The sequence below is a fragment of the Drosophila grimshawi genome, unplaced genomic scaffold (genome assembly GCF_018153295.1).
Source record: "Drosophila grimshawi isolate 15287-2541.00 unplaced genomic scaffold, ASM1815329v1 contig_1377, whole genome shotgun sequence".
Classification (NCBI taxonomy): Eukaryota; Metazoa; Arthropoda; class Insecta; order Diptera; family Drosophilidae; genus Drosophila; species Drosophila grimshawi.
In genome coordinates, this window is record NW_025062900.1 from 25,478,659 (window position 1) to 25,600,554 (window position 121,896).

General features: G+C 37.6%; 6 protein-coding genes and 1 non-coding gene across 9 annotated transcripts; 3 read left to right on the forward strand and 4 right to left on the reverse strand.

Annotated features, from left to right (window-relative positions):
* The first annotated feature begins 3,008 nt into the window (after positions 1-3,008).
* LOC6567142 (equilibrative nucleoside transporter 1) lies at positions 3,009-5,381 on the forward strand. The gene is made up of 4 exons (XM_001993470.2): positions 3,009-3,082; positions 3,153-3,740; positions 3,810-3,863; positions 3,940-5,381. Exons 2-4 carry the CDS (start codon positions 3,261-3,263, stop codon positions 4,780-4,782), a joined length of 1,377 nt encoding a protein of 458 aa, XP_001993506.1. The 5' UTR covers positions 3,009-3,082; positions 3,153-3,260; the 3' UTR covers positions 4,783-5,381.
* A 199-nt stretch (positions 5,382-5,580) lies between these two features.
* On the reverse strand, positions 5,581-6,711 carry LOC6567069. The gene has a single exon (XM_001993471.2). The coding sequence runs from the start codon at positions 6,651-6,653 to the stop codon at positions 5,712-5,714; it is 942 nt and encodes a 313-aa protein (XP_001993507.2). The 5' UTR covers positions 6,654-6,711; the 3' UTR covers positions 5,581-5,711.
* Positions 6,712-6,942: 231 nt separating this feature from the next.
* LOC6567070 (alcohol dehydrogenase 2) lies at positions 6,943-8,346 on the reverse strand. The gene is made up of 3 exons (XM_001993472.2): positions 7,842-8,346; positions 7,381-7,788; positions 6,943-7,316 (listed from the first exon to the last, which is right to left on the reverse strand). Exons 1-3 carry the CDS (start codon positions 8,325-8,327, stop codon positions 7,044-7,046), a joined length of 1,167 nt encoding a protein of 388 aa, XP_001993508.2. The 5' UTR covers positions 8,328-8,346; the 3' UTR covers positions 6,943-7,043.
* A 26,839-nt stretch (positions 8,347-35,185) lies between these two features.
* Positions 35,186-116,364, forward strand: LOC6567071 (protein outspread). 3 transcript variants are annotated; one of them, XM_032739362.2, is made up of 12 exons: positions 35,186-35,586; positions 79,242-79,262; positions 81,962-82,042; positions 104,915-104,980; positions 105,105-105,681; positions 110,802-113,659; positions 113,721-113,855; positions 113,923-114,065; positions 114,123-114,272; positions 114,362-114,473; positions 114,642-114,972; positions 115,392-116,364. In XM_032739362.2, exons 1-12 carry the CDS (start codon positions 35,371-35,373, stop codon positions 115,607-115,609), a joined length of 4,908 nt encoding a protein of 1,635 aa, XP_032595253.1. In that variant the 5' UTR covers positions 35,186-35,370; the 3' UTR covers positions 115,610-116,364. The 3 variants fall into 3 exon arrangements, with proteins under 3 accessions (XP_032595253.1, XP_032595254.1, XP_032595255.1); XM_032739363.2 differs by lacking the exon at positions 79,242-79,262; XM_032739364.2 differs by lacking the exon at positions 114,642-114,972 and having other exon boundaries at positions 115,392-116,363.
* LOC6567072 (alcohol dehydrogenase) lies at positions 100,944-102,874 on the reverse strand. Its single transcript, XM_001993474.3, has 4 exons — positions 102,637-102,874; positions 101,959-102,081; positions 101,459-101,863; positions 100,944-101,385 (listed from the first exon to the last, which is right to left on the reverse strand). Exons 2-4 carry the CDS (start codon positions 102,049-102,051, stop codon positions 101,119-101,121), a joined length of 765 nt encoding a protein of 254 aa, XP_001993510.1. The 5' UTR covers positions 102,052-102,081; positions 102,637-102,874; the 3' UTR covers positions 100,944-101,118.
* A 334-nt stretch (positions 116,365-116,698) lies between the features above and the next one.
* Trnap-agg lies at positions 116,699-116,770 on the reverse strand. Its single transcript has one exon. It is a non-coding gene; the product is annotated as a tRNA-Pro (tRNA).
* Positions 116,771-119,736: 2,966 nt separating this feature from the next.
* Positions 119,737-121,614, forward strand: LOC6567074 (alcohol dehydrogenase). The gene is made up of 4 exons (XM_001993475.2): positions 119,737-119,987; positions 120,497-120,622; positions 120,675-121,079; positions 121,137-121,614. Exons 1-4 carry the CDS (start codon positions 119,769-119,771, stop codon positions 121,389-121,391), a joined length of 1,005 nt encoding a protein of 334 aa, XP_001993511.2. The 5' UTR covers positions 119,737-119,768; the 3' UTR covers positions 121,392-121,614.
* Positions 121,615-121,896: the final 282 nt, after the last annotated feature.

The following is a 121,896-nucleotide window of genomic DNA, read 5'->3' on the forward strand; positions in this document are numbered from 1 at the left end:
ATATCAACCACCAGCACAGGTGATCAGACGAAGAAGTTGGATTAAAGCCGACGAAGCAGGATCCATGTTTTTTCGTCAAACTGCAGGGGAAGAAGATTCTCCCAGTATCCATTTACGTAGATGACTTGCTGTTGGCATCAAATCATCCGGATTGGTTGCATCAGACCAAAGAAATCCTCGGGGACACATTTGAGATGAAAAATCTAGGCCCAGTGACAACCTGTCTGGGCATAGAATTCAAGCTGGATCTGAAAGAGCATCGCATATTCCTTGCACAGGAAAAGTACATCGACGCTATATTGAAAAAATTTTGGATGACTGAATTCAAGCCGTCATTAACACCCATAGAAGCGAAATGTACTTTGAAGCGAAAAGACGCAGCCGATGAAGCCGAAATGAGGAAGTACCCCTATCAGAACTTAATTGGCTCGTATGTTTCTTTCAGACACAACTCGTCCAGATATTGCGTACGCCGTAAATTTCATGAGCCAGTTCAACTCATGTTATAACGCTGAACACTGGAAGACGGCGAAGCGCATCGTTCGGTACCTAAGCGGTACCAAACAACTCAGCGTGCTATTGAAGCGAACAGGCCAAGATCTGTACGGAGTCGTCGATGCTGAGTGGGGCGCAAATTTGACCGATAGACGGTCATATTCTGGACAGGCGTTTCTATTAGCAGGTGCTGCTATAAGTTGGGAGGCACAGAGTCCGAATACTTGGCAATGAGCGAAGCAACAAAGGAGGCCTTATACTTCAAGGCCATACTCAACAGGATTGGCAGAAGATATGATTCGGCTCTGCTCCTAAACGACAACCAAAGCGCTCAAAAATTGGTTAAAGGTTTTGGTTTTCATCCAGCAGAAGCACCAGAGTGGCGACATCCAGGTTGGCTACATGCAGACGGAGCAAATGCCAGCAGATGTACTAACGAAGGGCCTAAGCAGTGTCAAGCATCATGGTTGAATCTCTTCATTGGGCGTGACTAGTATTTAGGGTTAACAGAATTGTTACTTTGAGAGGGCCTGTTGCAAATCTGACTCAAATGGTTGCATGTAACAAACTGGCAACTATCGTTTAGCTTATCTTAAGTTTTGCATTGTCCGTTCGTTCGCGTGTACTTAAATATTAATTTTACAATAGTTCTGTACCCACTCCGTTTTTGACTGCCGAATGCGTTGCGTCATTAGACTAATAAAAGTGTGATTCCCCAATATCGTTATCTTGTTTGAATAGCAAATCCAACATCATGTTCGGAATCAGATCATTTTAGATTAGACTTAGTGAATAAAATTGAAAAATCGTTTATCCTTAAGCATGAGAAACTGGAATGGCTTGACTATAATGAACGAGAAATCACTGAGGATGACGTGACGGAGGCCAAGGCTATTGAGCTGAAGAGCATGTCGCGTCGGGTGAAGACCCCGAGGCGAGTGTCCAGGTTGCAAAAAATTCGGCCAATGGTGACCAGGTCATTGGAAAGCTAGTCGGCGATTTCATAGATGTTGGCCCACCTCTGCAATGTTCTGCTAATGAGCGAGGAGGCGCTGGAGAACAGCACCAATCAGTTAAGGGCCGCCTGCTTTGGACAGGATCGGTGCTGGCGACGCTAATGGAAGCTGCCCAAGACGGATCGCATCTTCATTTAGGCCCAGGAATCGGCACAGAATGACATCTGTCGCTATCAAGCACTCGATTCCATGGACGATGATAAGCATGAGACATTAAACAATGAGCAGAAGATGGACGACAAGGATGTTACAGATGAAGATTCACCGTCAGCGAATCCAACAGCAGGCGCAGAAGGAGCTGCCGAAGAGCCAATGGAAGTGGATGATGCCGAGTTGGTGGAAGCCACCAAGCAAGAACACCTCAAGGCATCACCATTACCGCTGTGTTGACCAGTCGGTGCTCGTTTTTGATGAGTGGCGAGCACTTGTTAGTTATCACAGCATTGTGTCTTGGCTCTCTGAGGAGATTTGGTCTGACAACGCCACAAAGTTTGTGGGAGCCAAAAACAATTTGAAGGAGTCGAAAAATCTGATGTTGAGCGATGCTCATGCTACTGCTGTTCATCAATTCTGCCTGGCTGACAACATTGATTGGCGTTTCAGTCCCCCTTGCTCTCCACACTTTGGCGGATTGTGGGAAGCAGCAGTGAAAACCGCCAAGCATCATTTTTATCGCTGTGTTGGCCAGTCGCTGCTCAGATTTGAGGAGTTGGGAACTCTCGTTTGCCATTATTAATTCTCGCCCTTTAGTTTCAATTGAAGAAAATCTTGGCGATCTCGATGTGCTGACTCCGGCAACAATTCTGGAACCGGACCTAACGAGGATGGACTGCAACTCATTTGATGATTTGCAGCGAGTCATTTGCGTACATAATTTCTTCGGATTTCGTTCGCGAGAGGAGTGCCAACCGTCAGAGCAAGCGGAGGAAATGCGACAACAAATGCTCGTGTGTTGTTGCATTTGCAGACGTATCGATAGGCTATTATCGTATACCACCACCAAAATGGAACATTTAAAGGGCCACATTGCTGAAAAATGGCGATAGGCAAATCAAATCCGTGCAGGCCCATTGCAGGAAGGGCAGGTACGTCGTGGCCATAAACACCAGGTCCGTCAGCTATTTTGTTTGTTTTGTGTGTGCATTTAGGTCTTTATGTAGTGTTGAGTAGGTCGAGTTTTTTTTTGGAATCTGTACCGTCCACGGGCAGTGTTGGAGTTACCCACCTCAGGGAATACTGAGCTAGCCGAGGTTGCCCCCTGTCAAACACTGGACGTGCTACAAAATTCAAAATATTTTATATTTACTCTAAAGCAAAATTTCTTGCATAGCTTATCAATTGTAAAAATAATTTTAAAAATAGAACAAGAAATAAACTAAGCAAAGGAATTATTGCTCTCTTAACTATCGATATTTTCTCGATGCAAGAAAAAACAAACGGACCAGCTGATAGGGTATAGGGTATATACTAACCACGCGCACTTTTATCTGTTGAAAATTAACTTTCATAACTATTATAGTTCAGAATTGATTTGTGTAATCAGTAGTGCCTTGTCTTGCCTAGCGACGACGGTAAGTGGATCCTTGCGCCCAAACAAAATCGATTCGGGATAACACGGGTTTCTTCCAATCCAATAACTAGCGGAACTGGTGGAACTTGTTGCTAATTGACTGTTAATTGAAGCCGCGCCCGCATAGCTTCAGCAACGCCGTTGCTTTTCAAATCAGTCAACCGGAAAAAAAAATAAAAATGGTATACAGAAAAAATGAGGAGCGTCCTTTCATTGGAAACAAACAGTCGGTGACATTGCAGCCGTCATGGGAATCGAAAATAAAAGAGGACCCCGATCGCAAAGGCTCAGGTTCGATGATGTCGAAAATTGTGACTTCACTGCAGCCGCCTGTTGACAAATATAAACTGGTGTTCCTAATTTTTATGCTGCATGGTTTGGGCACTCTGATGCCCTGGAATATGTTTATCACAGCGAAATCGTATTTTGAGGACTTCAAGTTGGGTGAAAACTACACGGTTAAATCGGAAGTCAACTATCGGGGCAACTTTATGCAGAATATGGGCTTTGCTTCCCAAATACCCAACGTTCTCTTCAATTGGCTAAATATATTCGTAAATTTCGGCGGTGATCTGACCAGTCGCATTGTGTATAGCATTTTAATGGAGATTGTGATTCTGATAATAACAGTTGTGCTCGCCATGCTGGATTCATCCGAGGTAAGCTTATCATTAAATACGTAAATATACATTTATTCGATTTATTTATTTATCATTATGTACACAAAGTGGCCGGGCATATTCTTCTGGTTGACAATGACTACGATAGTGCTTATAAATATGGTGAGTAGAGTAATAGATTATATTAATTTACGAATAAATCCTTAATCTAATCTATGATTTCTTACCATCACTTTAGTGTAATGGCGTATACCAGAGCTCAATTTATGGACTCGTCGCGTCCCTCCCACCAAAATACACAGGTGCGGTTGTTTTGGGCTCAAATGTTAGCGGTTGCTTCGCTACCATTATGTCCATTCTCTGTGCCACGTTCTTCACCTCGATGAGGACAGCGGCCATCTATTATTTTGTGACGGCTATTTTGGTTTTACTCTTCTGTTTCGATACGTACTTTGCGCTACCTCTGAACAAATTCTTCCGGCATTATGAGACGGTAAACAAGTATAATGAAAAGAAATCAGATTCGAAAACTCAATTAAATGTTCCTTACTGGCAAATATTTAAGAAAGCCTCACCACAGCTGTTTAACGTATTTTTCACGTTCTTTGTCACATTGTCCGTGTTCCCCGCGATGCATTCGGATATCAAGCGTACTGAAAATTTTGTAATTGAAGAGAAATACTTTACCCAAGTTACGTGCTTTTTAACATTTAATGTATTCGCCATGCTGGGCAGCTTGACAACCTCCTGGATTCAATGGCCCAAACCAAAATATTTGGTTGTCCCCGTTGTCTTGCGTGCTATCTTCATACCCCTGTTTCTCTTCTGTAATTACCAGCCGAAAGATATTGTTAGAACTTTGCCTGTTTTCATTACGAACGAATGGATATATTGGATCATTGCCATCATTATGTCATATAGCTCTGGCTATTTAAGTTCCTTGGGCATGATTTACTCACCACAGACGGTCAGTGGCAAATATCAGATAACCGCCGGCATGTTTGCCGCTGCTTTCCTAGTTACCGGCATTTTCTCTGGGGTACTGTTCGCGTATTTAAATCCGCTCATTGTACAACTTTGAAATTTTCTATTACTTTCTCTTACATCATCATCAAGTTGCGTGCATATACTCTGTTACCAAAGCGAAAGAATGTATATTGCCGCGTCCGTCCGTCTGTCCAAGCATACTCTTACATACGCCCATAAGGATATGTGCTCATTTCGCTTGTGGATTAGAGCCAGAGGCTCAAATCTTGTTACTAATACTATTACTGCTTTGCTCTGAAACATAAATATAAACGGTCAGACAGGTTGCGTATATATATATATATATATATTTGTAAGTAAATAACGACTGAAATAATAATCCAATAATTGAAATTTAACCACGCAAACTCCTAACATCCAATCAAGTGGCCTTCAAGTAGAGCAGAGTATCGCCAAGTCGGTAGCTTTCGACTGCAACGTTCTAATCTGTTAACATTACGTAAATAACACAACTAAAACAAAAAAAGATATTGAGTAATGAATTTATTTTTGAACTTACGGCCAAACAAACTAAATTATATTTATTTAATTCACTTTTGTACTTTCGGCCGGACAATCTAAATTATACTAATAATTACCTAATAATAAATAAAATTGTAGAAGTGTTCAAATAAAGTTGTTAACCCTCTTGTAGAGAACTCGTGTATTTACAGGAAAATTAAAGAAAACAAATTTTCAGCATGCCGAAGGTTAACTTCGTTGAGATATATAAGTATATCCATGAAAACATTATGGAAATGTCTTCTAAAAAAAAAAAAAGCAAATTGTTTTGTCTTTTCATATGTATAGTTTTTGGCAATCAAATACCAGATCAGAATAGTTAGGGTAGATGTATAGGCAGACATGACTGCATTGAGTTCGATTTAAGTGCTGATCATAAATTATATACATATGTATGTACCTTGCGTACCCAAAGGAGAATACCTCTTGCGAGGCGATCCTTCTATATATATAATAATAGTACTATTTACATTTGTAGATAATCTTCAAGAGCTCACAGAATTTGGGCGATTCGCGTGGACTACGCGTCTCCAGGCCCGTTATCTGCTCCAGAGCAACCTCCACGTCGACCACATTGCACAAAATTGTTTGCAGGCGCTTTGGAAATTTTGCATTCGACGACTCCACCAATTTTCGCGTCGCCTCCAACATATCGCTGAGGTCCTCCGCCTTAACGCCAATGTAGCTAACCACCAGTTCTTTCACCTCCGGCAGTTGCTCGGCGATGCGAAAGCCGCAATCCTGTGCATCCGAGATGCCCAGGCGCTCCAATCGCATCAGGCCAGCGGCGGGCGCTTGCAGTATCGTCTCCTCCACATTGTGTTTGTTGGCGGTCACATCCAGTGTGGTCAGCTGCAGCTGCCCCAGCAGCTCCGACAAGTATTCAGCCTCAATTGAGCACTCACGCGCCACAAGAGTCTTGAGGTTATGCAGACCGACCATAAACTTGCCGGTTATATAGGCACTCGAGACACTCAAACTGCGCAGATGCGGACAGCTTTTGGTTATTGTCTTGATCATGCTGTTGTTCAGATAACCGTCGGTGACGCACAGCTCGCGCAAATTTGTGAGCTCCAGGCGCAGATAGAAGGCCAACTCTGGTCGCAGCAGATGCCGCCCCAGATACGAATCGAAGGCCTTCTCGTGCACCTTCCATATGTACAGCTTCTCCATGTGGGCGCTCGTCAGCTCAAAGAAGTACATGTAATCCTCTTTGCTCAGCGGAGACAGCATCTCATTCGCAACGGAAACTTCGCGGAATTGCGGCTTTCGCCAGACAATTTGGGAGAGTAGCTGCTCGTAGCGCAGCGAGTTGCGTGCCATAGCAATTTGATCGGGCAGTGGCAGATACTCGAATATAATGCACAGGCAGTCGTCATTGAGGTCATCGATTTCCATTATCATTCACGAGAGATAAATTTTCAAGTGCTTAGCACCTGATCCACAGAACAATAACAACAGTGTGACCGTTAGTGCCTAATGATGAAATACCAAATTACATCAAAATGCTAAACATTTAAAATCGAATAATAATGATATTTATATACCCTTATCAATAAATGGTATTTCTTTTTAATATATGTATATATATTCCAATGAAATTGAAATCACTTAATAATAATCTTGAAATATTTGAAGCTGAGCAAGCGGTCGATCTACCTTTCCAACACCCCAGCGGACATTTAAAAACAAATTTAAGTTGCTTTTTACATACGCAAAATCAAATCTAATTGGAATATTAGTAATTAACTTATCAAATCAATTTGATAGATAATTAAAAAGCTACGAGGCACTTTAAATGCGTGGATCCCAATGCTTAAATCCAGTCCATTTGACTTCTTCCAGATCGGCTAAATCCAGTTTCCAAATGGCGCCATTCTTATTGGCTTCAATGGCCTTGACAAAATTCCTGGCGGCATTTGTTGGTGTCTGTGTGGGATGTTGGAGAAGCAAGTGGACGACACATGGCTCCACATCCATCCAGGAGTTGTATTGTCCCACCAGTGATGCTCTCATAATGCCCAGATTAATTGAGTATGCTGTTACACCAGTAATTGGCGCCAGTTTCTATTTTAAATTCAAAGAGCCTTCATACTTATTAGATCTGAGCTGGGCTTAAATTACCGCTTACCGCCAAGGAATTGGTAAAGCTAAACACGGCAGCCATTGAGGCAGAGTAAACTGGCAACTGGTAGATCGGATTGAAGGCAGCCACTGAGCAGATGTTGGCTATAGCTCCACCAGAGCAGCCTTTTTGCTTATCCCAGAAATCCATAAGAGCGCTAATGGTGTTCATCATACCCGTGAAATTCACAGCAATTGTTTCCTCAACCTGATGATCGTCCAGGATGCTAGCGCCATTGATAAGCAAATCTATTTTCTTGAACTTCTCGAAGATTGTTGTGAGCATCTTTTTGCTTTCGACCAAGGATACTGTTACATCATAAGGATAATAAGTTACTGTCGTCGTCTCCGGGTTCAGTTCTTGCAAATTCTTAATTGTTTCCGATTTCTCGATTTTATCAAGGATCAACAGGTTCTAAGTGATATGGTTTGAGTTATTTATTCAGTTTTCCCAGCATGATAACCCACCTTCGGCCCTTTCTTGACAATCTCGCGACAGGTGTGCATTCCAATACAGCCCAGACCACCAACAAAAATTATGTTCTTGCCAGCGATTGCAAATTCACTTCTAGAAGACTTACTTTTTCGTCTGCTTCTCTGTTTGGGGCAAAGACTTTTCGTTCCACTCAATCTTTTTAAGATTGGTTTAAAGATTGAATTAAAAAAAGTCGTATTCCCATATTCCCACGCAACCCTAAATTTTCCAAGAAGAAATAAGTTTAACACTGACTTTAGACTTACTTCTAGTCGAGTTTCGTGAACCCTGTCGAAACAATATGTTCTTGAATTGTCGCTTCGATTAATCTTTCTAGATGAGGAAAGTTGACTTGCTGGCTCTTCATGCTTATAAAGGCCACTGGCAGGCACAATCATGGCTGCTGAGGAGCCGCAATGGATACTGGACAAGGAAAGTCCACGTTGAAGGACACACTGTGCCAAAATGGGAGATTTCATTTCTTAAAATAATTTATGTATGAAAAGTTAAACATAAAATTTGGGTGCTTATAGGTCTACTAAAGTAACCACAGATTTGTAAAACAAAGTCTACCCAGATGATTAGACTATAAATACAGTTAATACTTATTGATGATTCTTAATCGATTTCTTATCATATCAATTTATTTAAAATTGTCGCCACCTTCATGGCTTGCTCATTTTGAATCCGCTTGAAGTTGGCAGCGGACGGCTTCTGAAAGCTCAAATATAGACACAAACCAGCAAAGGCAATTTAGTAAGGACGCGCCACCAATGTGAATCAAAAGATGCCAAAATTGAAATGCACTTATTATATATAGCATATATTTATTTATTATTATTTTTATATTTATTTGATTTGCTTACATACTACGCATGTTGTTAGACATGATTGAAAGGTTAGTGCAGTTCATTTGAGTGACACTATCAATCAATAAAAAATCATATAAAGTACAGTTGAAATATGAATTTAAAGAGCGGTTAAATACAAAAACTGTAGTTGGTAAATTAAGTCTGTTCCGGCAGTTGGCAACAAAATATCAAATAATCATCAACAAATCTCACATTTCTGAGGTGTGACAAACACTTTGCCTATTTGGCCAGCAACTAAAACAACATATTGGCCAACGTCTGCAAGCGTTTCTTGAACTGATCCACTAAGTGCCGTTAAATGCAGTCGCAGAGGAGCGCGCGCAACGCCAACTGCAAATGAAATTTAAACTTAAACTTAAACTTCAGCTGCGAGTGGCCAACGAGTTCTGCGTCTGCTGCGTCTTAAAAGATGCTTCCTGTTTGATAAATTCTATAATCAATTGAGAATGCCCGAAAGGCCGACGCTATGCAGTCAAATAGACAGATTCTTGGAAAAGCAGCTGGAAGCAGGCTACAATATTACAATGTTGTTGCCAACTGCCAGCGATGGCCAAAAACCACAAGTGGCCAAGGTCACGAATCGTTAAGCTACTTCTATCGATCTAAAAATAAATGTATAAATATTTTCTTTTAGGAAAATAAAACTTAATTAAATTAAATTGAATTGTTTAATTTAAGAATATAACATTTATTATTAATTTTTTTTGTAGGCCTCTAATTACTCTTAGCTAGTCCGCATTTGGTCATCTCTAGCAACATTGTGTATAGAATATCTAGAATAATATTTTGTATAGCTATCTTTTTGGAGGCATGCCCGTTCACCTGCCTCCCGTTTTGGCTACCCCTTACCAAGTGGCATCCAATGGTCATGCAAATAAATCACTGTAGAAAATGCATTCGATGAAAAAAGCGACGCATAAGTGCTGGCAAATAAATTTTGCAATTTATTTATTGCATTGCCGGACTGCCTGCCGCAGTTTCCACTGCTTCCACTACTGCCGCTCAGAGTCTTCTTTTTGGCTGTAGTCCGGCGCTCGGTCCTCGGATCAGGTTGAGGTTGTTTATATCGGCAAAGTGCGCATACAAAGTATTTTATTTCATTGGCAGCAAATTGGCAATAAGTGAAATTTGTTGGCCAGCTCAACAGGTGTTTGTTCGATTTGCACGCCTCTTTACCAAACTTGGCATTTGGAAAACTGGGTTAGCAATGGTCGCCACCAAATGGGCGTGACTGGTTCCTACACGCAAAGAAATTGTTTGCCCTAGAAATAAGATAGGCAAACAACTTTAAAATCTTCCACATAACTAGAAATATTGTTTGTCTTTATGAGAACATTTTTTTTTACGGAATGCATATAATAATAAAAGTAGAAAAGCATTCACTTTACTGTCAAACCAAAAAAAAATAAAAAATAGATATCCATATTTTCATTTAAAATTATTATAAAAATACAGAAAAGTATTTGAAACCATCGAGTGTTTTAGAAATTATGAGTCCGGCTTTTAACCGAAGTTAGTTGACTTATTTTCATTTGTCACAGATTTCTCAAAATTGCATACTTCTTCTTCTAAAAATGTTGAGAAATATTGGACATCAATCTTGTGCTGTTGAAATGATGGCCCTGGTTTTCAAATGTAGTTTCGCGTTTGTAATTAGCTTTGTGGATCTTAATTTTAGATTTCAATTCTTGTTTTTTTTTTTATACAGTTCATTCTTGTAGTGTATTATGTAGCCCATAAAGTTAATGCATCTATAGCTCGATAAGTGTGCACCTGCATTGTAGCCCAGGCGGGCAGATCCGACAAATCGGTGACCCATATTTTGGGCATTGTTCACATTCACTTTTTTGTATGCGCGGATCTCTTTCATTACTTATTGTAATGCCCTCATCGTTAATGTTTCCGCACAAATAAATCAACTTGTCGCGAGCCAAAGTGCAAATGAATTAGCATTTTTAGTCAACACCTCTGTGCCGTATGAGCTGCTTGGGCTTGTTGTGTACGCATCATTAGCCCAAAAGGCAGCGTCAAGTGTAATTTAACCGTTAACAAAAGCCTATTGTGCGGCAAGAAAGCAGCACGCAGTCCGCGAAGGCTTTGTGGAAAGGCTCTTGGAAAGCGAAGAAAAATGCATGTGTCGCATAACAGACGCAAATTGATTGAGTCTGAAGTGTCCCCAGCAACCTCCAGTTACCGCCAGTTGCGTCCAGCTTCCTTCCAGCCTCAACTGCAAGCGAACTGAGTTTAAAAACTTGGCTAATGACCGCAAATTAACACCGAGAAGCAGCTGGAGACGAGTGTCATTAAGCCGAGTGTTTGCCATTTAAAAACTGAGATAGAAGAGGCAGGGGAGGAGAGAGAGAGAGAGAGAGAGAGAGAGAGAGAGAGAGAGGGAGAGATGGAGAGGACATAGACTAAGGCTAAGACAAGTGTTCGTTGGGCTTTTAGCATATCTTCTAATAGATCGCACAACCTGGCCACTTGCCAACGTGGCATACTCAACTTACGAGCACGATCAGCAGCAGCAACAAGTAAGTTGGCTAACTGACCAACTGCATTCTATGGTCTTTACCTGGCCTTAACCACATAAACGTGCACACATATAGGAAGTTAGTCACAAATGCGCTTCTGACAGCCATTTATAATTCACTGATTGAGGAAGTAGCTCGTAGGGAACGCTTAATATTTCAAGTTTATCATGCTTTCGAAAGTCACTTGACAATTTATTGACTTCTTTAGAAAAATATTTCAAACGGAGTGCAATGAAACTGTTGTTATTCGATTAGTTTGGGTAAACACTGTAAGTTCTCTGAAATGTTAAAATGCTGCACCGAATTTAGAAAATAATTGTTTATTCATTTTTTTAAATTATTATGCTTAAAATAAATAGATTATGAATTTCACTAAGCATTCTTAATGCTTTTAGTAATGAAAATAATAATTTAGTTTGCTGTGACTTCAAGTAAAAATATTCGACAATTCATGCATAGTGAGAAATGTATGTACAATTTATTTAAATATTTTTACTATTCCTAAGGTAAATTGACAACAAATGATTTTTGTTTAAAGAACTACAATAATTATTGTAATATGTGTATTTATATTTATATGATATTAAATTTATACAATTGCCCAATTGCAGCATTCCAAATCCTTTCGATTTTCAGCTCTTCTACTGATTCTAATTGACTACCTCTTTGGGTAATCTTATTATGTTACCCGATCCGATCTTGCCAAAAGCTTGCAATCCGCACACCAACCTGGGCTAACAAACCTCTATCTCTGAGATCAGCAGCAATTTGTTGTTGTTGGCCAGCTATCATTACAATATGCAAATTGCATGGTCAACTGATCAATTGGTTTACTGTGCCAGCAAAAAAATACAAATAAAAAATAAAAAATAAAATAACAAAATAAATGTTTTGCGTTGACTACCACTGAATGTACTTGTAGATGACTGCAATGGGAGAGCAGTGGTGCGCTCCAGTTTTGTACTATTTCTTTTGCCAGCATTTATTTCGTGTTGGGAGTTTCTGCTGCTCACGCATCCAGTGATTGCTGATCCACTGATCCGGTCATGCAAATCGCCGCCGTTGCGCCCCTTGAATGCTCCTTGTTGATCCACTGGATCCGCCCAAGCGTGATCCGCCACGCTTGATGGCACTCGGAGTGGCTGGTGGCGGCGCCACTGTCTCCAAGCCAGAGCCAATCTTGGGCAACTTTCGCGTCCGGCCCATTCCCATTGCACTGCAGACTGCATTACATTTGGAAAAGCAACTGACCCTAATCGATTGTCACTTGCTGGCTACCGCTACGTGGATTTCTTCAATGTGGGTTCATCAGAGCGCTGAAAAACCTTTGAAATGCAGTTTAACTTTTACTCAAACCAAAAAAAAAAACTTGCCAAGTCATTTCTAATTGACCCACATATATATATATATACATGTATATATGTGTGTGCTTTTATGTGTGTTTTTGTGTGCTGGCTAAGACGGGTGTCTCATAATGCAATGATGATTGATGTTCTCAGCTGTTGCCCTTTTCTTTAAGCAGGCAGCAGCAGCAGCAGCAGCAGCAGCAACAGCAGCATTCTCTGCTAATTGGGTCATCTATTGGAAACTGCGGCATTTAGTCGTCAATCCAAAATGTCTTTTCCCCATGCAGCCTGAAGCCCCGGGAAATGTGTCAAGTGTTTACAACGCCTGCGGATTTCAGCCTCAGTTTTTAGTTAGTTTTTTATTATCATTTTTTTCTTCTCCATGCAAATTACGAGTACATTTAACTAAGGCAACCAGTTTTCAGAATCTCTTTCAGATCGCTGAACGCACACTCCTTTAGCTAAAATAGAGATAACGACGCCGTTGACCGTGTAACGACCACTACATTTAAATGCCGACCATCATTTACACCTGTTGCCAGTTGTCAGTTGACGTTTAGAACTCTACCATAAAATTTTACATTGAGTGCTGGAAGTGTTTCTAGAATATGCATTTGCTTGATTTGCAGCACACGTCGACCTTATCTTAGTATCCTACCTGAAATTTCAAATAATGAATATATATTTTAAGAATAATTACAACTCAACTACAACTGGCTGTTGTTAAAAACTGGCAAAATATTTGGGATTGCTGATCGGTTTCATTAAGTTGTGGGACCTAACTGTCTAAGTATCTTATCTGAAATTGCAAATTTAAAAAATTAATTGTTTCTCATTTCAAATATGTAATTATGTTTCAAGAACTATTGCAACTCATTTAAAAAGATTTGTGTTAAAAATCGCTGCAGTTTTAATAAGGCTATTGGAGTTTGCAGTCCTGGTAGGACATTTCAGGCACTTGGAACTTGGGAGCTTGAGAGCTCCACTACAAAAATTGAGTTCTAGATTAGGACGGCGATTTTTCTGCAAGTGTCTGTATATATATATATATATAATCATATATTATGTTTGCTAATCGATCGCTTCTTTCAGTTATATTAATATGGTTTTGAGAACTTCACTCCAAAGTGTGGTGCGTCTAGTGTATGTGATCCGAATGCTTTCTGGGGAACAGCAGCAGCTCTTGTGCACTGTGATTAGACTAGTTTTTAATTTTCATGTTGTGTTTAAATATTTTGTGCCACACCTGTGCCATAACAAGGAGAAACACAACAACAACAACAACATCAACAACAACAACAGCGTGCACTGTGCTTGTTTTGAGGCAAGTAAAACCAGCTGGAAGCCAAACTTAACGATGACATAAATACTACATATAACGAGCAGGTGAGCGGTCTGTCAAGACCCACCCAAGTGCAGGACTCGATCTGCGAACTGTCATAGAAGTGCGATTATAATTTAGGGAGGGATCCGACAGGCGACACTTGAATTTAATAGTGCTTAACTTATCCTTCCGATTTTGTGGGAAGCTACATTTTAATTTAATGAAATTTAGACAAGATTTATACAGTATATTTAGAGTAATCGAATTAATAATATAATGATTGATAGTTCGGTTTCCTTTCGAAAAAAAAAAAAACAAAAAACTTATATCAACCTCGAACTGTGTTTGAGGTCTAATACTTTTTATTATATATAATTTATTGTATATTGTGAATTGTATATAAGCTATTTTTCTTATTGGGCGGCTTTATGCACTGCGACTTAGTTAAATATATTGTGCTCCCTTGTGAGCCTATAGCTCTTCAGTCAAACCTGATTCTTGAACGAATTTCTAGGGTATTCTACGTATTCCAAGCTTAAGGCATGTTTCCCTAGTAAGCAATTTATTCTCCCATGGATATTACTTGCCTATATCGTTTCTGATTCTATCTGCCTTGTCTTAGAACTGGTGCATCTGCCCAGAGCTTAAGCTAACTTAAATTAAAGAGCAATAACAGTCAATTTATAAATATTGTCCTTGAATCAAGAATATATTGTGCCGAAACCCAGATGCATATTTCATCTCCTTACTTTTCATAAGTAGATAGGCAACTCTTTTCTTTTCTTATCAGGCAATAAGCAGACTTCGTCAAACTGCGGTGCACCCAGAAGAGTTTGTAGCTGTTGTTGCTGAACATATTTAACTTGGCCTCTGTGCAGAAGTTGCTTGAAGTTGTTGTTTTTGTTGTCAGTGTTGTCGCTGGTAACTGGAGCAATAATCACGCAAACCACAGTTAAATGAAGTCACTCGGGAAGACCAAAAGAAATATGTGGTTAAAAAAATGTAAGAAAAATAAATAAATAAACGGCGAATGATCGATTGGGGGACACCCTGCATTGTATTTATTTAAATGTGTGTTTATGTTATATACGTCACATACTCGTACATATAATACCTCTATAAAGGTAATCATTTTTGTGTTCATATTTTGACTTCGATTTTCGAGCTGAAAACAAACTTTATTATAGAAACATATAGAAACAGATGATAAATGCATATTATATATATCTAGTGTACATTGAGAAAATCGATACTCTCAACAATGTGCATTTTTATAGGTCCAGGGTATATGGAATATATATGTATATATATATAACGAGAGAAACGTAGTAATTGCATCTTGAAGAATTTTCTTTGGAAATTATGTTTAACAATTCAGTGAAAATGCCTTAGAATTAAGTTTGGAGCTGCGCGTTTTAATCATTGGGTGCATGCAACCAGCAACAGACTGCAACAACGGGAACTTGCTGCAGTTGTTGTTGCCGTTGCTTTTGTTGATGCTACACACACGAGTGGGCAACCACATGCAACCACATCCATTGGGTGGTTTTGGGTGTTGCTGGTCATTATCTCGTTCGACAGCATTAACTACCGAGGCAATGGAAAAAGAAAGATGGCAAGAGAGAGAGAAAACAACAGAGATAGAGAGAGAGAGAGAGAGAGAAAGAGAGAGAGAGAGAGAGAGCAGAAGAGGGGGGTAGAAGCTGTATGCCAAACAGAGCGCGAAACTTATTGATGCTCAAAGTTTTCTATTCTCCCCCAAAGCAATAAGCACAATTTCAATATACAACATACATATAAATATAAATATAAATATACATATAAATATAAATATAAATATAAATATAAATATAAATATAAATATAAATATAAATATAAATATAAATATAAATATAAATATAAATATAAATGTAAGTATAAATATAAATGTAAATATAAATATAAATATAAATATAAATATAAATATAAATATAAATATAAATGTAAATATAAATATAAATATAAATGTAAATATAAATATAAATATAAATATAAATATAAATATAAATATAAATATAAATATAAATATAAATATAAATATAAATATAAATATAAATATAAATATAAATATAAATATAAATATAAATGTAAGTATAAATATAAATGTAAATATAAATATAAATATAAATATAAATGTAAATATAAATATAAATATAAATGTAAATATAAATATAAATATAAATATAAATATAAATATAAATATAAATATAAATATAAATACAAATATAAATATAAATATAAATATAAATGTAAATATAAATATAAATGTAAATATAAATGTAAATATAAATATAAATATAAATATAAATATAAATATAAATATAAATATAAATATAAATATAAATATAAATATAAATATAAATATAAATATAAATATAAATATAAATATAAATATAAATATAAATATAAATATAAATATAAATGTAAGTATAAATATAAATGTAAATATAAATATAAATATAAATATAAATATAAATATAAATATAAATATAAATGTAAATATAAATATAAATATAAATGTAAATATAAATATAAATATAAATATAAATATAAATATAAATGTAAGTATAAATATAAATGTAAATATAAATATAAATATAAATATAAATATAAATATAAATATAAATGTAAATATAAATATAAATGTAAATATAAATATAAATATAAATATAAATATAAATATAAATGTAAGTATAAATATAAATGTAAATATAAATATAAATATAAATATAAATATAAATGTAAATATAAATATAAATATAAATGTAAATATAAATATAAATATAAATATAAATATAAATATAAATATAAATATAAATATAAATATAAATATAAATATAAATATAAATATAAATATAAATATAAATATAAATATAAATATAAATATAAATATAAATATAAATATAAATATAAATATAAATATAAATATAAATATAAATATAAATATAAATATACATATAAATATACATATCCGTATACATATATATATATTTAATTATAATACCTTCCGATTTCTGTCAGCATCCTTTTCATATTCTTTGATTTCGAATCTAAATCGAAACTGAAACGTCGCTTGCAGTTAACGAGATTTTAATTTATTGCATTCTACAAAAAATGTAGATATATATATATATATATATATATAAACATATATACATATATATCATGAAAATTTACATTGGCATTCGCTAGTCAACTGTTCTATGAAGATTTATGACTGCCAATTGACACCCGCCTCCATCTTTGCCAATGCGGCTGTCAATTATGGTTGCCTTGGGAGGGGGTCGAAGGGATCGGGCAAGGCAAATTGAAATTGAGTTCCCTGAGACTGGTGCGAGGCTGCGAAAGAAAGAATTCCGCAGACAGGCAAGTTAACTGGGAATGGGTTTATTTGATGAATTGTTATTTAAATTATTTGCTAACTAGCCCCAAGGCGCACCGAGCACATCTATTTTGAAAAGCTGAACTTTGAAACTGCAACAAAAGTGGAACAGGCAGACGTATATATATATATATATATATATATATATACATATATCGATAGATCGAAATTATTAGTAATTTCATTGTCTGCATGCCTAAGATAGCTTTTTATTTTTATACTCTCGCAGAGGGTAAAATAATTTTGTCATGAAGTTATCAATGCTATAAGACTTCTCCCACCCCAAAAGTAGATATATTCTTGATCATTATCACCAGCCGAGTTGATATAGCCTTGCCTCGCTGTTTCTATGCAAACTAGTCCCATCTTTCTATACCATATAGCTGAAATGAGATCGTTTGTTCAAAATATGAGTTCCTTTTATGAACTTTCCCAATATGCGCTGATGAGAATATTTTATCAGTAGTTCTTGTATGAACTTTTTTAATTACCAAGATATTCGATCCAAAATTGCCAAATATGCGCCAAATGATGCTACTCAAACTTGAGCAAAATATCATTGAGATCAGTCCACCAAATCATATAGCTCCCATAGGAAACAGATGAGTTAATGTATGAATAACTTGTTGGATTACGTAGATATCAGAACTAAAGTCATGCGTTTTATTATCCTTCTCAAATTTTGATAAATAAGCATAATTTATCACAGGACTACTATATCATATATCTCACATAGGATCTATCGTTGTCTCTTCTTTCTTCTCCGTTTTATTTTTTTTCCTTCAGATCTTCTAAGATTATGGGACTTTACTTTACTTTCGATATACTTTGTCAAATTGCAATTTGGACATATCCTCTTTATGGTTTATAATGGTTCCTACATATATGGCTCATATCTCGCTGACTCATTGGTCAGGTTAATTGCTTTATGCATCTGTCTTAATTGGCAGCTGCTTTTTTGTTGTTTGTTTCTGTGATAGTGGAAAAGGAAAAATGAAAAAACAGTTGTAGTAATAGTAACAGTAAAATGAGCATTGTGAAAATGAAAGTAATTGTTGGCAACTTGGCCAGACAGTCGGCCCGAAACGCTTATGGACAAGCGATTTTCAACAAGTTTTTCACAGTCCGCAGATTGCATTTCCACACTTCATTTTCACAACAGAGAGACGAAAATTAATTAAGCACATAAATAACACGAAAGCGGCTTTAGAGCAAAATTGCCCCCCTTCCCTCCTCGCCCCTTTGCACCGCATGTGCCACCAATCCGATCAACTGTGACGCATCGCACCAAGTGAAAAATGTTAACTGTTTGTTGTCAACAAATTGGAGCGGGGCCTGTTGCCGCGACCAAGCCTACAACCACTAAAAATGCAATTAAAAAATCGAAATGGAAAAACAATAAAAACGGGGGAGAAAAAAAGCAACAAAATATGTGCAACTTGCAGCTCGAAGACACACAAGGCAAATGTGACTAAAAGCTTCGCTCAGACCAAATATAAAAAGCGTACAAATATTTTACAACACTTTCGCTCGTTAGAAGCGGGGCGAAGCTGCTGCTGATGCTGCTGCTGCTGCTGCTGCAGCTGTTGCAAGATGCTTATTACAACTCCCATTCGTATGTCGAGCAGCCCACAGTGCTGCACGAAAGTCTTTGTCCTACACTCTCTGTACCCATGGTCACCCATAATTGCCCCCAGACACCCCAATGGAAATCTGCGCTCCATAATCCGCTTTTCTTTCGTTCGCTGCGGCAATATTAACTCTAATTATACCATAATAAGTCGATGACGATCTCACAAAACCCTTTGATTTTCAGCGATCCACAGAAAAGTGAAATTCAAGTGAAATGGATTACACACAAATGTTATCTTTGGGTTGGGTTGGGTTGGGTTGGGTTGGGGGGGATTTTGCGGTTTACTCCACATGCAGGTGCCTATACAAAAAAACAGTGGGAATTGATTTTCAATTGACTTTATGTTGTTTCTTTAAAAAATAAAGAAACTTCAGAAACGTTACATGGATTACAGATTTTGTGTCTGATTAAGAAAAGCTTTAAGCTGTAAGGCACCAAATGTACAACACTCTAAAGAAATGTTTTCCATTACTCTCACTCTAGTTAGAAATAAATGATACACTCTTTCAGCATCTAAAACCAGGTTTATGATTTTAAAACTAAAATCAAGTTTTCGAAAACTCACAAATATAAAATATAAATATAAATGTGGACACATAAAAACGATTATATTCCAAAGCTGAATGCTGTTCTTTAAGATATTTCACATTATTTTATTCGTAGATTCGACTTAGTAGATGCATTTCATATTATTAATTCTAAAAAAAAAGATTGTTTTTGAATTTCTTCACTTGTATATTTTTACATTTTTGCTGATCTGCATTGTAGCAAATATATTTAAATATTATTCAAAGTTCTTGACTCATCACAGATAGCAGTTATCAATTGGTTTTGGTAACTCACAGTAAACAATCTTCATATGTATATGTAAAGCCATCCATTAATCAACACAAGAATTCTGTGCCATTTGAGATCTGAGAGTTTGGGTGTTTGCGGCAACCAAACAAACAAACAAACAAACAACAACAATGAAACAAAAAGCAATTGGCAATTCACAGCACGAACCTTTTTTACATGACGATGGGTACGGATCGAGCTGCAAGCTCAAAGACCTCTCTCGCAATGGCAACAACAATGCCAATTTGTGCACCATTACAGAAGCATTAAAGCCAGGCTAACAACACTTCCAGCTCAATGTAGTTCGAAGCGGAGCAGAGCACTGTGGTACGGAAGATGGAGGCGAGTGAAGTGAAGTGGAGTGGAGTGGAGTAAAACGCTCTGCGCACTGCGCCCACGTTGAAGGCGCAGCTCTTCCAGCGCCCAAACCCATTTCCATTTTCAATTCCACACACACACACGCATACACACACACGCACATACGCACACACTCTGCATACGCAGAGGCATGCGGCCAATAGCTGCTCCTCTCCCTCCCTCCCTCCCTGACGCTCTCTCTTTCAAGCTCTGTGCGGCACGCACCTCGGCGGCAACATTGAAAATTGGGTGCGCTTATGCAAAAAAATAAATAAAAAATATAAAAAAAGTGACAACGAAAACATATTCAGGGGGGACCCCTGCATTTCCTTTCCCCCAACCCACGCAGCACCCCACACCTCACCTCAGCCCGACTGAAACTTGGCTAGGTGAAATCGCTTGGCGCACGCCTCGGGCATATTTTCATGCGTTTATTATTGCTGCGTTACTTTGTTTCTCATTTTGTTGGTCGTCGTTGCCAAAGCCCCGCCCTCGTCTCCCGCCCCTCTTGCCCGGCTGCATTTGAAACATGTTTTAAATTTATGTTCAAGACACGTGCATTGGCATTTTGTATTGGGCTTGAATTCAGTTTTGGATCTGGCCGACTGAGATTTCTATTTGTTTATGTGAATAATTTTGATATGCACATTTGTTGTATTTATAGTTCTTAATGGACTGGGGAATGGGGTCTGGCAATATATGTTGACAACTGTCAACTGGGTACCACTTTAATTTACCTTTGTTTTAGTCAATATTCGGAATTTACTAATAATAAAATTAATGCATTCATTACTAAGAGCTGCTTCTGTTTTAGTTTCCACATTTTGTATTATTTCCATTAACCAAAATTTATCTTGCAGTTACTTAAAAAATCGCACACAGGTAATTAATTCTTTTGAATATTTATAACGAAGAAATAATTAATTTATTCACTCGTTTCTTTGGAGCAGTCTTCATCTTTCTTCATCTTTTAATAAGCGAACTTTCATTAGTTTGTTTTCACATCTTTCACACGTCTTTAAGATATGCCCATCCAAATATTGAAAACATACAGCTGAACATACATTTTTAGGATAATCTTGTAAATTACATAACGAAATGGCCAATAAATGTTTCAATTTACGACCGCTATCAAACTCTGAATATCTGATAACATTCACGTTTTCTAAACAATAATCGCAGAGGCCAAAACAACTTGGCAAAGTCGCATTTTGAATGCAGTTTACACAGGTTTTAGCCTAGTGTTAAGGTTAGTGTTGTGAATGAATAAATTTATTACTGATTTGAGACTTGGGACTTGGGATCTGGGATCTGGGTGTGGCTGGCGTTTATGAGTTTTGATTCTCGACTCACGACGCTGACAAGTGTCGAAAGCAGAAACCAAATGCTTTGTAAGTATTTTTTTTTATTTATTTTCTTATCAGCACACAGAGATCGTTAGTAAGTTTCCGCTGCTGAAACCTTTTTCCCCATAGATTTGTTGACGGGCTTGTGCGATTAATGTGTAAAATGTAAATGAGCCAGCGGCGGCGGGAAAATGCCGAAAAACTTTGCACAGTTAATTAAAGAGTGCTCAGGTCGGTCGCTCGGCACACCCGTCAGCCTGCCTGACTGGCTGACTGGCTGCCTGACTGGCTGACTGCCTGACTGGCTGGTTGGCTGCCACAAAACTGGCTTTTCAAATCTCGCACGTCAACATCAGCATCAGCATCAGCGTCAACGTCAGCCGATGCAATTTCATCTCAAAGTCAGCGCTTCCCCCACACACAGAAACACATCACACATCACACTCGTCTATCACAAATGTGAGAAGGTGTTATGACAACTCACGGCCGTTCAAATCATGCAAACTCTTCATCGAAACTCTTCCATCTGCCTCGATGGTTCGAGACATGACAGACATTGTCGACTCCTCACATTTGTCATTTGCTATGTGCCGTTAACCATTTCAAATTTGGATTAAATTATGGCTGGTGCACGCTCCCCCGAAATCTTCGTCAGCGTTGGGGTCGCCACTTTTTGGCGTATGACAGCCCCAAAAGGCGAGTGTTTAGCTGGCTACTGTTACTCATGACTACCTCACTTCATTCGAGTGGGTTACAGTGGCACAAAATCACAATTTGTGTATTTCAAATATTCAACATTCGAAATTGTTTAGTGGATTTCTCTATTTGGATATTTGGACTATTTTTAGCACTTTGTCAAAGGTTGCGTTTGGCTCTTTTGGGATATTGGACTACTATTAACTTTCAGGAACAGCTAGGCAAAGATTTTAGTTGACACAAAGATTAGTTCCCATAAGGCAGCTGCAGTTCAAATGGCCAAACACCAATCAATCAGTCAGAGTATTTTTTGGGATACAGATTTAATTGTGGCATTTTTGACTTGTGTCACACTGTTCATCCGCTCTCGTTGTTTGCTGCACGCGTCAACGTTGAGCGTTAAATGTTGCGCCACCTCATTCTGTCATTCACTCATTCAATCAATTTGCACGTCTTCTTCGACCTGTCGCCTAATGGCCATAGGGGCCAAAGAAGCTCTGCAATGCATTCATCATATATATATATATAGATATATATATATATATATATATACATTTATTCATATTCATGTTGTGCGCTTTTATTGTTGGTGTTTTGTTGACGTGTGAAATTGGCCTCGTATTCTTAGATATTGGTCGAACTGGACAAGTGAAATGGTCACGGCTTCTACAATAGTTATTGTTGTTGTGGTTGTTGTGGTTGCTGTTGGTATTTTCACTTTGCCTTCGGTTAGTCTGTGACGTCCGACCATGACGATCGTTTCTGGCACACAAGTCCAACAAATTTCAATTCATCAATCAATGCCAGATTGTTATGAAAAAATGAAGTCCGATTGCGAGTCAACTGTAAACTGCAAAACAATTAGAATAATTAAGACCTGAATCGTGTGTGGGGGCCAAGTTGCAGGTCTCAAAGTCTCCACGTTTGCGAGTCTCCGTCTCCATCTCCGTCTCCGTCTCCAAGTCTTTCGAGTCTTCAAGTCTCCAAGTGGTCTCTGGTGGTCCAGTGGACAAGGTCAATGCTGGCGACAGGCTCTCAATGGCACTTTACATTTAAAATCAGCTCCAAGTCGTTGTTACTTTTATTGTACTTATTTACAACTTCGTGTTAATTAAGTCTAGAAAAACATTTGCCATTGTTCAGTTACAAGACTCAGGCAAGACTGAAAGATTGAGTGACTGAAAGACTGTAGACTGGAAAGAATTTCAATGCCTCCAGACAGACATAGACAGTTCCCAAGTTTGTTTTGTTGTGGCTTACTTTGAACTTGAAGCTGACGTCGCAACTTATTCTGCTTGTCTTGGCTTGTCTTGTTGTTGTTTGTTTTTGGTGCAGTTGTTGTTGCTGTTGCCGTTGTTGCTGTTGTTGCTGTTGCGACTGTTGTAGTTATGCTCGTAGTTGTTGTAGGGTTCAAACAGCACGCGATTAAGTCGTAATTTGTAAACGTTTTTAAGTGAGGTGTTTGGGTCAAGTTGACGTTGTCGTCGACGCCGTTGATGGCCTCTGTGGAAAGAGGCAGAGTGCGGGATAAAAACAATTTTCTATCACTTCAAACAATGTGATACAACAATTTCTGTTGCCGGCCGTCTTGGCATTTAAGCACTATAACGTTGCCATAACGTCGGGAAAACAACACTCAAATGTCAATAACTATTGGAGAAAGTTACTCACGCCTTTTTAGGCTATTGCTGTTGATTCTGACTGCATTTTGACCTCCTCCGTTCTGAGTGCGAAGGCATTGAAGTAGATTCCTCTGATTCCATAAAGTTAGTCCAAGCCAGCAAGCAAAATTTATAAGTCAGCAATAGATTATGGCTTCTATAGAAACCTTTTATTTTAGGGCAAAAAGGGTATAAGTTTTGTGCAAATGTGTGTAACAGGCAGAAGTAAGCATCTCCGACACCATAAGGCATATATATTCTTGATCAGGATCAACATGTCCGATCTCAGAGACTATACGAGCTACACACTTAAAATTTGGAATATAACTTCTCGTATACTCCACGCAAATCGAATGTATTTGAATTTATCGATAACTAATATTTTATGGAGCCTCTAAAAATGTTATTGACTTGGGATAAGAATCACTTAAGTTATAGTCCAAAGCGAATATAGATGCGAGGAGTTAGTTGTTTCCCTTCAATACCTGTACTATTCTTAAGAAAGGACTTTCAGCCTTTCCACACCTGCTTACATTTGTACAAAGCAATTTGAAGCAATATTTGGAAGTAAAACTAGAATAATTTATTTATCCCATAGACGATCTCATTTGATTATATAATTTGTACTTGTTTAATTTCTATGACTATTGTTAAATGTGTATTTCGCGTTGACAGACCAATCTAGTTCCGACCAAAACTGCTATTAAATAAGTTATATCCGTTAACAGTCCGCTTACATTCTGGCTTACTACTTACAACAAAATTTCACACGTTCAAATAGTACGATTTTGTCTATTAAAAACTATTATTATACACTTATAAGAGATATCAAAACAATCACTAAGTAGCACTGGCTAAGCCAGAGGTCTGAGGCTATAAAATTCATACGCTCGCCTGGGACTCAGAGCCGGATTCCCATTGTTCAGTCAATGATCGAGGTCTGCAAAAAAACACGCGTTTTATTTGTTAATTGAATAAATTAAATTAAATAAATTCCGTTTGAAAAGCGTACTGTGGGAGGAATGTGCTCAATGTAAATAATAAATAACTAAAGTTGGAATTCGAGGCGCTGAGCATTATTGCCTCTATGCAACTTAACAGATTCGATGCCAGTTCATGTGGCATAAGCATTGTTTGCTGTTTTTAAATTATTCTCGAAACTGAAAACTATTTGATATTTGTCTTTATAGAGTACTATATGCTATATCAAAATCACACATATCAAATCATGCAAATGCATTGAAAATTTTGTTTTTTGGGGAATTGGTCACCTTTGGCGTTGTTGCAACTCGCATAACAATCAAATTGGCTGCTTGCCCTTTTTTTATTGAACATATGCAACATGTTGTTGCTGCTGCTGCTGCTCTTGTTGTTGCTGTTGTTGCCGTTTTGCAATCGAAAATGATTCGAGTTGAGCTGATCGCCGTTGCTGCTGTGGCTCTTATGAAATTACCATGCCCAACCGGCATCCCAGGCAATCATCCCAGACGGAGTTAGACACACGTGTCCGTTGGCCATTGCACCCATGAGTTGGCCTATTGTTGTTGCATTGCATTGCCACATTGCCACACCAAAACAACAGCAACAACAATAACAATGGTAAATTGCTGGAAAAAAGTGAAAATCATAACTGCTAATTGTATTCAAATGCCGTGTTGCCACATTGTGCACTTTGCTTATGTAAAATAATCAGAAGGTAATCCAACTATGGATTGCTCAAAGCATCGGGGCAACTGGGCAACTGGGCATACAAGTGGTAGCTTATTGTTTTTGTCGCTTTCCCAAAAATGCAAAACGCAATCAAAATTCAATTAAATGCAGCTTTAGAGTCAAAGACTTTTACTTTGCATTTTCATATCGCTCGTTACTAAATTTAATTTGTTTTACTGCTTTTCGCATTAATTGCCGGCTTCTTGGTGTTGTCACTGCCGTTTTCTGTGCAACTTTTATAGGCGCTTTCAGTTTTTGTTATCCATGACTCAGCCAGTCTCTATAGAGTGGAGACTCTTGACTTAAGTCTCGAGAATCTCAGTCTGAATCGGAATCTGCATTCGCGTTGAAACTGAAGTCTGGCTCATCGGGTTAGTCAGCCTGTTGCCCAAAATATCCCGCTGTGTTCTTTTTATTATATGATTTATCTGCAACCTCTGGATACTAGTTGCATCCGTTGCATGAAAGCGATGCACTCACAATTCGCCTTAAGTTAAAAAAAGAGTGGGTCAAGTGCAGCCAAAAGTGAAATTAATATTCGATTCCCTTTTATTTATGAAAATTTAAATTGAACATATCTCAATATCTCAATAGAGTGGGACTAAATCAAACTGTTTTATTTATCTATTGATCTGCAAGGCTCTTCCCGTTGAGTATAAATAAATTATATATTTTCCTTTAAGTTCTTTTCTGAAATTATATATACTTTAATATATATTTATATTAATTAAAATTTCTATTTTTTAATTTCAATTTGTCTATTATTTTTCGAATATTTTGTTTTGTTTTGTTATAGATAATGCTATCAAATATTTAATAATTTTAAGCATAAGGTATTTCTGAAAGTTTCTATTTTCTTGCTCGCCATCAATTGTTTTTTTTTTTTTGTAAATTTAAGCAAAATGTGTTTCTGTGTCTTGTTGATGATGTACACATATTTTGGGGTAATTGCTAATACACACCCAACCACAGGGTATCCTCTAGTCGTACACTTTCGATAAGAGTAGTCTGACTAGTTTTGCAGTTGCATCTGTGTCTGTTGGATTTTGATTTGAAATTGCTCGAACGATTTATAATTGATTTTTGCTTTTGCCAGCAGGTGCACAAATTGGAGCTGCACCACAGCAGCCCACATATGACCACATTGTGTATATACGTACTAATAATACCACATGCAACATTGAACTGGGCACTGCGTGGTTGCCTACATGTGTGCTGTTGTAGGAACTGGGCGGCAGTTGCGTGTCTCTGCCTCTGTCTCTGTGTCTGTCTCTGTCTCTGTTTGTGTGTTGTGTGTTGGGTGAGTGGCTGTGGCTGTGACTGTGTCTCAATCTATGTCTGGCTGTTTGCTCAATTTGAAATGCCCCGCAACTGAACGGAAAATCATTAAAAATGCAGCATTGAAAAATAAATCTTTGTTCATTTGACTGTCAAGTCAAATAAATCATAAGACACGCCAAATGGCCGAAAAGCAGAAGAAGAAAAAAAAAACAAAAACGGCTAAATAGGAAAAGCAACGCTTGAGATTCGCATTTGCGTGCTGCGTTCAGTTTTATTTATTTATTTTATTTTATTTTTTATACTTTTTGGGTTGAACTGAAGAGTTAACGGTAAATTATGCTGTTGTCGCCTTGGCCGAATAAGAAAATTAAGTCTGTCTTCTGATTCGCTGCACTTTCCCAAAAAACAACAACCGAATAGCCAACCGGTAATGTCAATTGGCAAATAGATAAGCCTCCGACTCCGACTCAGACTCAGACTGAGACTCAGACTGAGACTGAGACTGAGACTGAGACTCTGACACCGACTCAAGCTCCGCAATACGTATACGCAATGTTAAATAGCCAAGAGTTGCTTAAGTTGCCAAAGTAGCTGTGCGCCAACTGCACGTCACATGTCAGCCAACGTTTTTATTTTTACCTTTTTGGCCAACCATTTATTTTTTTTTGCTGCGTTTTCCATTTACCATTTACCATTTTCTATTTTTTTTTTTCAATTTTCGTTTTTCATGTTAATGAAACGCGATTTCCTAACTGTCCGTTGTTTGTTATTATTCACGCGCTTGGAGTCAATTATCAAAGCCGCACTTCTGGCAAAAACCACGCAGCGCGCAAACCGACCTCTAGATGCTCTTCGATTTGACAGTAGTTTATTTTACCTGGGTCTAGCCTTAAAGTTGAATATCATAGATAATATATTGACTTTAAAATTCGATTTCTTAGAAACATCTGTACTTAAATTGTTAACTATTACAAACTATTCACAAATTAAGTGCTTGACGTAATTTAAGATATAAATTTATATACTACGTTTATGAAATATTTATGATATTTATGAAATATATTCTATATCTTCAAAACGTATCTATATAGTTGAAATTGGATTTGTTTTCTTATTAACTTTTGAAAACATTTGTACTAAGAACACAGTAGAATTCTTATGCCCAAATCTAGACTATTCTTTTTAGATAATTTAAGAAATTAAAAAAGATAAGATTATTAATTTAATTATTAAATTAATTAATTACAATTTATAACACTAAATGGCATATTTATTTATTTATGTAATTAACTTATTATTTATTTAATTTATTTATAATTTTTTCTGCACGCAAACTGAACTCTTACTTTGACAGGGTATCCAACATGTTAGGAGACTGCTAAGATTGCAGGAAAGGGGAAACAAGGTAGCTGTTGCTGCTGTTGCTGATGTTGCTGCTGTTGCCGCTGCTGCTGCTGCTGCTGCTGCTGTTGCAGTTGCAGTTGCGCACACACTTTGCTAAAAAATTTTCACTTTCACAAAAGGTCTATGGACGCCTCCCCGATTACCTCTCGATGCATGTCCCCCCCTTCGTCCCGCTGCTCTTAGCTTGGCGTGAGTCGCGAATCGACGGCAAATTGGTACCAGCCATAGACTGTCAGCCGTCGATTTGCGGCGTTTTTCACGAGTTTTTTTTTTTTTTTATTTATTTTTTTTTGTTTCGTTTTTTTTTTTATGGGAAATTGTTTGCAGGTGGCTGCCGTCAGACAGGCAAATGGTCAGAGATCGGTCGCTTGGTTAGTTTTACTGGACACTCATACGTGCACAGCTTGTTTTGCCTGCTCAGCCCATGGCTGACTGAGCTGACCAAGCTGCCTGAGTTGCCTGAGTTTGCCTGAGTTTGCCTGAGTTTGGCTGAGTTTGCCTGAGTTTGCCTGAGTTTGGCTGGTTGAGTTGACGCCCATGTCTGGTTATTCGACAGTGCTTCCTCATTGAGGAAGTGTTGCTGCCATTGAATTTGTGATGAGCCAGTTTTCGCAGTTGATTTTTATTAATTGACTATCGAAAGCCAAACGGTAGCTTGATCTTTAAGAAATTTCAAATCTTTCTTAACTAAAATCACATCTTAAGGTGAATGTACTGAATTATATATATATTATTTTAATTCCCATAAGACCCACTAAAAAAAAATTGGAAATTATGTAAAAAAAAATTGTAAAAAAAAGTCTGAGCTGAAATCTTACAAATAGACTAAAAAACGAATTTTAATATCAATTTTCAATATCAACTGAGGGTAATACCTTAATTTATCTATATTTTGTAAAATCCATTAATCCACAAATTTATATCGAGACTGAAAGGGCGTATTATATAATATAATAATAATAATAATATAAAATAATTGAGCAAATTAACTATGTTATATTATATTGTCCCTAATTGCAGAAAACTTAAGCTCAATCACAACATATACAACGCATATATCTGATATTATTTATAATCGATTTTCGGCTGGTTACCTTGTCCTAAGACTTCAATGCCTAAATTTGAAGGGCACCTTTGAAGCTAGCAGAAAACCAAATCATATATTCGATAATTATTTGTGAAGTTCAGTTGGGAACTTAACATATACTTTAAGAAATCAGATATTTGTCATAAACTAAAACAAACCAAGAAATCGATTTTTGTCTGGGGCATGGCCATAAAATTTCCACTTCTAAATTTAACTGTCAGTTGATTGAGCCGGCAGAGAATTAAAAGGTAAATGCTTGTAAAGTTTAGTTAAACGCAAACTTAAATGGACATTAAGACAATGATTTATTCATTCATAATTATTGTGAGCATAACTCATTCTGATATGCTAATTTCCAAATATAATTCAATAAATATATTCTCACAAAAATTCACATGTGTGTATGTGTGTGTGAAAATGCTTTAAACTCATCCTGAATAGTCGCATCAATTTCGTGGAAGACTCGCAGCTATTTCCAAAAATAAGCTACTCGAGTCACGCCCCTTTCCCCCACTTTAAAGGCATAATTCATTCGGTGGGGTTTGTTTTATGGCTGCCGTTTAATAAACACAAGTCGCAATTTTAACATAAATCATTGTTGTGCAGTTGTATTTTTAAAATTCTCGATGCCTACGTAGCAACAACAACAACAACAACAACAACAACTACAACTACAACAACTACAACAAAATGTTACTTCTAACGATTAAGCCCAAAATGCCGACGCTTTGAGCTATTTTCAAGAAAAGGCAAATATTTTGATTGGCTTCCCCAAAGGCGGCATTAAAATTAAAAATAAATTAATCAAACGGCCCTAACGTGACTAAAAAATAAAAATATAAAAAACTCCAAAACAGCAAAACAACAAAAGCGGCAACAACTATAAAAAAAATGAAAATTTCAAATACCATCAATGAAAGGTGGATTTTTCGAAAGTGGCAGCCATAAAAATTATATGGTAATTCATAAATCTGCAAAAGTCAATGCACCCAAAAAAAAAACAAAAATGAAAAATGAAAAAAAAACACACAAACCGTAAAAGGACAATTTCGAAATCAGAAATGCGCCTTATAAAAATTTGCTGTTTTTGTTGTTGTTGTTGTTTTTAGCTTTTATTTTAGCTCTTTTGGAAATTAGCATAGAAAAGTGAAAGTGTGATTCAGGTCGGTGTTTTGTGGTTTGCCGTCTGCTGTCTGCCGTCTGCAGCTGCAATGAATTTAATATGTAGCAACAACGCCAACAACAACTTCCACCTGGGAACATGTGCAACATTTTTGGCCTCGCCCGTTTGAGCCATAGCAAATAAATAAAATAAAGCAGTCAAAGGGCTCCAATTGTTGTTCATTTTTAGCATGGCCAATCGAAAGTGTTCAGTTGAAATTAGTCTCGCTCTTAATTTGACAGCAACAGTTTTCTTGGCTAATTGGCACAATTTGAGCTACACGTACAAATGCAGATACAGTTATGATTACAGGTACTGACGTAGCTACAAATACAGCTACAGTTCGAGCTACAGACTCTGATAAGAATTAAGATAAAGCTCAAGCTGCAAAATGGAAAAAATAAAGATACAGCCACAGCAAGAGCAACAGCAACAGTAACAGATACTTCCCAGATACTAACACAGATACAAACTGCGATACAGATTCAGGGTCAGCTACCAGATGCATACAGCTGAAGTTCTGTATAGATAAGGATACAAAAACATGTGTAAATACAGACCCTAATTTAGATACGAAAGAGGAACATTTATCAAAATGCATTTGTTTAACAACAGAATGAAAAATCACGCATATCAGAAAATATATATTTATATATATATACAAGTAGAACCTTTCAAAATAAAGGCAAACAACTAAAGACTCGTTTTTGAAAATAATATGAATAAAAGCCATATAAAATGAATGTTCAAACACAACTAAAAAAATGTATTTAGTTCCCTTTACACATGCTCTGATGCAAGTATCTTCGCTCTATTTGTGCATGTCAATACGAATTTATCTCAGCTGCAACATAGTTTGTCGACATGCACTCGAAAAAAAAACCGCTCTAATTTATAACCATATTTGTAGCCATATTTTGTCGCCAAGATTAACTCACCTCATTATCCAGAAAGCATATAAAAGATTGTGTCTTTCTATAATTCTCTTCTAATTTGACTAAATCTTATTATTTTTGAGTGAAAAATTGTATTATTATTTGCCAAATTTGAGATGTGTTTACAAATATTGTCCATCATTAAGAAATATATTTCTGATAAACAGAAAAAATCGTCCTAATTTTTCGGCATTTATTTTTGTATGTTTAGAAATTATTTCTAAAGACTAAACAATTTGTATAGTTTTTAGGTCGATTTTCATTTTAGTAGCATTTTCTAAATTTCAAGGCGATTTTGTATTTTTTGAAATATTTTCTAATATTAACATATATATATTTAGATAAGAAGCCTTTCAAGTTTTTAAAATAACTGTTTGTAAATTCGTAACTATTTCTAAAATCTAGACCCATTTGCTTGTTTTCAGAGCGATTCTCTAAATTTGATTTTTGAGCTTATATTGGTTAACGGTTATCGGTTAACGGTTAACGGTTAACGGTTAACGGTTATCCCTTTATCAAATACCAACTCAATTTGCATGCTCATGCCAAGCTACAACCTTAACAAGTCGAAGATTTCGTAACAATTAAACAAAAACTAGCCACCTGAGTGGCTATAGAAATATGTGGGCAAGTGGGTCTATTGTCTACCCCATTTAGTGGGGTCCACGGAGACGCGCGTGACTCGATTGACATTTGAATGAGAGTGCAAAATGTGCAAGAAACGATCGTCAGCCAACAACAACAACAACAACAGGAATAGCAATAACAGTTTCCAGCCTTCCAATTTCCAAAGCTACCGCAGCAATGCATTGGCCAAAAAAAAAAAAAATGGAATTCATTATCATGAAATATGCTGTGAACACTTCAGACTGGAAGGCAAAACGAAAAAATATTATTACAAAAAACCAATTACCTTAAAGTTAAAGCTGAGAGAATATTTCCAGGTGGCCAATTTTAATGTTTCGACTAATTGATTAATAAGTAAATTCGGCGACAACGAAACATAAATAAAGAGCGCAAATAATGCATATATGTTAGCTGAGTAATCAATAGAGACACAAACATAAATAAAGCTTAACTAAAAGATTTAATAAAAGATTGTTCCTGTTTTGGTACATTTGTACCAAGTGTGGCAATCGTGTACCTAAACAGTATAACAGTTGCCTCACAGTCAATTTGAATTAATTTCGCACCACACTAAACAGGTAACTGTGATACCCAGTGGAAGGGTATGCAAGATACTCAATTATTGTCGCTTCTAAGCAATCCTTCTTTTTGACGTTCTCCCAATCCCCATCCCACCTCCCCCACACCCAATCCATCCAGCGGAGCAGCGCAATTAATCACTTTCGAGTTGCTGTTGTTGTTCTCTTCACACATTAAGCGCCGACGCCACACAAGATGCTTGGAAAGGGTTCGTCTCCTTCTCTCTCGCTCACTCTCTATCTCTTACTCTCCCGTTGTGGCGCACTTGAAAATTTGTTGTCCGAGGCTGCTGCTAATGAAGCGTGCAGTTAATTGCTGTTATTGTTATTGCCTGTTTTTGTTGTTGTTTTTGTTTTGGTTGCTGTAAACAAATCGTTTTGGGATATGAATCGAATCATGTGTGTGTGTGTGTGTGTGTGAGGGAATGAGAGATGTTTACATATACCGGCATTAATTTTCCTTAACCTTTTCTATTTGATCCGATACAGCGAGAGAGAGAGAGAGAACGAGTGAGAGAAGGTAGGGGGAGGGTCAAAAAACTCATTAGTGTTTCAACAAAATTGTTGCCTGCATAAAATCCCCGAGAAATCTGAAATAAAATGAATTATAATTGTTTTGATTTTCCCGCTTGAATATATCAAATTATAATTGTTAAATACAATTCTGAGTGTTGGTTTCATCAATTAAATGTAATACGTTGATTAAAGCACAATTATTTTTGTGTATTACTTCATTTATTATTTATATATTTATTTAAACAATTGTGTGCAAAATACATTTGTTTATATATGAAGCATGCTTTTTTAGCCTTTTTTCAAAGCGTAAATCCCGCTAAACAGTCAGCAGTAGTTTCGCTGTCAAACCAGGTTTGAAACCAGCTGCTAGAAATGTGCGTATAAGAGAGCATTCACATTATTCGTGATGTCACAGCTTGTGTATAAGTAAGTATAAGTTTAAAATGTATTGAGAATGTTTTGTTTTTCTTTTATACTTTGATACCGAAGCTATTCAGAGTATATTTGGTTCAATGCAATTTCCGTCTGTCCGTCCGTTTGTCTGTATGAACGCAACTCTTATCGACTCTCTTAGAGCTACAGAGATTCGGAGTGCTACGTCAACTAGACAGCTAGGGAATCGATAAAATCGATCATCGCAGATAAATCCAAGTTTGGAAGGAAAATTACTAGGAACCTTCTATAATAATTTTTTCAACCACGCCACTACCGCCAGTAAAATTCCCGAAAGTCCATATCTCCCGTAACAGGAAGGTTAAATGGAAACTCTTCCAACGCTTTTTTCGGCCCCGCCCACTACGACCACCAAAGTTCACAAAAGCCTACATCAACCGCAATCTTGGACGTTAGATTACTAAAAATCTCGTCCAAAGATCGGTATTTCTTGGCTATACCCACCCTGTTCTGTGGCACCTGTTATCTGATAGTATTACTTATGGTATCATAGTAATTCGCAGTCGGTTACGCCTAACTGTAACGTTCTCTCTGGTTTTAAATGTAATCAATGAAATATATTAGAATTGATAACACAAATATTAGCAGTATAGTAAATTAAACGTATAATTAATTAATAATAATTAGCAGATTAATTAAGTACTTTCAATAAAAAATAGATTATGTATTAAATTTGTACATTTTAAAACTATTATTTCAAAAATTGTGTCGGTCCAAAACAGAGAGTGACAGAGAGAGAGCCAAGACGATTGCACTACAAGTAACGTTACCTGCAACTCTTGCCTCCTTGGTTTTTACACACGATAATAAGTGCTCTCTCCCGGTTTTCGGTTGCTCTCGCTCTCGCTCTCCCTCTCTCTCGTTTTGGTTTTTGGCGCTCGACTGGTTGCGGCTCGACTTGTTGGGGGGCCAACCATTCAGTGTCGTGTATGCATTCGAGCCGATTTGTTGTGCCGAGAGCAGCCAATTGTACAAAGCGCGCGCGTGTTAAACGTCTAACGAAACTTCAGTCGTGTTGTTTGCTTTGCTTTGCTGCTATCCAATGAAGAAGTGCAAAGCAACATTGAATAAATTTTTAGTGCGAAGCGCGTGTGTGTGAGTGAGTGAGTTAGTGTGTGTGTGTGCGTGTGTGTGTGTGTTGTTTGGTGTGTTTTTTTGTATACATATTATTTTGCTTGGCTTGCCAAAAATTATAGTTTCATATCAAAATCACAAGGGGCAAAGCAAAACGTGCATAACACTTAGCGAAGAAGAAGAAGAAGGAGGAGGAGTGTAGAAGAAGAAGAAGAGAAACGAGTGAATTGAAACGACAAACAGCCAGCTATTTTTGGAGCAATGCGCTAAGAAAAACAACAACAACAACAACAACAAAAGCAACAAAGTTGAAGCCGGCTCAACAACAACAACAACAACTGCGTCGTTGTTCGGCGCATTTGCATAAATATGTGAGGCTGACCGGCTACACCAGCCCGCCCCCCTCGCAACCTATTGTCAAGTGTTGAAAAATATCAATTTACAAAAATTAATAAAAAAAAAATACAAAATTTGTACACATTGTGCAAAATTATACAAATTTACCTGTGTGTGTGCGTGTGTGTGTGTGTGAACGCAATGGCGCTAAACGCTGAGCATCAACTGAGCTGAGCTGAGAGAGCGACAGATTCCAAGATTTGTGAAACGTGAAAAGTAGCTGAGAAAATCAACAACAACAACAACAGCAACAACCACAACAACTCTGCCCAAAAATGTCAACTTCAACGATAACAGCAACAACAACAGCAGCAGCGCCGTCAACTTCGGCTGCGACGCCCCCACCAAGCGGTGTAAGCAGCGGCGGTCGCAGCAGCAGCAGCAGCGCCGACTGTCGTAAATTCTCACCAAATATATTCAACAAGAGCAAATGCAGCCATTGTTTTCGCCAGCGAGAGGAGCACAGCGCAGCCGCCTTGGAGTGCAATAGGGTGAGTTGACTGATCTGCCCTGAGGTGTGTGTCGGGTGTGGTGGGGTGTGGGGAGAAGAAGAAAGAAGAGTTCGACTAGTGTCGCCCAAGTTTAATATATAAATTTCGGTTCAATTCTGCCTACAAAAGTAGATAGTCTCCGTCCGAGTGCGTGTCTCTCTCCCTGCGGCTGCTGCTCCCCGCTCGCCCCACTCTCCCCACTCTTGTGTAAATTTATTGTTAGATGCAGTTTGTATATCTTATGGGCTGGGTTGGTTTGTTGTTTTTATAGACTTGTAGCATGGACCCATATAATGCTTTTCTTATGTTGCACAAATTGGGATGCTGCCTGGAATTTGGTCCAATTTATGTACTTTTTGGGGAATAAATACACATGTATGTTGTATAAGTATATATATATATATATATGTGGGAAAGATTTTTAAAAATGGAAATCCAATGTTTTCTTTTGTGTGTAGAAATTGTCTTGTTGCTTATGTGAAATATGTAGCTCAACATCTATAAAAAACAGATTAACTTGATTGTAAAAAATCGAGAATAAACACAAGTTTTTGCTTCATTTTTAAACAATTTTTGTATTAGTGTGAACAGTCAAAACAAAATTAATATTTCGATTACTAAATTTTTGAGTAGGAATAATTTGTTTCGATCAATAATAAAACTAACATCGTTTGACAATTAATTCAGTGCAATTTTGGCTAAAAGTAGAAGAAGAGTGTTAGAAAAATGTATCACATGATTTAAAACATTTCAAACAAACACACGATAACTAAGCTAAGATAAAGAGCGTCTTATCTAGATACTCGTAAGCTGTTTAGATTACTTTAAAATGCTTCGTTCCCATTTTATGATGATTAAGTTGATGATGATGATGGCATTTGCATAGTTCTTCTTCTTCGTAACTTTCACAAAAGAGTCTCAAATTTTCCGGAGCCCACGTGTAAATCATTTTTCACATTAGTGGTTCAGATAGATTTTTATACTATCAAATACGACGCTTTGATGTTTATTAAATACAAATTCCAGCATTCATAAAAAAAATAATAATAATAATAGCCGGTTTAGGTTCGCTTGGGCTTGTCGTAAATTTTTGTAAGGCAGACGCGACAAACGATTTTCACTTTTTTTCTTCTCTTTTTTCTAACTAGCCCTAAACAAAATTTTATAGTATTGTGGATTTGATGTGTGTTGTATGCATTGATTGCTTTTTGTTATTTTAATTAGTTTTCAGTGGCATATTCCGACTAGCCGTTAATTCTAAACGCAGATTCCAAGAAACGATCAACCAGAAAAAACTGAAGAAAGGGAGAGTTTTTCTTTTGTTGTGCCGCTGGTGTGTAACTGTATGTGTGTGTATCTATATATGATTGAATATCTGATGATCTGCGTTGTCTTCGTTGGCGTTTTTACAATATATATGTATATGTCAGATCTTAAAACTACAACTATCACTATTTCAGTGCGATATATAAATGGAATAGTTTTTTAAATCATTTTCTTGGGAAACCATCAGATCCCAAGAGAGCGAGTTTGTCAAAGATTACAATTGTAAAGTAAGATAACAGCTCTAGAAAAAAATATATATTTAAATATATAAAAATTGTCCCAAATCGATTTGTATATAGAATACTTTTTTTTGTATCTTTTTCACAAGCGTATTTAGAGTAATATTTATTACTATAATTTTGCCACTCCCTTGTAAATGAGTTAAAGTATTCTGTCAAGCGCAATCATGTGCAGAAATTCAATTATTTTACTGGGTCTCAAATCCATAATTTTCGGGCAATGTTACTGTGTTCTAGAGGCAATGTTACTGTGTTCTAGAGTCTCGTCATCTTCAAGACACTAGATCTATATATATATATATCCCTATGATTGAAGCAACGAAAGTCGGTTACTTGAGCTGGCGCAGAGTACATAAAAGTAAATCGAACAGTTGTGCTTTTGAAATAAAAAAACAAACAAACAAAAGTCTATCGATATACTATTTCCCAACTGTTTTTCAGCCCCTTATTGATACAGTTGTTCCCCTAAAGCAGCTGTTGACTTTAATGTGTTTCTATTAAGTTGAAACTGTATATGCATATATATTTAGGTATGTACATATATATAAACATATATTTAAATACACGCTGTAGAGAGAGATAACTACGACTACTATTTGCAAATAAATAAAAATATAAAAATTAAATACCTGGTAATTTTATTGAGAAATCCATATCGTATCGGATTCCGCACAGGTCGCAAGTGCTGCTATAGGTTTTTCACGGCTGTCAAAATATTAATAATAATAATCTATTGGCCTCGGGGTCTATGACTTCCTCAATGTAGAGTTTTGGCCCACAAACGCTGTGTTGTTGGCTGTGCTAATTTCTTGGGGGTCATCCGTTGATTCTGCCCCAAACGGAATCACAACACTCTTCTACCACTTCTGCATCATCATCTGGCTGTGTGAAGTGTTCTACTCATGGACACGTTTTAAGCATTTGGTTAACAGCTTTTTTATTGTTGTTATTGTTATTTGTTGTTGTTGTTGGTGTTGTTGTCTGCGGCAAAATTGATTTCTACACTTAGCCCACAAAAAGCAGATTTCGTCTCGCCGAATTCGCTGCTGGCTCGAGGCTATTAAAAACTGTAATTCACATCAATTAAAATGATGCCAATTGCCGCAAAAAGAAAACAAGAAAAAAGACAACCAACAAATAAACAGCTTTTCAGCTTTTTGACACACCAAATTAATTGCGGCCCCAGAAAAACAAAAGGCGACAACAACAAATTTTCAAAACGGCTGCTTGTAAACTGTCATTGAAATTTAAAACATCTCTCCACTTATTCAGAACAATTTTTTGTTTTTGCCCGAGAGCTATGAATTGAGAAAAGTGAATAGAGACAAACAAATAATTCGGGTCAGTTGCTAAAAATATATTTGGTTTAAAAAGAAATTAGAGAATATTAATAAATGACCTGGCGCTGAGGCAAATAAGTGAATCGCAACAACGAGCACGCGCGACTATGAGATACCCTGTAGGCATGCTTCAAACACTTAATTGTATACTTATTTAAAGATAAATATAAAATTCTTAATTAATTTTTTAAGTTTCCATAGAAGCCAAAGGTTTACTATAATCATTTAATTTAATTTATGATTAAGCGGCAAATCTCAATCATTATCAGCTGCTAACTCTTTTAACCTTAATTCAACCATTGAACATACTATATACATATATTTATATATTAAACCGATTAAATTCCGTCTAATTCATTACTATGTTCATTCCCATTTCGATTCTCAATCGTCCGAAGCAAACTCTAACTCCTTTTTCTTTATGTCATCTACTGAATTATATACTCTCTTGTGCATTTCCCGGGCACTGGGCATACATAAAAATAGATGTCGCTTGCCTTCCGCTCTGATCACTGGCCTGCAATTAGAAGGCGTTCGCAGCTGCAGCTAGAGCTGGGGCCTTGTGCGGTTAATCACCTAGACGACGACCAAAGACGAAGACGAAGAAGACGACAGACCCCAGGCACTTGGTAGCACATTGCCAACACACCGGTCGGCTCCCCCTAGGCGTTTCTTCTAAATTTAGAAGCACTTTACATTTGGTTTTTTTTCCTTCATCTCTTTTTTGTTTTGGTTTGTTTCGCTTTGTCTTTGGTGTTGTGTTTGCTGTGCATAATGTGAGCATAATTGTTGCATTGCATCTGCATCTAAATCTGAAGGCTTCACGGCAACTCTCGAATTACCCATGTGGACGACCACCAGCAGCTGACCATGCTGGCGGCTTTGAGAGACACTTAAAAGACTGCACCTCAAGTGCGAAATTCAAAAGAGGATATCCATTCAACTCGTTGAAGTGTGAAATTTTAGCGAACCTTTCAAACTAACCGCCGCCGCATTAGTTAGGCAATTATTCTGCCTCTTCTGCATTATTGAATTCCACTGCCACAGTTGTAACATTTCATAATGATGCCGATCATCATTGTTGGCTTCGATTGCGGAATGATGAGTTTCCTTCGGGTTGACGGCAGGTCAAAGGCTGTCCACGTTGACAGTGGAGTTGCCAAAGTTGCCGCAACGAAAACTTGTCGTCGTGACTGGGCAGTGGTAGTAACAACCATCAGGTCAAAATCTAACCCATTATTTGTCGGGCTGGCCATTTGATACAGTGGGGCACATAGTTGCCTACTTGGCTGAAATAGTAAATGATAGTATAATAGTAAGCTGTACAACTATGCTATATAACATTCTACTACTATATTATAATATAATACATATGAACGAATATCAATGACATTTAAAAGATCTCCATTTATTGAGCAAAAATATTCTACATATTTTTTATTGGTAAATTAAAATATATATTTGTTCTTGATTCTTATTTGTTAGGCTAATGCGTAAATCTAAATAGTAGAAAATTAATTGTTAATAAAACTATGAAGTTAAATTAAGTGTTTCCTTTATATTTCTTATCTTTCTTGATGTGCTGAAAAGCGGGTTTTCAACATTCCTAAATTTGCTTCGTTGAAATTTATATAATTTTATAATAACTTTTGTATTAAATTAAGTATGCTATATTATAATATGTATGTAAGTTTTACTTTGATTTGGTTCCACTGTACTCCTTGCCAATGCCCATAGTATTTGTATTTGTGTTTGCGTTTGCTATTTGCCAGTTGGGCGTCCAACTTTGTTGCCTATCCCCAAAAAAAGATCTCAATTGATCCCCGGGGTGTTATTGAGCTATTGGCAGCACGCCAGCCTCAGCTGGCAGTTTCAATGTTGTGCTTGAGTCCGTTCTATTCTCAATCCTCGCATCTCGCACGTCGTCCCCCACTCCTCGTTCCTCGCTCCTCGGTGCACGTTCCTCTACTGCCCTTTGTGATCGTGGGCTGTTCTATTCTGTTTTTTGTGCTGTTGTTTGTCAGCCAGATAAACACATAATAAATATTACCTTTACACACCTTCCAGGCGACATGGCAGTCATCCTAGCTGAACATAAACACATCTACGGCAAATACAGTTCACGTACGTGCACGTGCAAAAGTATTGATAAAAAAAAAGAAGCATGAATCAATCCGTAGTTTAAGTGTTACAAATCCATGTCAGAAGTAGCTATAAATTCAAGCCGAATTTTAATCCTAATTTTCAGTACCAAACATGTGGTTAAAGTACCATTCTTTTGCAAGCCTTGAACTCTTAATTGCAATCAGCAATCAAAAATAACCTGCATATTACTTTATTTAAAAAGCCAACAGAATTATTATTATTTAGTTTTAGTTCTTATTACTAGCATATTATTCATTTGCCACAATGGCAACTTTTTACAAACTTAAAGTATTTTTAGATATTATTGTTCGCTGGCTTTAAGCCTATCTTAAGAATTGCAAGAAAACAGTTGCGGGAGAATTATTTAAAATTCTGGCAGCGACTTTGACGATTTTTGCATGCATTATTTACAAATTCTAGTCAGTTATTTTGCACTGTGTACGCTTGTTGTGTGTGTGCCTTAAAGTTTGCTTTGGCCTTTCTGCGTGACGTGCTCAAGTGAACTTTTGTTGTTGTTGCAACGTTGATTGATTGTTTGGCTTAGAAGTTGTTGTTGCTGTTGTCGCTGTCGGTTCTTGAAGAGGGCGTGTTATGCTGTGCTGTGCTGTGCTGTTGTGCGGATATTTGCATTTTTCTAGGTTAATTAGTTAGCCAGGTGCATTGAACTTTAACAGGTAGCCCAGCTAGCAACTTGCCTAACAGAATTCAGCGCTTTTGAGGTCATCTCTCTCTCTCTCTCTTTCTCTTTCTGCGCTTTTATCTAAGTATCTGCATGATAAAACAACACGGCAGAGTCAACAACTTTTAGAGAGAGATGTATTTGTATAAGGTATGAATGCAGCTGTGCAAGTGAAATAAACAACAACAAAAAACAACAAACAAAACCAGATACAGCTACTCTGATAAAGGAGTCATGTCTGTATAATGTATGTTGACGCCAAATATTTCTAAGCGCTGTCTTCAGATAAGATACAAAATTTCTTTGCTTATCACAAGTTATGTTGCTGTTGCTTCTTTGTAGCTGACGCTTATATTTGCCTGCTGCAATTAGCTGAAGCTTGCAACTTCAACTAAACTTTAACGCCAACAGCGATTCCGATTTCATCTGCTCGCTCTAAACTTTAGCAACTGTATTGTTGTTGTTTTTAGTTTCTTTTTATTTTTTTTTAGCATGCGGCAATTAATAGCACGAACCTTTCTGTCACTCAACATGAGCAAGGTTGCCTCCAACAATGGGCCAGAGTTGCCAACTTTGCTGCCTACTGACATTCATCGCTTTGGGGCAAGCAGCGAGCTGTAGAAGCCTTATCGCACCACACAAACACAAACAACAGCAATCATCAATCAAACCAGCCGCACCAGTCGCAACAACAACAACAACCCTGACCAAGAACATCCACAGGAACACCAACAACTGTGCTGCAACAATATAAAAGCCCAGTTAAATCAACTTCTTAACGCAAACAGCTTCATCTCTTGCTTCTCTTTTCTTTTTTGCCCTTTCTTTTGGATTTCTTCTCCATTAGATTTATTCATTAAAGAAAAGCAAGCCGGCAACTGGCAGCAGTCAAAGTTTGCTTCTCTATTCCATTTTCATCATCATTATTATTATTATTTTCGCTTTATTAAGGACGATACCTTATAGATCTATACTTATTCACAATAAACGTCTAAAATTGCATAGATATTATATTTTATTTTTATTATGCTTACTTATATTATATAATGCAATTTAAGTACTTTTAGTTATAGTTTTCACAATTATCTCTGCGTTCTATTTTTGATTTATTTAATGTGGGCTTATAACAGTCAAAAATACATCTTTGATTAATTACAAACTTTTATTCTAACAATTTTTATTTTCAAAACTGCTTTTTATCAAAGCAAAGTTTTTCTAAGCGAACTTTAAAATACTTGTCTTAGGGGTTTTCCCTGCTTGAATTCTGCTTAATGGCCAAGGGGTTTTCAGTATTTTTTATCTGACAGCCTCATCCGCAGCCATTATACTACAATGATTTTGCCACTTCATAGATCAGAAGATCATCAGAGACTTAAGCAAAAAAGCAGTCTCGAGTTGAATTCTCTGGCAATCTTAACATCTCCACGTCAATGCCTGCATTCACTTGGTTAGAGTATATTGATTCTGTCACACAGAAGAAGTCATCTTCGATTTTGAAGTGTGTATATATATATGCTTGATCAGCAACTATTGTAGATGCGGTATAACCATATATGTTTCTCACTATGCTTACTATCTAATTCTCACACTTATTATTATCTAGTTCCCATAGTTTTTCATAAATATAATTAGAGGGTATTTTAACTTCGTCGGGCCAGAGAATACTTCTTATATTTTTTCTATGCTCTTGGCTACTTCACCCGTTTTTCCGCGCTGTGCGACATTTTGCTGCATAATTGAATTCTTATTCTTATGCTGCAACTTTTTTTTGCACCCCAAGGCGGCATGCAACTAGATTTCTGTTCAAATGCCGCTGAGTTATGGCTCCATCGTAACTTGCACCTGTAGTAGCTGCAACAAGTGCAACAAAGTGTTGCAAGATAGCTGACGGCATTAGATCGTTGCAGATTGCGAATGAAGGTATTTCTTGAAATAATGGCGTGTTGAGAAGGGCATCCTGATGCCGTCCGAGGTGATTACTTAATATAATTATGATACTTCCAGCACTTGCATTATATTTTCTTGCTGCAGACTAATTAACTTAAATCACCGTTTAATTGAAATGTGATTAACGCAATTGAGACTGGACACGGCCTGAATTTCCCGCTGATTACGGATAATTTTGTGATTAATATAAATAGGAGAAATAATCGAGCAACACTTGTGAATCTAAACATCGATATTATATACACAAGCTATAATAAAGACCCTGTCTGCGTTCGACACTGGCAAAAAAATTGTGCACTACAACCGATATAAAATCAGAAATCATTTGTTGACCTTTGTAATATAATTTTGAAGAAGTATATTGATGATCAGCATCAGTAAACTAGTCGAAATAACCTTCTCCGTATGTCTCTCTGTTTGCTTGCGAACTAGTTCCATCAGTTTAAAGCTATATTGATGCCAGGTGGAACATCGGTGTCATTCGGATCGGATCACTATATTATATAGCTGCCATAGGCACGATTGGTCGTAAGAGACGTGCTATTATGCTCTCAACACTTAAGCCATGAAAACTATGAGAATCGGAATATTCTATCAAATCATAGGAACAATCAGTCGATTTTTTAAATTCACAGTCAAATTTAGATGATGGCAATTTGGTTCCGTTCTTTGGCGTGCTTAATATATCCTTTCTTTCTTGTTTTTTTTTTTTCCTCTACATATTCAAATTTTTTTTTCTTACCATTGAACAATAAAATACACTTTGCCAATTTGTTTGCCATTGAAAGAGTCGAGCGATCGTCTCAGGTAAATCTCAGTTGTGCTTCGTCTGTGAAGATATGTAAATCTATTGTTGTTATTGTTGTACGGTCAGTCAAGGTGACTGAGCGGGGGGAGCAAGCGAGACAGACAGAGAGAGAGAGAGAGAGAGAGAGAGAGAGAGAGGGAGAGAGAGAGAGAGAGAGAAATCGAGATGAACACCGAGAGGCAGGTGATGAGTAAAGTTTTGAGCATGGACTTAACACTTCCAGGAAGAAGTCTCGTTTTTTTTGCTGCTGCTGCTGTTGTTGCCGTTGCCGTTGCCGTTGTCGTTGTCGTTGTTATTGTTGCTGCTTGGTATTCACAGACAAAACAGATAAATCATTTGAAAAGCACCGCTTATTTGGCAGTCTAGAATTTGATTATGTTTGCTTTTTTGTTTTTGTGTGGCTTTGAAATGCGTAAAATGTTTTGCGATTGGGGTTTTTATTTTTTACTTTTTTTTTTTGAGTTCTTAGAAGACATTTGGCATATCGAATGAATGAAGCTAAAGATTTGTTAAACTGATTGGGACGTGCCCAGCACAAAAAGAGAGACAGAGAGAGAGAGAGAGAGAGAGAGAGAGACAGTAGATATTGTACGACGACATTCCAGTGCTCAGATCATTGAAGCTGAAGCAACAGAAAAGCGTAGACATTTATTAACTTCTATATGCCGATGTATGGATATGGAAATATGTATGTGATATAAAGCTTGCCAATTACCGTCTCAAAATAGACAAAATGAACAAAGACCACAGCGAAGGCAATGCTTTTATTTACAACCAATAATTTAGGCAGCCACCACACAACAAAAACAACAATAACAATAACAACACATGCTAAATTATGTAGGTGGACATGATAATTTTGGTTTTGCACACACCGACACTCCACAACAGAGACAATGAGCCAGCCCGGGAGCCCCCAAGGTTTCCCCTGGCCGAACCAGACGAATCACAAACAGATTTCCAAGTCGCGCCCAAAAATAGCAACAGAAACGTCAACGTCTCTCCCCCCTTCCCCACACCTGCTCCCCTCCATCGACCCCTTGCTGCGCCAGTCGCTGCCCTCAGGCGCATTTTATTTAAATAAAATAAATTTGTTGTCTGCTGCCCAAAAACAGCGCAAGCTGCAATTACTGCAAATTTGCACAGACAAATAAACGGAGTAGACCTCTAGCTGCAATTTAGATACTACATATGTATATGTGTATATATGTATGTGTGTACGTATTTATGTAGATGCAACGTTACAGGGCGCAAACTGGCAAATGATATCCTCAAGAGTTCAACGAAAGCGAAAATACCCAACGTGGGTATTCCTGAAACAATTCTTGTGTATTTATTTATATATGTTTAATGTACTTGGGAGCCATATAGCTTGTTCAGTTATGATTTTTAGATCAATGTGTAGTGTATGAGAATTCTTTGGAAACTATTTTTAAAAAGTAATAACAACAATTCTCAGCACGTCGAAGATGTGAATCTAAGCTTAAATGACTATCGAAATAAGTAGGAAAACTTTAGACGAGGCAGCTTGACTATGAGATACCCTGACAGAAGGTCTATCAATATTCTCGAAACAAGTGAATTTATGAATAAAATAAAATAAACTTGATCTACGTTTGACCTACGAGCACTTACATTTCAAGTTTGAAGACTTAAGCAAGGACGGAGAGACAAATGGGCATGGCTTAAACCACTTTGGTATATGTATAAATACACTTTATGGCGTTGTAGATGGCTATATCGGATGTGAACATGTATATATTATGAGACGCCTCGACGATCCTGTCTTCTGCCTGTAATAATATTTCAGTGTTTCCTTACCTTGTAGATGGAGTTCTCTAAATTATGCCGTGTTCACCAACCTAATAAGACATTAACTAGCCCTGGACTTGAACCCAAATCTTCATAAACTTAAGAGTAGTCTACAAATATGTGTAATGTGTAAATATGAATATGAATTTATTTTTCGGGCAAACTTAATTAGTTTACTTAACCAAAATGCTGTAAATTTTGGAGTTGTCTGTATTACAAACGCTTAACTGCACTGAAATGGCATTTTAATAGGCATTTGTTTTTTTTTCTTTTGCACCGCATGCTTTGACAGCGGGTGGGTGGTGCGTCTGCCCCCCAATGCCGATACTTTTGTAGTATCCACCTCCAATAATGTTTAAAGTTTGTCTTCGATTTGTTTGGCTCTTGTACGTGGGTCGCAGTCAAATGTAGCAAACGAAGGCTGCTGCTGTTGCTGTTGTTGTTGGCGACAAAAAAACTGCCATAAACAAATAACTATGCCACTGCCGATGGCAATAGCTGAACCAATGGCTCTGGCTCTGACTCTGTCTGCGACTTGAGCGAGCTCAAAGCGAGCAGATCATGCACAGCCATAATGTGGCACAGACTCAGACTCAGACTCAGCCTTAGACTATGTGGCACGCTAGACACACCCGAGCCGAGCTGAGCTGAGCTGAGCCGAACCTATGCAAATGTGGTTGTGTATGTGTGTGTGTGTTGTGGAGCTAAATGATCCAACGCCGAGTGGAATTCAGCTCATGAAATATTTAGGTGTTTGCCGTATTTGAACATGTCTTGCATAATTTGTACGTTTGTACTTTTAATTAAAGTTATCTCAGATATACAAATACGTACTTCTTGCCTGCCCGTATTCGGCCAGCGAAGTCGGTTTGCCACCTGATTTTAAAGCCAGTCTCATGCCACAAATACTATAAGCGGTGACCTCAGGGCCACCTGGGGTCAATAACAGCCAAATATCTGGCTATAATTAGCCTTTGTCATAGTGCACAAGACATTTATAAAAACAAACATCTAACGCATTGGCCAATTATGAGCCATTTGTTAAATAAAAAGAGGCAATAGAAAACATCTGCGTTCTGTTGATGACTTAATGGGTTTTCAAGTTTTTTTTTTCCTTTGTTAATTGATGAACTTAATTCTGATTAGTCCCATGTGTGACTATTTAAAATATTTACTAATGTGTTTTTCTTTCTTTCATTTTCAGGTATGTACCATAAATTAGTTACAACTAATATGAATTTCCCCTGGTCAAAGGTTTGAACATATTTTGAGAGAATATATAAGATGACTTTTATAAATGGATATTAGAAGATATTCTTGTTGTCATAAAGATATAAGATAAAATCATGGATTACGTGCCTTGTATCAAGAGAGGACTGTAATCTGTCAATATAGTAATCAAATATATTGAAAAGTAGTTGAGAATAGACAACTCTACTCAAGAAGCTGTTCAGTGAATACATATTTCTGCCATGGCATATAATCATCGTCATGCCACCGCTGTTGATTTTTCAACAAAAAATAAGTCTAAATGTGGACGATATTTACTTTTAATTTATTTGTCAATAAAAAGTTAATTTAATTATACCCAAAAAAGTTGACATGCGTACGTCGTTGATTAAATCAACTCCCACGTTTAACACGGACAAATTACAAAAGCTGAACGATGACGATTCGCAATTGTTGCTTTTATAAACGGACATCAGGCTCCGAGCAGTCATTGGCCAAAATTGTATGGGTTTTATGTTAGGGAAAAACTGTGTCAAAGTTGTTTGGATTCTCGCCGGCTTATAAGGTAGTATTACTATGCCTTCTTTCTTTTACAGGTTTTTTATACCCTGAACACATAAAAATGTATAAAATGGGTATAATGGTTTTGTGCAAATGTATGTAACAGGTAGACGGGTGCATCTCCAGCCCCATAAAGTATATATATGCTTGATCCACACCAAAAGTCGACACAGATCTCAGAGACTATAAAAGCTAGAGACGTGAATATAAGTTCTCTTACACGCCACGCAGATTAAGTTTACTTAATTTTATCGATAACATTTCGATTTCCAAAAGCATAAGCATTTCCACAATTATGAAGACAGTGCCTTTTAAAACATATATATTCTACATTGAGACATTATAGATAAACTTGACAAATAATATCAAGATAGGAAACACCCAAGTTAAAGTCCAAAATGAATTCTCATATTGAAACCTTACATCAGCCGTATCGAGCATTTTCTATATGCATAAATATGGGAAATGGAAAGATAATCGACGAATGTTTGTATCTTCAGAGCACTTCTATGCATGCTTACATTTGAGTGTGCAACATTTTTAAACGGAATTTTGGCAACAAAAGTTAAATATTTTTAATAGATGAGTTCACAGGGTATATCGTAGTTGAGGTCACTCGATTACAGTCTCTTTACTTGATTTTATATGTTACGTTCGTCGAACACTTTGCCATTTAACTGTATTTTTTTATCATTTTGCAGCGAATTTCACATTCTGTTCGCCGTGTTTACATTTTCGCCACGTTATCACTTATTAACCCACTTCCGGCCGCAGCAGCAGCGAAGAGAAATTAATTTGTAATGACAAACAATAACATAGAAAAGAGATAGAAAGACAGACAGAGAGAGACAGAGAGAAAGAACATAAAAAACAGTAAAAAACAATTTACAGAACCTAGAAAATATCATAAATCATGATGGCAAATTGGGCTAATGTCATCTCTCGTGTGAAAGTCGCCGACTCGTCTCAAAACGTCGTTGTGTCTCACATTTTCACGCGAATTAAGTAATTTCCACTTAATTGATCTAATTATTTTGCATTTAACACACATTTCTCGCCGTAGAAATGGGGCGTGGCTTAGTGGGACACCTTCTGTTTCGATTGTTAATTGAATGTGCACCACACAGTGCGCTGAAGTGTTCAATGTATTTCATTCATTTTCCTTTCAGTTGACAAATGCGGCAGCCACAAAAAACAACAACAGCAACACAACTCGCACATGTCCACAACTTTTGGTTGATCTATGTATGTACAAATGTACAGATGTATATTGGTACACATGTATGTATTTGGCCTACTTTATTTCCATTCCATTCGTTTAGCTTGTGGTACAAGGCAGTTGAGGCAGTTAAGAAGGAAATATCAACATCATTTCAGTAGGTTGAGAACTTAATACACTAACCAAAGAAATTGCTGCTATATTTACGATTTATTCTAATTTAATTAAAGCAGAAATTGGTTTAAAACAACCTTAATCGTTAAGTTTAAGAATTCATGTACAACATCAATAGATTTTCAAAAATTCTAAGACCAACTTTCAATGTGAACAAATGTTTGATGTATGCTTGTTTAGTATAGGGTATATGAAATGTGTTATGTGCATTGGTAATTGTAACTTTTTAAAAATCAATTCTCATTGTTTTTCTGTGTTCATTAGAGTCGCATTTGAAGTCGCTTTTGACTATTGACAAGGTCTAGGTGCAGCCTCTGGGACAGACGGACAGACGGACAGATCGGACGGACAAGTCGACAGCTCTGGAGCGTTGGACAATTGATTGCTTTACAGATTTCAATTTGAATTTGTATTTACTTTGAACTGGCTGTCATTCAGATTTCTTTTACAGTGCCTCACACGCGCGGCCAACGTCATTGGAACAGTCAGTGGAATATGAGTGTACCAGTCCGGGTGTGAGTGTGAGTGTATGTGAGTACCCGAAGTGTAAGCGTGGTTCATGGTAATTCACACACAAAGCAGTTAGCTTGGAAATCGCATCTTGTGATTACTAAGCTAAGTATCTTTCGATAGCAAGTGCAGTAGGCAGTCAAATCTTTGGCACTTTTTTGGGCAAACAAAAGAAAGACTTTTCCCAGCGCGAAGCGCGGTCAAAGAACAAACAGCTACCAACATCCGTTGCAGGGCTACTCTTCAATTTGATTTATTTACCTCTTTTTTGTTTTGTTTTGTTTTTGTTTGCTGCCAAAATCAAATAATTATCTTTGGGGACTACTGTGGGCCAGCCGAGTACAAGATACGAGATTCAAGTTCAACTACTTAAGACATGATCAACCTGCGAAGTATCTACAGCTCATTGCATGAGCATAGGAATCAATTTTTGCGGCGGGTAAATTACTTTGATTCGATTTGTGAAGTTTGCCGGGACTGCGGACTCGAACTCGGACTTTGACTGCGTCTTGGACTGGGACTGGGACTGGGACTGGGAATAACACTGAGAATGAGAACTATACTTGAAGCAACGCTTTTATGTACCGTTGGCGCCCTTTGCCAAGCAATTCTCGCCCCGTCTTCATCGTGATCATCGAAATCGACATCATCGGCATCGACAGTCTTTGTTGAAGCTGTTGGTTAACTTGCGTGTGTTTTCGTGTGTGTGTGTGTGCGAGTGAGTGTGTGTGTGTGCGTGTGTGTGTGTGTGTGTGAAGTAATCGGTAGTTGCGGCTCAAGCAGCCTCAGAGCAGCTCTGTCTCTGGCCTCAAATGTTGTTGTAAGTATTCCTCTTCTTCTTTTCCGTTCTCTGCTCCGCTCAGCGAAAGGTTGTTGAACTTGCTGTACAACAGCTTGGTTTCAATTTTGTTCCCTCAATCAGTTGCCTGTTCTTTGGCTTTTGTGCTTGTTCTTGTTGAGCCCGTTCATTCGTCGCTACCCCCTCCCTGCTACCTACCCCTTGCTTGTTCAGCAACTCACTCATAGGCCGTACATTGAGTTCTATTATAGGAAATTATATTATTATTATGTACTCCAGTCGCCGCTCTTGGGCCTTTGTTTGCGTACACATTTTTACTGTTATTCTACGCAGTGCTCGTGTCCGCTCCCCTATCTATTTTAGTTCTATGCAAATTCTTATCTCCGCATTGAAATAACCTCACAGCTTAGTTAAGCTGATTTATTATTGAAATAGTTAAGTAGCTACTAGTAAGAGCCTTGGAAGTACTTCCAGCCGACCTCGGAGACCTGACTACAAATTAGAGCATCGCGTTATTCATAGTTGCACTGCCCAAAAATCTGCTGAACAAAAGCCATTATGATAAGGCTTGTTACTTAAGTATTGTATTTTTTTTTCCATGCTGCAATGAAAAGATTTTTTGGGCTTAAAAAATGTTTTCTTTTCAGAATTTTATTCTGCACCTGATGTGTTTGAATCGAACTTTTATGTAAAATTTAGACTTATTTCAATAAACAATTGTTCCTTATTTTATAATACATTGTATAGCAATAATAGAATTTTAAAATCCGGATTAAGCAAGCACTTAATTAGCAATGACTAGACCTTAGTCCCACACAAATATTTTAACGTAATAGTGGTAATTGTATTTCTTAAAATTCAATCTTAAGAATTTAATTAATCTTGGTTTGTGATACTTTGTACCTAGTATGATTTTAACTTAATTGTAGTTATAATATATCTTGAAATTCAATCTTAACAATTTAAATTATCTTTTTATCCTTTCACTAATCCAACTCGTTTCCTGCTTGAACCGAAATGATTTTCGGTTTCTTCAAATGAACCATATCTATAAAATTAATTTTATTGTTTCCTTGGCTTAATTAGATTGTGTCGTAACTTTAAGTAAATGAAACAAAGCAATTAAGTCTTATCAGCGTCTCTCTCTCTACCTCTCTCCCTCTCTCTCTGATGCGCTTAACTAACCTCTCGGTTACTATCACAATTTGTTGATTGTTCCTATAGCAAAGTACAAATATTTAGTGTCAACGTCGTCGTTTGTTTTTAGGGTCACTTAAAAACGTGACGCTTTTTGACCTTACCGTTTTATGTGCGTTCTTTTTATAGGCGCCTTTGAAGATAATGAGGATAAAGAGTTTACAAGCAAATAACCTTAGCATTGAATACCTGAATAGATGAGTTTATTATTCTCTTGTAGTGACGTTTGTAACTCGTTGATCCGTTTCGGCCTTCATAAAGTATATTTTCCGGATCAGCATTAGTAGACGAGTCGATATAGCCATGTCCATCTGTCCGTCGGCTTCTATGCAAACTGTAATTATGTCGAAGCTGACTTGATCGGTTCACTATATCATATAACTTATATGGGATCGATCCATTGAAAGATGAATTCTTGCATGAACAATTTCCAACCTTGCCAGTTATGCGTGTTTTATGCTCCCCACATTTGTAGAAAAATCTCTGAACATGGGACTACTATATCATATAGCTCACATTAAAAACAATCGGTTGGGTTTTTTTATATTTATGGTAAAAAGGGATCCCAAACATGTTATTTTTTAAGTGCTTAAAATAGCCTTTCATTCTTGTTTACAAGTAAATTTCGAGTGGAAGATGGGTAATAGGTTCGCTATTTATTTCAATATATATTTTTTGATGAGATGCAGATATTTATCTAATAATAACAATACAAAAGCTTGATGATCTGAGCGTATGCAAATACGTGTTGAATCCACAATTTTATATACATACATGAATATTGAATATTATATTGAATTTGATCATTTTCCTTGTACAGCTCTAATAGCTGAGGCAATAAATTCTATAAATTGCAAATATATGTTAATCAATCGTTAATATTAGAGATGAAGCCTAGTTATAATAAATGAAATATGTGTTGCGGTTAACTTATTATACAGTATGTTAATAGGTAGGTTAGGTAACGGTTTCTGCTGCATTCGGCCGTGTTGATTTTGGGGGCTGGACGGCCACGTGTGTGCCCCTTTGGACATTCTTAGTCGACACATTTAGCAGATCGTGTCCATAAATCATCTGCGAGTCTCTTGTTGCAAGGCCTCAGCCTTTTCAGCTGAGCTTTTGCGCAGCAATAAATCAAATGAATTGCCCCCGTCAATTGCTATTAATTTCATTTGGCGTTGCTCAAAGAATTATATGTATATATATATATAAATATATATATATATTTTTGTATCAATATATATTTTTATGAAATACGAAAAGGCATAAATTATTGATTGCTAAAAAGCAAATGTCATAAGAGTCTGCCATGTGGCATTGTGGGAATTAATGCAACTCTGTTGCGGCTGCCCCACTGTCTGCTTCGCTCAATTGTGTTGCAATGTGTGTCTGTGTGTGTGTGTACTTTTCTCGTCGTGTCAATTGCCTGAATTCGTTGACCGGCAAACCAGCTGACCAGTTGACCACTTGGCAGTCTCTTAGTCACGGTTCACATGGCGTAAAAAAGAATTGTACATTTGATGTATCGATTAGAGCTATTTAGCTTGGCTTACCGAGCTCACAATTTATTTTACATTTTATATTTGTGGCAAGTTAACAAAATTTGAACATACAGAAACTGACAACCCTTGTCCCTAAGAGCAATAAGTAATATATTTGATTATTTGGTGACCTCTTCCTAAAATTTAAATATGTTTTTGGCTGGCTCCAGGTCAAGAGTTGTTTTTTTATTATTCTGTTCTGTCTTGCTTATGTTATTTTTCTGATCACCCACTTGAGATACTTGTAATGCAATAGTCTGCAGATATATTATACATATGTATATGAAGTTTGCCTAGTCCAAGTTACCACTTTATAATTTTGAGCTTTGGTCTAAAGTGAAAAGTCACAACCACAACTGAAACACACTTCTTGGTCGGATGACATTCAGTTTGGTATCTCAAGCAAATGCTGCCCACCGAATTACAAGGCCATTTTGGTAAATGCATTGTTTCAACTTTCTTGTTCAGCAGATCGAAACGCGTTAACAAGTGTAACATTGGCAATTTGTTATACAATTGGCTAGAACAACAAGCGTGAAGACAATAATAAAAACTACAACTAAACCAACAGCAACGAAAACTACATTAACAACAACAAACGTCAATCGACAACAACCTCCAAGGCAGCACTGGGGGCAGTGACCAACAACCAGAAACCAAAAAAAGCAGCAACAACAAAAATGTGAAAACTTTTACGCCCTAACGACAGCCAAATGTTATGCAATTTTGGAAAATTGTCGCAAAGCATTTTACTTAATTTCATTTTCCGCTTTGCTAACGACGCCCTGAACGGGAACTGGAAAACTGTGTGCGTGCACCGAACTGTACTACGATCGTACCTCTTCCTCCGTCTCCCATACACCTCACAGATTATACGTGCATGATTATGTTTATTTTCCACTTCATTAAATCGCGCGACGACTCTATTTTACTCGGCCAACGCGCCCCATGCCATATATTATGTAATTTCCTCAAAATTGTAACTACTTTGCGGGTATACCCTGTAAATTTGTAAAACGAGTATGATGAAGTTATGCAAAAGTCTGTAACAGGTAGAAGAAAGCATACAGTATACATATTCCATTCATGTTCATAAAGTAGTAATGCCAGTCAATCTGGCTGTCTGCTTATTAGTCTGTGTGAAGGTGAAGGTGATCTCAGAGACAGAGACCAAGCCGAGTAGTTTTAAGGTAATGATCTCAGAGACAAACATAGATTAAATTTATTTAATTTGATCGGTTACTTTTTCTCTCTCTCTTTCACACTGTCCCTCTCTCTTTTGATACCATCGATTTCATTCGATACCAATAAAAAACTGTATTTTAAACATATATCTTTCAAATCATCTGTAACGATTTGAGCTTAGGGTATCTGCAAGTCGAGTTCTCTCAACAACAGTATTCAACTTGCTAATTTTCGTATTTGTTGATTTGCCTGCGCTTTCAAATGCGTTTGCTGCGATGTTTTTGTTTAGCTTTGCCATTTATTTAAACTTTATTATTCAATCAAATTGCATTGTGCAGTCGCAAAGCGTCAGCAAGCTCTCAGCGAGATGGCATGAGTTGGTGTTAGACAGGGGGACAGGGGAAATAACAATGAGTTTTCGGCTCTTGGCTCTTTGTGTTCGTTCACTTTTACTTTGTTGCCCCGTCATTAATACTCTTGAAAATCCAAAGTATTATGGAATTTTGATTGAGCCAGCAAAATGTTTAGAAACAGGAAGCGACCTGAGTGTCTTTTTCTTATTGTGCATTTGAAGTCATCGTGATAAGGCAAAGATTTTCAATGATTGTTGTCCTGCATGCAACATAAGAACTTTAAGATTTAATTTGAAAGCAATTATTGAACGGAACGAATGTTCTCGAGACTAATGAAGAGAATTTTCTATAGTTGAGTAATAATTATTAATAGAGCATTAAAATGCGCGATTGTTTATAGCTTTTATTTTTATTATTATTTTTTTTTTTGTTTTTCTTTGTTTTTGGTTTAGTAAGTAATCCCATTTTACTTAACGTGGCTGTGGTCCAATTCCAATTCCGATTCCAATTCCAATTTCCAGGCCGAGGTCACGATCTCAGAGCACAGTGCGCAAAGTGTGTCAGGGCGGGTGTGTGATGAGTGCGTGGTCTTCTCTGCCCCCAAACTCGACTACAACACTGCTCCAAACTGAACTGGGCACAATCTGTAGCGAAGCGAATAGCAATTGTTGGAAACGTTGCCATGACCCATTTTGGGGGAACACCCACTGATCATTTCGGTGGTCGCAGCGCTTTTGAAATGAGTTTTTTTTATTCGTTTTTGGGGGCAGGGGGTAAGCTTTTACTTTTTTTTTTGCTGCTCGATTTGGTTGCAACGTGTACCTGCAGCTAATTAGCTCTAATAAGGCCAGTTACCATTGATGTTGACGTTGTTGTTAAACCGTTACCGTTAGCATTTCTGTTACCGTTTTTTGTTGCTATTGTTGTTTCTATTACTGTTAGCGTAACCATTTCTGTTCTGTTGTGTTACATATATGTATGTTGGGCTAATGCATTGCTAATTAGCTCTTCAAAGAAAAAAAAACCTTTCGCCACTGCACTTTCACATGCAATGAGCTATTGAATTACCGCAGCCGGTATTTCCTATATAGGTGCAATAAATAATAGCAAAAGCATTCACCATTGTTATTGCCCATTGCATTTCCATATTTGTGCAAAGTCCAAGCAGCCAAGCAGCATGCCAAAAATTTGCATGCTCAACTTTTACCAGACTATACGTAATTATCAAATGATCTAGGGGCTACTGTTTGGTTTTTGTGTCCGCATTACAAGTTGAAAAACACTTATCATGTGTATATATGGCAACGCTATGATCTGTATATATATAAACTTTGTTAAACCTCAAGCCATTTGAGTATTCGACTACAAATGCCTTAAACACCTGGTTGAATAATGAATTGACTCCAGTTCGGATGAGCAAGCGACAGTCGATTTTGAGAGTGAGTGACTCGGTCGATAATTACAATGGATATACAAAAAGAAACAAACAAAACAAGGCAACAATGATTAATGAACAACTACAAGATACTCTGCAACAGCTTTACAGCCGGATTCTACTAAACCCATTCACATTCTTTTCACATTTCGCGTTTCCGTTGGCGTTAATGTGTGTGTGTGTGGCAAAATCAACACTTCATTTAAATTTTATTTGTCTTTCACTATTCTAAAAACAACGCAATAAAAAAACACGAAATACTTGGGGCGAATTTAAAAAACTCGTAATGCTTTAAATGGAAAATGTATAGGCGACAACTTTACATTTTGTAAGCCTTCGTGATGGAAAGAAATGGTTATAGTAGGATCAGGCAATGAATTGCAAATTGAAACTTAAAACGCTTAAGCTCGCTTTTGAGGTTTTAGAAAAAACTTAGTCAAAATCATATTTTTCTGTTATTGCATGACATTTCATATTAAAGCAAACAAACATATCAAGCATGATTTCACCTACAAGCTATGCTAGCTCTTTTTATAAATACATAAATGCAGGGTATACAAATCAATAAGTTTTGATCAAATCCGAAAATAAAATACAGAAAAACAATCAAAAAGGTAGAGTGTTGATAATGATCTCAACTGGATGTTATTGTTGCTGCGTTTTGTCGTAAGTAGGCTGCACTTGCGTTAAACTACAATTGTAACTGTAACACGTTTTTAATGGCAGCCCACGAAAATCGTCAATTTGTTTATTATATTTATTATTGTTTTTCTTACGAAATTACTTAATTTTTCAATATGGTGCGCGGAATTGTGATTGGAAATTGAAACAACTTTCACTTCAGTTTGCCACAATAATTGACAAACACCAAAGAAAAACGGCCGACGCTTGAATACGAAAGAAAATATAGAGAAAAACACAACTTGAGGCGAATTAATTAATTACGAATGCATGGAACGACTAGGCGCTGATAACTTCTTTCCTTCAGGTGAATGCCTATAAAAATCTAATTTAAATAAATTGTAATTTTATCTACGCCTAAAGAAAGAAAAACCTACTCAACGTAACTCCCTCCCTCTCTCTCTCCCTCTCTCTCTCTCTCTCTCTCTCTCTCTCTCTCTCTCTCTCTCTTACTCTATCTTGTTGGTATTTCCTTTCTCTAAGTCTATTTCGCTTCCAAGTTTAATAGGTCTGTAAAAATATTTTAATTAGAAATTATTCAAAAATTGTTTTTTACGTTAGGCACTTAAGTTTGCTTGGATATTTAGTTGTGGTCGGTAAGAGGCTCTTACGTTCAGATTATTAAGTAAAATACGCTGTGCACTTTTACGTAAATCAGCAATTAAAATGGTAGTTATGAGGATTGATCGATTATCTAGTAGCAAATCGAACACCATCGACTTCAAATCGATCAAAGGCGTTTCGTCAAGGCAAAGATAGCTTATGCCAGGTAATTTACATGCCATCAAGCAAGCGTATTTCATGGCAAAGACAAGGTGTTTCAAAATTTCAACACATTTGCTTTAACTAGTCATGATTATATCAGGGCAAAATGGACATAATCGTACTGTAGACCTGTGTGTGGTATGTGTATCACGTTGGCGGGCCCCGAAGAACTTATGCAACAATGGCAGCAGTAGCATTGCCAACAATAAGAGATCTTGACATACTGGCAAAAAGTTTCTCACATTAGGAAAACAGCAATAATACCAAAAAAAAAAAAACAACACCAAAAAAAAAAACGACACCAACAAGTCTATGAGAAAAATCACACATTATCTTTTTGGAAAAATCAATAAATCAGAGCCGCAGCCAGCAAAGCAATTTTAAACAAAGCCTTCGCCAAAACAACAGCAGAGGTCGTTTAAGAGTACAACAATCTGGCAGCCAAAATCTTAAATATTTCGCCATGAAAAATTGCACAAATATCATTGAAAGATGCTACTCCCCTGGCCAACCCTCTTAGCCACAAACCTTTTGATTCCAGCTGCTGCACAAGTAAAATGTCAAATATGCAATAAGAAGCAGCAGCAATAAAAAACAAAAACAAAAACTTGGCTTAGTGTCGTTTGCATTTTACATTGTTTTTTAATGTTTTTTTTTTATTTTATTTTTTTTTGAGTGGGGCGCAATTGTATAATAACAACAATTACAAGCTGCAAAAAATAAATGCAGTAACAATTTAAAGTACAAGCAAAAAATCACAGCCGCAACATCAGCAACCAGCCACCAACAACACCAACAGCAGCAAAAACAATCGACTGAAGGTAGTCGTTACTAACCCCGGCTACATTTTGTCGGGCTCCGACCTCACTTGACTTTTTTTCACATCGAAAACTTAACACAACATGAAAAACCAAGAAAAAAACAAGAAAAAATACCAAAACCAGGCTGCTAAAAACTGGCAGCTTAATACATACTTAATAAGCTAGCTCCACATGCATTGAGCAAATATGTTAAAAATGCTTGGGGACCTACATTCACAGCTCTCCCCGGTTCCCAGTTTCCCCGAATGTGCCAACTGGCATTCGGATTGTGTAAGCCCGGGATGCGCCTGCAAAGATAATCATATGAATTACGCTAGAGACATTATTTATTGCATTATAATCAGTTTTTTTTTTGTCAATTACGAATACGAATTTTCGGGTCGTTGTCAAGCTGATTGCGTAGTTGTTCCCTACGGAAACAAATAGGAGTATAAATGTAATAGAAATAATATTTTGATTCTCGAATCTTTGAATCACTAACAGCTTATTAAGGAAACATTTAGTTTTGAATTGAATTGAGACTTAAGATTTAAAGATTAACTCAGCTGAATCCAGGTGGCAAAGAACAGGGTGGGTAAGAAATTCATATGTCCATCTTTGAAGTATATTTATTTACCAACCATATTGGTGACAAAAATGTGACTAAATTGCGGTATAAATGTGGGCTTATCGATTTTCAATTTTTGATTTAATCGATTTCTAGATCTATAGCACCTCAACTTCAACACTTCAGGTGTTCTTTCGGTATCAGAGTGTGAAAATTTAAGTTGAACCCAGATTCTTATTTCTCTGAATCTGTATCTAAATCTCGCGCATTAATGGCACCAACTAAGACTTAAGTAAACTGGAATATAAAGCAAGCACGTTGAGCAGAAATCGCAATTGGCTAAATTTATCTAAAGACTCCCCTTATAGATAACAAACGTACGATTTATGAAAGACAATAATGATGCCATAAAAAGTCAAGATGCGGTCACGTCGCATGCGAAAATCAATTAAGCGGCCGAGAGTATCTTATGGATAACGTAACTCATATCAGCGGTCATTATCTGACCGACCAACAGACCAACCGACCGAGCGACCGACTAACCGACGGATCGTTCAAATGAAAGCCCCCCTAACACAACAGGTTCAATTTATCGCGATGCTCGCTGCTGCTCCGGCTGTTGCAGTTGCAACGTCGCGTTGCGTTGCCTCGCTTACGGTAAATGTCCAAAGTTATTACCAAAAGCTGACAAATTGCGATTCAGGTTCGCCATTCGATTACGCGACTTTGCGGAAATAGAAATCCAGATTTATGCGTACCGATAAGCTGCCAGCAAAACAAAAAAAAAGAAAAGAAAATGCGCCTACAGCTGGGCGCTACCCAGTCAACAACGCCCAGAGATCCGACCACTTCTCCAGCGTTCAGCTTGAAGTTTCCAAGTCGGCAATCATGTCACTGTCGCAAGCGTAGCGGTCCACTGTCAATTGATGATGGTCTTTCCAAGACTCGAGCCACTACCAGCTGGATGCCAACTGGAGACCATGTGCACATCATTTTGACCAGGCCAGGCTAGGCAGCGTTCACTATGTTTCTAGCAAGCAGCGGAACGATTATAAATCTTATCATAAATATGGAGACTTAACTCCTATTATTTTTGCACAATATTTGCAATTTAATGATGTAAAACTTTGGATTGGGAAATATTTTTTATTGTTCAATCAAAAGTTCTTCGACAGCTTAAATAAAAGTCTAAGAATGCTCTAGTCGAGTGATATGATAATAAGAGATAAGAACACGTATTGGGCTATTGACTTAGGTGTTTCTTAGCCGATCGTAATGCAATTTGTACTCTTGATCAATGTACTATGTATCAATTGGATCAATTGCCGAAACTTACTTACTTTCCAAATTTGAAGTACCTACCTCTAAGGACTTTGAGATCCATTTGTTTATAGGACAGATAGTCGCAAACAACTAATGAAGAATATTTATATATATCTTACTATGTTGGAGATGCTTACTCTTGCTTGTTACATGCTTTTGCACAAAACCATTATACCCTTTTTATACATTTTGAATGTGTTCAGTGTATAAAATGAAGCACTAAAAATGTGTTGCTTTTTATTTTTGAATGAAGGCATCTTTCATGCTTGCAATAATTAGAAATTTTTCAGTTGTCTTTATGTCATTTAAACAATTTCTTTAGCACAATTTCTTGAGTTGGGTCTCTGCTTGATGATATCGATTCAATCTGTCAGTCTGCCTGTCACAAGGGTTAATTGCGCCTGTCATAAAAGTTAATTAATTAACAAACAGTTAATTTACAAAAACCAAAAAAAAAAATACCAACAAGGCGACAAAGCCAAAGACAGACAGTGGCTGCAGTTGGTCATTGCCCCACTGGCCAGCAAAATATTTTCCTCTCGCACCTAAAGCTCCTCCTTCCTCCAACCGTTGAGCTTATTGCGTGAATCAAAAGATCTGCTTGAAGACAACAGCATTTTGGGCTGCACGAACTCAAACTGCATTTGTATATTTATTTGTAGTGGCTTTTTTTTGTTGTTGCCTCTTATGCCCCGTGTTGCCAAATTTGGCAATTTTACAGCAAGGTTGGCGACCATACGAAGCTGACAGTTCTTTGCTGCTGCTGATCTTGTTGTTGTTTTTGATATTGTTTTATTTTTATTCTTATTATTTGGGTCTCCTTTCTTTTGGGCACTGCCTGTCTTTGCTTATCATCATGTTGTTCGCCCCACCATATCTGACGTTATATGCGTTTTGTGTTCATATTATGAGCTGCTCATAAAAATAAACATTCAGTTTAATGCTGCAGAAATAACAGCTGAATCTACTTAAATCTTGAAAAACGAACTGTCTAAAAAATTTATATCCATCCGTGCACTTTTAAGGGAATTTTGATCTTGGTCACAAGGTGCCCAAATCTGTGAGCTGATAATAACTATTTGATTTATATACTTGTAATTTATTTTTCATGTTTTTCTATTGATTTGATTGATACGATATGTATAAAGAATTACTTATTTATTTTCTTGATAATAATATGAATATTTATTAAAATTTATTTTCTTTTGCACCTACGAGTACAAAAATATAGTTAAACATTTTTTATTATCATATCTCCTTTTTTTGTATATATCTTATCTTTGTTTATGTCTTAAATATAAGTAAACAAGTAATATGTATTTCAAAGTTGTCAAATTTTGTTTTATTTCAGATTAAGATATGCTCTATATATAAATATATATATATATAAGAGTATTTCGAATTCGGCGCAATGACATTATCTGTTCTTAAAATTTGTTTTCTTCTTTAGCTTTTAGCCATGTTTTGGGAACTGTCGCTTTGCATTGTTTCGATTATTTTTGGCATCAGCTTTGTGCTCATCTCGTTGACACAGATACAAGAAAGATGCGTTATATTGCCGGCAATTAACCCACAAGCAGTAACCAAGCAAATCACCGCGGCCAAATGTTATACTACACCAAATGTGTGTATATCTCATTTAGTTGTATTTGTGTGTCTTGCATGCATTGCGAAAGTTGATTTCATAAGCATCGCAGACAGCTGCAAGTCAGAAAAAGTGATTTTCATAATTGATGTGGCAGTTTTCTCATTTTTAGAGCGGCATTTCATAATTATTTTACTAGCTTTTTTTTCTGCCGCAGGCATGCATTGCTATTTGAATACCCTGTAGCCTGTATGAATAATTATGGAAATATGATCACCTGATTGGAATTTTGACCACAACTGTGCATATACTTAAAAAATAAAAATTATATAGCTTCTGTTAAAATAAACCTAAAAGCAATTTTGACCACATAAAGTAAACGTATTCGTTCAGCTGTTCAGTAAAAATTGTATAGCTTCTCTTAAATCAATAAAAATCAATATTCGATTGAAATTGTTGATTTTAGACTTGAATTCGGAATTTACGTTAGCATTATAATTCTCCACTGGGCAAAATTCTTCAAGGTCAGTAATAATAATTATTATATAATTACTATCATTGTAATTATAATTTTTATTGAGTTTATATTGTCAGATACAGTAAACGTATCTATATAAAAAATAGTTAATACACTCAGAAAAATATCGCACCTAGTTTTAGAAATCGGCATACTTTTGGCACAAAGGCGAACTCTCTTTATTATTATTATTTCATATATATATATATATATGTATTTCTAAAATCCAAAAAAGAACTTCACAGTTTTCCAGGCGATTTTATTTTTTCTGAGTGTATATTTGCTTGGATCTGCTGTTTTTCCTATATCCCTATATCATATGTGCCTATCCCTATATACACAATTGGTCGTTATCGTCAAATTTTGTCTTGCTACATTTTGAATACTCCCAATATATAATCGGTGATTTTGCTGAAATAATACTGGAATAGTTTTTAAATTTTTTACTTTTTTCCCCCCATCAAAATCGTTTTCTGTATGAACCATAGTTCGTATTTCTTGTGAATTTTCCACCATTGTGTGAAGCGACGGCACTGGCGTTGTCACGCCCACTTTTTAGGCTCCAGATCATCGTTGTCAGGCCCTCTGTCTGCCAGATAGCTGCATTTGTGAGTTTTCCCATTTTGACGACCGACAAAAATAGAAAACGAAAAGAAATACGAAAAAAAGTGCAGTCAGCCGTAGACATTGTAGCATTGCTGCGGTCCACAGATACTACGCCCCACACCCTGCACGGACGGCCACCGCCCCTCCGACCCACCCTTTGTCAGTCTGTTTTGTTTTGTTGGCTGTCATGCCCGAAGACAGTTCGTCTGCAATGGCAAAAATGCATATTTAATGCAGACGCAGACGATGCGTCATCGTGTTTTGCTGCTTGTGCAGCACTGTCAGTTGCAGTTGCAGCAACTGTTGCAATCACAATTGCAATTGCGATTTTGCAGTTTTGCTGATCAGGCAGTTAACACCCCGACTCCCAGTCCCAACTCTGGCTGAGCTATAATTTAAGCAGCCACCATGCACTTGGTCATAAATTATTTGATCGTTGCTGCCATTTTTTTTAGTTTTCGTTGCCGCAGCGCGATTTTATAATGTTGACCCCGGTTCAGCGGATCTGGCGACAGGCCATGTGGCTGGCCCATGTGGCCCCCGTCTGGCAAACTTGAAATTTTTATTGTACTTTATCGTTGTCGAACGCTGCCTTGCTTTGCTTTGGTTCGGTTCGGTTCGGTTCGCTTTGCTCCGGTCCGGTCTGGTCCGGTCCGGTCCGGTCGTTGATCGTTCAACATTCAACGTTCATCGTTCGTCGTCTGATCGTGTGTTAAAGTTCAAATGTGGCTTGCCACATGCGTTGTTTGGGGTCTGCGCTTGGAATCTGGTCTTCCTTCCATCCATTCCTATATAAAGGTATCTCAATCTGTCTTGAGGTCTGAGTTCGACTCGACTGCACAAATTTATAGGCTGTATGTGATTTTTGGTACTCTTGGCACTCTGGCCGTACTTTTACTTTTGTTTGCCTTGCCTGACTGAATGTTATAAATTATATATGTAAGAGGGGGGATTAAATGCATTTTTATTAAAAAATTGGCTTGACTTTTGTAATTTATGCATGACTTCACTTATGGGGCAGAGCAAAAGAGACGTAGCTGCCAAGGCAAATTAACTGAGGGTTAAAGAATCATTTTCAGTTGCATCACAAATGTTTACTTTGCCACTGCAACGCTCAAATTGAATTGTGATTCGTATTTATATGCCCGTACACATATGATGATATTATGATATACATATATGAAGATGAAAGCAATGCCAATGTCGAAGCTGTGACAGCTTACAATTTCAAACCTTATCCATGTGAATTTTCTTTTCGAAGAGAATATATAGTACTCTTTGGTTTATTCAGTTTATTTGTTTTTGATACAAATTTTTTATATATTTTCTATTGTGCACTTCTTTAGTATGATTAATTTGAACCACTGTGAATACACAAAAAATTCGAAGAGTGCGATTCTTTTCTGGTGAAACTTAGATACAAATACCAAAAATAGTTTAGCCAGACAGAGACACAACCCTAAGACTGCGTTTGTTGATCGGCAGTCATTGTCATTTAAAGTGCTCGGTACAATATGGTGTGCGGAATTTCCATTTTAACCAAATTAGGCATAGGAATATTTTTTTCTTTTTTTCTTATTTATTTATTTTTTTTTGGTTCGCCTTAGACCAAGAAATGCCATGCTCAAGCCGTCGACGGTTGTTTGGATTGGAGACATGGCCATTGCCTGCTTGGGGCATGGGCCTTGCCTAGTATAGGGGAGACGTGGTTGTAGCACTTGGACCGGGCCTACAACTGTGACTTTGACTGCAACTTCAACTGCGACTGCAACTGCGACTGCGAGTTGGGATACTTGGGCAGTCAGCAGAGATATCATCATCGTTTGGTGGACGACTGCATCGAGATTGTCTTAGGATTTTGTGCAAAAGTCAATCGCTTGATTGACAAGTCGGTTCGTCAACATTGTCGTCGTCGTCGTCGTCGTCGTCACTGGATACACGGCAAAAATTCAGCAGCCATTTACTGTTTTGATAATGTCCATACGAGCACTGGCTACAAAGTCTTGATCTTGTCTATGCTTCGGAGTTGTTCAACTTCCTGGTCCGATGACCGAGGGCTTCAACTCTTATATATATATAGATATATATATATATATATATATGTATGAACATTTTCGTAGGCATTTCGTTTTGTTTAGTGCGATTGACCCACTTGGCCTCCCATACAAAACACATTTGTCCACTCAACACTGCACCCCCAACCACCTCCGCTTCCGTCCCCGTTCCCATTTTTTCTATTCATTTACAGTCAGTTGAAAGCATTGTTTTCAACGAAAAAAAAAACATTCATTTCGGAGAAACCTCGGCGCATAAGTGTGGGGGAAGGGAAGCACCCACAAAGTGTATACAAATTGATCTCTACATTGCAGCTGCAGGTGAAGTAAAGGTGTTTTTTCAACAGTTTAAGTTGATTTTGTTTAATACACGTAGTATAAACATAACCCATTTATATATGTCGATTGTGTCATACAAATAAAGCTTTGTTTTTGAAAAGAATTCAACATGGCGACACTTTCATTTTTCTGGGCCCATTTCCCATTTGGCACAAAAGCTGCATTGTGTTTGCGCATTTCAGTCAGAAAGTCACGGATACGTCAACAAATATTTGTTATTGTTTTTTTTTTTGAAAATGCATTTAAGAAAAGAAAAAAAAAAACACCAGCGCATTGAAAAGAGCCGACTTTTTTTATTTGATTAATTTCCAAGTGTGAAACTGGAAAGTGTGAAAGTTGCCAGCTGGCCCCTAATTAACGTTGATATATTTGATTTTGTAGTCCAGTTTTGATATTTATTATATATATATATATATTTTTTTTTTTTTGGTAAAACAAATAGAACATGGAACTCGCCTAATTAAGTGTAGCTACTACTCAAAGATTTTCACTTGCTGTTGAATTGCTGAAAATCAGCGAAATATTAGTTGATTTATATTTAATGACTGCCCGGTCCGGCTACCGCTATACGCCAGAGACATATTGCTAGTCCAGCTACAGGTCCGAGCTTAACTTAACTCATAAATATTTACGGCCAACACATTGGCCAAGTCAGTTGCTGGCCAAACTAGTTTCCCCCAGCTGTAAATGGACACAAGCACAGACGACTCGTCTCTCTCTCTCTCTCTGCTCTCTTTCTCTATCTGTCCCTCTGGCTGCTGGTGAGTAAAGGCTGTGCTAAAAGTGCAATTAGAATGAGTCGCAACACAACACTCCGTCACAAGCGACGAGAGGGTGGTGGGTGCGCAGGCGGAGGCGGGTGCGGGGGCGTAGGGCAACAACTCACGGTCCCAGTCGCACTTTGCCAACACTACGCAATCTTCGTTGATCGGAGTTTTCCACAGAAACCAGTCGGCCTGCCTGGCAGACCCAAAGCCAGTAATTCTAAGCTGCAAGTTGTTTTCCAAATGCCATGCAAGAATATTTTATACTTGATGAACGTGCAGCAGCAAGCAGCAAGCAGCAAACAGCAACTAGAAACTTGCAACCGGTAACCAGCATCGGCATCAGCATTTTGCTGCAACACTAATGCCAATAAAAAGACAACAACAGTAACAACAGCAGCTAGAACAACAGCAACTACTACAATAACAACAACAACTACAGCCAAAGCAGCAACAACTTTTGACCTAAATTTCAACTTAAATGCATTTTAAATTCATTGCATCGATCTACGGCTATGACCACAGAAGCAGCAGCAACAGCAACACAATTTTTTTTATTCAATTTAAAATTCGAGAAAATACACAACTGCTGCGAAATCCGCTAACTAAATACTCTTCAAAAACATTTTCGAAACTAATAGATGTTGAAAATTATTAGAATTATTAGTATGAGATAACTATGCAGAATCAATTATTAAGACTCTTTTATAATTGAATGTTTAAGACTTATGCGCACCAATTCATAAATGTAAAGCTGTAGCGTAAGAAGGAGAAATAAAAATTTAAATTTAGGCAATCAAATTAAGACTAAGAAATAAAAAGAAGAATTGGAAAGTATGTTATTATAATAATAAAACAGCTCCTTTTTGAAAATATTCGCACGAGAAGTATTGTAATGGTAATAGAGCAATTGCTTCGATTTGCCCTGATGATGAGGAAAATCATGAAATGCAATGTTTTCCAATAATATCCGTTTTTCACATATATTTCATGCGATTATTGCAAAATCATTAAAAAATAGTGTGTCACCCATTTTGGAAACAAGTGTAGAAATCGTAAAAAAATTAGAATTAACTATACAACTTGCAGCAAAAGTTGTGGTTTGTTGTTTTACGCGCAACGTTGGTGTTTGTCTGACTTGTTTTTGTTTAACTAACTTATATTGTTGTTGTTGTTGGTGTTGTTGGTGTTGTTGTTGATAGTTGGCTGGCATGCCGTCAGCATCAGCGTCATCACCTCTGGCTCTCTCTCTCTCTCTATACTTCTCTGTCTCAATCTCAGTGCGCCTGCGTCACCAACAATGTCAGCTCGTCGTCGTTATTTAGTCACTGTTGCAGTTGCAGTTGCCGTCGCCATTGCCGTTGCCGCACACACAAATTGAGCAATTCCAGTCAACAACTCCTACTTCTAGTTGAAAAGTAGCCAAGTTGTTTTTACTCAGTCTAAGAAAATCATTTAATAGAATAACCAACCTGACTGGCAACAACAGCGACAGCGACAACGACAACAACAAAGCCCAACAACCATTAGGCAATATCAAATACGGTCAGCAGCAGGTTCTTTTTCTTGTTTTGGTAATTTGGACTTGAAGTTTCTTCTTCTTATGCATTATAGTTTTTTCTCGGGCGTTACGATTATTCTATTTATTTTTTACCACTTTTGCAACCTGGCATTAAAATCAATTTTCCATTTGCTCGATCAGAATTATCATCAAAGTAGACACTTATCTAAAATCTTCCAGATTGTTATACGTTCATAAAATCTCACGACATTTATGATATTTTTGTACATAAGTAGAATAAAACTTAGAATAGAGCTAATGAATAAAATATTTCTTAAAATGGGGAATTATTCAAGTAAAGTTAAAGATAAAATACTGATAGTCATCGTCATCATCATCATCGTCACTGACATTAGAACATAAGAACAAATTCAGCTATTGTAACATTTAACGGACTCCACTGATGTGAAGAGCATTAGCTCCTCCAAGCTCAAAGCCTGCAATGTTCTTCACCGATAAACTTCTCATTTGCTGCGCCTTCGACCTGGACATGTTTTAATCCTGCTAATCTCGCACATTCTGCGAGAATACACGTACAGACACACACACACACACACACACACTCTTTAGCATGCATATGTTGTGTTTGTTGGTGATCTTCGGTGCTGGCATTCGTTTTGACAGTGGTAAATTCTGTGGCATATCACTGACAGAAGTCAACTGTCATGTTGTACTTCATGTATGTAAATGACGGAAGTCATGCAAGTTTCTAACGATTGCCGGCCTCTTTCTCTTGCAAACTGTTTTATACCCTGTAAACAAAGAAATTGTAAAGAGTTAATATTTTATGATAGGTTTAGGATATTATTATAGAACAATTTAATTTTTAATTGCATTTAAATTAAATTAAATTTTTATTTAATATATAATTTAAAATTTTATTTTTTTTTTCACATTAAATAAGAGAATAAATGGACTGCAAATTTGATTTAATTTTATTTGTAAGATGTGTATTTACAAAATATATTTATTGTTTGTTGTTTGGTGACCTCTTTTTACAATTTAAAGTCAAGTGTTTTTCAGTTTATATATTTTTTCACATCGAGATTTAACCTGGTCATTAGGAAAATCTTAAAGAAGCATTATTTTTTTCAAAAACATTTGATTCTTTTATATAACTAAGAAGAACTAGGATCATAATTAGTTTTATAACCTGTGACTTATGTGCTGCGTGGTATTCCCTAGTCGCTCACATTAGGATTTTTGTTTTGCACTGCATTCTTGTCGCACCTTTTTTTTACTCACTCTAAAATAGTTATGGTGCTTTTAACCTGCTGCTTCTTGGCTTCAGGTGCCTCTTTGTAATCTTTAAATCCCCGAGCATTTTGAAATCAGTTTCCGCTCGTAAATAAGAGCGAAAGTATGCAGTCGAGAAGCTTGGCCTTAGATTCTTACACTGCACACTGTAAAATGACAAAGTGACCAACAGCTTTGAGGTTTATGTAACAGGACAGCAAGTTTATTGCACCGGCTCCAAACTCAAATTCGAACTAGAGCAGATACTTTCAAATTCATTTTGCTCGATCCACTGACACACTAACTCTTTTATACATAACCCCTAAGCGGAACCACTAAAAAAATAATAATACCAGAATACACTCAGAAAAAATTCACTTCTTTTACATATTTTCTATAAGCCGAAAGTAATAAATTTGTTTAATTATTGGAAATTTATATTACCAAATATTTGGAAATATTTTTCTGAAAAATTAAAAAAAGCTTTTCTAAAATGAAAATCTGTTTTCCTATGCCGAGAACTTATTTCTAAAAACAAGAGATATTTTATAGTTGTAAGGGCTTATTATTATTCACGGCGATGTTTTTCTGAGTGAAGATTTGTCCGTCTATTTATGTTCCCAAATATAAATATACTGAGACACAAATTATAAAAAAAATGTTAAGTGCAAGAACACTGTAGCATCTAAGTTTTTGGGAATGAATGAATTATTTAATCCAGATTAAATTCAAATGAAATCCAGCAAAACTTTTTACTTGTGTACTCCACTGTACGGAATGACCATGTAATTTTACAGTGATGCCTGGCATGGTGACCTCTCTTAATTTCTCTACCCCTTGCGACCGTTCCACGTGGCGAGTGCGCAACATTGACATCAAAAAAGCAACTTTAAAGTTAATGTGTGCTCTTAAAGTAACTTTGTGAAACCATTTCTTCTGCTAAGTTTATTTTTTATTTTTCACAATTAAGTGACAATGCTTCGAGTCTGGGTTGCTGTAATGGAAAAGGCGAATAGGAAGTGCGACACGCGTTCAGCGAGCGATGTTCCACTTTTAACGATTCTCACTAATTGATCAACTGATTTTCTCGTGAATGAAATGTGAAATCCTATCGAACCGATATAGTCATGCTGCATCCATAAATAGTCGATGCCGGGGCCGCCTCGTATTTGGTTTCATTCATAAAAATCATAAGAATGGTTGTGGAGGGGGTGGTGGCGGTGCAGGCTCAACTTTCAATGGAGAAGCGCCAGTCAGCCAGTCAGCCAACCAACCAACCAACCAATTTTGTAATTACAACAAAACCGTGGCCCGGTGTTCGGATCAGCGGGCCATGTTTGTGGCATTAGGCATTAGGCGGTCAAAACGAACCTTTTCGGGCAGTGCTTCAAATAAAGACATTTGTGCCAGTTTTTCAATGCGGCCGGACGGTCAGTTGGCCCGCTTACATGGCCCGCTTGCAGCATATTCATACATATATACATATATATACAAATATATATACATATATATATACATATATTATGGCCTCCACCTAATTTGTGTTTACTTTTTTCTTTATCTCTTTGCAGGTAAGCACCATTCAACTGCGGAACGTCTAGCGATAATGCCGTTCATAAGGCTTATCTATGTCGGCCACAGCTATATATATAGTTAGTAACTTGCTTGTCGGTGATTTGCCAAAGACAAGTTAAGATATGCAGGTAGAAATGTACTATTTATGATTTATGCAACACCATTTGTGGCAGGTTTGCGTCAGTATTAACAATTTATTTCAATTAACTATAAGACTTCACCGCACTGAATATGTATAAAATGATATTAATCAAGTAATTTCTTTTAAACAACATTTAAATTGTATTTAGAAACATGTTTCTGTTAAAAATAAAGATTTTTCTGATAAGTTTCAGTAAATAAATATGTAAAGGAAATATTAAAATTCATTACTACATTATACACATTTAAGCTGAATAGCTTTTAATAGCTTAGAAATGTACTACTTTCGAGTTATATAAATACATTTGACTAACTATTTTGAGCATATGCATCGATAATTACTACAAAATCAGTAACAAGTATCTCCTATAAGTCTTGGCAGCTCTATAATTGTGAGCAAAACACGCCGCGAGTAATTCAAAACATTAAACGTACCTGAGAGCATTGAAAGATCTGGAATCGATGACGATGACGATTGACGATTGACGATGACGATGACGATGCCGTCGACGTGGTCCCATCAAGTTCACTTTCACTTAGTGTCAACAAGGCAGTTGCAGCTGCAGCTGACGTTGATAATCATTGATCTTCATCGGTAAGCGTTGCACTTTGTTTCGGCTCGACGCGGCTCGACGCGGCTCGACGCGGCGCGACTCGGACTCGACTCGGTTCGGACCGATTCGGCTTGGCTTGACCCCGCCCCTGCCCTGATCTTCAATGTTGAGATCGATTGCTGTGAAATTTATGGGCAAAACTTGACTTTGCCTATCGGAGGGTTCGTTGCCGTTTATTTATTTTTTGTTCGACTGTCAGTAAGTACGCAGCACTGTAGCTTTTCCTCCGGCTCCTCCGGCTCCTCCTTTTCGCTCATCTGTGTCCCTATCTTTTATATTGAAAACGAAAGTAGCTTTGCCTGCGTCGTCCGTCCTGCGAAAATTTATGCAGTCGAGCATTTATTTTTTCTTTCATTTTTCTCTTCATTTCTTACACTGCGAGACACCTTGTTATGTTTGTTTGTTTACTTGTTTTTCGCTTAACAGTCTATAGCAACTATTTAATCAAGTTTGCTTGGCAAAGACGTCACAGAGTGGTTTATAGATATGATATGAAGCATCCAGCTTATTATCTCTATGATGCGAGTAAAAGTTTAGCTTGTCTAACTAAACATTTAATTAATGATTATATATAGTGACGCACACAAAGAGTTTAGCTTGCTGACAACGCTGACGTCGGCTTGGGCTAAGTGGGTAAAGTTTCTCAAAGCTTCGCTTTGCATCGCGAGGCGTCTTGTTAAGTTACTCAATTGGCAACGAGTTGTTGACCTTTTTAGATGAACCTACCCGATTTTCCGTTTTTTTTTTTTTTTTTTTTTTTTGAAAACTTATCCAACTTTCACGTTAAGTTCCCCGAAGCGATGACATTTAATGATGGATTTGACACACAAGGGCACGACAACAATTTTGTTGTTATGTATTTACGGACTGTGATTGTGTGTGATCTCGTCTGTTGACTGTTTCGACTGGGACAGATGATTAATTTGAACTGGTTCAACATTTATCCGGGTGGTCCTTTTACAGAGATACGTTGTGCAACAGTCATAAATAATGCTGATTGCCGATTGCTGTTGTGTTTTAACGTAACCACTTGCATCCATCGATGAATCTGAAAGCTATAATCATTTTCGGAACGAAACAAAGACAATGAAACATTACTGGTCAGGTCACTTATATTGGATGTAGCAAAGAGATCTGCAAAAATGATGTTTAAATAAAAATCTCATCTTGAGCCCATCATTTCTATGGCAGCAAGCATAAAGCGGCCTAAAAAAATATCTATGGGGTCAACTTCACATTTTGGAAAATTGAATACGATTTCAGGTTCAGTGTGACCATCATTACAACTGTAGCGCTTACTAAAAACAGGTCCACTTTATTATGCATTATCCATTTTTCACTGAAGACTTATCAAAGATCATAAATTTGTAATTTGAGCAAATGGAAAACTATTTGGCAAGTTGGTCACACTCTGCGATTGCAAAACTTTCCTTTTCATTTAGCATTCTGTTCACTTTCGTTTTATGCACTTGGAGCGCAGCTCCGCCAAAGTATTTTATGTATTTTTAAATGCATTTCTAAATGAATTGTAATATGACTGAATGAGTCGCCCTGGCGCTGTATATCCCGCTGTACCCCTCGCACCCCTCGTTGGCGTCGCTGGCAGGCACGACCTGTGATGTCTATCTATTGCCCAAGAGGCAAAACGCCAAAACACAACAACAACAAAAACAACAAAAAAACCGCCAAAATGCGACTCCGTCTCCATCTCCATCTCCATTCCGCACAACGTGCAAGCTCATGTGCGCCAGTAAAAATAAAAATCAAATGCAAACACATGTGGCGCCCAAAAAAAAAAGAAAGAAAAAATGCAGAGAAACAATCCAAGCACCAGTCAAACAGTTGAGGTGATTTTTACTTTTACTTGTTCAAAGCTCATGTGCACGATTTTCCACCAGCCACCAGCCACAAACGTCGATTTCAAATGCTTACTTTCAAATGGCATAAATGAAGAGACAACAGCCAACAACAACAACAACAACAAAACAGTACAATAACTTTACGCATAATGTGGTGAAAAAAAAACAAAAACCGAGAGAGATGATGAAGCGGCTACCTATAAAAATGCCCCGGGGCTCGAGCTTCTCTCTTCTGTTCCATCTGTCGGGCATCTCGTCTTATGTGAAATGATGTATATTTTGCTTACCATTGTTATGCTATCATTGTCTTTACTGGACTTCACAATTTCCATTTGAAAATCAATTTCTGACATATTTTCTATTGTAATAGCATATCTGAAAACGATAACAAACGCAGTTTTTCATCCTTTGTGTGTGGCCAGCGATGACGTTTTCGGTTTCATATACGTATATATATTTGTTTTGTTTTTTTTTTTGGGCGGCTACGTGAAATTTCAATTATTTTTGATGAAGGTGGAGAGGCCCCAATATACCCATTGTACCGAGACTTGTACAATACAATAAAGCTCTGCATTAATTGTTGCATTTTACATTATATTTTCTGTTTGTAATTCATTTCTGTGGTCGCTTTTTGTAATGCCTGACTATGAAAAAACTATAATTATGAGGAAATTAAAAAAAAAAAAACAAAAAGGTTATGGATTTCTCTAAAAAAAAAAATATAACAAAAATGAAAATGAAATTGCATTAACTGTTAAAAGCGCTGGTAAATAAGTAAATAAATAAATACATTAAAATCGTAAATTTAACAGATTCAAGACAATGAATATAGTAGTTCCTCTGTATTCTGAACGTCAAAATCATTTTACTAAAACCGACCCCAAATTATATTTTTGCTCAACTAGTTGCTCTCCACCCTGTGCCATCAGAGCTATACGATGATGATGACACCATCTGTGTTGTCGTTTCGCAATCATCATCTGTCTGCCCATGCACATGCAGTTCCCACACATCGCAATCGAAAGTGAAAATATATACACTTATCTCAAATTCCCAGTTTGTTGCTGTTGCAGCCTAAAGTCATTTTCGTGTTGCTGTTGCTGTTGCTGTTAGGTTTCGTATATTGCACAATGGGCACGGCCGCCGTTTAGTCGGGTTGCGATGACGATGAGACAACGAGATGAAAGACAACCAGCACCAGCCCCGAAAACTTCGACTCGAACAAGTGAAGCTTGCGATGAGGGACAATATTCTTGGCATGCACGAGAGAACTGGTCAATCGATTTATCGCTTGCTCGCTCGTTCGCTCTCACATCGATCCGGACAGACAAGCGGTCTGGCTGTCGCTGATTTGGCATCGGGCTCGACTACTACTACTAAGACTCTCTCAGTAGTGTGCTTCGCATTACGTTTTTTAATGGAGCTTGAACTGTATCGCACCGCGGGGCGACGACCACAGTGAGCGACCACAAAGTGGCAAAGTTGTAAAGTCGCGACGACATTCGCTTTCATTTCGAGCTGCAGCCGCCGTCTGATGGTCACTCGCATTTCCACTCGCAGTCGACTGACTGACTGACTGACTATATTCCGTGTCGTGCAGTGCAGTGCAGTGCAGTACAACGCAGCGCCATGGCGTGCCATTGCGCCTTGCCACATCGCTTCACCCCCTCTCCTGTCTCTATATCGGCCCAACTCTTCACGCTTCCACCTGGCATCATGCACTTGCCGCGCTCAGCGGCTCATCGGTTCATTCGTTATCATGCACTTGATGTTCGGCTTCGTTCGCGTTCGCGTTCGCGTTCCATTCGCTTTCGATTTCTTTTATGCTTTCGATTTTTATACCATTGAAACTTTAGAAGGGTATCAACGATGGCACATGCAGATCGTTGCATACAGTGTGAGTGAGACTTATACGATCATTTCATTTTTTAGTTTAATATATTTTAATTTAGTTTCCAAAAGTTGGAATGGATTTTACTTCAGCTTTATATATTTTTATTTTAATTTTTATTTTTTTTTTAATCACAAACGATCATTTAATCTTCACGATTTTAGTATTTATTATATTAAAAATAATACAATACACAAAAATAACGAATTTTGTACACCTACAAATTTATCAATTGAAAAAAAAAAAACCTAAACAAAAAATAAATATTTTATGCATTTCATGGGTTATTATTAACCACTTGAGGCCCCATGGGGACTGTGACCTCGAAGTTGAAGTCACTCAACTTATCTGTTTATCAGTTGTTTTATTTTTTTAAGATATTTATGATTTGTCCGATACTTTCTACCTACCTCCGTGAAGGAGCTTAATAAGTAAGCGTGCGAAACTTATTAATCATATCACATCATAGCCATGAATGCAGACGTTACGAGTTTCACGTGTGGTACTTATGAATGAGCCAAGATTAGCCTCCATCGGTTAAATCGCGACTAATAACCGACAGTGGCCCTTGATCACCAAATGAACAGCTGAACATCTGAACATCTGAACAACTGTATAACTAGCGGGGCGACCACTTTCATTTTTATTTCAAGTCACGGTCAGATTCATACCGGAGATGACGATCGCAGTCACAACGGCTGCCTCGTCATTGATCGTTGGAAAGTTGTTCTCGCACATTAATTATAAGGCCTTTTTTTAAACGTTCGATGCCAGTCCTCATGACCACACGTACAGCCCAAACAGTAATAATCGATTCCGATGTAAACTGAACCAAAAAACAACCTATTACGGCATTTTATAAAACAAGAAAAAACCAAGTTATTCATGCAACAAAGTATTCACAAGTTGCAGTGCATCGATGGATTGCTGCACTTATTGCCACAGTTAAGTGGTCCAATCTGCCCCAATTTCTTTTGTTGGCAATGTGAAATGCATGTTAACTTCTTTCCGGTATGAAAATAGTTAACGATTTTGGCATCTTCAGTTGACAATTATCGCTTACGATTTGATGGTTCAATTAAATGAATTAATAACTGCAATTTAGATGGAACGGATTACGTTGCAAGTTCAGATGAGATTTTCAAGTCTGAAGTATATTATTTATTTAAACAGAGTTTTATTTTATTAAATTATATATATATATATATATATGTATATAGATAAAACAGCATAGACGAAAATAAAATTAATTTAAATAGAAGGTTGCTTACAGTCAGCTTATGATTGCTTTGGCTATGCAAATGTTTAATGGAAGTTAAAAAAAAAACTAGGAGGGTTTTCAAAATAGTTATACATACAAGTTAACTTTTGTAAGCTTGTTAATATCTGTTATTTGTTAACTACTAACTTTGACCTAGAGCCAAATAATTTTAAAACACTTTTTAGCAATTTTCAGCTTGCTCAATGCCAGCTTAGGGCTTGGTGAAAACATAGTCATTCAAAATAATTTAAATCGTTTCTATATATACTAAAATTTGTACTTTAATAAATAAATAATTGAACAAATTTTGTATTGTTTGGCGGCCTCCTTTTATAATTTAAATATGTTTTCGCTAGCCAGGTCAAGTGTCTTTCATTTTTTATATACTTAATATCATAAATTATAAGTCACCAACCAGGGTGGCTGATGCAGTAATATACATTCCGCGAAATTCGATTAAAGGCACTCGTGTTTATAGTGCTAAAAACTGTACCAAGCCTAAAGGGACCTTGTTTGCGCATTTTATAACAGTGGTTCTTCTTCTTACACTGTTATCATGTATTGGAATGCAGGTTCCCTTAGTTTTTCCAAGATTATTGGGCTTTCCCTTTTTATGGTTAGTTTAGGTGCGAAATTCGAATAAAGGCAGTCACTTTCAAGTAAGTATTCCGTTATATGGATTTTCTTTGAACGGGGTATACATATTTATTTAAAATAAAAGATTAGTTGCTTACAAAAATTCCGAATGGGTAGGGGAGAAACACTCTCACCTGAGGAAATAGCTAATAGATCCTGGCTTACAAGGATACTCGAATGAGTAACCGGCAAATATCAATTACATTACGTCGATCGGCATCAGCAATTGATAATGTGTTAAAATTAAAAGAAAAGTACAACAAGAATCGTTAAAAAACCAACATTCTATTTGGTTTATTTGGCAAAATGTAAATAAGTCAGAGAGATTTTTCCATACTCGAAGCTGTGGCGGTGCTTCACTCATGATCTGGGCATTCAGTCATCACAACCAGACCTTGATTTGTAAAATTTCAGGTCGTATGAGCTCGGATGGTTATAAGAATTTGTTGGACAAAGTTTTGGTGAACTTTATATAGCATCAAACGGACCCAAATGCCTTATTCCAGCAGGATAATGCTTCAATTCATGTGCCGTGAGCCTGTCGTGGTTGGTTTCTGGATAAGAATCTTATGATTTTAAAGTCGACAGGAAGATCACCAACCTGAATCCCATAGAGAGCATATGGGGACAACTGTTCCGTCGACTTTAAGTAAGTAATCGGCAGTTTGAGACAGTTGAGCAACTACGAAGACCGTCGGTAAGGAATGGTCCAAAATTCCACTATCTGACTTTTAAATAGTTGTTGAATCGATGTAAAACCGAATTTATTTAGTTGTAGACAAATCTGGAGGCTGAACACATTATAAAGTTGTTATTTTCATGTTATTTCACTTTGGAACAAAATTTTTTTTAAATTTTATTTTACATTTTATAATGAAAAAATCAAGTGCCTGTAATCGAATTTCGCGGAGTGTATAGATAAATCCTAAGTTGATGATATGTTAAATTTTGCTTATATTGTGTAGCTTTGCAGTTTAGATTAAATAGGCGTTATGCAAATTGGAAACTGTGAAAGGCAAATGTTTTGAGTACAAGCTTTTGAAAATTATTCAATTTCTGCCAAACTGACCCAACTGAAAGTACAAATAAATATTGCCAGTGTGTTGTGACACATATTTTTGAGATACATATTTTCGTCAGCCTCTTAGATTTTACTATACTCTTTGTACGTATTGGGATTGGGTGCAGGGTACAGAAAACTATGATCAAACTTGTTGCTTCTGCGGCATTTGCGGTTAATAATGATTGAGTCTTTGCTGTTGTTATTGGTTTTGCTTATTGGCTGTTGTTGTTGTTGTTGTTGCTTGGATCGCTTTGGTCGATGCCTGGGTTGCTTGTTAAGCTACAAGCTAGAAACTTAACAACATTAAAAATACACATGTATAAATAAACAAGCAAGCAAGCAAGCAAACGACAAAACCAGCCTCAAATTGAGTTAAAAGCCCAAGAGATACCACAACAACAACAACAACAATGCAAACAACTTTCCACCAGCAGTGGCGAGTTTGGATATGGATTTGATTTGGACTTGGACACGTCCACGTGTGCGTGAGTCTCTCTCAAAACTTAAAGCATATATCTTTATACACATATTATATGTAAGTATAAATATATATATGTACATACAGCATATATATATATATCTATATATATATTTGTTTGTGTACCACAAATTGTTTATTTGTCAATCGGCATTAGCCGCTGTGCTGCCGCAGCAAGAAAAGTGAAATTTTTCAGCAATCGCTTCGATTTATGAGCAACGTCTTAGCTGGTGCTGCCTCTGCTGCCAATGCTACTGTGGCAAGCTGGAACTAAAGCTGCATCTAAGACTGAAGCTGGTGCTCTCTGTTTAATGGCCAGGCTGCTTCGCTTGGCGTAAGAAAATCGTGACTTTTGATTTGACATTTTGCCGTCATAAGATCGACGATGGCTCGTTATCAAATTAAATCGAAAACAAGTTGGCGGCAATTTAAATTTATTTGCTTGGTGGGGCAAAAGAAACAACCGTGGCGCTCATCATTGAGGCTCGCCACACTTTGAATGTCATCTCGCAGTTAGCTAAATGTCATGCATCATCCTATTTGGCAGCCAATAAGCTCCGCCCGCTCCTACTACTCTACACTCAGAAAAAAATTGATGTGAATTTTATTAAACTGCCATAATTATGGAGCCAAGTGTAGGCGCCAAGCCTTTCTACTTTTAGACACTTTTTTTTTTTTTGTTTATTTAGTCTTGAGGTCGATTTTCAAAATTTAAGGGAGATATTTTTTGTTTCTGTGGCAATTCAACTACTACATATATATTCTAATATTATATATATATATTGTAATTCTAATCGAAAATCCATTCTATATCTGCGTCTGCACGCTTGCCCAGCAGTCAGCGACTCTGGCAGAATCAGTAAGTACAAGTATTAAGTGTTTAGTTGTTGTTTGGAAATTTGTAGCTACTTTCGTAATAAATTCTCACATATATTTGTTTATTTTAATGCGCTTTTATGTTGTTCGAGTTTGTTGTTATTTTTAAGAAGAAACTAGTAATTATAATTATAAGTTTTAAACATACGAGTATAATTGACTTGAGTCGTATATAAAATATGAAAAACATTTATGACCTTTCATTTTAGAACAAATGGACATACGTCCGTTCAAAATATACGGAATAAGTATATTGTTTTCTTACTGAAATATTTCGTTATTATAATTGATATACTTGCATTGCTTTACAGTTAATTAAATGTCAACTGGTCTTCAGGTTGTGTCTGTTGTTGCTAATTACAACAGCTTTTGTGTTCATTGTACTCATTATCAGTCACATATCGCATTCAATTAGTTTTTGTTTTCGTAAGCATAAATCTGAGTTATTATTCAGTTGAATTAAAGTATTTAAGCACTTTTTACTTCTCTTCGTTGTACACGTTTTAAATGTTTAACTTTATTGCTTAAAAAAATACGCACGTGTGATTCGTACACTGGGCATTTCCAGGCTGAATAAGTCGATAAGAAAAACTTATTATTTTCTCAAACTAAATATATTTAAATGTAGTTTTAATCTGGAAGTAGTTAAGAAGAACAAGCAAAAAGTCATTGCTTTCAAAAATTGGCTCAGTTTTGTTTTTGGCGTCAATTAGAAAAAGTTCGTTAGTAAAAATTCGTGGACAGGCAGTCGATGCCAGTTGTCGATGTCAGTAGTGTTCAAACCATTATTGCAGCACACGTTTCGCTCTTTAATTTAAATGTGACAAAAGTAGATTCCGATAAGGTGGAAGGTGTAATGTAAATTTTACTTGGCCTGCCAAACCGCTAACTTCCCCTCTGACGACCATTCGATGTCATTTGGCGGCAGCCCATTGCAAGTAATGTGTAAAACGTGTTAAATTTTCAATGCTGTTGGCCAAAGCAATGAGTTACTTGAAAGCTGAAAAACAGTAAATGCATATACCTGGCATATACCGGACTGCAGCTGACAAAGTAGGCAAAGTATGTGAAGGCCCTGGTGCCCGGGGACTGTTGTCTGGTGCCCAGCTACTGTTTTGGGGCTACTTACTTCCCTGACATACGAATTTTCACATAAATCAGTGCAAATGGCGCATTTAAGCGAACGCCAGCAAACAAAAATAATAAAATGCAAACAGCACTGACAGATAAATAAAATTAGTCTGCGTATTTGCAGCGCAAAAGAGCCAAAACTCCAGTCGAACAAACGAACCCCTTTTAGGAAGTCCGACGGTCCTCACCCCGGCTGGCGTTGACATTGGGTCTTCACTTGCTTCTTATCGTACTTTGGTGAGAACTACCGTGTTACTCACTTCGTTCCGCTTCAAGGTTTACTCGAGCTTCTGGGATCTTCATCAGATTATTTGTTCAGCAAAAAGTCAAATCGTTCACTAAGGCTAAGGGAGTTCTGTGTGTGTAAGACTATAAATTCGGAAAGATGGTCAGATCGACGGACGAACATGGCTAATTGCTGATCAACAATATAAATACTTTATGGGGTTAGAGACGCCTCCTTCACAATGCGTTGCAAACAAAATTAAAATTCCTCTTAAAAGTGAATACAAATGTTTTGTTGAATTTATAACATTTAAAATTTGTTGAACAACCGCATTTTAGCCAAGTGCACTGACCATTCCTTAGGTAGTCTTATCGCGGCAAATTATTCAACACCCACATGAAGACTAAACATAAGCTAATGACTGGCGTGACAAGCGATCAATGATAAAAACTCACTTGGAACCAACCAAATTGTCGTTGGCTTTGTTTGCCACTCGGCTCGTGTAAATGGCCTAAGGGGTAAAATCCCCGCCCTGCACTTACCCGCCTCCCATGTCTACAAACCAAAACTGTGAGTGATGGCGGCGAGTTATAAGACATTTAATCTATTTGTCCGAGCTACTTTGAGCCTGTCTATAATTTATGGAATTTACCAATAGCCCCAAAAACTTTGCAGATAGTTAAATTGGCGCATGTCGCTAGCATTAGTCATGCCTGAGGTTGTAAGCAGCCTTACTTTTGGGGTCGACCAAAATTCACTTGCTATGTGCTGTGGAGTCATTATCTATAAAGTATAAATATAGATATAGATATAGATTCAATAGTGGTTTATTGTTTCGTCGCCGTTGGGGATATAAAGTCAAACAAAACAGTTCTTAGAACTTTAACCAGCAGGTGTCTTATAGTTTTGCTCTTTCTCTAGAATTTATTTGTATATTTACGATTTTTTCTTATCAATTATCAATTCTCAATATCGTTAGGCGTTAAGTTATAGTAAATATATCTATCTGTTTTCTGTTTGTTACATTTCATGAACTACATACATATGAAAATATTTTTGCTTGTAAGCATTTATTGTGATCTAATCTTGTATTTTTACCTTATCTACATATTTTTCATATTATTTTAGCATGTAAGCATTTCTGGTCTATTCATGAACCTTAGAAGAAACAGAACTTAATTCTTTTTCATTTAGATGTATTTCGAGAACACAAGGACTTTGTTATAAATCATTGCTGTCGTTCATATTTAAAATCGTTGACAATAATGTTTATGAATATAAATTTTCTACAATTTCTCTCTTTTTGTTTCTGTCATCATCCGTAGGCATCTCGTAAAGTCTCCAAATGTGGATATTTGTTTGTGGCGCCGGATTGGGACTTCTCTAATCCATTGTACAGGACAAAGGTGAGTTTAGCTGTTTGTGTTTTTTTACCTCCTTAATAATATTGATTACCAAGTTGCAATGAACAATAAGCATTGTATTATTAAATAATATATATATATATAATTGTACATAAGCGCGCTCTCTGCTCGTTCACACATCTGTAAGGAGTACGACAGAAGTGGTTGCTAAAAAGAGTACTATTACGAGAATGTAACTATATATGCATGTGTATATAATATACATTTTAATGTATGACTTGTTGACTTGGAAAAATCAAACAACCCAAATGCATACACCTGAATTTCGGTGCTCACTTTCCAAAAAAAAAAAAGAAGAAAATAAATCCGTTTGCATATCGTACAAATAAATCGCATGAAGCAAATTGCTCGCCTTGCTTGACGGAACAGCAGCACTTGAGCAAATATTTGACAGCCTCAGCCTGGCCTGGTCGGTTAAAGAAAGTAATGACAACGGTATTGCCCTGACACTGGCACCCGTAGCCGGTAGATACTGTTATTGTCGTTGTCACTGGTTTTTGGACCAGGCAACGCCTAACGCTGTCCTTGTCACACTCTCGTGCCGATTCGTATCTTGACCAATTAGCGAATGACGTAGCGACGTGCCGGCAGTCAGCGCATCGTTAAAGCCGCCAGCGTCCGCAAAAATAACCGTATGCAAATGCCACAAAAACAGTTGCCAGTTGCCAGTTGCCAGTTGCCAGAGGGGTGCAGGGGGCAAGGAGCTTCCTAGAAATTGCCAAGTGTCCAACGACGATAATAATAAAAGTGTGCACATGCGCATTGCGCACTTCCTTGTTAACAACATAAATTTACGTATGTTTTTAATGGCTGTACAGGTATTTAATTAACATTGACTGCATAGATCCACAGCGCTACAGTATTAACCGGATGTGTGTGTTGTGTGTATGTGTGTGCATCTCTCTCTCTCTCTCTCTATGCCTCTCTATCTGCTGTTTGCCACAAATTACCCAGCCAAACAAGTGATTTTGGGGGAGTGGCCAGATAAGGTATGTACATATGCAGATACTTTCTTTCAAGCAGTGAAATTGGTTAGAAATTCACCGGACAATCTGGGGGTTACTACACTTGAAAAAAATGTATGTACAAGAATTTAAGAGACAAATGCAACTCCTCTAATTTTTTAAATTTCTTCAAACTTCAATTTCAAAAAAAAAAAAAAAAAGTTTTTTTATGAATAAAATTTTAAAATCAGAGTTGCAAATTAAATTATAGAAAATTAAAATGGAGAATTTCAATTACAAATTTTAAATGAAAAAAAAAATAACAAAAATAAATAATATAAACAATATTTTAAAATTAAAAATGCAAGGATTGGGGAAATCCGGAAGACACCAATCGAACAAATTTAAAGCTGACGACTTAAATGTGACTTAATTGTGACTACATTTTAAACCAACAATTTTTATTGTTAGAGAGATTTTTCTAAAATTTAAAAAACAAGTAGAAATTATTGTAAAAAACTCAAATATTGTTTCATAATAACCTAATTTTTTAGATTGGCATTTCTTTGCTAGATTCTAGGCTATACATTTTCCTTGAGTGTACTTACTTAGTTTGATTAATCCCCTTCGGCATACTATTTAGAAAGTACACGTTACACACACATATTTTCTTTGCTGGTAGCTAATATGTATTAAAAATGGCTCAGAGCTCTGGGTTACCTAGTGCAGTTGCAGGTTGGCCTTTTGATCTATTCGCCCAACCCTTTGGGCCATAATTTGCCGGCTGCTGGTTGAGCAATTATTGCATTTCACAGTTTACAGCTTCAGGTGTAGTCAATTTGTTTTTATCTTGTGCAGCTCTGTGCATTTCATTTATTTGTTCGACTGCCAGACACAAGCCTGTAACCAAAACTATCAGCAAAATGCCAAAAGCTATTTATTTGACTAGACAGCATGCAATTTCTATGCTTGTGGCCAGTGCAAAAGTGATTAGACTTTGGCGCCTAAGGAACCACATTTTATTGCGACCATTAAATTCAATAATATTTATTTACATGCTAGAATATTAAAGTCATGAGTTGTAAACAAAATCTACAAATTATTGAGAATAAAAGTTGCATCTTTTTGTGATGTTTCACAAATCTTTTTAAGGTTTAATTCGCGATCGTTTTTTTCCTTCTTACTAAGCTACTAACGTTTAAAAATGTTTTCTTTTATTAGTTTTGTTTTGTGATTTCCCTGTCATTGCAATAAATTTATTTTTAAGCATTGTAATATTCCCATTTTTATTTACTTTTTATTACTTTATATAAATTGGAACTTTAATTTAATTCTTTTGAAACTTTTTTAAAAGCCCGGATGTTAAATTTTGAATATTTAAGCGTAAGTTTAATTTTCATCGATAAATAAGTCGCCCGGAATATGCATATGACCAGCTCGTATGCTTTTTTAAAATTGTTTTCTGAAAATCTGGCTTTATAGTAATATAAATAAAGAGCTGAAAAAATCAAATTTCGCCTGCATAATTTTCTGATAATTTCATTTGACAACTTAAATGGTGTAATTTGGTGCAGATAATTTATCATATAACTTGATATTGATTACAATTATGAGAGCATTGAAACCTGTAGGCATTCGGCCCTTTGTGACGACTTTCAGTGCGAGCCCCTGGATCCGGGCAACAGGTTACCACTCTGCTTTAGCCGCTTCACCCCTCCATGCCCCTACTTGCCCCTCTACGTGGCAGTGCATTTTTTAACGCGCTAGGAAGCGGCTATAAAACGTACAGCTCAGAATTATGTAGATTTTTATCGGCGCGCCAACTTTTCTGCATACAAAGTGCACAATTTTCATTTGTGGCGGCGGGGCAAAGAAAACCTGCCGAGCAACAACTGGCCTCGGACGGACAACCACAGAGAGAGAGAGAGAGAGAGAGAGAGAGACAAGGCAACACGTGGGCAACATAAGCGCTGGCTGAGCAGCAGCCGATAAGCCAACAATATACATATATATATATATGGTTGGGTGCAACTTGTGCCCCTTCTGTGGCAGGATAACCATAGCTGTGTCATTTGCCGCCGAAACAAGTTCAACGCCATCAGGCCGGCGAAACGGAAGTGTTTGCAGTTTGTTGATAATCACAATCATCTTGGCCACTGTCCAGAAATGCTGTTGATTGACAAGAGACTAGCTGCGAGTGCCTCGCAGCCTCTGTCGTTCTGGTCATCGATCCGCGTCTGCCTTATTAATTAAACCAGGAAGCATTTGCGCAGCGCATGGACAGCTGTCCAGACAAATGCGACGAGGTTCCAGCTTCAGCTCCAACCTCAGGTCCAGCAAACAGAAAACAGCTCCAGCTTGGCCTGCAGCCATTCCAAGATCTGGAAATATTTATTAAAAATTATGCACGCATTAGTGGAACGTCTTTCTGCCTCTCTCTCTATCTGTCTGTCTGACTGTCTGTCTGTCTGTCGCTGACTATGTCGCTCGTTGGCGAATGTCTTGGCTTTATTAAGGAAATGGTTTGCGTTACGAAAAGTACACAAAATGTTGCGTATTATATGTAGTATTGTTGTTGTTGCTGTTGTCGTGATTGCCATCGTCTTCTCTCGGCGATTTAAGGTGGTTCAGTTTATAGTCTGCTTGATGGCAGAAATTAACGATTCAGCTATTTTACGATACGCCCACAACGAGTGGTCTTAATTTCCTGTTAAATGGTTGGAAAAACTAATTACAAGAACAGCGAAAGAGACAGTGAGGGAGATTAACTGAATTCCGAAGCCGAAAGGCGACTATTGCCTGTTAGACATAAATGTATATGAATATTACAACCGAAAAGCACGTTTTCGGTATCCAAATAACGCAAACAAATTCATTAGACGCAATTAACAGCTGCTCGAAGGGGGTTGAAGAGAGGGTTGCATTGGAATTTCACGTTTCGCCAGAGTTTCGACCACAGACTGCACGTGGGTGTACCAAGTGGAACGGAACGCAACGAAACGAAATGGCTGAGAATGTTGCTGGAAAATGGGAAATGCAATTTATGCATATCTAATAAGCGTAAAGGAATCTTTTTTTTACGAGTCAGAAATATATTGAAATGTATTTAATGCGCATTTAATGAGTTTTGGTAAAGTTTTAATTGATTTGCTGTTGAAGGCTTTTTCAAATTAAATCAATAAACTTGCTGGCCTTTTTATACTCTGTGGGTATATATATTAATGTTGATAAATAAACGTTTTTGTGGAGGCACAAGTTCGTACTAGAATTACTTTGAAAATATAATTATTAAGTACTATATATTATTAATATTATCAATTGACTTTTATAAAACAGATGATTCATTAGTAAATAACGCCTTGTATTTAAGCTTATTGCTTAAGGTTAAGCCACTGGGACAGAAATAAATAAATAGTTAGAGCTCATTAATTAGTATAAACTTATTGAGGAGAGAAATCTTGCATATGGAATGTGGGCATTTTCTAAAATCAACTACAGCTTCAAGGGACTCTAGATCTTAGAACATTTTGGGAAAATTACAAATTATTATTTATAAAAGTTCAAATAAAATTCGAAAATTAGTAAAAACTTATTCAGTAGAGCAATATTTCATTTAAAATATAGATATATTCTGAACTCAACTACATCCTCTAGAGACTCTAGATTTTAAAATATTCTGGGAACATTGATAATTCCTTATTCTTACAATTTTAAATGATTTATTCAACAAATGACGTTAAGCTCAATTTCTTGCGCAATCGGGAATAACTATCAAATATCTTCAATGTATATATTCTTATCTGAGGGTACAGCTTATGTATTATGAATATTTTCAAATGTCAATTGTGGTGTTTGCCATTCAGCAAGCCACAAGTGGGTTAAGCACATGCATTTCATTTGCATATAGAAGCTTTGGCAGCATGACGCAGAGAGCTTGACTGATTGACTGTCTGTCTATCTGACTGTTTGTCTATCTGCCCGCATGACAGTCTGTATATTTATGTGTGTGTGTATTTTGTGTGATTTGGCTTGCTACCAAGGCAGCCACAATACACGCTGCTAATAAATTGCAATTAGAATAACATGCTAATACATCTTGGCGTGCTAAACTCTTTGCCATAAACTGCAATGGCGACTGCTACCTAAACGGAACGGAATGGAACACCAGCCAGATCTCCAGCCGTAGCACGAACCCAGACCAACCTTGGTTACACTCAAAAAAAAAAAAGAAGCTCTATTAACAGGGTCATTTTACAATGTTGAAATTTAAAATACATATTTTATTTATTTGTATCGTTGATTTTATAATAATAAATTAATAAAAATAAATAAATAAACATCTCTTATAATAAGAAGACAAAAATACATAATTTAAGCAAAGTTCATTACAATGAATAAATCGATTAATACATAAACTAAGCCTGCAATCAGAACATATAACATGAAAGAGCTTTGTATGCTGGCTTTACAATATTCAAATGTAACTTAATTCTTACATCGCCAGCGCCGGTAATACTTGCTGTTGTTGTTGTTGTTTTTTTGCAGTGAACGAAACGAGATTCATTTAGATATGTAAATTGCCATACTTATGTGCACTCTAAGTATATACATTTGTCTATTCAGATGTGCGCACTCCTCTGCGGCTTTATTCAGGTTTCATTCATAAATAAAAATGCAATGTAAATTTGTATGCTAATTCTCAACACACAAACAACAACAACAACAATAACAACAACAACAACAGAAGCAGCAACTGCAAATTAGCCCACAGCGCATTCAGACAATTGCCCTATTATGAGCCAAATGTATTTGTAACTGTCAACAAGTGAACGGGCGGGGTAAACGGGGAGCTAAAAATGGGGGGTTTCAACTCGTGGGCGGCAATTTGATGTGTGTTAATTAATTGCTCTTGGGCACCTCGTAACGGTAAACTCTGCTGGACCGCCAACACTTTGCTTCAACATTGTTGCATGATCAGCGAAAAAAGGAGTACACAAAAAAAAATGTAATGGAGAAAAACAAGAAAAACAATTCACTTGGCAGCTGCCGAGACGAGTCCAGCCTGTCACTCAGAGCGACACACAACTCTATCCCGAGTCTGACGCAGATATCCACCTTCATATTGCTTATAGTCATATTTCAAAATGACAACAACACGTCCAAGCGCTCAAGATCGCCTCGCGGCGTCTCTTTGCGTCGCGTCGCATCGCATCGTATCGCATTGAGTCGCATCTGCTTTGTTTTTTCCACTCATTTTCCATTACATAAACGGAAGGCTGACGTTCAGATTCCGCGTCTAACGGAGATGACGTTGACTTGGAGCCGCGTATTCGGTTACCACGCCGTCATTGTCGTTGACCAACGGGGCAAGTCGGCCCAGTCAACGGCGAGGGGCAGCGGTGGGGACGCAACCAACTGGGAAGGTAACTGAGCACATGTTGCTACATTGACGAACTGTCAAAGAGAGTGAAAGAGACGCATACCGCTCGAGAACGAAGGTTGCACAAGCGTGTATAACTGTAATGTGCTTGTCAAAACTAAAAAAAAAACAAAACTGCATGTGTGCACTAAGCGAAAAACTTACGATCTAAGATGAAGAACGAGTATTCATCAAGAGTAAAGAGCTGAGATTTCTGGCTGTTTTCCTTCTATGCTGCACAATGTGGAACGTCTGCTTAAGGAACTAGCTTATTACAGCTACCAAGTTAAGATGAATTCCAATTTCATTCTTAAAAACGCCTAAACGATCAAAGAGCAAAACAAAATCCACAAAATATATCAAATACAACGCAATAATTGTATTAAAGAAAAGAAATAGCATTCCACTATGAAATTTGTTGTTGTTTTTTCTTTTATTTTGATACTTTTTAAAGCTTAGAAAGCTTTCAGCACAATTCAATTTTCACAAATGAGAATTATTTGTTTACCTTGAACCCATTTAAAATGTGTAAAAAGGATATAATGATATTTATCTATCATATTTAGAATGTAAGTTCTCGTATACCACGCGCATATCAAGTTTATGTTGTAAAACAAAAGCTGGTCCCCTTTTACAAATATCGAAACAAATCGATTTCAACTAATAATTCATGATACTACCTGACAGATTGTTATTCAACTGAAAGAATTTCACTCAGATCGGATAAGAAACACTCAAGTTATAGTACAATCGTATTCTCATACTTCTTCCTCTGGGAGCACTTCCACACCTGCTTACATTCTAATGTGCAAAATTAATGAAAACAAAACTGGAATAATACATATTTATCAGTTTGGTTTAAGGAATATCGAGGTCGATATACAGATATGCTTTCTTCATCTTTATTGTGTAATATTAATGCATAATTTTTATAAGTTTTAAGACTAAGCCAAATGAACAGGAAGATATTTGATGATGATGCATTTTTGCTGTATTACCACAATTTCTCGGCCTGTTTGTTATTTTGTCCTCACTTACGTTATTATATATTTTCACGCTACTGTCAGCCGCCCACTTTTTACACTGAGCGATTACGTATTTGGGCGTGGCAGTTGACTGCAGTATGACAATGTTGCAACCACATTGAGCATATACATTATAAGCGCACTTAATAAGCTCCAATATCGTAGCCATAAAAGTTGGCAATTTCCGCTCCTGGCCATTTTGCACGTTTAGCAAAATGAAAATGATTGACGACTGGGCAAGTTGTCGGTGCTCGGCTGGAGTGAGGCAGGCAGGCCTCTACTGCGGTTATTGTTGCTGGGCTGTTGCAATAGGCGCACAAATTGCTCAAAAGCCCACTGACAAATTAATAGTCGAGAGGAAGCTGTTGTGACAGCTGCTCTCCTCCGACTGCCAACAGACAGCGAATCAACGAATATCAATGTGCAAAATCGTTTCTTAAAATCTATAGCGTTATGCTAATGATATCCGCTGCCCAACGATCTATTTGCATAACACCTGAACTAATCACTTTTTACTGGAATTACTGAAACTACTATTTAACTAGATTTATGTTACACACGACAACTGATCGTATCAAACACTTGTCGTAATTTTACTAAGCAACAAATTTATATTTAATTGGATTTTTAATGATAATGTGCAAACTAATATTGTTAGCCAGCTGTACTTATATAAATACTTGATTATAAGTCTACTATTGTCGATGATGAACATGTAATAAGTCCGGCGAAGGTAATTTTCGTATATATATATACCTTTCCCTCAATTGTTGTTACACCTACTTTACAAAAATTACAGATGTCTGCCCATCGGTGTGTGTGTGTGTGTGTGTGTGCGTGTGTGTGTGCTGTGTTGACAAGCCAGGCAAAGCTGCCGCCCAATAACTCACGGTGCCCCTCTGCGGATCTGCTGTCTGCCCCAAAACAAGTTCGAATTTATGAAGCCCCAGTTATGGCATTCATCATGTTGTGTCTGCTCTGATGTCTGATGTGCCAAAAGGGCGCTGGCCCTATATATTATCGTCAAGCAAACACAAATCAATGAACCGCCATAATAAACTCAAGATTAAAAAGATCTTCGTATACCCTGTATTAATTAAAAATGTGTAGAAGAAATTGGACAGGCAGAAGAAGCTTTGACATCCGAGTCAGAGCCCATAGAAATACCTGAATGGTGTTTGATACAAGGTATCTCTTAGTTGGGCACTCTTGCTTGCTTCAGTTACAAAGGTGCCTGAAAGTGCAGTCAAAGTGGAAACTGAAGCTGTAGCTGATGCTGTCCGTGTTATAAATGATGGTCTGGCATTTGCTCGAGAGAGGTGAGTTAGCGCCACATGCCACGGCAAAAGATCTAAAACGCATGCTCCACAGACAGTTCTCTGTATTTCTATCTGAAAATGATGCTGCCCACGCATTGGCCAGATATGTACGTACTGTATATATTCAAGCTAACCGCTGAAAGAGAACGGACGCAAACAGAAACAAAAGCAAAGCACAAAACACAAAACACAAAACACAACAAAAACAAAACCTGCTGCATCATTTTTTACTCGAAGATTACATAATGATTGACAATTCATTATGGGAGCGAGAACAGTACGTCCTGGTATGAGAAAGACGTTCTGGATGCAGTTCAGCCCCAAATCGAAACTCAAACCCAGCCTTGGGTCTGGCAAACTGTGGATACTTGGCTTGTTTTTAATGGCTTGTAAGATTAGGCGGTGTTCTTGGCAATGAGGAAGTGTTCTGCTTGGCTTTTGGCTGCCAACATCTTGCAGTTATTAATGGCTGTTTTCATTTTAACTTTTTCGAGTTGAGTAACTTAATGCCCCTCCATCGAGAGAGAGAGAGAGAGAGAGAGAGAAAGAGATGCCAGCTGCACTCTCGAGCGCACAAGCAATTAAGTGAGTTTTGTAGAGAATTCAAGGTCAATTCATAGTCTAATTGACATCCCAGGAGGTGTGACCGCAAATGCTGTGAACTTTCTGAACAATTGTGTTCAGATACGTTACGAATCGACTTCTCTCTCTATTGACTGACACATTGCGCCACTTGTAGCGAGGCTTGAGGCTTGAGGCTTAGCAGCACACCTGTTACTGAGCTCAGCGACTTCGACTACTGCGGCTAATTGAGGCAATTAGTGTTCTTATAAATGCCAATTCATTTTTTCTTTTGTTTTTCAATATTTTTATACTGACTCAATCGGTTTGACGGCAACGGTTGGTGCAGGGGTAATTAGCTCATACAGCTGCCTGGCAAGACTTTTGAATGTACAACATGTATGTAGTTCTATGACAAGAACATAAACTACAAAATACATACGAAAAACAATTGACCTTCGTTAGCGAAAAGTTCAATTACATTAACTCATTGCATACACTGAAAAAAAAAAACATATTGAAAGTGCTAAGGTCTAAACTAAATATAATGAAAACAGTAATGTAAACTATAATGAAAATGTTCGATTATCTAGGAAATTCATAATTAAATTCATAATTAAATATATAAATTATGTAAAATGATCTTAACTCGAGCATATAATACCTGTATATATGTTCTCTTACAGTTATATTTATTTTGACCACATTACCCAGCTGAGAGTTCCAGTATACTATTTACATATTGACCCGATTTAATAAACTTATGGCCGCCATAGAAGCGTTTTTTTGAATACTGAGTTATTTTACGTAAAAGCTTTTTGTTTTCACTGACAAATATGAGCTACCTTAAATGAAGAAAAACGCTGAACAGTTTGTTCACCTATCGAAATGCAACGCCATTTGGAAACTAATTTTTTTCGGCCACCTGAAAAGACAACCTGCTTGGGTAATATCATATTTTAACATTTTACGCTGCACAAAACTTGTTGAAAATTCCACAACGGCATAAAAAGACACACACAAACAAACACATTGATTTTCTGGGGAGACGCACACACTGACCAGGTCTAATAACTAATGGCATAAGCAAAGAGCACAGCAACGAGATCTGTGGTGCAATGCGAGACTCGATTTCTTGCACCTACCACATACATAGCCAAATAGCCGAACAACAGCCGAACAACAGCCGAACAGCATTTTTGTGTCAGCTCCAGCAAGATGCACACTGTGCCAAACGACCTTAAAGCCTTTTGTTTTCCCCAAGCTTCATTGTCGCTCTATCTCTCTCTCTATGTATCTCTCTCTCTGTCTCTCTATCTCTCTCTCTGTTACTCTCTATCTGCAAAGGCTCACTGTCATCATCGGCTTTGCTTTGCCGTAAGCTAGAGTGACGCCAAATATCCGCAAGTTGCAATTGGCTATTTGTGGGTCTGCCTGCACAGTGGGTTTGCCAAGCAGCCGCTAGAAGTAAATCGATATACTTCATTTGTATCCTTTGCAAAATTGTAATTTTTAGGTCCTTTTCTTAACTTAACTTCAATTCAGAAATATACTATTTGAATGACTGTTTCAATCTTATTTAAATTCAGTTATTGCTTGCTTTCATTATTCTCTAATCCACGGTAAGTGGTCAGAAGAGAACCAGGAATGGTGCGTTTGGTTTCTATGTGTGTGTGTGTGTGTATGCGTATGTGTGTGTGTGTACTTATGTATGTATTATTCTTAGTAGTTGTGCAATTGCGTATTTCTTAGAGAGCCCCTGGTAAGAGCAGCAATGCGTGGTGAAAGGCTCAAATGTCGGCGTGTTGCCGAGTTTCGGGAAGTTGTTCTGACATATCCTTGCCTGGGCGACAAGCAGACAGATGGACAGATGGACAGGCAGAGAGACAGGCAAAACAGACAGCGAACGTAACAAATCTGGCAGCAAGCACACCCTGGCCCCACCCTGCCTCCCTTCATCCACATCACTCAAGACAATATTGAGCGCCTCTTTTTTCCTCTGCTGGTTTGGTTGTTGCTGTTGCTGTTGCTGTCGCTGATGCCACTGCTGCTGCTGCTGTGTGCAGCCTACAACAAAGATGTTCTAAATGTTACGTTATATTATTGCAAGCTCTTGTTGTTGTAGCTGTTCTCTGTTCGCTGTTCTCTGTTCGCTGTTCTCTGTTTGTGTGTGTCTGTTGTGTGTGTGCTGTCGTAATTCTTCTACAGATGCGCCTGAATTGGGTTCTCTCTTAGCTTTGGGCGCTTGGTAGCTTTGTTGGCTGCTGTGTTGCCGCTGTTGTTGCCATTGTTGTTGTTTGGTCGCTTTTATTGTGTAATCAGCAGATAACGGCATTTAATGACTGAATGAGTTTTCCAGCAGAAGCGAGCCAGCACTGCACAGCACAGCACACTGAACGGTAGATGCATTTTGCGGTATACGCCATTTCCCAGGTGGTTTTCGCTCCTGCATTCCTCACGAGGCGTTATGCTTACAAATGTATATATAGGTCTGTATGTATGTATGTAAGTTTGTATATACATGTACATATATATATAAATATCTAGCGCATCGATAACTTTATTTTTGGGCCGCATTCTGCGGTCCCCATTTATGGGTGTGTGTGTGTGTGTGTGTACGTGTGCCTATACATTTATCTATGACATAGATAGTTTCCATGTATTGTATATGTAGGATAGCTGCGCCTGCTCAAGTCAATTTTTATTGGTGCTGCTGCCAATCGTTGCACAATTCGCTTTTAGCAGATAATGCTGCATTCAACACACGCAACATTTGATTGGCGTTGAGCTTCAGTGGTTTTTCGGCTACATTTTCCTTGCGAGCTTGCACAACTTGAATTCGAAATAGTAATAACAATGTGTATATAGATATATTTAACAAGATAAGTAATACCTTTGCAAAATCCAAATGCTTGCATGAAATTAAAAAGATATTTTATTGAAAGTAATTATGTGAAAATTGGCTGGTGTTCAAAAAAGGCTGTTCTCAGTTTTCTCAATGGTTAAAAGTATTGTCGAAACAGATATATATAGATATATATATATATATACAAAAAAGACTCCAGTGCTGAAATGGACATCTGCTGTTCTATAAAAATTTGTCTATACTATAAAAAAAGAAATACTGCATATTGAGCTAGTTTAATAATACCACCCATCTATACCCAAATAAAATTGCATAGAAAAAGTGCAACTACTAACAGTTAATGTTGAACTACTGGCCAAGATTGATGCAACGATTGCGACTTACATCATCAACAATCAACAATCTGCGAGAATGGTAGTGGTCTCAGTTTTTATCACACAATAGACAATGCAGCTGCAGCTCAAACCATGCCCATTGTGTGCAAGTTGCCGAAGAGTTGCGCGGAGAGTTGAAGAGCGGCGGGTGAAAACCGTATCTGCCACAATGCAATTCCCTTAGCTGTACGTTGCACGCAATAAGAGCAGAATACAGAACAGAACGGCAACTGCTTGGGGAGCCCAACTCAGCCCACTCCGGGCTCAGAATTGGTGTAGATATCGTCATCGACATCGTCTGTCTGTCTCAGCTTACTGGCCAGATCAATTGGCCAACTTTGACGACGCAGATGCAGACGAGACATGCTACGGATACGTTGAATAAAACTTACTTCCTCATTGTGTGTGGACCGGTTAAGTATCGTTGTACATACACATATAGTACATGTGTACATACAAAGTGGCGGTTTTTGCCAGGTGAGCCTAAACTTGGCATTGTCCCATCTGATTAGAAGCGACTCTTCCCTGCAAGCGGGCGGGGAAACCCCTCTGTGAACCCCTCGAGATAATTTTTGGAGAACTTTATGTGGCTGTCTGATAATTTACTGCCTTGTAAGTAGCACATGTTATTCAGTATTCCCATTTACAAAATCAATTAGCGATTACCTTTAAAAGTGTGATTGTGTTTAAATTCATTTGCTAAAAGTTGGATAACTATAGAATATATTTAATACATTTTATTTAATATTCCATAAAACGTATATACTTTCAATATAATTAAAGATATATGAATTACTGTATCAAGTGCTTTATAAGCTCATATTGAAAGCATGCTTTAATCTTTCAGACATAACTTTGACGTTGTGGCGTCTGGGCCATTGTCCCATGCTTAATAGCTGTAATCTTTTGGTTCGGTGGCGTGCATCCGTCGGGTTAATTAGTAAAAATACCTGGTGACCAAGCACGTATTGCAATTTAAACAGCGCTTTGATTAATCTCCACCTACTGCGCTAGCATACGTATTTTTTGCATTTTTATCTTTTTTTGTATTTTATTTTTTTAAATTTCATATTTTTTTGTGGCTGACGCTTAACCGGTTGCATGTTTAGGTCTAATCCCAGCGAAGGAGGTGCGCTGCTGATGCCGCTACAATATTTTTTACGATAAATTCAAAAATGAAACCATGCAATAAAAACCAAGTCGACGAATTTATGCTCTTTGATATTTGAAAATGAGGTGCTTATATTCGTGTGCACTACATAGTAAGCCTGGTATTGCTCTTTACTGACTAATTAGTCAGGCAGCACCAGCTATTTTAATTTTTTTTTTTTAGAAAACAGTCTATTCTGGCATATTTATATTCGAAAAGTCCACTGCCCGGACAATTAAAAAAAAAGCATTTAAAAAAAACACACCCATTTTAGGGTTATAAAGAGGTTATGCATCACAATTGCACGGTTCTCTTGCAGTGACGAATCAATTTCTCGATTACTCTGCCCCAAAAGAAAAGCAGAAAAAGGTGGAAGAAGGCCATTGGATATTGATTATTTAACAGCTGGGCATAAGGAATGCCAAAATGGGCAGCACTTAATGGTATCATCCCCCTTCTGCCAAATACGCCTTTCTGACCGGGCCTCCAGCAATGTGACAGCCTCGCCAGATTTTATTTGCCTTTGCCGCTCGTCATGAGGCATGTCCCTTAATAACTTAGCGGCAAACATCGACAATCGACTGTCGACTGTCAGTTGGCTAGTTGGAAATGTGCCAAAGTTCATTGCACTGTGTTGTGATGCCGCCAATCGGTCCAACTGACATCGAACACATTCTTGGAAAATGTTTTATCCAGCCTGACGACACCAGGTATTTATTCGGATATAGAAACCGTCTAAGAATAATAGAAATAGCAAAAATTTCACATACAGTTGCCAAAATACAATTTTTTAACATGGTTTATTTTATTGTAGCATATGGTATTATGTCATTACATATAAGGTTTTTTATATTTGTAAATAGTATATAATAATTTCATCAAATTTTAAAATTCAGTTCAGTTTCTAAATTACGTTGCGTGAATTGCGTTGACAGTCGTTGTGTACTTTGGCCTTGTGTTGAGAGTGGTATTATTATGGAAACCCAATCCTAGGAACATTACAAATTTCTCTTTGCTCTCTCAAGGACCAGAATTGGAATAGGGCACTTAAAAAGGACTGTCATCTCATTCTACCCGTAAAACAATAAAAGATGGAAGTAGATTCGAATGGAATTGTTTGAAAAATGCTACAGCAATCAAAATCATACATTCCTTGCCAAAGTCACTTTAAAGATGTGTAACGTAATAGCTATGAGAAAGCCAGCCACTATAATGAGGTCGTATTTGGAAAATATACGCATTTTGAATTTATTATTATGATACCAACGTGGAAACTGGTAATTACACTAATGTTATACTTATTAAAAATAAATTATTCTGGAACTATTTTTGTTTAAAATTGAAATTTGACCATAAGCGAACATATCTAGATGATTGCAAACTAATGTAAATAACATGAAACGGCGTTTATTGTAAACACTATCTGGTATTAAAAACGAATTAGACTGAGGATAATTTAAGTGAAATATATTATATATTTATAAAAATATATATATATTGTAGCAGTCAAAGCCAAATTATATTTCTTTCACAAGCACGTTTTGTTACTTTACTTTATTCACAACAATTGATTTTTTCTTCAAGTTGGTGATCACACAATTGATATCGGTCAATATCGAAATCAGTGTTATATACAGATGTTATTTGACAGTCTTATTTATTAATGTCACAACATACATATGGACTAGAGTTATTTGTTTATAACATAAGACTGGTGTTTACAAAGTTTGCCATTGAATTATTTTGTCTTTGCTAATCGCATTAGGTATTACTGAATTAGCTCCGTAGATATATATTGAGAATTGAAATTATAAATTCATCATAATTTAAAAATCATTACTCTCCAATCATGCTCATCGATAGTTAAAATAAATGAAATGGTCTAAATAAATATTTAAGCCAGTCAGAAAATTCAAATAGTGTTCAGTTTTCAAAATGCGGTTCTCCTTGATAGTCGTTGTGTGCCTTGCGAAGGTCTTGAAAGTGGTATTATTATATTGATTAAATTTAGTTATGAAATTTCCCAATAATATTTAATTAACTCCACAGAGCGCTGATCCGCCCATAGTATATAAACTAACAAATATAGAGTGTAAGCCCAATCTTCGGCGCATTGAAAATAGCACTTGCTCTCTCAAGGCCCAGAATTGGAACAAGGCAATTGCTCAAATGGACTGTGATCTCATTTACCCAATGACTAATTTTTCGGTAAACAAAAAAGAAATTAATATTAACACATCATGCTAATTGATCTGTCTAAAAATAGCTTCGGGTCGAACTCTTTAAGAAGGCCTACAACAATCAATATCATCCCTTCCTTGTCAATGTCACTGTGAATGTTTGTGACATAATAGCTAAGAAAACTTACGTTCCCTATGGAACGATATTTTGGAATGTTGCGAAGAAATTCCTCGATAGAAATCACAGTTGTCCCGTTACGGTAAAATCAATACATTCTTTATTTGCAATCCATAACTTTTTTTCCATCCATTGACAGGGGCATTTGGGTGCAAGAAATTTGTACATAGAAGATACAGATTTTCCAGTAGAATTTCCATTGGGGTTATATATGATTTTATTTAATTTTCATGATAACCCTGGGAGGGCGAGAATCGAACTGGGCTTCTTCAAGTTATATGTAGAAGTAAAGGAAATGGTTAAACCAAAAGGAAAGAAACCCCACAAAGTAAACCTTACAATTTAAAAAAAAAAAATTGGAAGTTCATAAAACATGACTAACCTTAACAAAATTGACATTGTATTTTCATTTCGGCGTTTTTCACAATAAATCCACAATTTTGAAAATCTACACCTGGCTAAGTATGTCGTTGAAATATACACATGTTTAAGCTAATTTGAAACCAACGAGACAACAGATACTTACACTAAGATTACAAATATAACAAATCTTAATCTTTAACTATTTTTGCTTAAAATGTAAATTTGACAATAAGCGAACATATCTTCTTTATAAAAAATACTATTTTAAGTAACATAAATATATAGTGTGTCAAGCTGCTATTAAAATCGAATTAGATTGAGTTTAATTTAAGTGAAATTTCATACAGAATATAATTATAACTCTCTGACGTATAATTGTATATGTCACATAATTCAATATAGTACCAATGCTTTGGGTGATCGTTTTGTTCATATCTCACTATTTAAAAGTGATAATATAATCCATTTGCTATGTATAATTTCTTAGAGGTCAAGGAAATTGTGAAAGCAAAGCTGTGGAGACCGAAATGTTATAAAATATTATAAAGCAATATCCTTTAGTTAGCCAACAAAGATAAAAATTAACATATAATTTTATATTTATATTAAGCTTATACAATATGCAATACAATAACCAACAGCTAAATGAAGTCGAATTTTAAAAATATATATACATTTTTAAACTATTTGGATACCAATCACGATAGCTTATGCTCACACTAAGGTTACAATTTGTATTCTGAAAACATTTTTGTTTTACATTTTTAATTGACAATAAAAAAACATATATTTATGATTTCAATAGTTATACCTGAAAGCGTTCTGAACTTATTATGAATAAATTTTAATTTAATTTTTTTTTGTAATACAAATATGTGCCTAATATCTTTAAAACCAATATTCCAAATAAGGTAAACTAGCTTTGAATTGATTTGACTAGCAGACGTATTCTGATAGATATCCAGAAAGCAAAATCACTTATTTTAATGATATAATATGCACCTTTCAATTAATAATAATTAAAGAATTTATTTAATTAAATAATTATTTATATATATTTATATATAAAAACAAGTGGGAGTGCTGCAGTCGATATACCCTGAGCCCTGTTTATAAATAATTTCATGTGTTATTGGAAAATTTCCCTCTAAAAAGCTTTGCACCAAAAGCTCCCCACCTTTGTCTCCAATTGATACATACGTACACGCAGAAGATTCTGCCTTTAAAATTGTAGAACGGACGGACAAGCGGACATGACTATACCGACTCGGCTGTTGACCCTTATCAAGAATATATATACTTTATGGGGTCGGAGATGCCTTCTTCTGCCTGTTACATACATTTGCACAAGACCATTTTTAATGGATGTTATATGTAATGTACATATGGCAAGAAAAAATATATATAGCATACTTTTAGGCGATGTCATATATTATTGGGATTTGTATACCCGTGTAGAGGGAATTATAATTTTGACGTGAAGATTATAATGCATTGAAGGATACGATACGATACGGTTCCATGCGCTATATGGTATACATTCAGTCCAGTACAGTACGTCTTTCCAGGGTGTCATTCGTCATTTATCCACTCATTTTTTTCAATAAGCTTAACTTTCTGAATTTCAAAGCTATCTGGCTGATGCTTTGCACATATCCGTTTTTTAGCTGAAATGTTTCAGGTAGCTCAGAGCAAACCTTTACCACAAAAAAAAAAGAGACATTTTCATTTTTGGGATCCCAATGGGCAAATAGTCACCATTTCTGATAGTCACATAAATGTCGAATTTTACGACTACAGCCAGGCGTTAAACAGAAAACGCAAGCCGAACCAAAACTTAAATGTTAACATATTATCCTCCATATACAAGGGTATGTAATCTTGAGAGTCTAATATAACCGTGTCTTCTTTTTTAAATACCATGAAATATGCTAAATTTCAATATACTATTTACTATATACTACTTTAATTATACTTTTATTTAAAATGTATGACTTGAAATATAGTTTCAGTGATGCATTCAACTCTGTTCACCTGTTCGGACAGAGAATTCAAAACACTATATGAGTTTGGCCTGCTGATACCTTCTATTTTTAGAAGGTATTGCGTATTTACTCGCTGCTGTTTATCACTAACGTTGGTGATCATCAGCACTGCTCGTGGTATTTGTTTTTTTTTCTTTTAACGTGTTGGTTTGGCTACTCCAGTCAAATATTGCCGGCTCTTCTCATTATACTTGCTTAATTTAGATGCATACATACATATTTATATTATTTATATACTCTCCTATTGGGGTATTCTAATTTATTAAACATATTGAAGGTCATATCACCAATCTAATAATAAAACCTGGAATAGATATTCTTGGATGCAAATACACATACAGACATTAGTTGCCACTATTAGATGAAAAGATTTTTATTATTTTGCAAATTTGTATGCTTAAATGTTTATTTATTTATCAGCCTTTGCTCGGGAAAGTTTTGACAGAAAATTCAGATTTATTAATGTTTGCCCGTACGTGCCACTTTTTTGTTGTGTTAGTTTAATTATAAACAGAAGAAAGGAATTTATGCTTTCGTACATAACGGTGATTTGAATGAATATATACTTCTTATCAAATTTTGACAATGGTATGTTAAATGCAGTTTCACTCCTTGTACGGATTTCATGCACAGTTTAGATGCCTGAGTCCCAGTGCTTGGTCCATTCGATTGCATCCAGACGGCCAAGATCCAGTTTCCAGATAGCACCATTCTGGTTGGCCTCAATGGCCTTCACAAAGTTCTGTGCGCACTGCAGTGTTGTCTGTGTGGGATGCTCAAGCAGTAGCTCGGCAACGCGTGGCTCAACACCGAGCCAGGAGTTGAATTTATGCACCAGAACAGTCTTGGTAATGCCCGGGTTGATGGAGTATGCCGTAACGCCAGTAATATGCGCCAATTTCTGTTGAGATTCAATAGGTAGTCACCTGATGAAGTACAAGTATATATATATATATATATGTATATTTACTTACCGCAATGGAAGTGGTGAAGCTTAGAGCAGCCGCTTTTGAGGCAGAGTAAACGGGCACCTGATAGATGGAGTTGAATCCAGTTACTGAGCAAATGTTGGCAACAACACCACCTGGGCCGCCCTTACGCTTGTCCCAGAAATCCAAGATCGCAGTTGTGGTGTTCACTGTACCTGTAAAATTCACCGCAATTGTGCGCTCAATCTGATTATCGTCCAGGATACCAGCGCCATTGATGAGCAGATCAACTGTCTTCAGCTTGTCGAAGATTGTCTTCAATAGCTTTTTGGTTTCAGCCAACGGCACGGTTACATCATAGGGATAGAATGTAATGGTCACCTTGGGATTAAGGGCTTTCAACTCGGCAATGGCAGCGGGGTTGTCAACGCGATCAAGCACCACCAGGTTCTAAACGAAAAAACAAAAAACCAAAAATTAATAATAATAATAATTTTATTTTATTCTTCCATACTTTTTCCTGAGATTGACAGGCTGTAACCTACCTTGGGGCCACTCTTGACAATCTCGCGACTGGTGTCCAGGCCAATGCCACCCAGACCAGCGACAAAGATGATGTTACTGTTAGCGATAACCATTTTTTCAGTGATACCCTCAACTCTGTTCACCTGTTCAGACAGAGAATTCAAAACACTATATGAGTTTGGCCGGTTGATACCTTCTATTTATAGGCGAACAGTCTGCTAAGTTTGAGTATTTCCTCGCAGCTGTTTATCAGTAATGTTGGCGATCATCAGCACTGCGCGTGGTCTTGACTTTTTTTGTTTTGATTTGTTGTTTTGGTTATTGCAGTCAAATATTGCCGGCTCTTCTCATTCTACTTGCTTAATTTGTATTTTTTATATGCTCTTCTATTGGGGTATTCTAATTTTGTCCAGCATTATTAAACATATTGAAGGTCATATCACCAAACAAATAATAAAACCTGGAACAGATATTCTTGGATGTACATGCACCAACAGACATTATTTTTTTTTTTTTTTTATTAATTTATGTATTTGTATGTTCCAATGTTTATGTACGTGTGTATATTTTGCTTATTTTAATCTTTTATTTATTTGTTTATCAGCCTTTGCGCGTGGAAACTTTTGCCAGAAAATTCAGATTAATTTTATGTGCCGCGACGCGCCAGTTCTGGTTTGGACTGTCTGAACTGCACTTACTTTTTGAAAATATTGTAACTGGTCCGATCTGCGTGCGTCGACTGCTGTGGCAATAATCAGTGTTCTCAATGCGACTAACACCTTTTATACTTACACACACGAGTCGATGTTGAAATCGTGAATGCTTAAGAGATGTAAACCACTACTTTGTATATAGCACAACAAATAGGGGAGATCATTAATAAGATAGAGATGAAACTGAGCTGCAGAGAGCGGAACACACTTGAAGCCCCGACCTTCACTGAATGTCAAAGCAATATTACTCGGCTTATATTGTTGTTGTTGCTGTTGTTATGTTCGCAGATTGCATTATTTGCATTATTATTCAAATTGACTGACGCAGAGAATGTGAGAAGTGGTGGAGTGGTATTACAAGTATATGGAATTTACGTACATTTTTCACTAGGTAGTATACCATATTGATACAAGTTATGTAATTTATATACATTAAGAATTCATTCAGATTATTCAACTGAGTTTTGACAAGTGTCTTGACTAGAGCAGGAAGTGAAAGAGTAATCATAATATATGATTCTACGTTGTTACTATAAAAAACATAGACAATATAAATATAATATTAATATAGGTATAAAAAATGATTCAAGTAGAATAAGAATAAATGCATTTCATTTATGAAATAATTAGCAGAACCTGACTTATATACAATATACCACAAAATACCTCTGACGTCTGACGCCAATATGGCCTGATATCAGACATCTCACACCAGTCCGGGTTATCACTCTTGTTAGGAATACGTCGCTTCTTAACCGCAATCAGACGAGTTGCTGATTATACATAATCACCATGAATTGTGACGTGAGAGCGAGGCGGCAGACAATTACTGACCTATTCTGCGCTATTGCTACACATATTGAATTTGATTGTCAGCGAAACTAGAAATAAAACACACTTTGTAGTCAATCTATTATAAAAGTCGCCACGCTTCTTAATCCGACTACAAGTTAGGGTTCTTAAAATGTTTGCTTAGCAGCCCTTAACAATGTTTTATAATTATCAATAGATTACATTACAGCTATTTAACAACAACAAACAAAGTCCAATTTATTAATCTATAAATTCGAAAATTCTAATTATATTAAATTAGCTTGATCAAGAAACTACAAAAATATGAGCCGATTTATATTGTACTTGTAATTGTAATTGTAATTGTAATTGTAATTGTAATTGTAATTGTAATTGTAATTGTAATTGTAATTGTAATTGCAATTGTAATTGTAATTGTAATTCCTAATTTCTGTTTTGTGCTCTATAAAAGTGCATTCAGGTGAAAATTAAGTTTCAATTTGATTTTGAAAACGTGGCAGCTCACACACACTCGACACTTGACACACCTCACTCTCTCACAATACATGCACAGCAACCTATACATATTACAATAGTTATTGTTGTAAGTTGATGGGAGAGGAAGCGAGGTGTGCAATAAAAGTGGAGTAAACTGTGGAGGCTTGGACAACGATGCAACATTTCAACGTCATCTTCTTGAAGCTTGGGCTTAATTTGCTTTGACTTTTAGCAATTTGCATAAATATCTTTAGCACCATAAATATCACCGCAGCCAGAGCGAGTATCGCGAATACGTGTAGACTGTGTATAATGTTGTTCTTGTTCTTGTTGTTGTTGTTGTTGTTGTTGTTGCTGGAGCCTTGCATTTGTTATGATTTTCTGTATTCAACTGCGACAACAATAACAATCAAAACCAGCAAAGGCATTGGCTGGTAATTTTTACAGCAATGACGGCAGCAGAAAACCGAAAGAATTATGATTTCTTCTATGGGGGCGGTGCGGCACACAACCAAAGGCAATAATTTACCTTCACCACCTTTCGTAGGTAGACCAAAATGGTAATGATCCGACAAAGGACGAGCCATCGCAAATGTCTGACATGCAAATAAATACGTACATAAATATTTATATTTATATATATGTGCATATATTTATATATACTCGTACATATATGCCCAAGCCCCTGAACTTGGAAACCAATAAAGTAATGCCGCTTTGCTATTGCCATTGGACCCTTTGAAGGCACTACCACAACGAAATTGTAAATTGTTGGATAACTTAACTTAACCTTGTGTGAGTAGTGTCGACCGCAATTGAGCGGTTCTAAACAATTTACGGATACTGCTGATGGCAATAAATTAATTTAGTTTTTCTTTTTCCGTAAATCAAAGATGAACGATTCGCTTTTCTTCTCCCACATAAAAATTGCTTAAGATAAATAGTAATATTTAGTTTTCTTTTATATTTTCAGCGTTGGCAAAGACGATGGTTTGTACTCTACGATGATGGTGAACTGACTTATTCAGTGGATGATTATGTAAGTCTCTTTGCGCTGTAAGAATTAATTTGAGTGTGTGACTAAGAGCATAGAAATTACATTTCAAGACAACAGTCAGTATAAACAAGTATTTCTATAAGATCTTCATCTGTACATTTTGCAGCCCGAGACGGTGCCACAGGCCTGCATTGATATGACCAAAGTACTTGAAGTGAGCAGTGCCGAAGAAGCGACCGGCCATACAAACTCCATTGCCATAACTGCGCCGGAGCGTGTCACCTTCGTCAAGGGCATCAGTCCGGATGAGTCGCAGTGGTGGCTGAACATATTGACTGCGTTCCCCAAGTCCAAGGGTCGGCACAAGCGCAGTACCACACTTCCAGGTGGCCAGATCAGCTGTCTGCGGCAGTCCTCCAATGTGGACATGGCAATTAAGTTGGGAAATCGCCATAGCTCATATCACAAGGACACGCTCACGTCCTCGCAGTCGGCTGGCAATCTGCTGGGTAATCTCGATGATTCCAGCTCGACGAATACGGTTAGTTTGACAGTCACCGCAACCGCCAACGATGATGAGGACGACGGCGTCGAGACTGGTGAGGATGAGGAAGAGGAAGATGACCATCAGCAGCAGCAGCAAGTGTCCACGTCACGGAAGATAAAAGTCTCGTCTTCATCAAGTTGCCATGGGGGACAGGATGAGAACAATCGTAATGCTGGCAACGAGATCACAAATCGGGGTAAGTTTTACTAGATGCCAAATAAGTGGAGTGCCATATTAGATCATAAAATATATATTTGTGCTTGGAGAATTGTAAAGTGGCTTCAAAACTGCGTTCAAAAACAGCATATTTTTAATGACCTTGGCTTTCAGAACGACTTAACAGCTCTTACCGTAACCGTAATCGCAACTTTGTGATTCTGCTGAAGCTGATAAGGCGTTAATTAATTAAATTCTGATAGACTTATATAATTTTATATAGACAGTCTCACACTAACATGAATATAAAATGATTAAACTTCAAAGCAATATTGCAATCACCGAACAGTTGCTCAAGAATGCCTAATTAACTAGACATTAATAACTACTAGCAGTTAGAAGTATTTTACCCATGTCTTTGACACACACACACGCTAATCATTAGCACACATACAGTAGTATACATATGTATTATAATGATGATAAAGTTACTTTTACTTTTTGTTTGTTGTTTGTTTACCCTAGCGGAGAGAATAATAGCTATGAAGTTTGTGAATGAAGTGTGGAACACATTATAGGGCGGCACATCGTGTTCTCTATCAGCAAAACGCTCTTCCGCTTATCTCTCTGTATATTATCAGCTACTATTAACAACATACATCAATAGGAAAATTTGCGGCAGATCTTAAGTATATGAATTAAAGGGCGTGGCCAGTTGTAATGCGCTTCTAAAAGAGTATGTAGTATTCGGCGTGCCGAAACTAGATTGGGCTTGTTTCATTTTTCACTGCCCTCTTTGTACCAGCTGCTTTAATTTTTATGATCATTTATGGCTTGCAGCAATCAAAATTATCAGGCACAGCCCAGACAGATTCCCTGCTTGGCTGGGTGGCATGAGGGAGGCGACGCGTCGCGACGGTTGCGTAGGGCGTCGTAGGGTGTAGATGAAGAGGAGCGCGGGGGAGGTGGATTGGTTTGCAGACGGTGCGTGCAGCTAGTTAAAGACCCAGCTTCGAAATTAACCTTGAATTCACACAGTAACAACAACTCAAGGCACAAACGTGCAGCGCATCTTTTACCCAGCTTCCTACTTAATGGTAGGCTTCATAAATTTTCTTTAGATGCAGCAGACACACACACACAATGCCCCAAATGGCCCCGTGCCCTTGCTTAGGTTAGAGCTAACTCTCTGAGCCGAGTTCTGAATTCTGAATTCTGAACTGGGGCTGGGACTAGGGCTGGGGCTCAGTCTGGTAATTGCAGTTACTGTGAATGTTCTCACATACATTGCTGCAGGATACTTGTTCATGGAAAAATGATATTCACGCTTAAATTATAGTGTATCTACATCATTCTTCTGCTGCTTTTCTTGTTTTTGTTGTTGCTGTTGTTGCTGTTGTTGTTGTTGCTGTTGTAGCGAGTTGTTGGCCCAAAAAGACACACACATAGATGCTGACTTTGTATCTTTTGCTTAGGTTACTGCTCTTTCCCACTTCGCAAAAGTCTGCACAATTCAAGACTTGGCGAAAACATCGAATGTCAATATTTCAGTGGTTGATAAACTGCCAGACAAATGTGAAAATGAGTAAGCAAGCTAGCCAAGTGAAGCCAACATAGAAATCATTCTGATGGACAAGATTTGGATTAAGATTGTGTTAAAAATTTATTGTCGTGTTTGTGAACACTGCAATAAATTATCGCATTTCAGATGTTTCTCCATACATATAATCAGTCAGCAGTCACACCTGCCAAATCCCTGTTTTGATTGGGGTAAGGTGCAATAGGTTTGGGTTAAGCTGGCACAAACAAATTACGTTACATCAAAAAACAAAAGTGTGCACCAAATGAGGCAATTTACTGGCTCCACCAGAAACTTTCTGAATGAAAGAGCTTGGCTCGGCAAAAGCTATTAAAATGCACAACGACAAGGATTGTAAACTGTATACCTATTCACCTAATAGCCCCGGCGGCACAGCAAAATTAGGCAGCAAACACTGAATTTGTCTGCCTTTTTTTTTAGGTTTTTCTTTGTCTTTTTTTTTTTTTTTTGGTTTTTGCTAGGGCTAGTGGCAAGACAAGTCCGGCACTTGATAGTCCCCTCTGGACATAGACCTGAACAAAGAAACGGACACGTTGGCTGTTGTTGTTGGAGTACGTGGGGGAACTTGTAAATGGCAGTTGCCGCAAACTGAATAATTACAGTTTACAGTGCAAATAAATCTTGGCTTGATGCATTCAAAGAATGGGCCAACGACAGAATACGTTTACCGAGACTGGGCAAGCAAAGCAGCAACTTTAAAGGTTGTATTAATGTCCAACTGGAAAATTATAACTTAAATTAGTTTCTATAAAAATTGTTAGCACATTGTAGGCCACTAATTTATCGTAAACTGCGTCTTAGCCAACTCAAGTGTGGTCAACGGTTTAAGCCAAAAGCTAGTGTGATGCAGATAATAAAAATCTAAAACTGATCGAGCATCGTGAAAGCAACAATAATTAATTGTTAATTTGGAATAAAAGAAATATGTTCACTTCATGCCATAATGCCATAATTAATAAACAGTATGCAGGCCGACATATAAGTGGAGCTCCTATTTGTGTGGTGCACCAAATGCAAAATGACAGGGACAGCTCAATGTATACATATGTGCATGTATGTATGTATGTATGTATGTTTGTGGTTCGTGGAATTCAAAGGGGCGGATACACACACACACACACAGATATGTACATATGCACCCAGATAGATAACGATGCGAGTGACTGCAGACGGGGGCCACCAATAACCAATCAATATTCATAAGTGTAACGAGTTCGTTTACTGGCCAAGAAGCCAGGCTGAATTTATGCAAGGTTCCCTCAGTTAGAAATTATTCAAAGTCATCGTGTGAGGGGTGCCCAAGGCTGTCAACATAGGCTGCACTATGAGCTGGACGTGCAACGAGGGCAAGCAGGAAAGATGGGAAGTAGGAGTAAGCGCAGACATTCATATTGCGAGAAGGCAATTTTCAGTTTCATTGCCCAAATGAACTTGCAATTTGATTATTTATTACACCAAGGCGGTGCTGCTTCCAGTTTACTCTTAACTCTTAGTAACAGGAATCCATTATTGAGTGGATTGTTCAGAGTAACTAAATGGCTGCACTAATTAATCAAATGTGTTTAATTAAAAAATATATAAATATTGCCATTACTTTATTACGGCAAACCTGGAACAAAAAAAAAAGACCGTGATTATTTCAATATTTTATATACATTTATTTCAACATCCAAACCATTCAGAAATATAAACATTTATATAAATTGCGTAACAAATTACAATTTTAATCTCCTAGCATTGTTATCTAAAATCTATAAATTAAATGGAAAAACCACATTAGGGCAATAATAAAATAAAAATAAAAATAACTTGCTGAGTAAGCAGCAGGATTACATTTGTGTACACGAATCGCACTCAAGATGCCCTAGTCAACATTTCAGATAACCCAAACTGCTTATTAGTTCATAAAAAGTAGTGAAATAATTATAAAGAAAACATGTGAAGATATAATAATTAACATAGCAAATAAAAGAAGTTATATTTAGTCTGGTAATGGTTCACAGATTTTGCTGTCTGTCTATCTCTATCTCCACGACTCTGCTCGTGGTGCTGCCTGCCAGTATGTATAATATCATAAGTTTTATAAATTCCATTGTGGACACACTACACTACATACATACTTGCCTAGTCCCCCAGCTTTTCGGGCTTAGCGTAATCAACGACGACGTCGTCGTGGCCGTCTTCGTTCGCCTTTAGCAACTAAGTAGGACCGACAAGTCGGCCAATTAAAGGCATACCCCACCATTTAGCACAGTAACCTTGAACCTGCTTGCTGAGTTAGTCATTCAGCCAAAGTCAACCGTCGCCTTGTCGGCAACATGATCCAACTCTGACGCTGCAAGGAGTTCACAGAGCAAGAAGTCTTTCTTTTGTATTTATTTTTGTTTGTATACTCTTGCAAGGGGTATTCCAATATTGGCATGAAATCCGAATCGCATTGAACACATTTTCTTAAAAAAAAAGAAGTTAAATCATTAGCAATTTTATTGATTTTCAGAATATCTGCTTAGGCGTGAAATATTTTCAAAAAATGATCTGAGACCGAACACAAGATAAAGTCGTTTTCATTTCAAAATTGATAATATAAGAGTATGCAGTTTTCTTCTTGTAGCTTTTTTTACACTGGCGAGGCAACAACTCAATAATCAAGATAAATGCAGCGAATTCGATTGGCCAAAAAGTTGGCCCAAGAGATCAACCTGTTCGACTGACCGAATTGATGCGCACTCAAACGCAGACTCGGTGGGTTTTTAATGGCCAGACAGAGTCGGAAATTCGTATCATAATCATAATAAACCTAAACAGGTCTCCGCCGTGGGGACCTGTGGACAAGGGCACGTCTAAATATATATTTTGTAATCATATATATTTATGGGACAACTTTAGCCGCGTTGCCGCTGACGTTTCCCCCAATGGATCCCGGGACTCGTTTGGGTGTTAATAAAATTATGGCACTACCCATCTCGCTCACTCCCTCAACGATTCCATTTTTTCTTTTTTTACTGTGGCTGTCCGAGAACTTGTTCGCCTTATCACGCATCTCTTCGAGAGGATCCTCTTACCGTTCAACTCGTTTTAATAATTTTATTATATTTGCACACAAATAACTTACCGTGCCACATTTTATGGCTTTGTGGATGGCATAAACATTTCCAGAGAATATGGAATCCGCTAGCAAGCATGGCTAATACCAATTTCACTCAATGGCATTGATATGGTTAGCTTATGGCCAATAGACTCTCGTATATCAGTGCACTTAATGAAATCGCTTGCCAAATGTGAAGGACAAACGTATTATTGCCAACAATAAAAACGATAAATTAAGAACCTATCCGAGAATCAGAGAACTTCTTAGCCATATTAAGAAGAAGGAGATGCGAATTTTAAAACCTCTACTCTAATATATTCTGCAACTTTGGCGGGGCACTCTTAATTTGAATCTTTTCAAATTTAAGTCTGACTTATAGCTATAATTATATGGAATAGTTTTATAGCTATAGTTTTTATGGAAATAATTAAATATATTTTAATAATCCATTGCATTTTTCGCCGATTTGCAGTTTCCCAACCGACTGGCTGCCTGCTGATCGAGGACATGCGACGCGATGAGAAAACAATTAAGGACATTGCGAACACGATAACAAACCTAAGTCAACAGCAGAATAAACGCTGGTCAACGGCTGTCAACAATGCGCTAAATAATCAACATCAACAGCAACATCAACAGCAACATCAACATCAACATCATTACCAGTACCAGACATCGCGTGATGAAACCGATTTCCAACTGACATCCACCGGCAAATCCCTAAACGCGACCAGCGAGCAATCGCTTGTTAATCTGAGACCAAAGTCATTACCACTGGCGGCCAACTCAACGCCAGCGATTGTGTCCGCAATAGTCAAGAAGATACCCACAGTTCTAGTGTCCCAACAGCAGCAACAGCAACAGCAACAGCAGCAGCAGCAGCAACAGCAGCAACAACAACAACAGCAACAGCCTAAGCAACAACAAGTGGAGAGTGCAAAGAGCGGAAAAGCTGCCAATCGAATGCAGCTGCAACTGAAGCCCGCCAAGCATTATCAGCACGAACGTGGCGATCCCGATGGTGGCTGCAATCTGGACGAGCTGTGCGCCAACTACATGGCCAAGTCGGATGAGCTGAGATCCATCAGCAAGTCCAGCAAGTGTACAGTCAAGCCGTCAGGCAAAAGTGTCGAGGAGTCGTTGAATGCCAAAAAGGGGTGGCTCATGAAGCTGGACAATCGGACAGGCGAGTGGAGCAAGCATTGGTTCACATTGAGTGGGGCGGCTCTCTTCTACTACAGAGATCCGCTCTGCGAGGAACGTGGCGTCCTCGATGGTGTCCTCGACGTGAACAGCCTATCTACTGTTGTGGAAGAGCCCAACGCTACCAAGCAGCATGCCTTTCAGCTCATCACGTGGGACAAGCAACGTCTTTTTCTGGCCAGTCTATCGCCCAGCTCGAGGAACAATTGGCTGGCAGTGCTGCGAAGTGCGGCAGGGTTGCCACAGCAGCAACTGGAGAATTCCTCGCCAACAACAACTCCGGGTACTTCGACACCATCATCGATCCTTAAGCAGAGCGACATCGAGCAGGACTTTATCAAGGCGCAGCTGCAGACCCACCCACATAGCACTAGTCCACCCGCTCCAGGCACGCCGGCAAATGCGCCACATTTCTCCTCGGATGAGGAGTATCGCACGGCCTCGGAGGGTGGCCGGAGGGATAGCCTTGACTGGGGTTCACCGCTGTCACCTTCGCCACCCGTGCTAAGGAGCTGCCTGCGCAATCGCAGTCTGGCCAGTCTGCACAAGCGAAGTCGCAGCTCGCCGCCCAGTTCGCGTCGCAGCACTGTGGATAGTGTGGCCAGCGATGAGCTGCCCCTGATGGCTGTGCCCGAGGAGATGCGTCCAGATCGCACCGAGCTCAAGCAACAATGCGAGACGCTGCGCACCGAGGCGAAGTTGCGGGAGGCACGCATGTCCGAGTTGCTCACGACACTGCAGCGGACGGAGCAGGAGCTGACGGCCCGACTGCAGGAACAACAGCAACAGCTGAATGGAGAGCTGGTCAGTGCCAAGCAGAGTGCAGCCGAGCTGGTGCACAGCTTGAGCCTACAACTAACGGAGAGTCAGTGCAAGATCAAGCAACTGGAGGATCGTCTGGCCCAGGGCATTGAGGAGAACGAAAGCTTGTATAAGCGACTGCGGGAGCTGCAGGCGGGCAACAGTCAGGTGGCCAGTCTCAGTAATCTACAGCGTCACAAAATGAAGCGCATGGACTCGCTCAGCGATCTGACGACAATCAGCGATATTGATCCCTACTGCCTGCAACGGGACTCCCTCGCCGAGGAGTACAATGAGCTGCGCAGTCGCTTCGAGAAGGCTGTTAATGAGATTCGTGCGATGAAGCGGGAACTCAAACAGTCTCAGAATCAATATGATGCACTCGAGCTGATACAGACAGCGTTGCAGCAGAAACTGGAACGTTGCCAAATGGAGGATGGGGCGCAGTTGCAATTGATGGCTGCACGCATCCAAGACTTGACGATCAAGTACAGCACCTCGGAGCGACAGGTGCGAGCGCTGAAGCAAAAGCTGGCCAAGTCGGAGCGACGACGTTCGCTCTCCTTGAAGGGCAAGGAGCAGCTGGAGCTGAAAATCACTGAGCTGCAACGGGAAACTGTGGAGCGCAAGCCAGCCGAGAGCAGCAGCACCACCATCAGCACCACCATCACCACCGAGTCCAGCAGCGATTCCAGCAGCCAGTCATCGCCATTGAACTCATCTGCTCATCTGCTGCAGCGCCTGCATAGTTTGGAGCATGTGCTCCTTAGCAGCAAGGAGCGAATGGAGCAGAGTCTCACCCAGTTGCAACAGTTGCGTGCCGGACAGCGCAGTCGACGATCGGTGTCGCCCTTAAATGATCGCAAGGATGGACTCAGGCAACTGGAGCGTGCCCTAACCGAGACCTGTGTGCTGGTCAGCGAGCAAATGGAGCTGTCCTGCCTGCAGGACTCGTGCCACAAGTGCTGCGAGCTTCGGCAACGTGTCGAGAAACTCTCGACCCTGCAACAGCAAACGGAGACGGATTTGCAACGCAGCGAACAGCTGCTCGAACAGCGCGAGAGCGAATTGGCCCTGGCGCTGGAGAAGTGTGCCAACCAGGAACAGGAGCAACAACAGCTGCTCCAACAGCGCCACGAGCTGAGCGACGAGCTGGGACGACAGCATGAACGCTGCAAGCGAATGGAGAAGCGTCTCGATCTGCTCGAAAGGGAGCATGGAAAGCAACTTGAATGCCTCCGAGAGGTCTATCGCCATGAGCACGCCAATGTCGCCGATGAGCAGAGTTTCCGCAAGCGATACCAGACGGAAATCGAACAGCTAAGGGTATGTCAGGAAGGTGGCATTCGATACACTTTTGAGCTAAATGTAACTCACTTCATTCTAGACACTCTGCGAGAAGGGGCTAAGCGCCATGGAGTCATCGCATCGTCGGCTTATTTGCGACATGGAGGAGAAGCACAAGCTGGAAATTGAGCATCTGTTGGCCGAGAAGGAAACGGCGTTAGCCGAAGAAACTCAGGTAACAATTCATTATTTCCTTCTTCTTTTCTCCAGCGTGATCCTAAGGGCTCTCTCTTCACTTCTAGGCAACATTGGCCGCCCTGGATGCCATGCGAAAGGCCCACCAGAGCGAGGTGCAACGTGAGGTGTCACGCTTCAAGGCGGAGTTCCTGCGTCAGGTGCAACGTGGCGAGCACATGCGAGGAGATGGCGCCAAGCCCCTCAAGGAGTAAGTACTCAAAATTATCGTATTTGATAGATGAGTTAACATGGCTCACACTTGCAGAGAGGAGCTCGATGAGCTGCGACTGGAGATTCTCTCGTTTTCCGAGAAGTACTCGATAAAATGCGTGGAAAATGCGGCCCTTGAGGAGAAATTGCATCTGGCCAATGGCAAGCTGAGGCATTTTCAGCAAATGCAACAGCTGGAGCTGAGGTAAGTGCCACACACATCATTTACACCGTACAACATCATAATTCAAATATATCAATCTCCACTCCACTCCACTCTCGCCCGAACCAAAGAAATCAACAATTTCGCGCCCATTTGGCCTCCGATGATCCTGGTAGCGATGTTCACTTTGTGCAGGGCCTGACGAGAGGCTCCAAGGAGGATGCCGGCTGCCAAGATAGCGAGGTAAGTAGACACCAACAAATTTAGCTTCTACAATCATGAGATATGAATTTATATACACTACCTGTGACTAACACTAAATTAGAGCAAAAACCGAAACCAAAACAAAACAAAACTAATACACTTTGTTACCATCTTCCACAAACACACAACATCACAACCAAAAAAAAGCCTGTTAAGTGCGCACCACAAATAATGGTTGATACAAACACAACAACAACAAAAACAACAACAACAACCACGACAACCACAACAACAACTGTAGAGCCAGACGCAGAGCTCGTAGCGGCATCGAGAGTCCCCAACAATATGGAACAAAACCTGTTTGTGATACCTTCCCATAAGCTAAGTCATTGCCCAGGCGCGTCTGCCGCAAACACTTCTGATTCCGGCAACAATATTGAAATCGAAATCGAAATCGATGAGCTTGAATATAAATATGAGCCGTGCTACAAGCCAAGCGATATATTTGCCATATATCAGAATCGTTTATGTTTCCAAGGTAAACGAAATGCATTTCACATTTCCTGTCACTCTGCTCTGCTCTGCGCACCGACGAACAAGCAACACTCTTTCCACTGTCTAAAAGCATACTTGCGTCTCTTTCACTGTCGCTCTCTCTCTCTCTCTATATATATATATACATATCTATATATCTGCATATCCTACTTCGTAATTCTCCCCATTATCCATCTGTCCTCTGTTCTTTTTTTTTTGGTGTGGAGTGTATTGTCTGTATGCGCATTTCTGTTGGCATTAAATATAAGTTAACACATATTGGTTTCCATTAACACTGTACCCACACAGATACACACATGGATGTATGATCATTGGAAAATGCAAACAAACCTTTCGAACGAACCTTTTACTTATCAAGATTTTTGCATTTTCTTTTATTTTCATTTCTACACAAAATAAAAGGTCTAAAGGGCAACTCGACGTTCGGAAAGAATCTACGCAAAGCTACAGCAAGAACAACATCACCAACATCATCAGCAACAGAATCAGCAACATCAACACCAATAATAAACAATCTGCCCAATTCCAGTCACAAACGAATCTATAAAACGGATGCCGTTATAAACATACAGCAACAGCACAACCCTGACAATGTAATTCAGCAAGAAAAAGCACAATGAACAATGAACGAAAACAAAGGAAAAATCAATTGAAAATGATCATGAAATTGAATACGATAACCAAGAACAATAACAACAACAGAACCAGTGGAACAACCAAAGAATAATTAGTGCTAATAATAAATAAATTATTATAAATATTTAACATATAAAAAACAAGAAACAAAAAAAACAAAAACAAAAAAAAACTTAAACCAAATGAGAAGGTCGAACGGAAAATATACGAACATGTAAATATGTGAAAATCGTTAGACAACTGGTTAGCAAAACGATGATGTTGGTGATGTTGCAGAGCAAGCAGACTTCTTCTCTTCGCTACAGACGATGATTGAGAGCAACAGATTGAGTTAAGCACTAACAACGACTGCTCGCCCCCCTCCACCCTTAACTGGAAGGGACGTTGAGCAATGGAAAACCTAATCACAATACCAACAACAACAACAGCAACAACAACAGCAACAGCACTCACAACAACAAGTCCGTCATATTAGCGTATTAATTATTGGCACAAAATGAATTTCCATTTTGGCAAACAACAAATTTATGTATTTATCAGCTATTCTATTCTATTATCGTATATTATTATATCTGTAACATTTACCCAAACTTTCTATGTCCATTAAATGTGTCATTTACTTATGTAGTGTTTAGGTCAAATCGAAGAACAACTAAAAACCATCATTTTGCTCAACTATTTTAATATAGATGGCATTATCAGCATAATTTACACATATATGCAACTTGTTGTGTTTTTGTCTTTATTATCGAAATTGTTTTGCAGAATACATATTTTTATGTACTTGCATATGAAAATGTAAATGCAGTATAATTATTTATAAATAAAACTCTGAATATTTGTTCTGTTAACCATTGGTATTAATCAAATATTTTACTTCTGATGGAATTTTAATCATACCACATTAGTGGGAAAAACAACACATTTAATATTATTTACAATTAAGTCGTTATTTGTGCAACAAAATTTAATAAAGTATAAATAATTGTTTATAGTTTGATAAAAAAAAAAAAAAAATGGCTTTCATTTTTGATAAAAACTAAAATTGGTTAAAATAAAATCATAAATTGCTTGGGCTCGTCCGGGATTTGAACCCGGGACCTCCCGCACCCTAAGCGGAAATCATACCCCTAGACCAACGAGCCTACGCTGTGCCCGGCGGCAAATCAGCGATTTAATATTGCATATTTACCTTCAAAGCATGTTCGTAAAAGCTATTTATTGATGAATTTGTATAAAAAGCTCCACTCTTGTGTTTCAACTCACTTTTGTAAGTTTTGTATCTTAGCACATACTTAATATTGAATTGAAACATTATTGCATTGTTAGGAATCATTTATATTTAAATAAATTGAATGCTGTTGAAACCTCAATTGAAATTAATAAATGTTAATTTTTAGCAACTTTAGGAAAGTATTTTTCATACGATTCATAAATTTGTATGTTCTTAAAATCAAATTAGACAAAAACCATAAAATAAGAATAACAAAAATAAATTGTAATTTGTTTAACTTGAAGAAGGAAAGTTTCCCCAAAGTAAGGCACGTGAAAACAAATTGAAGACAGCGCAGTGGTAAAGTATTTGCAGCTCTTTCTGATCAAGATAACGAGCAATTGATGGATTCACAGAGTCGTCTGGCCACAGACGAAGAGCGATCGAGCCATCGAGCCATCGAGCCATCGAGCCACCGAGCGAGCGATCATCAAGCGCAGTAGTAGCAACAACTGTTGCAACAATCGGAACAGTAGCAGCAGCAACAACATCAACAACACGTTGTATAGCCAAATAAACAATTGGTAATTGTTACTGTTTGTGCCACATTCAGGCGATTGGGATTTAGATTGAGATTCAGTTGTGGGGTTGCTAGCATACAGACCTGGTAACACACATTCTATTCAACACAGGAATCGCCTCCTCATCATACACAATCAACATGTGAAATTGGGAAGTCTGGAAACCGAAAGTCACAAAGTCACAAAACTTGTCTGTTCATCAGCAGTAGCCACGGCTAGAACAAGCCTAGCTGAGAGGCAGACTGCTTTTGGCAGTCGTGTGAAACATGAATGGGTCCAAATTGATTTCAAATGCCCTGGGGGACCTCTTAGATAGTGGAAGGCGCAGTGCTTGCTTTACCATTGTGTGACCCAATGGACCCTCTGGGAATCTTTGGGAGGATTCAGCATCTTCTCAACTGCCATAATACGATGCCAATTTTGGGCTACCAAATCTGTTTGCTTTTTAAGGATATAACAATTTGTTCGAATCACGTTTTTTTTCGACTGTGACATATTTGGACAAAACGGGAGGCAAAAGCCACAAAGAGAGAGAGAGAGAGAGAGATAGAGAGAGAGAGAGAGAGAGAGAGAGAGAGAGAGAGAAAGAGAAGAATTACATATGTATGACCACAATCTTAGGCTGAAAGTGGCATGCTCCCAACGCCCATAAGGAAAGCCGAATGCGATGCGGCAGCGTCTACAAATTTCAGCTCTTGATATAAGATCACAAAACATTGCATAAACATTACGGGACAATGGGCCACCTAAATGAACTGATCGTAAATTGCGGCTGTTGGACCACAATAACAGCTCCAAAAGCTCCGTTCCCGTTCACAATTCTGTTCGCGTTTCCGTGCTCGTTTCGGCGCGAGAACTGTGAGGCCATAAATTTGCCGCCCGTTTGTATCTTTCTTCGCTCTCTTAACGCACACAGAATGAATATCAGGGAATGTCAGGGAGCACGCCCAAGGGAAACCATCTACTGATCCAGATCATCCAAAGTCCCAGCTGCGATTTCTCTTCACAGTCAGAGCTTTGTTCACAGGTTAAGAATACATTTGTATATATTGTAAGTCAATTGTAGCCGATGAACTGCTACACTTATCAATTAATTAACATCAATATGTTTGTGAAGCGGGAAACCAATAAATTAATAGATTAGCTTTGTCAACTGAGCTTCGATTGGAAGAAACTCCTACAAAAAATTAAAGTATGTATTTTTTAATTTTTTCTTGTTTCATTTTTTTTCTAATTTTTCTGATGGATAAACATGTTTTCCAATACTTTCAAAATTATGTGTTTTAAAAATAATGTTATCTATATAAATTAATAAAATTAATATTTTGTCTTTCCGGAGGTTGGCGGCAATTTATCTTCCTCAATCGAAATAATAGGGTTTTGTGTAACCACAAGAATCATTTTGATTATCTGAGTACCTAGCTTAAATGGAGAACCAACGATAACATGAACAAAACAAGAAGCACCAAATTAAGTTCAATTATTACTGTTGAATTCATTTAAATTGACGATCTATTGACCGCAGGCAAGGACTACTTTGATCGTTGTGGTTCTTATTTGAAAATTTCCACATTTGTGTTGCAAGCCCCGACAGTTTCTCCTCTATTGTAGTTATTACGCATGTTCCAGTTGTTCCCTGGGCCTTTGGCCATGATTATTATTTTATATTGGCCCCATGCTAGCAGCTCGTTTGATTTTTCGAGTGGGTTGCAATCTTTCTTGGCTTGCAATTTATTCATTTTGCCTATCGTGGGTTGCCCGATGTTATTGCTGTTGTTGCTCGCAATGCATTGATCTAATAAATGTAGATTATTGAATTCTAGTCGCTGGGGCTGCCTCTGCAATGAGTAATGAGTGCAATGGGCTGATCCACTAAACAAATACGCCCAAAATCGACCAACTTTCCGATTATTGCTAGTGCTTGAATTAGGTTTTTTTGCCAGTTAATATCAACTTTTTGATAGCTTTATTTTCCAATTAATAACATGAAGTTATTTCCACGTTATAAAGTTATGAATATACTTCGACTAGAAGCCAAACGCTTAGTATTTTCTATCAACACTTTGCTTATTAAAGGTTGGAAGCCATCTTGATGACGAGATAAAACAAATGGAGAAATGATAAAGATATAGTCTTAACCCAATATATACAAATATAAATTGCGTTCAATGCTTAAGCACCTAAGAGAAATATTAAAATATGTTTAGCATTTCATTCTGTTCGTAGTAGCCCTTGAGGTCCGGCATTTTATACAAAAAAAATACAAACAACATTTTTCACTTTCCCTTTTTTTTTCTAAAATTTATTTATTTTTTTTCGGCTTGTTTCTCATTTGACATTTTTCAAATAATGAACGCATTGCGAGTGTTCGCGCACATTGTCCTTCAGCATGGAGTTTTACGATACAGCTCCACAACATCCAATTTAGGGAATAGTGTCAGGAACAAACTGAAGGTGTCATCCAAACAGCTTGCCAAACCACAACCGATCGACATTTTGAACAACCTCTGCCATGAGGAGAGGCTCAATCGTCATGTGTTGACTGCCCACCATGAGGGAGTGGCGAGCGTAAGTCTGTAATTCTGATTTTGATACGTAAAGAAAAAAGGAGACCTTTTTTGCCACACTCTCAACCCATTAAACTTGGGAAAATCTCCGACCTAGTCAATGAAGCCCTGTCCATCTACTCCACTTCTGTCTCTCCGTCTATTTGAGCAAACGAATCTTAGAGACTTAAAATTTTGGGCACTCTCGTATTCCAGCGACATTCGATGTTGTCATTCCGAGACGGCAATTTCGGGACGAATAATAACAGTTGTTGTATTTGAATCTTAAATAACTTATGTTATAAGGTTCCGAGTCAAAATTCAAACTGGTAAATATGCGACTGCGATTCCAATTTCAGTTTGACACCCTGTCAAATTCGTTTTCCCAAGTTTTCGGCTATTACTGTTCGATTATTGTCCGACCAATGAGATGCTTCCATATTGAGAATTACAATTCGGATGGCCTATTTTCCTATGTTTGCTACATGGTAAGCAAATGATGGTGTACTCAAATAGAACTTTCGATTTCAGCACGCAAAGAGAAGAAAAAGCAAATCTTGCGGAGCGGCAATAGCTGGCAAGAACATCATTTTTGTTGCTGGCCTGGGTGGTATTGGAATGGATACCTGTCGTCAGATTGTCAAGAGGGGACCAAAGGTGTCCATAAGCTTTAGTTTCAGAAAAGAATTTTAAATACTCTTTCGTTTAGAACCTGCTGATTTTTGACAGACTTGATAAGCCAGATTATATCACAGAGTTACAAAAATTGAATCCCAAGACGAAAGTTGCGTTCTATTCGTATGATGTTACTGTGCCTTTAAGTAAGAGTAAAGAACTACTTCAGGAAGTCTTCGAAAAGTATGAGACGATTGACTTGCTTATCAATGGAGCTGGAATAATGGACGACCATCAGATAGAGAAAACTATTGCTGTTAATTTCACCGGAACAGTGAATACCACAACGGCTATTATGGATTTCTGGGACTACCGCAATGATGGTCCAGGCGGAGTTATTGCCAACATCTGCTCAGTGACTGCTTTTTATCCGAACTGCCAAGTGCCTGTTTATTGCGCCTCAAAGGCAGCTGTTTTCAGCTTTACTGTTTCGCTTGCGGTAAGTAAATAGGATGGTATTCATTCCCATGGATCGTAATTTCATTTCACTGAATAGTTACTGGCGCCCGTCACTGGAGTAACAGCCTATTCGATCAATCATAGTATTACGAGGACGACCTTGGGCCAAAATTTCAATTCTTGGCTGGATGTGGGACCTTGCATTACCGAGAAACTGTCGGACACTCCCTCCCAGTCTACTGCGCAAGCCGCTAAGAGTTTTGTCAAGGCCATTGAGGCCAACAAAAATGGTGCTATCTGGAAGTTGGAGCAAGGTAAACTAGAGGAAGTCAAATGGACGGGATTCAATTAGTAAACACATTTACAGATTACAATTTACTTAACTCTGAGTGATGCTAACATCAATGGTGTAAATTATTGCAGAACAAGATATTGCAGAAGCACTGTTAGCGATATTCGGTTATGTTACTGAATTTATTTTTATTTATTGTATTTTATTTGCCCTTAAGATTTCCATAACCCTTTTGGGCACACAAATGTCAAAAATAATAATTATGGTTGATGTATTAACTAAACATGATGTTAACTGCTTGCTATGCTGCCCAAGCAGTGCTGCATGAAGTGCAAGGTTGTAACGGTTGTAGTTTAGAAATATTTTTTATGAATTCAGAGCATGCTAATCCTTATGTCAATTTTCGTATACACCGATACCTGGCCTAGATAAGTTCCACGAAACTTGGTCGCAAATCGAAAAGCCGTATAAGAAATCAATTATAATTCTAATGCAATACAAATGCAATGGGATTGGTTCCAAATTTGTTAAATACGTAACATGGCTTGTCATTCAAAATGCATTT

What these genes read in the sequence shown, in the direction of transcription:
- LOC6567074 (XM_001993475.2), top strand. Translation starts at nt 119,769, where the DNA reads ATGAACGCATTGCGAGTGTTCGCGCACATTGTCCTTCAGCATGGAGTT. An exon ending in ACCATGAGGGAGTGGCGAGC is followed by an intron (nt 119,988 to 120,496) that starts GTAAGTCTGTAA and finishes TTTCGATTTCAG; the next exon opens with CACGCAAAGAGAAGAAAAAG. An exon ending in TTGTCAAGAGGGGACCAAAG is followed by an intron (nt 120,623 to 120,674) that starts GTGTCCATAAGC and finishes TCTTTCGTTTAG; the next exon opens with AACCTGCTGATTTTTGACAG.
- LOC6567071 (XM_032739362.2), top strand. Translation starts at nt 35,371, where the DNA reads ATGTCAACTTCAACGATAACAGCAACAACAACAGCAGCAGCGCCGTCA. An exon ending in CCGCCTTGGAGTGCAATAGG is followed by an intron (nt 35,587 to 79,241) that starts GTGAGTTGACTG and finishes CTTGCCCAGCAG; the next exon opens with TCAGCGACTCTGGCAGAATC. An exon ending in GGCGCCAAGCCCCTCAAGGA is followed by an intron (nt 114,066 to 114,122) that starts GTAAGTACTCAA and finishes TCACACTTGCAG; the next exon opens with AGAGGAGCTCGATGAGCTGC.
- LOC6567072 (XM_001993474.3), bottom strand. Translation starts at nt 102,051, where the DNA reads ATGGTTATCGCTAACAGTAACATCATCTTTGTCGCTGGTCTGGGTGGC. An exon ending in TTGTCAAGAGTGGCCCCAAG is followed by an intron (nt 101,864 to 101,958) that starts GTAGGTTACAGC and finishes TTTTTCGTTTAG; the next exon opens with AACCTGGTGGTGCTTGATCG. An exon ending in GCTTCACCACTTCCATTGCG is followed by an intron (nt 101,386 to 101,458) that starts GTAAGTAAATAT and finishes GAATCTCAACAG; the next exon opens with AAATTGGCGCATATTACTGG.
- LOC6567069 (XM_001993471.2), bottom strand. Translation starts at nt 6,653, where the DNA reads ATGATAATGGAAATCGATGACCTCAATGACGACTGCCTGTGCATTATA.
- LOC6567142 (XM_001993470.2), top strand. Translation starts at nt 3,261, where the DNA reads ATGGTATACAGAAAAAATGAGGAGCGTCCTTTCATTGGAAACAAACAG. An exon ending in CCATGCTGGATTCATCCGAG is followed by an intron (nt 3,741 to 3,809) that starts GTAAGCTTATCA and finishes ATGTACACAAAG; the next exon opens with TGGCCGGGCATATTCTTCTG. An exon ending in CGATAGTGCTTATAAATATG is followed by an intron (nt 3,864 to 3,939) that starts GTGAGTAGAGTA and finishes CCATCACTTTAG; the next exon opens with TGTAATGGCGTATACCAGAG.
- LOC6567070 (XM_001993472.2), bottom strand. Translation starts at nt 8,327, where the DNA reads ATGAAATCTCCCATTTTGGCACAGTGTGTCCTTCAACGTGGACTTTCC. An exon ending in TTGTCAAGAAAGGGCCGAAG is followed by an intron (nt 7,789 to 7,841) that starts GTGGGTTATCAT and finishes CATATCACTTAG; the next exon opens with AACCTGTTGATCCTTGATAA. An exon ending in GCTTTACCAATTCCTTGGCG is followed by an intron (nt 7,317 to 7,380) that starts GTAAGCGGTAAT and finishes AATTTAAAATAG; the next exon opens with AAACTGGCGCCAATTACTGG.